This window comes from Grus americana, chromosome 20, assembly GCF_028858705.1.
Source record: "Grus americana isolate bGruAme1 chromosome 20, bGruAme1.mat, whole genome shotgun sequence".
Classification (NCBI taxonomy): domain Eukaryota; kingdom Metazoa; phylum Chordata; class Aves; order Gruiformes; family Gruidae; genus Grus; species Grus americana.
The window spans coordinates 11,034-152,607 of NC_072871.1; the positions used below are offsets into that span (position 1 = coordinate 11,034).

Genomic DNA, 141,574 nt, shown 5'->3' on the forward strand with positions numbered 1-141,574 from the left:
TCCGGGCCCTGCTCCCAGGCCAAACCTGCCAGCCCCGAATGCTGTGTCTTTCCTGAAACCTCTACCATAGCCCCATTCACAGCCCTACTAACCCTGCAGCTGCACACTCCTTTAGGCATCCAAAAACTGCGACGTGAGATGGAGCGCCTCGCTGTCCATCGCCCACCACCGGCCGTCAAAACTGCAAACGTCCGGGCCCTGCTCCCAGGGGAAACATCAGAGCCCCGAATGCTGTGTCTTGCCTGAAACCTCTACCATGGCCCCCCATTCACAGCCCTACTAACCCTGGAGCTGCAGGCTCCTTTAGGCATCCAAAAAGTCCAACGTGAGATCGAGTGGCTCGTTGTCCGTTGCCCGCCTCCAACCGTCAAAATTGAAAAACTCCGGGCCCTGCTCCCAGGCGAAATCTGCCAGCCCCGAATGCTTTGTCTTGCCTGAAACCTCTACCATGGCCCCATTCACAGCCCTACTAACCCTGCAGCTGCAGGCTCCTTTAGGCATCCAAAAACTGCGACGTGCGCCAGAGCGGCTCTCTGTCCTTTGACCGCCTGCGACCGTCAAAACTGCAAATGTCCAGGCCCTGCTCCCAGGCGAAACCTGCCAGCCCCGAATGGCTCTTCTTTCCTGGCACCTCTACCATGGCCCCATTCACAGCCCTAAAAATTCTGCAGCGGCAGGCTCCTTTAGGCATCCAAACTCTCCGACATGTGAAGGAGCGGCTCTCTAGCCATTTTGGAGATTCAAGCCTCAAAACTGCAACCGTCCGGGCCCTGCTCCCAGGCCAAACCTGCCAGCCCCGAATGCTGTGTCTTTCCTGAAACCTCTACCATGGCCCCATTCACAGCCCTACTAACCCTGCAGCTGCAGGCTCCTTTAGGCATCCAAAAACTGCGACGTGAGATGGAGCGCCTCGCTGTCCATCGCCCACCACCGGCCGTCAAAACTGCAAACGTCCGGGCCCTGCTCCCAGGGGAAACATCAGGTCCCCGAATGCTGTGTCTTGCATGAAACCTCTACCATGGCCCCCCATTCACAGCCCTACCAACCCTGGAGCTGCAGCCTCCTTTAGGCATCCAAAAAGTCCGACGTGAGACCGAGTGGCTCGCTGTCCGTTGCCTGCCTCCGGACATCAAACCTGCAAACGTCCGGGCCCTGCTCCCAGGCGAAACCTGCCAGCCCCGAATGCTGTGTCTTGCCTGAAACCTCTACCATGGCCCCATTCACAGCCCTACTAACCCTGCAGCTGCAGGCTCCTTTAGGCATCCAAAAACTGCGACGTGCGCCAGAGCGGCTCTCTGTCCTTTGACCGCCTGCGACCGTCAAAACTGCAAATGTCCGGGCCCTGCTCCCAGGCCAAACCTGCCAGCCCCGAATGGCTCTTCTTTCCTGGCACCTCTACCATGGCCCCATTCACAGCCCTAAAAATTCTGCAGCGGCAGGCTCCTTTAGGCATCCAAACACTCCGACATGTGAAGGAGCGGCTCTCTAGCCATTTTGGAGATTCAAGCCTCAAAACTGCAACCGTCCGGGCCCTGCTCCCAGGCCAAACCTGCCAGCCCCGAATGCTGTGTCTTTCCTGAAACCTCTACCATGGCCCCATTCACAGCCCTACTAACCCTGCAGCTGCAGGCTCCTTTAGGCATCCAAAAACTGCGACGTGAGATGGAGCGCCTCGCTGTCCATCGCCCACCACCGGCCGTCAAAACTGCAAACGTCCGGGCCCTGCTCCCAGGGGAAACATCAGGGCCCCGAATGCTGTGTCTTGCCTGAAACCTCTACCATGGCCCCCCATTCACAGCCCTACTAACCCTGGAGCTGCAGGCTCCTTTAGGCATCCAAAAAGTCCGACGTGAGACCGAGTGGCTCGCTGTCCGTTGCCCGCCTCCAACCGTCAAAATTGAAAAACTCCGGGCCCTGCTCCCAGGCGAAACCTGCCAGCCCCGAATGCTGTGTCTTGCCTGAAACCTCTACCATGGCCCCATTCACAGCCCTACTAACCCTGCAGCTGCCGGATCCTTTAGGCATCCAAAAACTGCGACGTGCGCCAGAGCGGCTCTCTGTCCTTTGACCGCCTGCGACCGTCAAAACTGCAAATGTCCGGGCCCTGCTCCCAGGCAAAACCTCCCAGCCCCGAATGCTGTGTCTTTCCTGAAACCTCTACCATGGCCCCATTCACAGCCCTGCTAACCCTGCAGCTGCCGGATCCTTTAGGCATCCAAAAAGTCCGACGCCTGACCGAGTGGCTCTCTGTCCATCGCCCGCCTTCTGCCGTCAAAACTGCAAACGTCCGCACCCTGCACCCAGGCCAAACCTGCCAGCCCCGAATGCTGTGTCTTTCCTGAAACCTCTACCATGGCCCCATTCACAGCCCTACTAACCCTGGAGCTGCACGCTCCTTTAGGCATCCAAAAACTGCGATGTGCGTATTAGCAGCTCTCTAGCCATTTTTGAGATTCAAGCCTTAAAACTGCAAATGTCCGGGCCCTGCTCCCAGGCCAAACCTGCCAGCCCCGAATGCTGTGACTTGCCTGAAACCTCTACCATGGCCCCATTCACAGCCCTACTAACCCTGCAGCTGCAGGCTCCTTTAGGCATCCAAAAACTGCGACGTGAGATGGAGCGCCTCGCTGTCCATCGCCCACCACCGGCCGTCAAAACTGCAAACGTCCGGGCCCTGCTCCCAGGGGAAACATCAGAGCCCCGAATGCTGTGTCTTGCCTGAAACTTCTACCATGGCCCCCCATTCACAGCCCTACTAACCCTGCAGCTGCAGCCTCCTTTAGGCATCCAAAAAGTCCGACGTGAGACCGAGTGGCTCGCTGTCCGTTGCCCGCCTCCAACCGTCAAAATTGAAAAAGTCCGGGCCCTGCTCCCAGGCAAAACCTACCAGCCCCGAATGCTGTGTCTTTCCTGAAACATCTACCATGGCCCCATTCACAGCCCTACTAACCCTGGAGTTGCAGGCTCCTTTAGGCATCCAAAAACTGCGATGTGGAACGGATCGCATCGCTGACCGTCGCCCACCTCCGGCCATCAAACCTGCAAACGTCCGGGCCCTGCGCCCAGGCCAAACCTGCCAACCCCGAATGCTGTGTCTTGCCTGAAACCTCTACCATGGCCCCCCATTCACAGCCCTACTAACCCTGGAGCTGCACGCTCCTTTAGCCATCCAAAAACTCCGACGTGCATCTTAGCAGCAATCTAGCCATTTTCGAGATTCAAGCCTCAAAACTGCGAACGTCCGGGCCCTGCTCCCAGGCAAAACCTGCCAGCCCCGAATGCTGTGTCTTGCCTGAAACCTCTACCATGGCCCCATTCACAGCCCTACAAACCCTGGAGCTGCCGGATCCTTTAGGCATCCAAAAACTACGACGTGCGACAGAGCAGCTCGCTATCCATCGCCTGACTCCGGACGTCAAAACTGCAAACGTCCGGGCACTGTGCCCAGGCCAAACCTGCCAGCCCCGAATGCTGTGTCTTTCCTGAAACCTCTACCATGGCCCCATTCACAGCCCTACTAACCCTGCAGCTGCACGCTCCTTTAGGCATCCAAAAACTGCGATGTGCGACGGATCGCCTCGCTGACCATCGCCCGCCTTCAGCCGTCAAACCTGCAAACGTCCGGGCCCTGAGCCCAGGCCAAACCTGCCAGCCCCGAATGCTGTGTCTTGCCTGAAACCTCTACCATGGCCCCATTCACAGCCCTACTAACCCTGCAGCTGCAGGATCCTTTAGGCATCCAAAAACTGCGATGTGCATATTAGCAGCTCTCTAGCCATTTTTGAGATTCAAGCCTCAAAACTGCAAATGTCCGGGCCCTGCTCCCAGGCCAAACCTGCCAGCCCCGAATGCTGTGTCTTGCCTGAAACCTCTACCATAGCCCCATTCACAGCCCTACTAACCCTGCAGCTGCACACTCCTTTAGGCATCCAAAAACTGCGACGTGAGATGGAGAGCCTCGCTGTCCATCGCCCACCACCGGTCGTCAAAACTGCAAACGTCCGGGCCCTGCGCCCAGGGGAAACATCAGAGCCCCGAATGCTGTGTCTTGCCTGAAACCTCTGCCATGGCCCCCCATTCACAGCCCTACTAACCCTGGAGCTGCAGGCTCCTTTAGGCATCCAAAAAGTCCGACATCCGTCCGAGTGGCTCTCTGTCCATCGCCCGCCTTCAGACGTCAAAACTGCAAACGTCCGGGCCCTGCTCCCAGGCGAAACCTACCAGCCCCGAATGCTGTGTCTTTCCTGAAACCTCTACCATGGCCCCATTCACAGCCCTACTAACCCTGCAGCTGCCGGCTCCTTTAGGCTTCCAAGAACTGCGATGTGCGATGCATCGCCTCGCTGACCGTCGCCGACCTCCGGCCATCAAAACTGCAAACGTCCGGGCCCTGCGCCCAGGGGAAACATCAGAGCCCCGAATGCTGTGTCTTTCCTGAAACCTCTACCATGGCCCCATTCACAGCCCTACTAACCCTGCAGCTGCAGGCTCCTTTAGGCATCCAAAAAGTCCAACATCCGACCGAGTGGCTCTCTGTGCATCGCCCGCCTTCAGCCGTCAAAACTGCAAACGTCCGGGCCCTGCTCCCAGGCCAAACCTGCCAGCCCCGAATGCTGTGTCTTTCCTGAAACCTCTACCATAGCCCCATTCACAGCCCTACTAACCCTGCAGCTGCAGGCTCCTTTAGGCATCCAAAAACTGCGACGTGAGATGGAGCGCCTCGCTGTCCATCGCCCACCACCGGCCGTCAAAACTGCAAACGTCCGGGCCCTGCTCCCAGGGGAAACATCAGAGCCCCGAATGCTGTGTCTTGCCTGAAACCTCTACCATGGCCCCCCATTCACAGCCCTACTAACCCTGGAGCTGCCGGCTCCTTTAGGCATCCAAAAAGTCCGACGTGCGTCTTAGCAGCAATCTAGCCATTTTCGAGATTCAAGCCTCAAAACTGCAAACGTCCGGGCCCTGCGCCCAGGCCAAACCTGCCAGCCCCGAATGCTGTGTCTTGCCTGAAACCTCTACCATGGCCCCATTCACAGCCCTACTAACCCTGCAGCTGCCGGCTCCTTTAGGCATCCAAGAACTGCGATGTGCGATGCATCGCCTCGCTGACCGTCGCCCACCTCCGGCCATTAAAAATTGCAAACTTCCGGGCCCTGCTCCCAGGGGAAACATCAGAGCCCCGAATGCTGTGTCTTTCCTGAAACTTCTACCATGGCCCCATTCACAGCCCTACTAACCCTGGAGCTGCAGGCTCCTTTAGGCATCCAAAACGTCCGACGTGAGATGGAGCGGCTCGCTGTCCGCTGCCCGCCTCCAGCCGTCAAAACTGCAAATGTCCGGGCCCTGAGCCCAGGCCAAACCTGCCAGCCCCGAATGCTGTGTCTTGCCTGAAACCTCTACCATGGCCCCATTCACAGCCCTACTAACCCTGGAGCTGCCGGATCCTTTAGGCATCCAAAAACTGCGATGTGGAACGGATCGCATCGCTGACCATCGCCCACCTCCGGCCATCAAACCTGCAAACGTCCGGGCCCTGCTCCCAGGCAAAACCTGCCAGCCCCGAATGCTGTGTCTTTCCCAAAACCTCTACCATGGCCCCATTCACAGCCCTACTAACCCTGGAGCTGCCGGCTCCTTTAGGCATCCAAAAACTGCGACGTGAGATGGAGCGCCTCGCTATCCATCGCCCACCTCCGGCCATCAAAACTGCAAACGTCCGGGCCCTGAGCCCAGGCCAAACCTGCCAGCCCCGAATGCTGTGTCTTGCCTGAAACCTCTACCATGGCCCCATTCACAGCCCTACTAACCCTGCAGCTGCAGGATCCTTTAGGCATCCAAAAACTGCGATGTGCATATTAGCAGCTCTCTAGCCATTTTTGAGATTCAAGCCTCAAAACTGCAAATGTCCGGGCCCTGCTCCCAGGCAAAACCTGCCAGCCCCGAATGCTGTGTCTTGCCTGAAACTTCTGCCATAGCCCCATTCACAGCCCTACTAACCCTGCAGCTGCACACTCCTTTAGGCATCCAAAAACTGCGACGTGAGATGGAGCGCCTCGCTGTCCATCGCCCACCACCGACCGTCAAAACTGCAAACGTCCGGGCCCTGCTCCCAGGGGAAACATCAGAGCCCCGAATGCTGTGTCTTGCCTGAAACCTCTACCATGGCCCCCCATTCACAGCCCTACTAACCCTGGAGCTGCAGGCTCCTTTAGGCATCCAAAAAGTCCGACGTGAGACCGAGTGGCTCGCTGTCCGTTGCCCGCCTCCAACCGTCAAAATTGAAAAAGTCCGGGCCCTGCTCCCAGGCGAAACCTGCCAGCCCCGAATGCTTTGTCTTGCCTGAAACCTCTACCATGGCCCCATTCACAGCCCTACTAACCCTGCAGCTGCAGGCTCCTTTAGGCATCCAAAAACTGCGACGTGCGCCAGAGCGGCTCTCTGTCCTTTGACCGCCTGCGACCGTCAAAACTGCAAATGTCCGGGCCCTGCTCCCAGGCGAAACCTGCCAGCCCCGAATGGCTCTTCTTTCCTGGCACCTCTACCATGGCCCCATTCACAGCCCTAAAAATTCTGCAGCGGCAGGCTCCTTTAGGCATCCAAACACTCCGACATGTGAAGGAGCGGCTCTCTAGCCATTTTGGAGATTCAAGCCTCAAAACTGCAACCGTCCGGGCCCTGCTCCCAGGCCAAACCTGCCAGCCCCGAATGCTGTGTCTTTCCTGAAACCTCTACCATAGCCCCATTCACAGCCCTACTAACCCTGCAGCTGCAGCCTCCTTTAGGCATCCAAAAACTGCGACGTGAGATGGAGCGCCTCGCTGTCCATCGCCCACCACCGGCCGTCAAAACTGCAAACGTCCGGGCCCTGCTCCCAGGGGAAACATCAGAGCCCCGAATGCTGTGTCTTGCCTGAAACCTCTACCATGGCCCCCCATTCACAGCCCTACTAACCCTGGAGCTGCAGGCTCCTTTAGGCATCCAAAACGTCCGACGTGAGATGGAGCGGCTCGCTGCCCATCGCCTGACTCCGGATGTCAAAACTGCAAACGTCCGGGCCCTGAGCCCAGGCCAAACCTGCCAGCCCCGAATGCTGTGTCTTGCCTGAAACCTCTACCATGGCCCCATTCACAGCCCTACTAACCCTGGAGCTGCCGGCTCCTTTAGGCATCCAAAAACTGCGATGTGCGATGCATCGCCTCGCTGACCGTCGCCGACCTCCGGCCATCAAAACTGCAAACGTCCGGGCCCTGCGCCCAGGGGAAACATCAGAGCCCCGAATGCTGTGTCTTTCCTGAAACCTCTACCATGGCCCCATTCACAGCCCTACTAACCCTGCAGCTGCAGGCTCCTTTAGGCATCCAAAAAGTCCGACGTCCGACCGAGTGGCTCTCTGTGCATCGCCCACCTTCAGCCGTCAAAACTGCAAACGTCCGGGCCCTGCGCCCAGGCCAAACCTGCCAGCATCGAATGCTGTTTCTTTGCTGAAACCTCTACCATGGCCCCATTCACAGCCCTACTAACCCTGGGGCTGCAGGCTCCTTTAGGCATCCAAAAACTCCGACATGCGTCTTAGCAGCTCTCTAGCCATTTTCGAGATTCAAGCCTCAAAACTGCAAATGTCCGGGCCCTGCTCCCAGGCCAAACCTGCCAGCCCCAAATGCTGTGTCTTTCCTGAAACCTCTACCATGGCCCCATTCACAGCCCTACTAACCCTGCAGCTGCAGGCTCCTTTAGGCATCCAAACACTGCGACATGCGTCTTAGCAGCTCTCTAGCCATTTTTGAGATTCAAGCCTCAAAACTGCAAACGTCTGGGCCATGCTCCCAGGCAAAACCTGCCAGCCCTGAATGCTGTTTCTTTCCTGAAACCTCTACCATGGCCCCATTCACAGCCTTATGAAAAGTTTTGCGATGCAGGCTACTTTACTCATCCATAAACTCCGAGATGCTACTTAGCATCTCTCAGTCCATCTTCCTCTTTCAGCGTCACAACAGAAAACATCCAGGCCCTGCTCCCACATGAAAGATCCTATCCCCACAACACTTTTTTTTCCTACAAACCTCTGTTATGGCCACATTCACATCTTTAATAACCTTGGGTTGGCAGGCTACTTTAGGCATCCAAAAACTCCCAGGTGCAACTTAGCATCTTTGTGGCCTAACCCTAACCCCCTAACGCTAACCCTAACCCTAACCCTAAGCCTTACCCTAACCCTAACCCTAACCCTAACCCCTAAACCTAACCCTACCTCTAACCCTAACCCTCACCCCAACCCTACCCCTAACTCTAACCTCAGACCTAATGGTAACCCTAACCCCAAACCTAACCCTAACCCCTAACCCTGACCCTAATCCCTAACTCTAACCGTAAGCCTAACCCTAACCCTAATCCTAAACCATAATCCTCACGCTAAAGCGTAACAATAAACCTAACCCCAACCCCTAACTTCAACCCTAACCCAAACTCTTAACCCTAACCCTAACCCCTAATCCTAACCCCTAAGGTCTAACCTTAGCCCTTAACCCCTAAGCCCTAACCCTACCCCCCAACCCTATCTCCCAATCCTGACCCTAACCCTAATCTAACCCTAACTCTCTAATACTACCCCTCTAACCCCTTACCCCTAACCCTAAACCTAACCGCTAAACGTAACCCCTAACCTTAACCGTAAACCTAACCCTGACCTTAACCCTCACCCTAATCCCAACCGCTAACCCAAACCCAAACTCCTAACCCCTAAACCTAACCCTAAATCTAACACTAACCCTAACACCTAACCCTAGGGTTGGGCTTTCCTCCCACATGCAAGGGGAACAGCTGTGTTAACTGTTTCTTGTTAGAAGCCTGTCTCATAACACTATACACAGCCTCAATATCTGAAAAAGGCCAGCTCTGGTAGGTGTTTCTTGTCAGAAGCCTGTCTCCTCACACTATACACAGCTCTAATTACTGAAAACGTCCAGGCTTTGCTCCCAGACACATGGTGACATCTCTGATAGGAGATTCTTCCCTGAAACATCTCTCATTGCCCCAATCGCAGCCCCACCAACACTGGGGCTGCAGACTCATCTATTGACTGAAAAAGTCTGTGGAGAACTAATCATCTCACTTTGTTTTTACAACCAAGCCATGGAAAAACTCCAAACATCCAGCAGTTCCTAGCAGAGAAAAGCTGCAAGCACCAAAAAAATGTTTCTTTCAGGAAAACTTTCTCCTTGACATATACACAATGCTAATAACAGAAAAGAGCCAGGCTTTGCTCCCAGACACAAGGGGAACACCTCCGGTAGCTGATTCTTCCCTGACACCGATCTCCTAACAACAATGACATCCCTACCAACATTAGGCCTGCAGGCTCATCTGGGCACCAAAAATGTCTGTGGAGAACTTGCCATCTCTCTACGAATTTAGCACCATGCAGAGGAAAAACAGCAAACATCTAGCAGTTCCTAGCAGAGAAAAGCTGCAAGCGCCAAAAAGTGTTTCTTTCAGAAAACCTTCTCCTCACCCTGTACACAGCTCTAATAACAGAAAAAAAGCCAGGCTTTGCTTCCACATGCAAGGGGTACAGCTCCGCTAGGTGTTTCTTGCCGGAAGCCTGTCTCCTCACCCTATACACACCTGTAATAATAGAAAATAAGCCACACTTTGCTCCCAGACTCAACAGCTCTGCTAGGTGTTTCTTCACGGAAGCCTGTCTCCTGACGTTGTGCACAGCCTCAATATCTGAAAAAAGCCAGGCTTTGTTCCTGGACGCATGGTGATATCTCCAATAGGAAAGTCTTCCCTGAAACATCTCTCATTGTCCCAGTCACAGCCCTACCAACACTGAGGCTTTCAGGCTCATCTAGTGACCAAAAAATTCTGCGGCAAACTAACATCTCACCCTGGCCCTGATCACAAATGAAATGTCCCAGCCCCAAAAGCTGTTTCTTTGCTGAAACCTGTCTCATGGCCCCATTCACAGCCCTACTAACCCTGGGGCTGCAGGTTACGACAAGATTTGAAAAACTCCAAGGTGCGACTTAACCTCTCTCTCTGGCCATCGACTGGCTTAGAGCTTCACAACAGAAAATGTCCAGGGATAAGGCAGGGATCATCATACAAGGGACTTTTGAATAGATTAGAAACCTGCACCCTAAGCTGAAAGCAGAGACAATCCACTGAAGTCTTCAACATGCAAGGCCTTTGGGTGAGTTGGTGGTATGCTGAAATTTGAGGGAAATGCTGCTTTAGAAAAGACATGACTATGCACAGATGGCTTGCTAGTAAAATTGGATGTTAGAGCTCAGGAACCCTATGCATGAGAGGGAAAATCCCAGCGCATATGGACCATAGGTAATTGAGTCTGTGGTTTTGGAGAGGTGTGTGTCTTGGTTCATGGTATGCCATTGCTAGAGAGCTCATGCTCACAGGACCCTTCAAACCACATCTTTTATACCACAGTGCAGCTGCAGGTTTGTCTTGAGATGGGTGGGTAGGTTTGGAAAAGAAGGTGTGAGCTACCATATTTTGAAATAGCCTCTCTACCTTGAAGTATCCCTGGGAAAGAGCTGCTGAATTTCAATAATCTGTTGTTTGAAACTTACGTGTTGTGAAGCTCCTTATAAAATGGTGATTCTGAGGGGGAAAAAAAGTGGGTTTGGAAATAGACCATCATGTTTCCAAAATCACATTTATTCATTGGTGGGCTTTGAAGAACTTCACCAGAGCTGTTCAGCCCTGCATGCGCTGCAGAGGTGATGGACGTCTCCACTTACGTGAGAAGTCCATGACGTGCTCTCCTAGGGCTGGGTCTCCCAGAGCTCTCAGACTCCCCCAGCATAATCACATTCTCAGTGTTAAGTCACAAATTCCACACTCTTTGTATTCAGCAGTTTGTGATTAATTCAAGTTATTACTGAGGTTGCAAGGAATCTTGACTGCCACGGCTCGTGTGCATGGATGGGGCTCCCCAGAGCTGCAACATGAATACTGGCATATTCCCATCCATTGTCTTTAGACAGGGAACTACTGGAGAGAGTCCAGCAAAGGGCTACAAAGATCATTAGGGAACCGGAGCATCTGTCTTATGAGGAAAGGCTGAGAGAGCTGGGTCGGTTTAGTCTGGAGAAGACTGAGAGGGGATCTGATCAATACTTATAAATATCTAAAGGGTGGATGTCAAGAGGATGGCACCACTTCTCAGTGGTGCCCAGTGACAGGACAAGGTGCAACAGGCACAAACTGGAACACAGGAAGTTCCATCCAAACATGAGGAAAAAAAATCTTCACTTTGAGGGTCACTGAAGGGAAAGCCACTTGTTTCATGTACCAGTATATTTTCTAATTACTAATTAATTAGTATTTTGCAGCACAGGAAGATTATTTACATCCGCTATTTGCACAGAAAGTTTCCAGTCAATACTGTATGGCATTAGTCAGAATACCAGGACTGGTGACTAGATCTCAGTGTTGGGAGGGGTGAGGTGGTTTTTCTGCAAGAGGACGTCTTCTACAGTTGGACAATGTCAGGAGTCTTTGTGGATCCTTTGGAGGGGTGCTCCCATCTCTAGAGAGCCTGGAAAAGAATGGCAAGAATGAGAGGAGAACTCAAGCTCTATTGGATCAAAAATGTCCCTTGGTGTCTCTGCCTCCAGTTTTGCCTATAGAAGTGCTCTTCTTGCAATTGTGATTGAAGGCTAGCCCTTATTACAGACCTGCCAGCTGATTTCATTGTTTCATGCTGTTGCTAGCTGCTAGGAGAGTCTTCCCTTCCCTTATCACTATTCATTAATTTGTTTCATTTGGTTCACATGGCTGTGGTATGTAAACCCTTACTTGCCCTATGTATTCCCTGCGGCACTGTTTATGACCTCTGAGAGAGGGTTTAGGGTTCTCATTTTGCTGTACTGTGTGATATTGACTTATGACATTATAACATCACTGGTCATGAGGTTACGCTGGTATTTGTATGGGGCCTTGCTGTCACGCCTTTACCTCAGATGACATCTTTCAGAATTGATTAATAATAACACTCAATCTGTGGGAAAGGTGGGGGGATACTTTCACCTTCACCTCCACTTTTTCCTTCATGCTGGTTACAGCACCTTTTGAGACTTTTGAATACCCTTGGGATGCTCAAGCCAGCATGTTCCTATTGCTGGGTCTCCTGAATGTGTTTCAAGTCCTGTTCATGGTTACAAAAAATTCCTTTAAGAATACCACCTAGAGATCTGTCCTGAGGCTGAATAGTCGGTGCTGGCATGGCATGTGGGAGAATATAGGCAGGTATTTAGAGACCTTCTCACCCCCAGTGGTTTGGAACTTCACTCCCTAACAACTACAGGACCCTGATAAAGTGATTGACTATTTGAAAGGGAAATGCTGTGGCTATTCCAAAGAGGCACAATTTACTGCACTTTGCTGGGCCCTGTATCTACCAAACACTGCTCAATATTAGGCAGTGCCATCAGGGGGAAGAGAGGGAAAACAGCAACAGGCACTGTGGCTACTTCAACCCTGGTGACAGGCACTGCAGCTGAACCAAAAAAAAACCAACCGGTGCCAGTATCAGTCAGCCCTGTATAGTAGAAATACACAAAAAAATCAGTTTGCTTAGTGAGGGATGGCAATGAACCAGGACCATCATGAGAACAGAAGATGCAGAACCAGAGGTCATCACCCGATCCCGGTTCCTGACCAAGCTGCAAGATACGCAAAAAGATTTCGGCCATCATCCAGGTGAGCACATTGTCACCTGGCTGCTCTGATGCTGGGATAACAGGGCCCGTAGCCTGGAATTAGAGGGTAGGGAGGTCAAGCAGCTGGGATCCCTGTCTAGGGAAGGGGGCATTGACAAGGCAATTGGGAAAAAGACACAAGCCCTCAGCCTCTGGAGGCGACTTCTTTGAAAAATGAGTATGATGTATGTTGTCCACACAAGGGGATCACCATGGAGGGAGGTATCCAGTTCCTGAGGGAATTGGCTGTGTGGGAGATGGTTTATTATGACGTGGAGAACGCACAGTTACCCACAGATCCTGGTGAAGTCCAATGTACCCAACCTTGTAAACTGTCCTTATGCCAAGCCATGAGTATTAACTTTTTCTTCTGATTCTCCTCCCCATCCCACCAGGGCGGGGGGGGGGGGGGGCGGGGGCGGGGCATTGTGAGCAAGCAGCTGCTTAGTGCTTAGCTGCCAGCTGGGGCTAAACCATGACAAACACGTACCAGCATAGAGACATACCTAAAGATCTTTGATGCCAGAGACCATGCCCCTAGTCCAAACTGCCTCCTCCACTCTCGCTCAACAGGTCCTTGCCACCCTGGGCTGGAAGAAGGAGAGGTGTGAGGCAGGGACTTTGCCCTGCTGCAGAGGATTGCATGTTCCTGCAAGGCCAGAAAGGATGTGCAGGATGGACCAGCCATGGTGGTGGGGACAGGGCTCTAGTGGCACATGGAAGTTGGCTTTTTAACAAGAGTTGTTGGTTTTCTCCACGGGGGTTCATTGGTCAGACAAAAAACATGCCTTTTTCCACCAAAGACAGTGATATCAATGCATACTCTAACAACTGCTGTAACCTACAAAGGTTCCTGGTGGTACCATCAGTGCCACATCTCCAACCTCAATGCCTTTTAATACCATGGAGCTCATGACAGTTTGGCAGATGGTGTCAACTGCCAGGCTGTCATGGAAACCCACAAACTAGGCCAGTCTAGTTAACAAACAAAAAATGAGATTTATTTTACAGAATGGAAGGAAAAAAAAAAACAAAAACCCTAAATTTTACTCTAACTGAAACTGCTTTGAGACTATGTCCTGGTTCTGGCAAGGACAGAGTTAATTTCACAAGGAGCCAGGACAGGTGACCCAAGCTGGCCGGGGGGCTATTCCATACCATGTGACATCATGCTTACCATAAAAGGGGGCTAGTCGGGCAAGGGGGGGGCGGCGCGGTTTTTTTCGGCGCGGTTCCGGGACGGGCTGAGTGTGCGGTCGGTCGTTCGTTGGCTCGGTAAATTGTTATCTGTTGTTACCCATTGTTAATATCTGTTATCAGTACTGTTGTTGATTGTTTCCCTTTCCCTTGCTGTTCCAGTAAACTGCCCTTATCCCAACCCTCGAGGCTTTGCCGTTGTTTTCCCGTTCTCCCCGTCCCGCTGGGGGAGGGGTGAGTGAGCGGCCGCGTGGCACCCAGCTACCGGCTGGGCCTAAACCACGACAGTCCTTTTTGGCGCCCAACGTGGGGCTCGAGGGGTTGTGATAACGACGTCTGACCCAAGTGTGTTAAAACAAAATTGTTATAAGCATTTATAATGTTATTGAAACAGTCGCTGGTCATAATGATGTTCTGTTTGGTCACATGGCTCTGGTTTGTAAACCCAAGTTTACTCTATGTAATCCCTGTGGTGCTGTTTATCACCTCTGGGAGAGGGGTTCCTGTTCTCTTATTGTTGTACTGTGTGATAATGGCTTATGATAAGATATCATCGGCAGTCATGAGTCTGAGCTGGTACTTGTACGTAGCATTTCAGTCAGGCCTGTACCTTGGTCAATATCTTTTAGAATTGATTAATAATCGCACCCAACCTATGGGGAAGACAGGGGGGGATACCTTCTCCCACTCTTTCACCTCCCCTTTTCCCTTTTGGTTGGTCATGACCATTTTTGAGAATTTTGAATACCCTTGGAATGTTCAGGCCAGTATATTGCTATTGCTAGGTCTCCTGAATGTTTTCCAAGTCCTGTTCAGGGTTAGCAAAAATTGTTTCAAGAATGCCACCCAGGGATCTTCCCCAAGGCTGAATGGTCAGGGCTGGCATGGCATGTGGGAGAGTATGGGCGGGTATCTAGAGACCTTCTCACCCCCAATCTTTTGGAGCTTCACCCCCGAACAACTGCAAGACCCTCATAAAATGGTAGAATATTTGAAAGGAAAATGCTGTGGGGATTCTAAGGAGACACAACTTACCGCACTGTGCTGGGCCCTGGCCACAATCTATCAAACACTGCTTGATAGTAGACAGCACCATCCAGAGGGAGAGAGCGGATCCTCAGGCCCTGCAGCTGCCCAAGCCCCTGCAACAGGCCCCGCAACAGGCACTGCAGCTGCCCAGACCCCCGCAACAGGCACTGCAGCTGCCCAGACCCCCACAACAGGCACTGCAGCTGCCCAAGCCCCTGCAACAGGCACTATAGCCGAGCCAAAAGATCAACCCATACCAGTATCGGTCGCCCCTATACACAAAAAGAAATACACAAAGAAATCGGTTCGCTTAGTGAGAGATGATGATGAACCGGGACCATCACGAGAACAAGAAGAAGAGCCAGAACCAGAAGTGATCACCCGATCCCTGTCCCTGAGTGAGCTGCGAGATATGCGGAAAGATTTCAGCCACCTTCCAGGGGAGCACATAATTACCTGGCTGCTCCGCTGCTGGGATAACGGGGCCAGTAGTCTGGAACTGGAGGGCAGGGAGGCCAAGCAGCTGGGATCCTTGTCTAGGGAAGGGGGCATTGACAAGGCAATTGGGAAGAAGGCGCAGGCCCTCAGCCTCTGGCGGCGACTCCTGTCAAGTGTGAGAGAAAGGTATCCTTTCAGCGAAGATGTCGTATGTCAGCCGGGCAAGTGGACCACTATGGAGAGAGGTATCCAATATCTGAGGGAATTAGCTGTGCGGGAAATGGTTTATTATGATCCGGACAACGCACAGTTGCCCACAGACCCCGATGAAGTCCAGTGTACCCGACCCATGTGGCGAAAATTTGTGCGAAATGCACCATCATCGTACGCCAAAACTCACTGGCAGTAATCGACTGGAAGAGTGAAGAGGCACCCACAGTGGATGAAGTGGCTGGCGGACTCCAGCCATATGAAGAGAGCCTTTCTTCCTCCCTTGTCTCGGCTGTGGAGAAACTGTCCCAGGGCGTCCGGCAACTCAAAGAGGATATATCGTACTCCCCACCTGCACAGACCCGTATTTCAGCTGTTAGGAGTAAGCATTTTTCTGCTCCAGAGAGGGGATATGGAGCATACGCACCACAAGGTCTCCTGTGGTTTTATCTGTGTGACCACGGACAAGACATGAGGAAATGGGATGAGAAGCCTACCTCAACTCTGCGGGCATGCATACATGAGCTACAAGGCAAGACAGCTGTACAAAGGGACTCTTCCAGAAAGACTGCTGCTCCAGTTTCCACCAGGCAGCCCCCCAGATCAAGTGGAAGGCCTGATTGCACTTATGATCCTCTTGAAGGGACTTCTAAGTCCTTTCTGCAAGAGATGAGTAGTGAATATGATGAGCAGGATTAGAGGGGCCCTGCCTCCAGCCAGGTGGAGGAAAGGGACAATAGAGTGTATTGGACTGTGTGGATCCGATGGCCTGGCACATCGGACCCACAGGAGTACAAAGCCCTAGTGGACACCGGTGCACAGTGTACCCTAATGCCATCGAGTTATGAAGGGGTGGAACCGATATCTATTTCTGGTGTGACAGGGGGATCCCAACAGTTGACTCTGTTGGAGGCTGAAGTAAGTCTAACTGGGAATGAGTGGCAAAAGCACCCCATTGTGACTGGGCCGGAGGCTCCCTGCATCCTGGGCATAGACTACCTCCGGAAAGGATATTTCAAAGACCCAAAAGGCTACCGGTGGGCTTTTGGAATAGCCGCCTTGGAAGCGGAGGAAATTGAAACGTTGTCTAGTTTGCCCGGTCTCTCGGAGGACCCTTCTGTTGTAGGGTTGCTGAGGGTTGAAGAGCAACAGGTGCCAATTGCTACCACAGCCGTGCACCGGCGGCAATACCGCACCAACAGAGACTCCCTGGTTCCCATCCACAAGCTAATTCGTCAACTGGAGGGTCAGGGAGTGATCAGCAGAACCCACTCACCCTTTAACAGTCCCATATGGCCAGCGTGGAAGTCCAATGGAGAGTGGAGGCTGACGGTAGACTATCGTGGCCTGAATGAAGTCACACCGCCGATGAGTGCTGCTGTGCCAGACATGCTGGAACTTCAATATGAACTGGAGTCGAAGGCAGCCAAATGGTATGCCACAATTGATATAGCTAATGCATTTTTCTCAATCCCTTTGGCAGCAGAGTGCAGGCCACAGTTTGCCTTCACTTGGAGGGGCATCCAGTATACCTGGAATCGACTGCCCCAGGGGTGGAAACACAGCCCCACCATTTGCCATGGACTGATCCAGACTGCACTGGAAAAGGGCAAAGCCCCAGAGCACCTGCAGTACATTGATGACATCATTGTATGGGGCAACTCAGCAGAGGAAGTTTCTGAGAAAGGGAAGAAAATAATCCAAATCCTGCTGCAGGCTGGCTTTGCCGTAAAACGAAGTAAGGTGAAGGGGCCTGCGCAGGAAATCCAGTTTTTAGGAATAAGGTGGCATGATGGGCGGCGTCAGATCCCAGTGGATATTATCAACAAAATAGCAGCCATGTCCCCACCAACCAACCAAAAGGAGACACAGGCCTTCTTAGGCGTTGTGGGTTTCTGGAGAATGCACATTCCGAATTACAGTCTGATAGTAAGCCCTCTCTACCACGTAACCCGGAAGAAGAATGATTTCAAATGGGGCCCTGAGCAACGACAAGCTTTTGAACAAATTAAACAAGAAATAGTTCATGCCGTAGCTCTTGGGCCAGTCCGGGCAGGACCAGATGTAAAAAATGTGTTGTACACTGCAGCCGGGGAGAATGGCCCTACCTGGAGTCTCTGGCAGAAAGCACCAGGGGAGACTCGAGGCCGACCCCTGGGGTTTTGGAGTCGGAGATACAGAGGATCCGAGGCCCGCTACGCTGCAACGGTGTGTTGGGTTTTGTGTGGCAAGGTTTTGGTAGCGGGAGGGGCTACAGGGGTGGCTTCTGTGAGAAGCTGCTAGAAGCTTCCCCTGTGTCTGATGGAGCCAATGCCAGCCGGCTCCAAGATGGACCCGCCGCTGGCCAAGGCCAAGCCAATCAGCGCCTCTGTGATAACATATTTAAGAAGGAAAACAAAGGAGTTAAAGAAAGTTTTTGCAACCAGAGAGAGGAGCGAGAAGATGTAAGAAACTCTGCAGACACTAAGGTCAGTGAGGAAGGAGGGGGAGGAGGTGCTCCAGACACCAGAGCAAAGATCCCCCTGCAGCCCGTGGTGAAAACCATGGTGAAGCAGGCTGTCCCCTGCAGCCCATGGAGGAAGGATGAGGGGGTGTAGAGATTCCACCTGCAGCCCGTGGAGGACCCCACGCTGGAGCAGGTGGAGGCACCTGAAGGAGGCTGTGGCCTGTGGGAAGCCCACGCTGGAGCAAGTCCGGGCCGGACCGGTAGACCCGCGAAGAGGGGAGCCCACGCCAGGGCAGGTTTGCTGGCAGGACTTGTGACCCTGTGGGAGGGACCCCACGCTGGAGCAGTTTGCTCCTGAAGGTCTGCACCCTGTGGGAGAGACCCCACGCTGGAGCAGGCTGCTCCTGAAGGTCTGCACCCTGTGGGAGAGACTACGCTGGAGCGGTTTGTGAAGGACTGTAGCCCGTGGGAGAGACTCCATGTTGGAGCAGGGGAATGTTGAGAGTCCTCCCCCTGAGGACAAAGAAGTGGCAGAGACAATGTGTGCTGAACTGACCGCAACCCCCATTCCCTGCCCCCTTGTGCCGCTGAGGGGGAAGGAGGTTGAAGCCGGGAGTGAAGTTGAGCCCGAGAAGATGGGAGGGGTGGGGGGAGGTGTTTTAAGACTTGATTGTATTTTCTCATTGCTCTACTCTGTTTTGCCTAGTAATAAATTAGATGAATCTCCTCTCTACATTCAGTCTCTTTTGCTCCTGACAGTAATTAGCGAGTGATCTCCCCCTGTCCTTATCTCGACCCAAGCCTTTTGTTAGACTTCTCCTCTTCCATCCCGCTGGGGGAGGGGTGAGTGAGCGGCCGCGTGGCACCCAGCTACCGGCTGGGCCTGAAAACCACGACAGTCCTTTTTGGCGCCCAACGTGGGGCTCGAGATAAGGATAGTAATTGGAAGAGGTAATGGGCAAAACATGAACGTAGTTTGAGAATGAAATAGTGGTGAAGGGATGAGAGGTGAATTCCATATTGGTTTGATTTTGGTGTGGGGAATTCTTTTTTTTTTCCTTTGTAATGTGATTAGTGTTTGTGAATTTTTTGTGTTGAATGTATATTTTAATGATAATTCTTAAATATGTGATTCACAGAGGCGAGGGGTGGAATGTGTTGGGTTTTGTGTGGCAAGGTTTTGGTAGCGGGAGGGGCTACAGGGGTGGCTTCTGTGAGAAGCTGCTAGAAGCTTCCCCTGTGTCTGATAGAGCCAATGCCAGCCGGCTCCAAGATGGATCCGCCCCTGGCCAAAGCCAAGCCAATCAGCGCCTCTGTGATAACATATTTAAGAAGGAAAACAAAGGAGTTAAAGAAAGTTTTTGCAACCAGAGAGAGGAGCGAGAAGATGTAAGAAACTCTGCAGACACTAAGGTCAGTGAGGAAGGAGGGGGAGGAGGTGCTCCAGACACCAGAGCAAAGATCCCCCTGCAGCCCGTGGTGAAAACCATGGTGAAGCAGGCTGTCCCCTGCAGCCCATGGAGGAAGGATGAGGGGGTGTAGAGATTCCACCTGCAGCCCGTGGAGGACCCCACGCTGGAGCAGGTGGAGGCACCTGAAGGAGGCTGTGGCCTGTGGGAAGCCCACGCTGGAGCAAGTCCGGGCCGGACCGGTAGACCCGCGAAGAGGGGAGCCCACGCCAGGGCAGGTTTGCTGGCAGGACTTGTGACCCTGTGGGAGGGACCCCACGCTGGAGCAGTTTGCTCCTGAAGGTCTGCACCCTGTGGGAGAGACCCCACGCTGGAGCAGGCTGCTCCTGAAGGTCTGCACCCTGTGGGAGAGACTACGCTGGAGCGGTTTGTGAAGGACTGTAGCCCGTGGGAGAGACTCCATGTTGGAGCAGGGGAATGTTGAGAGGAGTCCTCCCCCTGAGGACAAAGAAGTGGCAGAGACAATGTGTGCTGAACTGACCGCAACCCCCATTCCCTGCCCCCTTGTGCCGCTGAGGGGGGAGGAGGTTGAAGCCGGGAGTGAAGTTGAGCCCGAGAAGATGGGAGGGGTGGGGGGAGGTGTTTTAAGACTTGATTGTATTTTCTCATTGCTCTACTCTGTTTTGCCTAGTAATAAATTAGATGAATCTCCTCTCTACATTCAGTCTCTTTTGCTCCTGACGGTAATTAGCGAGTGATCTCCCCCTGTCCTTATCTCGACCCAAGCCTTTTGTTAGACTTCTCCTCTTCCATCCCGCTGGGGGAGGGGTGAGTGAGCGGCCGCGTGGCACCCAGCTACCGGCTGGGCCTAAACCACCACAAACGGAAAAGGAGATATTGGCAGCCTATGAAGGGGTTCGAGCTGCTTCAGAGGTGATTGGCACTGAAGCCAGCTCCTCTTGGCACCCCGACTGCCAGTGCTGGGCTGGATGTTCAAAGAGAGGGCTCCTTCTACACATCATGCAACTGATGCTACGTGGAGCAAGTGGGTTGCACTGATTACACAGCGGGCTCGAATAGGAAGCCCCAGTCGTCCAGGAATTCTGGAAGTGATCACAGACTGGCCAGAAGGGAAAGATTTCGGAATGTCGCCAGAGGAGGAGGTGACACGTGCTGAAGAAGCCCCACCATATAATAAACTAACAGAAGATGAGAAACCATATGCTCTCTTCACTGATGGGTCCTGTCGCATCGTGGGAAAGCATCGAAGGTGGAAGGCCGCTGTATGGAGTCCTACATGGTGAGTTGCAGAAGCTGCTGAAGGAGAAGGTGAATCAAGCCAGTTTGCAGAGGTGAAAGCCATCCAGCTGGCTTTAGATATTGCTGAAAGAGAAAAGTGGCCAACACTGTACCTCTATACCGACTCATGGATTGTGGCCAATGCCCTGTGGGGGTGGTTACAGCAGTGGAAGCGGAGCAACTGGCAACGCAGAGGCAAACCCATCTGGGCTGCCCCATTGTGGCAAGATATTGCTGCCCAGCTAGAGAAGCTAGTTGTAAAGGTACATCATGTAGATGCCCACATACCCAAGAGTCGGGCCACTGAGGAACATCGGAACAACCAGCAGGTGGATCAGGCTGCCAAGATCGAAGTGGCTCAGGTGGATTTGGACTGGCAGCGTAAGGGTGAATTATTTATAGCTCGATGGGCCCATGACACCTCGGGCCATCAAGGAAGAGATGCGACATATAGATGGGCCCATGATCGAGGGGTGGACTTGAGCATGGACGCCATCTCACAGGTCATCCATCAATGTGAAACATGCGCTGTAATCAAGCAAGCCAAGCGGGTAAAACCTCTGTGGTATGGAGGACGATGGTTGAAATATAAATATGGGGAAGCATGGCAAATCGACTACATCACGCTCCCACAAAGCCGCCAAGGCAAGCGCTATGTTCTTACAATGGTGGAAGTAACCACTGGATGGCTGGAAACATGCCCTGTGCCCCATGCCACTGCCCGGAACACCATCCTGGGTCTTGAAAAGCAAGTCCTGTGGCGACATGGCACCCCAGAGAGAATTGAGTCAGACAACAGGACTCATTTCCGGAACAACGTCATAGACACCTGGGCCAAAGAGCATGGCATTGAGTGGGTGTATCACATCCCCTATCATGCACCAGCCTCTGGGAAAATTGAAAGGTACAACGGACTGCTAAAAACTACCCTGAGAGCAATGGGTGGTGGGACCCTCAAACACTGGGACACACATTTAGCAAAGGCCACCTGGTTAGTTAACACTAGGGGATCTGCCAATCGAGCTGGCCCTGCCCAATCAAAATTACCACGCCCAGTAGAAGGAGATAAAGTTCCTGTAGTGCGCATGAAAAATAAGTTGGGTAAAACAGTTTGGGTTATCCCTGCTTCAGGCAAAGGCAAGCCCATCTCCGGGATTGCTTTTGCTCAGGGACCAGGGTGCACTTGGTGGGTGATGAGAAAGGATGGGGAAATCCGGTGTGTGCCCCAAGGGGATTTGATTTTGGGTGAAAATAGCCAATAAAATTAAATTGCATGATGTTAATAGCTATATACTGTATCAATGGTAGGACCATAAGAATCACCCAAAACTAATGAAGGATGGACTTTGGAACTAGAACTGACTTCAGCTGGTGCCCAGGAACTTCATCGAAAAATCCCATCTTTGATGTCCAGACTGCAAGCATGCACCATACCAGATACACCACCCGTGAAAAAAAGACTCTGGATGCAGCGTGCAACAATCCAGCAGCACGCACCATTGTTCCTGCTCTGAGAGACTGTAATGGCAGATGGAACCCAAAGCCATGGACTAAATGAACTCGATGGACACTTTAGAGCGATGGCCCATGGAATAAGAGAATAGTGTCTGTGAAATAATCTGGGCATGACGTAGATGGTATGGAATAAGGGGTGGATAATGTCCTGGTTCTGGCAAGGACAGAGTTAATTTCACAAGGAGCCAGGACAGGTGACCCAGGCCGGCCGGGGGGCTATTCCATACCATGTGACATCATGCTTACCATAAAAGGGGGCTAGTCGGGCAAGGGGGGGGCGGCGCGGTTTTTTTCGGCGCGGTTCCGGGACGGGCTGAGTGTGCGGTCGGTCGTTCGTTGGCTCGGTAAATTGTTATCTGTTGTTACCCATTGTTAATATCTGTTATCAGTACTGTTGTTGATTGTTTCCCTCTCCCTTGCTGTTCCAGTAAACTGCCCTTATCCCAACCCTCGAGGCTTTGCCGTTGTTTTCCCATTCTCCCCGTCCCGCTGGGGGAGGGGTGAGTGAGCGGCCGCGTGGCACCCAGCTACCGGCTGGGCCTAAACCACGACAGACTCCAACAGACATTAACCATCCACAGGTTCAGGATGTCAATCGTGATGTCAGTAATACACCGCTGACTTAATTGCTTCTAAGGTTTATGGTTGATGACCCAAAATGCACATAATCGCTCATTCATGTAAGACAAGGTCTCTCAGTCTGTACAGAAAATGAACTGTAGGTGACGTCCCAACCCACAGGGAGAGCCTCTGACCGCAGACCCACTGCTCTGAGGGAGCAAAATGGCCCTCTCACAGGAGTGCATTTATACCCAATTCGAATATGACCTGTGGTCATATACAGTCACGTAGCCCTCCCCTTGGCCGAAGACCTCAGCTTTGTAGTCCGTCAACTGAAACGGCCACTCCCCTGTGGGCATATTCAAACTGTGGTGGGAAAGTTTTTTCCCGCAGGCATTGTCGGGGTGGGTGCATCTGCCACACGGACAGGCAAAGGACACAAATACTCCTACCAGCTGTCGGAGATGAAATTCAGGCCAACATGGCCTGGCAGGAAGGCTGCGGTTCATCTGTGGCTTTAGGAAATTTTTCAGCAGCACAGCTTGTCAGAGCTGGATTTCAGCTGGATTTTAGCTCCATGCAGGACAACGGTCCAACTCCAGCAGTGCTCAGTCCTTGGTCTTTACTCCCAGCCCAGGCTAAAGGAAGAGGAAAAAGTCACTTTCTATAAGATTCATTTGTGCTGAAACAAGCAAAAATAAAGTAAATGTTCAATTAAACCTTATACTCTTCTGAGTAACAGTCACTCAGTAGCCCTCCCAAAACCACAATGGGCATCAAATCAGCAAGCATAATACTGGACTGAGTGGCACATTAGCCAAACCATGAACACCAAATCTACACCTTTCCTCTCCAGGCTCAGCTGAATACTTGTCACTCTAGCTGATACTACTAAACTAACCTGAAAAGATTTGCAATACAGAAACTACAATAGGATCCAGCCCTGCAGGAAACCAGGGAAGTCTGTCCCGTGGCTCTCCTGAAAATCCAGCCATTATTCTCCATATAAAAAAAAATCCAGCATGGTTTTATGGCTTGTATTGCACATTACATGGAGGGAGCCAGAAAACCTGTAGTGGGCTAACAGTTATGTTTGACATACAGCACTGCAGATAGTGGTGCCTGTTGTGGGAAGTAGTTTCCTACTCCAAGCTCTGCAGCTGCCTAACTATATGAAAATCCCCCAGTGAAGAAGAAGGAAGTAAATATTGCTATGCAGTGGTCACTAAAAAATGGGATATTTGAGGCCTGAATGGGGACAATAGGAGAAGCATATGCAAAACCTTCACCAAGAACCAAATAATTCACCTCATGCAGGTATAACTTCCAGCTGTGTGACATTTGTCTGGTCCATCAACAGGCAATATGTTGGAAAAATTATCCTGCTATCCAAATTCTTGTTTTCTCATCCCCAAAGTGGATCCTGGACTTTTGAGACTCTCAGGGGATATTTCCCAGGGCTCAAGGGAGAATCTAGATAGAAAAAGTATTGCTAATGGTGTAAATCATCAGCCCTCAGCAATCTCCACTGGATCCTGGGATGAGGAAAAGCAATTGAGGCCATATTGATCACTTGACCATTTTCAAAATCTAACCTCAGGGGCCTGACCTACTTTGGACTAAGCTTGCTCATTGGCAGTTCCCGCCACCCCCCCACCCCCCCACATTTGCTTAACATTGAAGTAGGCTGTCATTATATCATTGGAATTTGGGATGTTAGAGCAACTTCATGACAGAAGTGATGCTTGAGAGGAGCTATGTTCTACCTCTGATATTGTGATAGCTGGAAAAGGCTCCAAGAAATCAGTCTCCTCTGAACTGGGATGCAGCAATAAGGACACAAAAAACTTAAATTCTGACTGCTGCTAAAATTCATAAACTTTACAGGTTCCGTGTCTACAGGTAGCATGGGAGTCAAACTTGATAAGGCAGTTTGGACCTCTTGTAATACTGCCACAAATGAACAGAGCACAGGGCATAGCAACAGCAAAGCAAAACAGAAATCCTGCTCACTATTACAATGAACAAGGACTGGAGGAAAAAAACAGGTGGAGAAAATAAAAATCAGACATGCTCTACCAACTTAACATTGCCTGGATATACAGAGTTTTAATTCCATATCAGTCATGGATCATGTATAAACTGAAACTTCTGAAGGGCTGTAAAGTGACGCTGGGCTGCCTGACAGGCAGAGCATTGGAGCATGAGCCAGGCTGTGCAGCTTCTTTCTGCCTGCAGCCTCAACTGACCTTGGGCTTTTTGTCTCCCAGTGCCTCAGTTTCCCCATCTACACAGCAAGCACTACACTTTATAAAGGGCTACTAGCAGGCAGGATGAGGGGAGCTGTCTCCACTTAGCTAAGCCTATGTTTTTGCTGGTTTATTTCCACTAGAAATAAAATATAGGAGGGGAAAGGCATGCAAAATTTGCAGAGGATGGCGGCGAGGCAGGAAACAGTTTGAGACCCAGTCATAGTCCCAGACCCGAGAGAAGGCAGTGGGCAAGCACAGAGGTGGAGCTTGCACTGGGGTTTTTTTGTTAGGTATAAAAGGCTTAGATGGGTCAATGCTAACCACAGTGCCTGGGACGTGGATGAGGGGAGCTGTGCAGAGAGCGGAGAGCAGTGCCGGCCATGGGGACGGCAGCCCCAACCCTCCTGGCCCTGCTCAGTCTAACAGCAACTATTTGTGATGCACAGGACACCTGCCCAGGTGAGTGGGGCACAAATCCTACTGCCATCCCGCTGAGACAGCATGTTTCATCTCCCCCCATAACACGAGGAGCTTGGGGGAGGTGGGGGGAAATATATGATTTTTTTTTTCCTTCAATGCTCCTTTAGATTTAGCTGCAAGTGGGAGGAGGGTAAGAGGGCGAAGTCTCAGCAACCACTTTACAAAACCACTGGCTCCAACCAAATATCCTCCCCTACTCACCAATGGGATCTCCAGGCTGTCCCAATTGAGGTTTTTTTCCATCCCAGTTAAGTGGTTTTGTTCATGGTGCCTTGTCCCAGTTGCTAAAGGATGCAGAACAATACAAAAGATCAGTGAAATGCAGCCTGGAGATGCTGCACAGCACAGCTTTCTGTCTATATTCCTCGGGAAGGCAATAGGGGCAGTTTCAAAGTGACCTGCTGGAAATTTGGTAGTACTTTTACTGTCCACAGATCCGTCAATGTCACTTGCTATGCTGTCAATACCCCCCAGGGCACCTCTCAGCTTTTGTTTTATTAAGCTACAGTACATCTGTCATGCATGTAGTCTCACACCAGAGATTCAGTGTCTAGCTCCTTTAATATGCGAGATCTCGATGCCATCTGTTAATCCATACAACACCTCCAAACTCCCACCCTCATTGCTTTTGCTTGCACTGTTCTTAAACTCCAGAGGATTCAATTTCCTCTCCAAGACATTTCAGAGCCCTAATAATCTCCACAAAGACTGTCTTCATTTCCTCAGAGGTGAGAATAGTGGGACTGGGTGATGCTGACCGGCTCGCCGTTCTCCAAGGATGCCCAGGGATCCCAGGTGCCTCTGGTCCAAAAGGAGAACCAGGTGTCCCAGGAACAAAAGGTGAGGTCCCAAAAGCCAGCGGTGAACACTGTGATATGAGATGGCTTTCTTGCTTTGAGATAGGGGAAGCAAGCTGAGGCTGGAGCAGTGGCTGCCCTGGCACTGGCTTCTGTGAGCAGCTGTAGAGTCAAATAGAAGTGGAAAACACCCCATCTAGAGATGTGCTGGTACACGTGGAGTCGTCTTTTTTTTCCCGAGTCCTGTCACAAGTCTGAAGTGGTCCTGGGGTGTGAAATGTGTCCTGGTTCTGGCAAGGATAGAGTTAATTTCACAAAGAGCCAGGACAGGTGACCCAAGCTGGCCGGGGGGCTATTCCATACCATGTGACATCATGCTCACCATAAAAGGGGGGCTAGTCAGGCAGGGGAGGGGGTGGCACGGTTCTGGGACGGGCTGAGCATCTGGTCGATCGGTGTTGGATCGGTAAATTGTTATCTGTTGTTACCCATTGTTAATATCTGTTATCAGTACTGTTGTTGATTGTTTCCCTCTCCCTTGCTGTCCCAGTAAACTGCCCTTATCCCAACCCTCGAGGCTTTGCCGTTGTTCTCCTCCCCATCCCGCTGGTGGGCTTTGAAGAACTTCACCAGAGCTGTTCAGCCCTGCATGCGCTGCAGAGGTGATGGACGTCTCCACTTACGTGAGAAGTCCATGACGTGCTCTCCTAGGGCTGGGTCTCCCAGAGCTCTCAGACTCCCCCAGCATAATCACATTCTCAGTGTTAAGTCACAAATTCCACACTCTTTGTATTCAGCAGTTTGTGATTAATTCAAGTTATTACTGAGGTTGCAAGGAATCTTGACTGCCACGGCTCGTGTGCATGGATGGGGCTCCCCAGAGCTGCAACATGAATACTGGCATATTCCCATCCATTGTCTTTAGACAGGGAACTACTGGAGAGAGTCCAGCAAAGGGCTACAAAGATCATTAGGGAACCGGAGCATCTGTCTTATGAGGAAAGGCTGAGAGAGCTGGGTCGGTTTAGTCTGGAGAAGACTGAGAGGGGATCTGATCAATACTTATAAATATCTAAAGGGTGGATGTCAAGAGGATGGCACCACTTCTCAGTGGTGCCCAGTGACAGGACAAGGTGCAACAGGCACAAACTGGAACACAGGAAGTTCCATCCAAACATGAGGAAAAAAAATCTTCACTTTGAGGGTCACTGAAGGGAAAGCCACTTGTTTCATGTACCAGTATATTTTCTAATTACTAATTAATTAGTATTTTGCAGCACAGGAAGATTATTTACATCCGCTATTTGCACAGAAAGTTTCCAGTCAATACTGTATGGCATTAGTCAGAATACCAGGACTGGTGACTAGATCTCAGTGTTGGGAGGGGTGAGGTGGTTTTTCTGCAAGAGGACGTCTTCTACAGTTGGACAATGTCAGGAGTCTTTGTGGATCCTTTGGAGGGGTGCTCCCATCTCTAGAGAGCCTGGAAAAGAATGGCAAGAATGAGAGGAGAACTCAAGCTCTATTGGATCAAAAATGTCCCTTGGTGTCTCTGCCTCCAGTTTTGCCTATAGAAGTGCTCTTCTTGCAATTGTGATTGAAGGCTAGCCCTTATTACAGACCTGCCAGCTGATTTCATTGTTTCATGCTGTTGCTAGCTGCTAGGAGAGTCTTCCCTTCCCTTATCACTATTCATTAATTTGTTTCATTTGGTTCACATGGCTGTGGTATGTAAACCCTTACTTGCCCTATGTATTCCCTGCGGCACTGTTTATGACCTCTGAGAGAGGGTTTAGGGTTCTCATTTTGCTGTACTGTGTGATATTGACTTATGACATTATAACATCACTGGTCATGAGGTTACGCTGGTATTTGTATGGGGCCTTGCTGTCACGCCTTTACCTCAGATGACATCTTTCAGAATTGATTAATAATAACACTCAATCTGTGGGAAAGGTGGGGGGATACTTTCACCTTCACCTCCACTTTTTCCTTCATGCTGGTTACAGCACCTTTTGAGACTTTTGAATACCCTTGGGATGCTCAAGCCAGCATGTTCCTATTGCTGGGTCTCCTGAATGTGTTTCAAGTCCTGTTCATGGTTACAAAAAATTCCTTTAAGAATACCACCTAGAGATCTGTCCTGAGGCTGAATAGTCGGTGCTGGCATGGCATGTGGGAGAATATAGGCAGGTATTTAGAGACCTTCTCACCCCCAGTGGTTTGGAACTTCACTCCCTAACAACTACAGGACCCTGATAAAGTGATTGACTATTTGAAAGGGAAATGCTGTGGCTATTCCAAAGAGGCACAATTTACTGCACTTTGCTGGGCCCTGTATCTACCAAACACTGCTCAATATTAGGCAGTGCCATCAGGGGGAAGAGAGGGAAAACAGCAACAGGCACTGTGGCTACTTCAACCCTGGTGACAGGCACTGCAGCTGAACCAAAAAAAAACCAACCGGTGCCAGTATCAGTCAGCCCTGTATAGTAGAAATACACAAAAAAATCAGTTTGCTTAGTGAGGGATGGCAATGAACCAGGACCATCATGAGAACAGAAGATGCAGAACCAGAGGTCATCACCCGATCCCGGTTCCTGACCAAGCTGCAAGATACGCAAAAAGATTTCGGCCATCATCCAGGTGAGCACATTGTCACCTGGCTGCTCTGATGCTGGGATAACAGGGCCCGTAGCCTGGAATTAGAGGGTAGGGAGGTCAAGCAGCTGGGATCCCTGTCTAGGGAAGGGGGCATTGACAAGGCAATTGGGAAAAAGACACAAGCCCTCAGCCTCTGGAGGCGACTTCTTTGAAAAATGAGTATGATGTATGTTGTCCACACAAGGGGATCACCATGGAGGGAGGTATCCAGTTCCTGAGGGAATTGGCTGTGTGGGAGATGGTTTATTATGACGTGGAGAACGCACAGTTACCCACAGATCCTGGTGAAGTCCAATGTACCCAACCTTGTAAACTGTCCTTATGCCAAGCCATGAGTATTAACTTTTTCTTCTGATTCTCCTCCCCATCCCACCAGGGCGGGGGGGGGGGGGGGCGGGGGCGGGGCATTGTGAGCAAGCAGCTGCTTAGTGCTTAGCTGCCAGCTGGGGCTAAACCATGACAAACACGTACCAGCATAGAGACATACCTAAAGATCTTTGATGCCAGAGACCATGCCCCTAGTCCAAACTGCCTCCTCCACTCTCGCTCAACAGGTCCTTGCCACCCTGGGCTGGAAGAAGGAGAGGTGTGAGGCAGGGACTTTGCCCTGCTGCAGAGGATTGCATGTTCCTGCAAGGCCAGAAAGGATGTGCAGGATGGACCAGCCATGGTGGTGGGGACAGGGCTCTAGTGGCACATGGAAGTTGGCTTTTTAACAAGAGTTGTTGGTTTTCTCCACGGGGGTTCATTGGTCAGACAAAAAACATGCCTTTTTCCACCAAAGACAGTGATATCAATGCATACTCTAACAACTGCTGTAACCTACAAAGGTTCCTGGTGGTACCATCAGTGCCACATCTCCAACCTCAATGCCTTTTAATACCATGGAGCTCATGACAGTTTGGCAGATGGTGTCAACTGCCAGGCTGTCATGGAAACCCACAAACTAGGCCAGTCTAGTTAACAAACAAAAAATGAGATTTATTTTACAGAATGGAAGGAAAAAAAAAAACAAAAACCCTAAATTTTACTCTAACTGAAACTGCTTTGAGACTATGTCCTGGTTCTGGCAAGGACAGAGTTAATTTCACAAGGAGCCAGGACAGGTGACCCAAGCTGGCCGGGGGGCTATTCCATACCATGTGACATCATGCTTACCATAAAAGGGGGCTAGTCGGGCAAGGGGGGGGGCGGCGCGGTTTTTTTCGGCGCGGTTCCGGGACGGGCTGAGTGTGCGGTCGGTCGTTCGTTGGCTCGGTAAATTGTTATCTGTTGTTACCCATTGTTAATATCTGTTATCAGTACTGTTGTTGATTGTTTCCCTTTCCCTTGCTGTTCCAGTAAACTGCCCTTATCCCAACCCTCGAGGCTTTGCCGTTGTTTTCCCGTTCTCCCCGTCCCGCTGGGGGAGGGGTGAGTGAGCGGCCGCGTGGCACCCAGCTACCGGCTGGGCCTAAACCACGACAGTCCTTTTTGGCGCCCAACGTGGGGCTCGAGGGGTTGTGATAACGACGTCTGACCCAAGTGTGTTAAAACAAAATTGTTATAAGCATTTATAATGTTATTGAAACAGTCGCTGGTCATAATGATGTTCTGTTTGGTCACATGGCTCTGGTTTGTAAACCCAAGTTTACTCTATGTAATCCCTGTGGTGCTGTTTATCACCTCTGGGAGAGGGGTTCCTGTTCTCTTATTGTTGTACTGTGTGATAATGGCTTATGATAAGATATCATCGGCAGTCATGAGTCTGAGCTGGTACTTGTACGTAGCATTTCAGTCAGGCCTGTACCTTGGTCAATATCTTTTAGAATTGATTAATAATCGCACCCAACCTATGGGGAAGACAGGGGGGGATACCTTCTCCCACTCTTTCACCTCCCCTTTTCCCTTTTGGTTGGTCATGACCATTTTTGAGAATTTTGAATACCCTTGGAATGTTCAGGCCAGTATATTGCTATTGCTAGGTCTCCTGAATGTTTTCCAAGTCCTGTTCAGGGTTAGCAAAAATTGTTTCAAGAATGCCACCCAGGGATCTTCCCCAAGGCTGAATGGTCAGGGCTGGCATGGCATGTGGGAGAGTATGGGCGGGTATCTAGAGACCTTCTCACCCCCAATCTTTTGGAGCTTCACCCCCGAACAACTGCAAGACCCTCATAAAATGGTAGAATATTTGAAAGGAAAATGCTGTGGGGATTCTAAGGAGACACAACTTACCGCACTGTGCTGGGCCCTGGCCACAATCTATCAAACACTGCTTGATAGTAGACAGCACCATCCAGAGGGAGAGAGCGGATCCTCAGGCCCTGCAGCTGCCCAAGCCCCTGCAACAGGCCCCGCAACAGGCACTGCAGCTGCCCAGACCCCCGCAACAGGCACTGCAGCTGCCCAGACCCCCACAACAGGCACTGCAGCTGCCCAAGCCCCTGCAACAGGCACTATAGCCGAGCCAAAAGATCAACCCATACCAGTATCGGTCGCCCCTATACACAAAAAGAAATACACAAAGAAATCGGTTCGCTTAGTGAGAGATGATGATGAACCGGGACCATCACGAGAACAAGAAGAAGAGCCAGAACCAGAAGTGATCACCCGATCCCTGTCCCTGAGTGAGCTGCGAGATATGCGGAAAGATTTCAGCCACCTTCCAGGGGAGCACATAATTACCTGGCTGCTCCGCTGCTGGGATAACGGGGCCAGTAGTCTGGAACTGGAGGGCAGGGAGGCCAAGCAGCTGGGATCCTTGTCTAGGGAAGGGGGCATTGACAAGGCAATTGGGAAGAAGGCGCAGGCCCTCAGCCTCTGGCGGCGACTCCTGTCAAGTGTGAGAGAAAGGTATCCTTTCAGCGAAGATGTCGTATGTCAGCCGGGCAAGTGGACCACTATGGAGAGAGGTATCCAATATCTGAGGGAATTAGCTGTGCGGGAAATGGTTTATTATGATCCGGACAACGCACAGTTGCCCACAGACCCCGATGAAGTCCAGTGTACCCGACCCATGTGGCGAAAATTTGTGCGAAATGCACCATCATCGTACGCCAAAACTCACTGGCAGTAATCGACTGGAAGAGTGAAGAGGCACCCACAGTGGATGAAGTGGCTGGCGGACTCCAGCCATATGAAGAGAGCCTTTCTTCCTCCCTTGTCTCGGCTGTGGAGAAACTGTCCCAGGGCGTCCGGCAACTCAAAGAGGATATATCGTACTCCCCACCTGCACAGACCCGTATTTCAGCTGTTAGGAGTAAGCATTTTTCTGCTCCAGAGAGGGGATATGGAGCATACGCACCACAAGGTCTCCTGTGGTTTTATCTGTGTGACCACGGACAAGACATGAGGAAATGGGATGAGAAGCCTACCTCAACTCTGCGGGCATGCATACATGAGCTACAAGGCAAGACAGCTGTACAAAGGGACTCTTCCAGAAAGACTGCTGCTCCAGTTTCCACCAGGCAGCCCCCCAGATCAAGTGGAAGGCCTGATTGCACTTATGATCCTCTTGAAGGGACTTCTAAGTCCTTTCTGCAAGAGATGAGTAGTGAATATGATGAGCAGGATTAGAGGGGCCCTGCCTCCAGCCAGGTGGAGGAAAGGGACAATAGAGTGTATTGGACTGTGTGGATCCGATGGCCTGGCACATCGGACCCACAGGAGTACAAAGCCCTAGTGGACACCGGTGCACAGTGTACCCTAATGCCATCGAGTTATGAAGGGGTGGAACCGATATCTATTTCTGGTGTGACAGGGGGATCCCAACAGTTGACTCTGTTGGAGGCTGAAGTAAGTCTAACTGGGAATGAGTGGCAAAAGCACCCCATTGTGACTGGGCCGGAGGCTCCCTGCATCCTGGGCATAGACTACCTCCGGAAAGGATATTTCAAAGACCCAAAAGGCTACCGGTGGGCTTTTGGAATAGCCGCCTTGGAAGCGGAGGAAATTGAAACGTTGTCTAGTTTGCCCGGTCTCTCGGAGGACCCTTCTGTTGTAGGGTTGCTGAGGGTTGAAGAGCAACAGGTGCCAATTGCTACCACAGCCGTGCACCGGCGGCAATACCGCACCAACAGAGACTCCCTGGTTCCCATCCACAAGCTAATTCGTCAACTGGAGGGTCAGGGAGTGATCAGCAGAACCCACTCACCCTTTAACAGTCCCATATGGCCAGCGTGGAAGTCCAATGGAGAGTGGAGGCTGACGGTAGACTATCGTGGCCTGAATGAAGTCACACCGCCGATGAGTGCTGCTGTGCCAGACATGCTGGAACTTCAATATGAACTGGAGTCGAAGGCAGCCAAATGGTATGCCACAATTGATATAGCTAATGCATTTTTCTCAATCCCTTTGGCAGCAGAGTGCAGGCCACAGTTTGCCTTCACTTGGAGGGGCATCCAGTATACCTGGAATCGACTGCCCCAGGGGTGGAAACACAGCCCCACCATTTGCCATGGACTGATCCAGACTGCACTGGAAAAGGGCAAAGCCCCAGAGCACCTGCAGTACATTGATGACATCATTGTATGGGGCAACTCAGCAGAGGAAGTTTCTGAGAAAGGGAAGAAAATAATCCAAATCCTGCTGCAGGCTGGCTTTGCCGTAAAACGAAGTAAGGTGAAGGGGCCTGCGCAGGAAATCCAGTTTTTAGGAATAAGGTGGCATGATGGGCGGCGTCAGATCCCAGTGGATATTATCAACAAAATAGCAGCCATGTCCCCACCAACCAACCAAAAGGAGACACAGGCCTTCTTAGGCGTTGTGGGTTTCTGGAGAATGCACATTCCGAATTACAGTCTGATAGTAAGCCCTCTCTACCACGTAACCCGGAAGAAGAATGATTTCAAATGGGGCCCTGAGCAACGACAAGCTTTTGAACAAATTAAACAAGAAATAGTTCATGCCGTAGCTCTTGGGCCAGTCCGGGCAGGACCAGATGTAAAAAATGTGTTGTACACTGCAGCCGGGGAGAATGGCCCTACCTGGAGTCTCTGGCAGAAAGCACCAGGGGAGACTCGAGGCCGACCCCTGGGGTTTTGGAGTCAGAGATACAGAGGATCCGAGGCCCGCTACGCTGCAACGGAAAAGGAGATATTGGCAGCCTATGAAGGGGTTCGAGCTGCTTCAGAGGTGATTGGCACTGAAGCCAGCTCCTCTTGGCACCCCGACTGCCAGTGCTGGGCTGGATGTTCAAAGAGAGGGCTCCTTCTACACATCATGCAACTGATGCTACGTGGAGCAAGTGGGTTGCACTGATTACACAGCGGGCTCGAATAGGAAGCCCCAGTCGTCCAGGAATTCTGGAAGTGATCACAGACTGGCCAGAAGGGAAAGATTTCGGAATGTCGCCAGAGGAGGAGGTGACACGTGCTGAAGAAGCCCCACCATATAATAAACTAACAGAAGATGAGAAACCATATGCTCTCTTCACTGATGGGTCCTGTCGCATCGTGGGAAAGCATCGAAGGTGGAAGGCCGCTGTATGGAGTCCTACATGGTGAGTTGCAGAAGCTGCTGAAGGAGAAGGTGAATCAAGCCAGTTTGCAGAGGTGAAAGCCATCCAGCTGGCTTTAGATATTGCTGAAAGAGAAAAGTGGCCAACACTGTACCTCTATACCGACTCATGGATTGTGGCCAATGCCCTGTGGGGGTGGTTACAGAAGTCCTGTGGTGACATGGCATCCCAGAGAAAATTGAGTCAGACAACGGGACTCATTTTTGGAACAACCTCATGGACACCTGGGCCAAAGAGCATGGTATTTAGTGGGTGTATCACATCCCCTATCATGCACCAGCCTCTGGGAAAATTGAAAGGTACAACAGACTGCTAAAAACTACCCTGACAGCAGTGGGTGGTGGGACCCTCAAACACTGGGACACACATTTAGCAAAGGCCACCTGGTTAGTTAACACTAGGGGATCTGCCAATCGAGCTGGCCCTGCCCAATCAAAATTACCACGCCCAGTAGAAGGAGATAAAGTTCCTGTAGTGCGCATGAAAAATAAGTTGGGTAAAACAGTTTGGGTTATCCCTGCTTCAGGCAAAGGCAAGCCCATCTCCGGGATTGCTTTTGCTCAGGGACCGGGTGCACTTGGTGGGTGATGAGAAAGGATGGGGAAGTCTGGTGTGTACCCCAAGGGGATTTGATTTTGGGTGAAAATAGCAAATAAATTAAATTATATGACGTTAATAGCTATATACTGTATCAATGGTAGGACCATAAGAATCACCCAAAACTAATGAAGGATGGACTTTGGAACTAGAACTGACTTCAGCTGGTGCCCAGGAACTTCATCGAAAAATCCCATCTTTGATGTCCAGACTGCAAGCATGCACCATACCAGATACACCAGCCGTGAAAAAAAGACTCTGGATGCAGCGTGCAACAATCCAGCAGCACGCACCATTGTTCCTGCTCTGAGAGACTGTAATGGCAGATGGAACCCAAAGCCTTGGACTAAATGAACTCAACAGACATTTTAGAGCGATGGCCCATGGAATAAGAGAATGGTGTCTGTGAAATAATCTGAGCATGACGTAGGTGGTATAGAATAAGGGTTGGGTAATGTCCTGGTTCTGGCAAGGACAGAGTTAATTTCACAAGGAGCCAGGACAGGTGACCCAAGCTGGCTGGGGGGCATCATGCTCACCATAAAAGGGGGGCTAGTCAGGCAGGGGAGGGGGCGGCGCAGTTTCCACACGGTTCCAGGATGGGCTGAGCAATATCTGTTATCAGTACTGTTGATGATTGTTTTCCCTCTCCCTTGCTGTCTCAGTAAACTGCCCTTATCCCAACCCTTGAGGCTTTGCTGTTGTTTTTCCATTCTCCTCCCCATCCCGCTGGGGGAGGGGTGAGCGAGCAGCGCGTGGCGCTCAGTTGCTGGCTGGGCCTAAACCATGTCAAAATGTCATAACTCTTTTGTTTCTTCTACAGTGAAAACATCTGTTTATTTTCTGAGTCTTTGTTAAGCAGTCTGTGTGGGAGGGAGGCTGCAATGCTCCTGCATGTCTATTGGGGAACAGTTTGGGCACTGTACTGACACTCCCTACCCTGGAAGCAAGGGAGATGGGGGGTCCTTCATCATAGAGGAGGTGAATCACATTAGCAGAGAGAGCAAATCCACTGCAGCAAAATCCATGGACTGGCTCCAGGATGTACAAAGTTCACAGAAAATCGTACATGAACTGTAAATTAGTACATACACTGGCAGTACCAGTGTAGTGTAACTTCAACAGAAGAAAAGGAGTAAGATATGTGCAAGATTGAATCTAATTAACAAAACCCAACTCCCTTGTTTCTGTGAAAGCCAAGGCCCAGCTGCCTGGGCTTCTGTATCATCTCCCCTCTGGTGAGTTTGCAATGTGCACATACAAACTGATTCTTTCCTTGCAGGAGAAGTGGGAGCCCAGGGACTTCCCGGGAAAGCAGGACCACCTGGTGCAAAAGGTAATGCATAACATATTCAGCTCTAATCCATAAATCTACCCCTGTTCAGGACATGCATTGGGAGACTGGGTCTAAAGAAGATGAATGGCGGAGCTGGCAAAGCAGTGCAGGCAAAGCAGGATTTGGGGGGTATGGATCTTGCATGGAGTGAGTACTAGAAACAGTGTCCATGAGTGGAACCACATCACAGAGGAAGATACTACTACTCTTCTCAAAGTTCCCCACTGACCTTTACCAGTCCCCTAATATCAGACCACTCTTCATTCCCCACTCCTACCCTAACCTGCCTCCACCACAACAAACCTGCCCAAATCCCCCCTCTCTGAGGAGCTTTGGGGTGCTTCAGCTGGGAGGCCTGATGCAGAGACACAATGCTGAGTGCTTCCAGCAGCCTCCAGGCCTGGATTTGGCGTGTGATGCTATTGTAGCCCACTTTATGAGAAGGATGGGATCAAACCACCAGCAAACAGCTGACACAGAGTGCAGCAAGGAGGGAATGGGAGTTTCTTTGCAGTGGGATGAGCTCCTGAAAAGAGGAACATGTCTGCTGAGAAATTGGCTTTCACTCCATCCAGGCTGTGCTTAAGGTCTTCAGCAAGATCTGTGTGCTGCAGACATGGGAAAAGAGTTTCTTCTAAAGAAACCAGTTCCCAGCACAAGGTGGCACCCAGGAACTGAGCACCAGTGCAGTGACTAGCTGGGGAAATAGCCCCTTTGCATGCTGAATATGTAGCTATTTCCTGGGCAAAACCACCCAAGACTTCAGCTGAAACCCAAGCAGGAGATGGATGAACCCGTGAAAAAGCAGCTGTTGGCCAAAATCTCACAGGTGCCTGACTGAAAAGAGAAAGCCCCCGCAAAAAGTCACTGAGACGGCAGAGTCGTGAATCCCCACACACTCCAGCAGATGGAGCAGCATTTCTCTCTTCCCTGTGTCCTGCTCTTCCTGCTGTTCCTGAGAGATGCTGCTGATCAAAAGAGAAGCCAGGCCAGGGTGGCAGCACCAGCTAGGACACTCAGCAGAGCACCGTGGCTTTGCACCGCTTGACAGCCTCTCCTGTACATTTGGGACATATGGAGGGGCTGGAGCAGCCATAGTAATTCACTCACATTGAATCATCCGATGAACATTTTCTTCTTGTCTCTTGCAGGAGCAGCTGGAGAGCCTGGCTTCCCAGGACTGGAAGGTAAATCATGCTGCACCGAATTTAGCACATGAGGTGGTTTAGTTAAACTTTCACCCTGTGCTGTTCTGGAACAACACACCCAGTGGGAACAACTATAGAGAAATAAAAGTACCCCATGAGGTATTGGATGGTGCTCTTTGGTGACAGTTGTGCCCCATCATAGGCTCGGCCCCGGCCCAGCTGTGTGAGTGGCCCCTCTCCCAAACCAGCTGTTCAGCAACAGGGGGTGCCCCTAGCTCAGGCACCTGGTGCTGCAGCCCAGCACCATCAGCTACAGAAACTGCAAGGCTTCACCTGCCCCAGCCTGAGGGACCAGCCAGATTTGGACATACCTTCCCATGCTGTGGCAAAAGGCAGACACTGGGATGAAACTCAGCTGCTACTAGTGCCAGAGGAACGTGTCTCTCTACCACCACTAGCAATAAGGTACAGGGAAAACAAGGTGGGTTTTTTTTTTTCCTGATGCCATCATCCTGCATGCCAGGGCCACTGGCACCCATCACTGAGGACTGTCTGCATTGCGGCTTCCCTCACTGGAGCTTGGCTTGTAATAGGTGGAGGCCAAGCACTGCTGATCTGGTGGCTAGTTCAGCACATTTGCTCCAGCTACTCCCAAACCACTAACTAAAGCCCTCTGCCAGCAGCAACCATTTCCCTCTCGGGGCTTTTGACCCTGCCTTCCCGCGAGTGCATTCCCTCCCCTCCTCACACTCACCTACTGCTATCTCACATCAACTGGCCCAATGGGACAAAAAGTTCCTACCCCACTCCATGGGCTGGCCAGCAGAAGTCAGAGCAGCCAGGTGCAAGAGAGACACATCTTGTATCAGTGTCACTATTTGGACCTCCCAGCTGCAAATGAGATGTCAGGGGAAAATATATCATGCCAGGTCCAACAGCCCGAGAGAGGCAAGGCTGCTGCTCCTTGTATTTCTATAACATGTCCCACTCCCATGGCAGCCACCCCATGTGCCTGCTAAGTGACCTGGAGAGCTGCTCCCATTGACTGAAGGTGCTGGGTGTCACTGCTGTAATTACAGGAGCCTGTGACTTGGGTTCCCACCTGCCATTGTCCCTCTGTGCTCTCCTGCGTCTGTGCAGATGGGCCTTTGATAGGCTGATGGGTCTCCTCTGGTGGGTCCAGGAGCTGCCAGGGCAGAACATATATTGAGTTACTCCTCCTGCCTGGTTTCTCTGTGCCTCTGTTGTGTGCCCAGATGAGCTAAACACTTCCGCTAGCATCACAGCCTTCTACCAGTGCAGCAGGATTTGCCTTGAAAAGCAAATGATGCCAAGTGATGGAGGAGGGGAGGGCAGGGTGTGGAAGGTGAAGAGCAATTGATGGTGGTGTTTGTCCAACAGGAAGGAAAGGAGAGCCTGATTTCCAGAAACATGGGGTGAGTTTCAGCCTAGGTCCTTCATGCCACCATTGGTTTTGCAGAGCAGGTGGTGGTGGATTCCCTGCACCAGAAGTCAGGACAGGGCAGCAATAAAAAATTCCGATTAACACTGAAGGACAGAGTAAGGAAGTATCACTGTTAACCCTTTTGCTTCTCACAGCCACATGCAGCTTCTATGTGTCTACTCTGTAATCCAGCCAGGCCAGGAAAGTCATGTGCTCAAGTCACCTGCCCTCTGGGTGTCCTGGAGGAGGTTTTTCTTAGTTTTTGAGAGCCTCACTGTCCTGTTTTCCAAGATGAAACCCCTAGAAACACATCTATAGACACACTGCTACTTCAAAGGCCATTATACCACGATGCTTGCAGTGACAGGTTCAGTAGATGCAGAGTTCATGTGTGTGACAGTGCTCAGATGAACTTAATCTGGGAAAGGGAAGGGATGGGAAAGGGAAAGGGAAAGGGAAAGGGAAGGGAAGGGGAAGGGGAAGGGGAAGGGGAGGGGAAGGGAAGGGAAGGGAAGGGAAGGGAAGGGAAGGGAAGGGAAGGGAAGGGAAGGGAAGGGGAAGGGGAAAGGGAAGGGGAAGGGAAGGGGAAGGGGATGGGGAAGGGGAAGGGAGGAAGAAAAGAAAGAAAAAGAAAGAAAAAGAAAAGAAAGAAAAGAAAAAGAAAAGAAAGAAAAAGAAAAGAAAAAGAAAAAAAAAAGAAAAAAGAAAAAAGAAAAAAGAAAAAAGAAAAAAGAAAAAAGAAAAAAGAAAAAAGAAAAAAGAAAAAAGAAAAAAGAAAGAAAGAAAGAAAGAAAGAAAGAAAGAAAGAAAGAAAGAGAAAGAAAGAAAGAAAGAAAAGGAAAGAAAAGGCTTCAGTTGACCCATCTGTCTCCATGAGCTAAAGCCAAAGCAGACCTACAGCCTCTGGCTACACTTGGAAGCCATAGAGCCAGAGTCACGTGCAGAGACTTGGGCAGATCAGAGCTGCTGCAACACCCAAGAGACTGAGATGCCACTGAACTGGTCCCTTGCTGCCCCAGGCACACCTCTACCATTGCATGTTTCGTGGACATTGTGGTGGGTTGACCCTGGCTGGAGGCCAGGTGCCCACCAGAGCTGCTCTCTCACTCCCCTCATTCACTAGACAGGGGAGAAAAGGTATAACGAAACGCCTGTGGGTCGAGATAAGGTCAGGGAGAGATCACTCACTAATTATCGTCACGAGCAAAACAGACCAAACTTAGAGAGGGAATTCATCTGATTTATTACTAGGCAAAACAGAGTAGAGGAATGAGAAATAAAATCAACTCTTAAAACACCTCCCTCCACCCCTCCCATCTTCCCGGGCTCAACTTCACTCCCGGCTTCAACCTTCCCCCCCCTCAGCGGCACAGGGGGACGGGGAATGGGGGTTACGGTCAGTTCATCTCATGGTGTTTCTGCCGCTTCTTCATCCCCAGGGGGAGGACTCCTCTCATCGTTCCCCTGCTCCAGCATGGAGTCCCTCTCACGGGGTGCAGACCTTCAGGAGCAAACTGCTCCAGCGTGGGGTCCCCCACGGGGTCACAAGTCCTGCCAGCAAACCTGCCCTGGCGTGGGCTCCTCTCTTCACGGTCCACCGGTCCGGCCAGGAACTTGCTCCAACGTGGGCTTCCCACGGGCCACAGCCTCCTTCAGGTGCCTCCACCTGCTCTGGCGTGGGGTCCTGCACGGGCTGCAGGTGGAATCTCTACACCCCCTCACCCTTCCGCTATGGGCTGCAGGGGGACAGCCTGCTTCACCATGGTCTTCACCACGGGCTGCAGGGGGATCTCTGCTCCGGCACCTGGAGCACCTCCTGCCCCTCCTTCTGCACTGATCTGGGTGTCTGCAGAGTGTCTTACATCTTCTCACTCCTCTCTCCGGCTGCAAAAGCTCTCCAAGTGTTTTTTTCCTTCTTAAATGTGTTATCACAGAGGCGCTGATTGGCTTGGCCTTGGCCAGCGGCGGGTCCGTCTTGGAGCCGGCTGGCATTGGCTCTATCAGACACAGGGGAAGCTTCTAGCAGCTTCTCACAGAAGCCACCCCTGTAGCCCCCCCCCCCCCCCGCTACCAAAACCTTGCCACGCAAATCCCACACAACATGTAAAAACATTTGACTAATAAGGAACAGGCCAAGGCCCAGACCATCCCTCTGTTAGGAAGGACACCCATGCCCGCAAGACAGACTGGTACAGCTGTGCATCCATTCATCAAATACAACACCCTCAGACACCTGCACCACCAGCACCACTGTCTCAGGTCATCTCCCAAGGCTTTCCCCTATGAAAGCCACAGATGCAGCTGTAAGCTGGGATGTCTGATGGGGACCATTCCAGTCAATCCTTTGGCATCTGTGAATGTGAGCTTTTGTCATCAAGTGTGGGTTTGGGGAAGAAAACTAAATTTATACATAATATATATGTATCTATTCAAAAGTGCCATCTGTCCAATCCACAGAGGATGATCTGAACACTGGGATGATCTGAACACTGTTTTCTGTATTACAGGCAGGTGGTTTTCAGTGTCACCACTCCTTTGCTGCCAACTACCCATACACTCTCTGTGCCTCCCATACATTCCTGAGCCTGGACAAATTCCTGGATCATGAGCTTGTCATCCTACTCAGTGCAGCTCCATCACCAAGACACCCCCCCCCCCAAAGAGTCGTTGCAGATGAAGAGTCTGAGCACTTTAGAGCATCTCTTAGAAGGTGCCCATCTCCCCTGTGACTCAGAAACTGCAACTGGGGTTTGGCTCCCAGTAGCTGTGCACCAGAGTCCTGCAGTGCAAAGAGCCAGCTGGGAGGCTGAAGGCCTCAAAGCCTTCATCTTAGGGCATGAGGCTGATGTGATCCCTGGGTGCAGTGAGCACATGATAACTCTTTCCACTTGATCTCTTTCCCTGATTTGCACAGAAGCCAGAAACTGCCAAGAGCTGTTGGGTAAAGGGAAGATCCTGAGCGGCTGGTACACCATCTACCCCCAAGGCTGCAATGCCACCACCATCTTCTGCGACATGGATACGGATGGTGGAGGATGGATTGTGAGTAGGTTGAGGAGAGGGAGGTTTCTGTGTCCCTACAGTGATCTTTATTAAGGCTGCAAAGGATGGCACCAAGATAGAAACAAAAAGGGAGGAAAATACACACTGAGAGGACAGCTGAGGTTCACGTCAGCAAGCCTGGGTGAACCTCTGTGGATGCAGGGGATTCTCCCAGGAGATGTCTCTGGGAGCAGGCTGAGCACCACAGACCCGCTCCCTGCTAAGTCAGCAAATCATTTCCTCTTCATTTCCAAGGGCAGATGGAGGAGATCTGTGAGCAAGGGATCCCCCTGGGGTTCGGTCCCCAGAGACCCGCAGGAGTGTCCTGATGCAGGGGGAGCATTTGCTGGGCAGGGGGGCGGGGGACTGTGCCACCTAGGCTCTGCGGATGCTTTCAGGGCGGGGGGGGGGGGGGGGGGGGGCGGAGGTGGCCTGGCAGGGCTGAGGCTCTCCAACTCTCCTTTCCTGAAGGTTTTTCAGAGGCGCTGGGATGGGTCAGTGAACTTCTTGCGAGATTGGTATTCCTACAAACGAGGCTTTGGCAGCCAGCTGACGGAGTTCTGGCTGGGCAATGACAACATCCACTTCCTCACCTCGCTGGGTAAGGTCTGCCCCTGTCCTGGGCTGGGGCTGTGAGAGTCCAACCCCTGCACCACACTGGGTCATTAAAGGACTCTGAACTTCTCACATCCATCTGAGGCCCCAACAATTAATCCTAAACTGCACACAGGCTCTTGCAGACCATTGCACACAGGGAATTGCACTCTTAAAGAAAAAGGAAAACTAGAAGCCAGGGAAGAGAATGAGCTGGCTGCATGACCTATCCCGGAGATAGGCCAACACATCTTCCTACTAGGACTGGTTGTGATGGCAGTCATTTTGTTCACGTACAGCTTCGGACTCACAGTTGTGTGCAGGACTCCTGGGCATGTAGCTCTCAGTGTCCATGACCATCCAACATCAGATCAGAAAAGGTGCTTCACAAGAAGGCATCAAAGGTACAGGAGGTTCTGCAGGAATTTTAAATGAATCATAATCTCTCAAGTAGTAGAAGCTCCTCTCAAGTTAGCTCAGGGCTCCTTACACCCTCCACCCAGGTGCATACTCACCATCAGCCCTGCACCACCACTGTCCACCTTCTCTTGTAGGACCCTGTGAACTCCGTATCGATCTGAGAGACTTTGAAAACAACTACTATTTTGCCAAGTATGCTTCATTCAGAGTTTTAGGAGAGTCTGAGAAATACAAACTGGTTCTAGGCGACTTCCTTGGTGGAAACGCTGGTAAGTTAGCAGCAGCTCACTGGGAAAGACTGTTTTCTAGAGCATTTCAGAAGTGTTCAGCATTTATAGTGCAGAGCTGTATCATGCAAACTTCTTGTACCATCTACATTTTGGGTCTTTTTTTTTTTTTAAACTGGCCATGGTACCCCAGGAGCTGTGACCTCTGGGTACAGGGAAGGACAAGGACACCCATCACCCACAGAAGTGTGACCCAGAGCGTTACCTACAAGCCAGCAACATGGTTTAGCAGCAAACATAGAGCCTGCTCCTGAGCAGCACCTCATCCAATGTAACCTTCCCAACAGCTCTGCAGCAGCTGGGCCAAATTCTGCTTTCGGTTACACTGGAAGGAAATATTTGCCCACAAGTTTGGCATTTCCAGAGCTGGGGTGCTGTTCAATACTTACAGCTTCAGTACTGCATCCTCTTAATGCCTGATGTTTTGGGTTTGTTTTTTTTTTTAAAGAGCAAACAAATTATCTGCAAAATTCAATACCCCTCATGCAGGAATGAGTGAAACCCACACCTGAGATAGCAGTGCTCTGGGTTTATGTGGCTTTGTACACTGCAACTGTGTCTGATAGTCCAGACCTTGTTATGTTTGCAGAGAATCTGAGCGGTGCAAAAGACATGACACCCGTGTAACTGCAACAACAATCTGGCCCCTTTGATTCTCAGGCATAGATAAGTTCTGTGTGTTTTAGCAGTGCTGGCAGAGCTCAGGATACTCCTTTTCTCCAGGACCAAGGAGGAAAGCTGGGCAACCAAGCGAACAGCAGGATTTATAAAATCTGCCTTGCATCCAGCAAGGCCTACTGACGCCCTGCAGCGGTGCACAGACACATTAGGGTCCCTTTTGTGCTCTCTATTGCAGTAACTGTGAATATCTATCCTCTGCAGGAGATTCCTTATCATACCACAAGGACATGCCATTTTCAACGACAGACCAGGACAACGACATGAGCTCCTTTAACTGTGCCACAGAATACAAGGGAGCGTGGTGGTACAATGACTGCCATTACTCCAACCTTAATGGGATGTACTGGCTGGGCATTCATGGGAGCTATGCTGATGGCATAAACTGGAAGACAGGCAAAGAATACCATTACTCCCATAAGCGAACGGAAATGAAATTCAGGCCAGTTTAACATAGCAAGAGGGTGTCTGACTAGCACCAACAGGTGCCACTCAACAGCCAAAAGAAGACACAAAACATAATGTTGTTTGAGGACAAAATTGGACCAGGAGGGATATTACAGGCTGGGCTTCCAGTCTAGAGCAGTCTTCTAGAGACCAGAAGACATCGGTGCTGGTTTGAACTCCTGTAAGTACCAGACTCTCACCCTGGACTATCTCCAGCAGCCCCACAGATGATGACTGAGCCCGAGCATCTTTTTCTGAAAAGTGCATTACCTTGCTTTAAAGACCAAGTGATGGTGAGGATATTGCACCTCAATAAAGCTCTCAGATATTATTAGCCTAAATGGTAATTACTGGTAATTTTCATTCTAATCCATGTAGATGAAGCCTCCAGTGTTCTTGCAGCCTCTTTTTCTCTTGGACCCAGCAGCCATCTGAAAGGCACTGAATTCTCAACCTCCCCCTGGCTCCCTGCAGGCTGTGATGGAGCCATGATGTAGACCAGCATGGACAGGCCCAAACTTCCAGCACAGGGCTGTCAGCACTGCCACCTCCCTCCTTTCCTCCCCACTGACTCACACAACACATGCTCCAAAACCTCAGGTGGGACCTCAGCTCCTGGAACCACAGTAGCATTGCCCAGCACTTCCCACCACTACACAGCTGCATCTGGATCTAGAGCTAGCTAGCTAGCTTCAGCCACTCCTCCAAGGCACGTTTGTAGATCTCATTCCTTCATCACTGTGGACCAAGAGCTGGATACAAAACAGTCTGTCCAGCAACATGTGTGCTACCAAGACACTACAGGAGTCCCTATAGTCAAACCTTGCACAAGTGCACATCATGTAAATCATCAGCAGGTGCCAGTATCTTCCACTTCACCTTGTTTCCAGTAGCATTTGAAGACGGTCTATCTGCTGGCGGATGGGGGGCAGGTCATCCAGTTCATGTGATGTTTTCTTTGACTATTAGCAGAACTAGTTAAAGGATCTCTTCTTCCTGGACTCCTGCACCTGGATTCCTCCCCACAGCTGATGCAGGGGATGAGAACCTACTGCTAACTCCTTACTGCAGGGACAGACCAGTCAGTGGAAGTACTTATTTGTGTTGTTTTCCTAACGGTCCCGGGTTTATCACACTACTTATTGCACAGATGCATAGCAAGGACTGCTCCAGCCCTACAACACTGAATCCAAACCCTGTGGGTGAGAAAAAGCGAAGAGGCAGAGGCCACTCACCCAGCACTCCACAGCAGGTCAACAATGTGCTAAGAAATAAGCCTGAGGTCTTGCATCTCCCCATTCACTAGGGCCTGTCCCTGCTCTCTTCTCCTTTTCAGGTCCGTAAGAAAGTGTGTGTCTGAGCAGAGAAGCACACACTGAAAGTCCCATAGTCACTTCCCCATCTCCAGGAGCTCTGCTTTGTTTTTCTCCTACTCCCAGTCAGATTGACGTGCCCTCAGCAGGACCAAGGTTCCACAGAGTCCAGCTGTGTCTCACACTATCAGCCACTGATGCTATTGTCCATGAGTAGCTTCTCAGAGAAGCTGCCACAGACAGCTCTGCAGAACCAGACTCCTCTGCAGAGACGTACGAGTTGGTGCTGACATCCTCAGCTTTAACCTAGCTAGAAGTGCTGAATCCCCTTTCTCTGTTCCCCTCTATCTTCTCCTCTTACTACACAGAAACCTTCAACATTTAAATTTCATCTGTGAAGGACACCAAAATTAGAGGGATTAAGAGCACACCAAGCACAGTTTACCCAAGTCCATCTCGTCGATATTCCCAGACTGCCACCTGACTCCAGTGAGGAAATACTCAGGTATGACAAACCATCACCAGTATTAGGTGAGGTGGTTTGGACCTGGCTGCAGAGTGAAATTCTCCTGCATTCCTTAAGATGTTGCAGTAAACCATGGGCTGGCACTGCATCTCCTCCAGCATGACCCCCAACCACTGTAAGGCAGGAAAATGCTTGCTGTGCTGATACAGGCATGTGGGTCCTTGGGCTTGGTGGTTCATCCCAGGCACCATGCCTGCAGCAGTCACAGAAAGAGCTTGCACTGACTCCAGCCAGGAAGAACTGAACCACTAAGGTCAGGATCCAGTACCCTATATACGTATACATACTACCAGCCCAGAGCTGAAGGGTTCCCACTCCTCCATCAGCTCTCACACCTGACCAGTGGGGGAGGAGGCAGGGAACAGACTTGAGATGTCCCAAAGGAATATACTCCCCAAACTGTCAGGCTACCATTCAGTCCCTCTTGCTTTCCATCCTCTTGACAAGGGTCCCCAAAAGAAAAGCAGAAAAGCCCCAGTCAATCTGTGACTGATCCTGGCCACTGCTCATCTCAGGGCTTTTTCTCTGTCCTGGAAAGCTCATGGATCAGGTTTGCATTTTACGTTTGAAAATCCTCTTCTGCGCATTAGCGGATCTGGAAAGGGCCAACCCTGAAGCCTAGAAATGAAAACATCCCTAGAGCTTCTCCAGACATTTCCCTTGCTGCAAATAATGAGCAAGGCTGGGGAGGCAACAGAGGAGCAGTGGGGTGTGGGGAGAGGAGCCGGTTTCTGCCATATCAGGGAGCCAGACACATGATGAAAAGCTGGAAGCCTCTATGATGGCTTGTTGATGCATAGCCATCTGAAAACAAAAGTGGGGCCAAACTAGTCCTCTCAGGTCTCACTCAGGCGAGCATCCTGGCCAGACCTGGGCAACCTCCAGCGATACCCTCCTGCACTGTCTGGGACATGGGAAGACACAGCAGTCCAAACCATCCATAGGCTTACTGCCAGCCTCCAAAGGCTGCATAGAGGCTCTTTCCATGGAGAAACACAGCACTTTGGCCACATGCAAGTGCCCAGAGATTTCACAGTTGTAAATCTGAAAGCTGATTGACTTCAAGAAACTGGACTTCAGAAGGAAAGGTCTTCTTCCTACCTAACACTATCACGTGAGGCACTCAAAGAACCGAGCTTCGGCACTGCTCTATGATTTGTGTTTGGATGAAGCAGAGCCAGGGGCTTTGGCATAGTGAACACCTGATTTTCTGAGGCATCCTTGTGAGAGGGTTGCATCTGAAGAGTAACTAATGCCATGTATGAATCAGCATGAAACTAGCTTCAGCTGGGGAGGGGAAATCATCTCACCGTGGTTTGGCCCTTTTGGCTTAAGGGCTGCTGGGGGGACATGAATCCAACAGCCTTTGCACTATGTTTGTGCTGCTGCTGTTACCTTGTGCCCACCCAACCGAAAGGAAGGGGTGACTTAAGACACCAGCTGACCCTGCCACAAACCAAGGGCACAGAGGGGCAATGGACTCAGAATACCACTTTCTCATAGGGAATACTCTTCTGTAAACTACTTTTAACTAAAGGTTTATTATGCCAGCTATGCTGATAGAGCATGAAGCTGTTTGTTTAGTTGTGCTCGGTGCCTATGCTTGGAAACATGGCCTTTTGGCAGCACCACTCAGCAGACTCAGGATAATGAAATGCAGCAGCCAGAGCTGATGTGGAAAAGAGCCACTAGACTTTATTCCCAAATGGCATTTATAAAAACAAACAAAGACACAATGGAGGATGTGGGAATGCAAGGCCCGTGAGGTGCAGCACAGCCGGGTCCACGCCGTCAGCACGGGTGGAGCAAGTGGCCAACAGAGGGAGGAGAGGCAGAGAAGGCAGCTGCTGGTCAGGTCCACCAAGGGCGAGCCTGCTGCACTGCCCAGACCCTCCACCCACCATTGCAGTTGCTTTGGTTCAGTGCCAGGACATGAAATTCAACCACTGACCTGGACTTTGTGTCAGACTGGCGTGAAAAAGCCAGGCCCTGCACTCCCAGCACAGGGCCTCATACCCAGAGGGCATCTCAGCAGTCATGCTCACCTCTCCCTCCAGCTCTGACCAGTGAAGAGATACTCTTGGTCCACGAGGTGCACCAAATTCCCAGACTACCTCTGTTCTCTGCAGATTCCCAACATTGGCTTTTCTAGTCCACATGGTGCCTGCAGACAGTCTTGGTCCCACCTGCCCCTGCAGCAGGCACCAAAGGCCCTTCTAGCAGGGACCCAATATCCTTTGGTTGCCTGAGAGCCAGCATATGGACTCACCATGACAATGGATGGGGCACATGGCAAGTCCAGAAGAAACACAGTTCTGATCCATCGCAGCTCAGACCATGCTGGCTATCCTCTGTGCAGAAAATATCCCTCCACCCCGGATCCATTTAATCCTTGAGCAGGTTTCTTACCCCCACGCAGATAAATAAACCCAAAAGATCTTCCTACATACCGCAGCATCATCAAGGTTTACACAACTCCACATGCCTTCTCTACTGTGTCCCAGCTCCACGGTTGTTTCTCAGCAGGACCAGAGTCAGATGTACAGCTGGAGGAAGGATCAGCCCAGTTTGTGGTAGGGCACCGCCAGCACCAAGCCTTGCTGGTCCTGGGAAGGGGATGCCAGCAGTGGAACAGCCCTGTAAGGAAGTGCCCCTGGAACAAGACACCTTCACCCCATAACAGGCTATTTGAGGGATTGGTATGTTGAGGGATCTTCCTTTAGTCTACTCTTGTGAGGGAGGGGCAGAGGAAGAACAGACTGCAGCTTGGCAGACCAGGCAGTATGGGGAAGGCTGGAGAAAGACTTTATGAAAGCAAAGCATCTAGCCAGGGACTGAGCCGAGGCAGACAGCTATCCTTCATCCATAGTGGTCTTTGGTAGAGGCTTTGTATCCCTAATACTTTGAGTGTTAGGACATACTGTTGGACTCCTCATTCTCAAGCCTATTCCTCTATGGAAGATGAGCCCAGGGGAGCCTGGGAAGCCTTGGGAGGCTGCAGTTAGCTCCTTGGGTCCTTTTCCTGGTAGCCAAATATACACCCTGTGATTTTCATCAAACATATTGCTGTGATGCTGGTGGTAACTGGCTCTCACTGAAGACAAACACATATATCAGTGCTGTTTGCACTGCTGTTGCAGTCCATTTCAAACCAGTGCAAGTCAAAAAGTGGCCACTCTGCCTCATCCAGATTGAAAAGCTTCCCTTATTTTCAGTCTTCTACTTCTCAAGGCTTTGCTTCCCCCTGCTGGCAGTATCCAGCTGGGATGAAGGTATTTGCTGGGCTGTTTGCTGTTGAGCAGGAGGTTTCTTGTGCAAATAAGTCAGTATCCCACAAAAGCACAACAGCACCTTTGGGGAAGGAGGAGCTGCAGATGCGGCCTGGAGATGTGGCTGAGCTGGTGACTCTAGTGTCATTCAGTGCATTTCATGCCAACTCCTGATTCCTTATGATCCCTGGTGAAAATGCATCATATTCCTCCACTATGTCTCTGTCCCAGCACACCACTGACACTTTCTTGTGCAGGCACCATGGCACAGAGATGTTGGGCTATATATGACACCAGATGAGTCATATATAGACTCCAAGAGCTCAAGATGAGACCCCAGGTAGCTCTACCATTGGGTGGGAGAACAGCCTTCAAGCTGTAGGTTGAAGGCCCACTGTACAAATACCTTTTGGTGGACAGATGAATGCTCCTTGCTTCAAGAGCTTACAGTCTACAGGAAGAGAGCCACAGCTCCACCACTATACGGACATGACACCTATTTACACCCAAAATCATTTGGGGCCCAGCAGAACATGTCTTTCAGACCAACGGCCCAGCACTCATCTGACCTGAGGGCAGGGACTCAACTGCTCACCCATTTCTCTTAATTTGCAATGCCAGACCACTTCTAGCCATTATTCTTTCCACCTCTGGTTTGGATGTGCAGCTCCAGCACCCTCCTCTGGCCCACAGAAGAAAACACAGTATCAAAACAAAGTCCCTTCCTGGCTGCCTGAGCCCGGGAGCCCGCAAGGGTGTCTCGCGTGGCCAAGGAGGTGATGGGTGCTGGGCGAGAGAAATGGGTGAGATGCTGGATGATGCTGGACCCAGTTCTCCCCCATTTCGGCCTCCCAAGCTGTTGGCATTGTGCTTGTCACCGTGTTTGCAGCAGGACGAGAAGCGGGGAGGCAGACCCCTCCATCTTTGAGCCCCAGTCAAGGGTGGCGGGGAGAAATCCAGACTGCTGTGATTCTGGGACATGTGTGTGACAAAGCTTTTCTGGGAGGAGATATTAGTCGGTTAGTCTGTACCTCAGTAAGGCACACCGTCCCCACCGCCTCGGCTGGTGCAGGTCAGCACCCTGTGGGTGGCCCCGGCTGACTCTCCAAAACCTTGCCCGATGCCTCCATGCCTGGGTGCACCCTGCGCACGATGCTGGGAGACCCAGCCAGAGACCGTACAGGGCAGATCTGTTCCTGCAAGGCTGCCGAGCGGGTGCTTTAAGGCTTTGAAATATAAGGCGATCCCGAGGCTCACCAAGCACCCCAAAACCCCTCTCCTTCACACTGCACAGACTCCAGCCCCCCAAGCGGCGATTCCCCAGGGTCATGGGGATAGAGAAGGGGAAGGCCCTGGGTGTGGGGGGCACGGGGAAGCAGGAGAGAATGATGTTTCTGTCGGGCATTTGGAAAGCATCCTCAAGGGAATTCAGGTCCCATCCCTCCAGCATCATTTGCTTTTAACAAGCAGACAAAGGCTGCTGGGTGTCCCAATTACATCTGTTAAAAACCTTAGCTAGGAAAAATATACCCTTCTCCATTTTCAGCTGTGTTCTCCATCCAAGAAATTACAGACTGAGACTATGATTAAATAAACAGCAGCACATCACTTAGCTCTTCCCTTCCCCACCTTCCTTCTTCACTCCTGAACCCCCAGACACTTAATTTACAGCTTGGGTGATTCTCTGCCAAGCCTCAGAGGGAGCAGGCAGCTCAGCCTGAAAGCTGATTGTCCCTCCTAGGCTCCAGGCTCTCTGCGACATCGTCCAACTCATCCAGGATCTCAGAGAAAGACGGTCTCTTAAATGCTTCAACCTGGAACGAAAAGGGAAAGCTGAAGAGGACGCTCCGGACAGGAGGCGGGTGCTCTGCAGCAACTCTGCTGGGTCCCCCAAGGCTGGGCAATGGCATCCATCCATCATTAACACTGGTCTAGGTCACACGCCTGCCGGTGGAGCCTTCTGGCATCATCCGCCGCTTGGTGATCCAGGCCAGGGCTGCTGCAAATGAGCAGCCACAGAACAGGTCCCATGGTGCGGTACAGCTCAAGCAAAGGCAGCAAGATGCTGGAAACCAGCCTCACATACCCCACCTGGACAGGGTGTGGGAACTGCTCATCCCAGAGCCCACCCAAATGGTGCAGGGGCAGGTGTTGTACAGGGAAAGGCTGCAGGTAGGTATCAGGAGGGAGACCCTGAGGTTTTTTTATGACAGCCAGGATCTAAGTATCTTGTTTCCCTGGCACAGCTCACCCTTAGTGGGCTGTGATCCCCCAACCCTTCTGGTGCCATCAGGGTGTACCCAAAGTGAGGGACATGGCTCAGAGCGTGCCCATCCCATACCCCTACTTGTGCCATCCTGGGGCTGCCCTTTGTGCCTGGGGAGCTGCACCAGAAACTCCCGAAACCTGTACATCACATAAGGGCAGAGAACAGCCCCAAGGGCTGGCAGGAGCCCATTATTATATCAACTTGCATTAGGAAGCTTCCCCTTGGAGACACCAGATCTGAACACACATAAATCTAAGCCAGTTGCTGACATGAATCACTACGCTGATTCAGGACAAGTTATTCACACATCCTCGGGACCCGTGCAAGGGTTCACTTCCGTTTGCTGCCTTGAGCTCCTAGCAATTAGCTGCATTATGATCACCCAGCTTCCCCACTCTGCCCGATTACTGCCTTTGTTTTTCTCTTCCTCTCAGAGATTAAAGTGATCCTCACTTTCTCTCTGCTTTGCCTCCCAAGGCTTTGGGCAGCATGGGGAGGCACCCCCCCAGCTTTCGCCATTATCTTTTATGCTGAAGCAAGAAAGTTTGGAGAACTATGGTCTGATGATATCTGTAATGCCAGGGCTGGTATTACAGATATGCAAGGCAGTGCCCTCCAGAGAGGATCAGCTGGGTGCCTCTGCCTGCAGGTTGGATACAAATCAAATAAAACCAAAGGAAAAAAAAAACTAGTAAGAGTCTCACCCGACAGCAGCCAGCAGCGAGGTCCATCACCCGCTTGGGGCATTCACTGATCATCCCTTGGAAGGCAGCAACATCCAAGCCATAATCCTTTGAGGAAGGGGGAAGAGTACATAGAAAAAACTTCAGCTATAAAGTCCTTTAAAAGCTCTTCATACTTCTCCACATGTTAAAGAACAGAATGCTCATGGTTTAAAGCTTTTAGGGTCTCCATCACAGCTACTTTACTGATGGCTATGCAAAGGTACCGGGGCAACATCAGCTCTGGCAGGACTGCACAGACAGGAAATCATTAGCAGAGCTGGGAGACTGCAGCATCCTTCTGCTTGCTATCCCGCAGGACAGTATGTATCCTCCTCAAAAAGCTCAAACTAAAGAGCCACAAAGACATAAACTAGTAGAGGAACCAGCACCAGGCGCTGAGCAGTGGCTGCTGAGGACAGGAACTGCAGATCATCTGGTCTTCCAACAGCAACTGAGAGTCGAAGGAGTCCAGCCAGCTGTCTCCATAACTACAGTTTTGTCCCTCCAGACTTCAGAGTCTCTGATATGTAATTCTCCTTCGTCTTGTGAACAGAGATGGAGCGTTAGTTCCTGTCCAGTCTCACAGAAACATGGAATCGTCTCTGGTCACTGCAAGTTCCTTGCAATGCTCCTTGGAAAGCAGCAATTTGCTGTTTTCCTGCTGGATTTTTCATCCCTGTTCAGGATAAACTTTCCCTTCCACTTTGTGGAAGGGAAATGTTGCAAATGTTGAAACAAAAAAGGCCATGTTTTTAGGGAAGCCCACTGTTTCCACATGAACTGTGTATTAACCACAAGGTATTTCAAAATAAACATCTGTGATGAAAGTTGTGTTTAACCTGACACTTCAATGGAGAAGCTGAAACGTCAAAGCAAAATGAAGTATTTGTAATCAAGGTCTTTAAACAGAAGTACTTAATCTCAAATTGTTGATCTAAAAAAAATTTTGAAACTGTAGATGTACTGAACTCTTATGCACTGAAAATTTTGAGATCAGATTTTCTCATGGAAAAACCTCTAGAGAGAAACCTGAGTGTGAACACATACATGTGTGTACAGGTCTGCCTGGTCCAGAGGGAAGCCACAATCTGGTACCATGGATAAAACACCATTAGATTTGGCTGCAGAAATCATTACCTGAGTCCTGGGAAGCACTTCAGGGTCAGCTGGGATCCTGCCCAGGATTTCACAGAGGACAATGCCGAAGGAAAACACATCCACCTGCAGGAGGGGTGGGAGAGTGGGAGGTGGGACAGGGCATGCACAGAAGCAAAGCAAAGGTAGTACAAACAACAAAGTCTTTCCATTAGTTACACAAAAGCCCATTGGAGATGGAGGCAGCAAACCCCTAAACTTCTGGGCTTCTGAATCCACCCAGAAACACCACAGCCCCACTCAGAGTCCAGCCTCATCTTCAGGAAGCCTGGCCCCGTGCTCTTGTTCAATGTGTCTGGTGCTTCTACCACAGCTCTGACACCTCCCCACTCCAGATCCTGCAACAGGCTCATCCGGCTATAACTCATCAAGCATCTTCCTCAGAGAGGCTTCACTGTGTTTGTCCATGGCAGCAATCCATTTCCCTAAAAGTTTAACTTAATAAGGCCACATAAGGAACTTCTAAGTTGCTAAGTAGAACATTAGTGAGCAAAGGTCTGGGTAGCAGGGACATGTTTCCCGGGGTGGGGGGAGGGAAGGGCTTTTCTGCTGTTGGGACATGTCACCAACAAAGGAGACATCCCCCATGCTCACTCGGGAGTTCTGAGGGTGAACAAGGAGCTGGGAAGCAGTGTCATACCTTCCGGTCATAGGGCTCTCCCCGCAGCATCTCAGGAGCCATCCAGAAAGCAGAGCCCACCAGAGACAGCTTCCTCTCCACATCCTTCACAGGCAGCTCCACCACCTCCCTGGCCAGCCCGAAGTCAGTCACCAGCGCCTCACGGCCTCGTGGCGTTACTCGAATGAGGCAGTTCTGAAAGGAGCCCATGGGGCACAGCATGAGATCCCCAGCAAGGAAGGGCCTGGACACTTCACTTGAGCGGCACCTTGCCAGCCCTCAGCCCCACCTTGCCATTACAGGCTCTGCCCTCCCCAAAGACCTGCATCCAGGCAGCACACATGGAGTGCACAGGGCAGATCAGGGATGGACCAATCACATCTGAAGCCAGGGAAAGTCCTTTGAAGAAGCTGTTCAATGGACATGATGATCCACATCTTTTTTTTTTGAAAGAGACCTCAAAATGTGCATGTTGATCCTGTTCATCATTCAGCCAAAGGCAGGCAGGATCACAGCCACAGCCCTTCTCATGGCCCACAGCTACACATCCCTAACATGGCTTTCTGGAGGTATTCCTGTAAAATTATCTTAAGGTTTCTCAAAATCCCAGCGCTTTCAGCCTGTTCAGTTCCCCAGGATTTCCTCCTAGGCGTCTTCTCCAGATGGCTCTCACTAACAACTAGATTTCAAGTGAGTACATACACACTTCTCTCCTATATCTTCAGCAATCGTCACTGCAGGTTTCCTAGGTTTCCCTGGGGAAGGATGAACCTCTTTCAGGGTTGAACCACCACAGCAAGACAGAGGACACAGGCAGGGGCCTTCCAGCACTCACTAACTTTCCACAAACAGATCTGGAAAGCTCCTGAGCTCATCAGCTACCACCAAATAGGAAATTACATCTCACCTGACTTCAGAGCACACTGGCCAAGAAATCTGTGGTCTTGCCATGTCCTTGCCTGGTGTTTGCGATTTCATGGTTAGTGACCGAGCCAAGTAAACAGCCCAAGATTACAAAGGTGAGGTTCGTTGCTGTGCTGATACCTCTCAAGACTCTAATGCTCGACTGGCTTCACCACTGCCAATCTTCATCATTATTTCAAGTTTCTCTTAAAAAGCTCACAGAACACCAAGAAAAATGGCTTGTGAGAGATACAGCTCCATCCAGTGTCAACTGCAAGGACTTGCAGGCTCCATTTCCATGAATCACCAAGCCAGCCTCTGGCATCAGGTATAGTCCAGGCTGGTGACCAACCTCTGAGCTCACATTCCCTGTGATATCATGGACACGCTGCAGATCCATCTGAGGTTTGGATAGTTTTTTTCCCAAGAGAGAGCAAGAAGGCACTGCCCCACCATGTTCCTACTGCTGTACCAGTGGCAGAGGAAGAGCTACATCAAAGCCTGTCCCCATGGACAAACCTGAGAATGGCAAAGCCCCAGGGCTGTTCCTGCCCCCCATCAAGCAGCATGAGCCCACAGTGGGGAAAGCAACATCCCAGCCAGAGGGCCAATACACCAGGAACATGATGTGCCTTGGCCTTACACCCAAAGCCTGGCTTCAGATGCCTTCACAGCTGCCAGGGTGTAAAACCCATGGAGGTGACCATCCTAAAACTGGTGACCTGGATCCTCTGGATCAAGGAAAAACAACTTCCCTGCACTTGAGTGAGGAGACACACATCTCCTGAGCTCTGCTGATGCTCTGCACACAGACAGGGACCATCTCACATGGCACTCATTCCCAGGGCCCATAACCAGCTCCTGTTAGCAACAGCTTCCTCCTTGCTGTGAGCAGGAAAGGAAACCTCTAAATCTGGCAGAGCTTCTCCTGCAACCGTAGGCAAAGAAAACCATATGCAATCCTGTACACATTTCCATCTGGTTTCTCTCCTGACAGCAACGGCACTAAGAGCAACGTATTTTTATCTCTGTCTGGGTCTCCTGCTTGGCAAGTGATGCATGCAATGTAGTGACAGGTTTTATCAAGAAAGCTTTCTTGCCTGCAGAGGGCTTAGCATGGAGAAGAGGACTAGCATGAGGCCTCCTGGATACAGCCCTAAGGGGTCCCTAACACAGTTGTCTTCAGTAGTGTGGGGGTGACGTCCCCTTTCCAGCTGCGTACCTTGGAGTTGAGATCTCGGTGGTAGATGTTCTTGGAGTGCAGGTAGATCATGCCTCTGGTGATGTCAGAAGCTAAGTCCACTTTTTCCTTCCACGTCAAAGCAATGTCTTTGCTGGCCAGGAGCTCCTCCAGGCAACCCCCATTCACGTACTGTGAAGAGAAACAAAAAGCGGGTGGCTGCGTGGCCCAGCACAGGCTCCCCCAGAGCTTCCCAGGTGGTGAACCCTCCCTCACCAACCCAGGAGCCCCTCCTTTGGTGAGGAGGTTGGGAATGCCACTGCACGTGCAGGCCCCTGAGCATGGCACGGTGCAAATACCCCTCCTGGCACAGCAAGTCACTGCCGGTCTCTGGGCTCAGCCCCCCCTGCAGGGACGGCTGTATAAGCCAGCTGTGGTCCTCCCTCACGGGCAGCGATCTAGAGGCAAAAAGCCTGGCAGCAGCTCAGTCAATGTCTTCTGCCACCGACAGCACAGCAACAAGGTGAGACCTCGCTGGTACCAGCACAGGCTTTTCCATTTGACCACACCACCATTCCGGAGCAACCCTGGAGGTCCTGCTGGTCTCCATTTGCTTTACTTTCTACTCCTGCCCTCCATCCCTGGCTCTTCTCCCAGCCAGCTGGTCCATTCTGTCCCTTTGGTGGTACCAAGCCAACGTGAAACACTTTTTGGCTATCCTGCTTGAATCTCATGGCCCTGCAGTGACTGTGCCCCACTCCAGCTGTGACCAGCTGTGGGGCAGAAAGGACCAGAAGCCCCTCTGAGGCAATCTTGCTAGTCCAGAGCCATTCACATGCGCAGGAGTCGGAGAGGTGTAGATATGCGTTACAGGATATCTGCCATCCTCCCTGACAAAGAATCGCAGAGTCCTTGCCTGCCCACAGCACACTTAAAAGCAAGAAACCTTTACCTCCAGAATGGGGTACAGCTTGTCATCCTTCACGCATATCCCAAGGTACCTAAGCAGAAGAACACGCACACACACACACAGAAAAAAAAGGAAAAGAAGCCATCAAGGTTCAGCTCAATCCCTCACTGCAGAACTGCCTTAGAGACACCAAGGCAACTCCAGCCATTGCCAGTGCCCACTGCTCATGGCCAGAGGATGTGCCCACCTGACAATGTTGGGATGGGACAGCTTCTGCAGCAGGCTGATCTCACGCACAATCACCTCTTGGTCCACGTCGTTCTTGTAGATCTTCACCACCATCACTTTACAAGTAGCAGCCTGGGTCACCTGCAGCCAAGGTTGGAGCAGGACATCTTTTAGTTTCCAGAGGTCTGCCAGCACCTCTGGACAAAAGCATCCCTTCCCAAAGGCCTGAATTTCATTTCCCTGCTGCCCAGAGCTTTGCACAGTCATTTGCACAAGTGCAAGGTGCTGTCCCTGCCAGATAAGCTCCGCTCCAGTGATGCCTGCCTGGGTGGCAGGGGACAGCTAGGTCCCTCCTGTCCCAACATATCACAACACTATTTCTCTGCCAAAATCTGTGTGTTCCTCGGGCTGGAGCGGCTTACTGCAGAGCTGACATTCTCCCCTCCAATGCCTTGCATTCTATGTCCCTTCCCAACCACAGCCTAGCCCACATCTCCATCCCACCTTCCTACCTGGGTCTGATCACTGTACAAGTCTGCTGGCCACACTCTTCATCCCCAATTCCTTCTGCACCCCTGCCCACGGCCAACCTCCTCCACCCAGGCTCTGTGAAGCTAAAGCTTTGAAAGCTAAAGAACAGGAAACAAAATGCTCTCCCCCACCTTACAATACTGAACAGGCTGAGCAGGCATTTTTAGGGCGAAATTTGCTGTCCCCTGTGGAGGCACCAGGGTTGGGCAGCACTGAACGCAGGGGTTTCATGCAGGCTGCAGGATGTGCAGGGGTGCCCTGGCTCTCAGCCTCAAGCACTGCAGCTCATGTTATCTGGGTTGACGATCCAAATAGCAGTTTCCAGACCACATCACAGAGCATTGTGGTACTTTAACACTTCCACACTCAATTAACATCTGTTTTAAGGAGACTCATGTATCAGGTGTGGCCCACACTGACATCCTGACAGCTCCCCCGGGGCTAGCAAAGAATCCAGCCATGTGTTTAATTTTCTCTCATTTTGAGGTTTGTAGGGTCTTGTTTGTTTAAGGGAAAAATAGTTTAGACACAGCATGAGCTGGCTTAAGAGCAGCACTCTGAGTCCCAAAGTGTCACCCATTGCTCTCTGTGATGGCTACTTTACAGATAAGGTTACTAGCCCAGGTGAGGAGAACAAAGAGCTGCATGTAAGACATAGCTGGCCTGGAAGGAGAGAAAGGTTCATTATAATCAGGGTCACAAAACAAACTGTCTTGGGAACAACATGAACTGCTGCTTCCTTTCTGAAGGAACGCAAGCTGATAGTCTATGCTATCGCTGGAGTAACTCTGCCTCTCTACTCTGAGGGCTCTGACACCCTCACCTGATGGGACTTCATAACCACAGACTGTGGGTCACTAATCAGATGTAACTGATTATTAAGTGTAATTGCACAGATGTCAATATAACAGATGCTATTGATCGTCTTTGCGCAAAGACTGTGACTGCCCTTATGCCCAGGACAGAGTAGAGGGAGCAGCTGAAATCTGAAAGATCTGAAAAACTTTCAGAAGAGCTAATACTGGGTTTCAGTGAGACCTATTAGGTCTGCACAAGCGCTGGTGGAGACACCGAGCTTCCAGGTGAGGTTGCGTGTCCCAAGTGGACACCAGCAGAGTTCACAAATACTGCCTGGGCTGGTGGAGTTGGCAAGCACTGGAGGGGTTCCTGTCCACAGGGCAATGCAAAGTCCAGCCTAATCTGGAGAAGAAATGACTGAAAAGCAAGGGTAGACCCATGCCCAAAAAAAAGTAGTGGGAGAGATGTGCTCAGGGAGGTAATGGGCTCAGAGGGCTTCTTCCAAGACCACAGGCCCTAAGACTTTGCTCTGGCCAACCTGGAGCAATCCTTGGTCCACTCTGAATCACGCAGTATCCAGTTTTGTCCTGGATTGGTGTGAGAACCAGGAAAGTGCAGAGGGGCCTCCAAGTTATTCGCATTTCATGCTAACGAGTGATGAAGGGTAAAGATCTGGTGTCAGCCTTGAGTGGAGAAATAAAGGTGAAAATCTGGCACTGGAAAGTCGCAGAAAGACAGGCAGTGGGACTGTGCTTCCTTATGTGTACGAAGATTTCTGAGGGCCAACAGAGAAAGAGGTTGCTCAGAGGCTCCTTTTGGGAAATGACTTAAACCAGCCTCAGAAAAAAGAAGTCATGTTGCATTTCTCTCCTGCTTTAGAGCACCTCAGACCCCTATGTATGAGAGCGCTGCCAATGAAAGAAGCTCTAAGCTTTCCTCAAAAGAAACTTATACTTGAATAGTTCCTTATCGCACATCAGAAAACTAAGGCATAGAAAGAAGTACATTGTGCCCAGGTGATGCAATGTGTAACTCACAGAGTAGAAGGCTGTGCCCAGAGTCTGAGTCACCAAGTAGAACCAAGTGAATCCTCCTTCCTCAGCCAACTCCTGAGAATGGGCTTAACCGAAGGACAAAGGATGGCAAGAGAAAAAAGCAGCCAGCACAGGCAGTGCCAGCACTTTGGGGAGTCTATGTCCTCACTGCGGGAGCACTTTGGAAGACAGCATCTGTTGGCAAAGAGCTTCAAAGGACCATCACCAGTGATGCTTAGCAGCAGGAGTGCTGCTGTTCAGCACTACGAGCCCACAGGGGGCTGGCTGACCAAAGAGGACCACGAGTCATCAGAGCACTTGGTTATGGCTGCACTTGAGTTCCCCAGACAAATGTCAAGTTCTTACAAAGGACTGTCCTTGTCCCAAATCCTCCTCCACTGTCTTCTATTTGATGCATAGCATTTCATTCAAACTTTTTTTTCTCTACATTTCTTTTTCTGCTTCTGCTTCAAGAAGTTATTTAATTTTCATTCAAGATCTGTGTCTCCAGCCTGCCTACTGCTGGAATTTCATTCACTGCCAGGGCAGCAGGAAAATGTCACACGCAGAGGAAACAGAAACTGTTACTATGAAAATCTGCCAGATAAAGAGAAAGTGATGGCAACAGCACGCTGTGTAGGTGAGGAAAGCAATTAGTAGGAGGCAGTGGTGGGGAGAGGTATTTGTCATGTATTGCTCCAGTCTGCGAAGAGCTGCCATAGACCTTTGGCTGGAGATTCCCCTAGAACAGCTCTAGTGCACTGTCCCTCGACCTGAAGTTCACCCAAAGGCTTTATCACAGCACCAAGTCCAGATGCAGCAGAGGAAGAGACAGAGCCTTGAGAAAGCAATGTGCATTTATCTCTCTCCGACTTGCATATTTTCTGCAGTTCCATGGCCAGATCCTGCCAGCCTGGCTCCATTAGTTTCAACTGGCCACACGTGCTTAGACCAGCCAGGGATCTGACTCAGAACATGTCAGAGTACTACTCTGGCAGAAGGATCTTACACTGGCCCAGGAGAAACATGCAGTCATGATATTTATCACAGGGCCGGGCAAGCTAAGGAGCTGAAGGCAATGGTAGAGTCGGGCCCAGTTTGTTTCCACTGGGTCTGTGCCACGTCCCAACAACCAAGACCAGTGTCAGCAACCACATTCCAGAGGGCTGCTGGGAGGAGAGATAAGCTGGGCGAACCTGGCCACACTGCAAAGCAACGTGGCATCTGCTCACAGGGATGAAGGCTAAGTCTCACTTCCTAACATGATGCACCACTTTTCGCTTTGCTGTTCATAGAGCAGTGACCACCAAGGGCTGCAGGGAAAGAGCTCCAAGTGCCATCCATTACCCCCAAACAAGCAGTGGCACTCCCGGGCCGAGGAGCAGCACTGGAAGGGGAGCGAAGCCAGCAGGACCCTGGATCCTGTGCTTGCTCAGAGAGGGTTAAACAAACTCCCACACCAGTGGAGCTTTGTGCAGGGAGTGACTCACAACAGCCCCAATGAGAACATTGGTGACACAACACCTGCATCGTGCACTGGCTTTCGGGGAGCCACGGGTCTCCTGACGTGAAGGCAGCAGAGGCAGAAGTGGACAGACCAGCAGCCTGTCCCAGCCTGACCCTGCCCCAGCTCCCCTGCTCTGCCCCACCATCACTGTAACGCAGGACAGCAGCCAGAGAGCGGTGACAGCACTGGCGTCTCCACAGGGTGTGGGTGGCAGGTATTCTGGGAGACACACACAGCTAATTTTTACGTTCTTTTTCTCTAATATATCTTGCTACAGTTTTCACAACAAAACCTGCACAGAGCATAAATATCCCCTAATCTCACCCAATACCCAGTTTAGCTCCCTGGCAAGCCTGTGGTATGGCAAGATGACAGTAGCAATGAACACCGATTGATCGAGTCCTCCCATTTCCTTTTCACTATGGAAGGCGAGATGCGCATCCAAGGCGATGTGCTGGGTGCGCAGAGGGGATGTGTCCTTTCCTCCCCCACCCCATCCATCCTGCCAGAGTGAGCTGAGAGGCATGAAGACGAGGAAATAAGCTTGGGGACAGGTTTTTCCAGTAAGGCACCACCTACACAGCCTCAGCAGCTGCTCATCTGCTCTCACACGGATCACGGGCTGCCTGCATGTCAGTTTACCTTGTAGACCTTGGAGAAGAAGCCGCTGCCTATCAGCTCGGTGTTGAAGTTTTCCCAGAACTCCAGCTTCCTGACAGCTGTGCGCAGCCTCTGCCAGCGGTCCACGTGATAGTAGGTGTCGGACGACTCACCGTAGTACTGCATGGGGCCAGAAGGCTCCGTTGTGATCAGCCCTGCCTCGCACATCATGGGGGCACCAGCTAAAACACAGTGTGTTTCACAGTGAGCCAACAGCAGCATTTGGACATCAAACAAATACCTGATCAGGACTGGATGAAGCCTCAGAACAGAGGGAGAGGAGATGAGGCACCAAGATGATGCACCCTGCCCTGGGAAGCACCCATGGGTACTGTCTCCTGGATAAGTCACCCTGGGCTTCGGCCTGCCTTATGCAGGTTGTATTCGTACATTTTTAGACTAGGACTTAAAGATGTCAAATTAGCATGTATTCACTTATACCTTCTAAAGGTTTACAGCAGACAGGATGCATCACCTTCAACACATCATAGTGCAGCCCAGGAAAAGTCCAGGGGACTTGGTCTTGTTCAGCCAGCTTATGTTGAGTTAAAAGCCACCATGTCTAACTTGGGCTTTTAGCGTAGGTCACATGCCACATACTAACGCCACATCCGTTACCCCAGAGCTCTAGACAGAGCTTAACTACTATTGCAGACAGAGGGTCATGGCTTGAGTGTGCTAGCAGGAAACAGTCTTAAAAGTGTCTTCACTTGGCAGGTGCCTACAGTTCATTAGAAGTGCTAAGGAACCACAGAACAAGGAAATGCCCGAGCAACCGTCCTCCTGTCTGTGTATCCCAAATTTGACTCCAAGCCCCAACTGTCTCTGCTAAATTGTTGTCCTTTTCCACTGCCCTGATTCTCACCCTTCGCTCTCCAGTGCCTCCCTGGTGCCTTTTACAGGACCAGGCTCACGCTCCTCCAAAGCCATATGCCAGCCTTCCCTTTTGCCCACATTGCTTGCCTCTAGTTATTTCCAAAAATGCAGGGGAGGCAAATCCAGTGGAAAATGGGCTTCTGACACCCTGAGCAAGGTGAGTAAGGCATCTGTTTCTGGGTAATTGTCAACAACTGTTGGTACACTACAAAGACGTCTGAGCACCTTCCACTCACAGCATCTGCTCAGATTCCTGGGGGCCTGGTGAGCTGCTTTGCCAGACTGTAACCAGATGAGACAATGGTCAACAAAGGGTAATTTTTCAATGCTTCCAGCTGAAGCAAAGGTAAGCTCTGCCCTCCCTAAGTTTCTGTCCTAGGTCTTGCACCAAACAAGGAGCTGTATCAGCATCCCTTGATCCCGTGGATTATTTCATAGCTTCATACTTTGCTTCATACTTTGCTTCTACAGGGTGAGGCAAAATCTGCACTGCGACGTGCATAAAATATTTGTGCCATCTGCCTCATCCACCCATGGTCCAGCCAAGAGCCAAAGAGAGAGCTGCCAAATGGAGACGGACAGATGTGGTGGCAGGGCTAAGCAGGGCAGGAATTCAGGAAGAGCAGAGGGCTAGGATATGGGGCAGGCAGGCAGACCGTACCAAGCAGGGCAGGGATCCCTGACACGAACAGCAGGCAAGCTCCAGGGTGAGACTCAGGGAGCCGCAATGCAGGGGAACAACAGCACAAACTTCTGAAAGCAGGCAGACACCAAAGTTGCCACCACAGGACAGTCCCATACAGACTGCAGGAATTCAGTCCCAGCAAAATCAACACGACACATGGGCTCTTACCTGGCTGCAGGCAAACACCTGCAGGACCAAAGGCCCAGAACTGCTCATGGACAGGCGAGCCCATGGCCACAGTCAGTGGAGAGCACTCAGGTCAGGCAGGGCACATGGAAGAGGTTATAGGGCCACAGCTTTACCCCTGCTTGATATTCATTAAATAGAATTTTCTACTTTACAGGGACAGAAATGTGCTTGGGTTAGTGCTTAGACACTGTTTAATTTAGGGTTAAATGCACTACTTGTTTTGCTAACAACCATACCTTTGAAGAAGAGCCAAAGGACTGATAAAAAAGCATGCTTTGCTAAAGGGGATCCTTGAAGGAGCGCTGGAAAACTGATAAAAAAAGGACGCATTCTGCCCCAGAAGGTTCCCAGAGCTGGGTGATTGCCAGAGAGGCCTGAAGTCAACAAGAATCGCCAGTAACCAGGGTAAGAGAAAGGTGGCTGGGGGAGTTCACAACCACCCACCCAATTAAAGGGCTATGCAAATTACACCCCCCACATCCTCAAGGAGCATGTCTGCTAATTTAAAGATGCTTGACCAATAGTAGATGATGTGGTAATTAATAACCAATTAGCATAAATTTAGGCAGGTTTTTCTAATCCTGTAACAAGAGAAATATGTGGTACATTCTGTGTGTAGTGTGTTAGCTTTGTGGAATTACCACCTAGCACCCATCTTTGCGCAGACATGAAATAAATAAAATACCTCTGCTCTGTGTGTCTATTGGCGTACTGCACACCGGGTAAACGAGCCCACTTTTGGGACAACACTCTAACCCAAGGACAGGCAACCAAGGTACATCCCATGATGGGACGCAGCTGCAGGGAACTGCCTGGAGGTTTTTGCCTTGGGATGGTCACTGCTCCTGAGAGCCAGTCCCACCTGAAACGCAGCCATGCTCGGCCCCTCTCACCCAGCTTGCACCCAGGCACTGCGCACTGGCACAAGGGAAGAAGAGGCTCATGCAGAAGCAGGGGACAGGACTCACATCAAGGCCACTCAGTGCTGCTAAAGCCGACCTGCTCTGGCTGTGTCACGGAAGGCATGACCTTCCCACAGGGACGATTCATCTGGATTCTGCAAGGATCTCTCCCTGTGGTGTGCAACGTGACCCAGCTTCAGCAGCACAGAGCACAGGCACTGGCACAAGCTGGTGGCAGGGTGCAGCAAAGGGTTTTTAGTGCCCAAGGCCGCGCTCAGCAAGCAGGGCCAAGGAGCAGGAGGCAGACGCAGATGCCGCAGCTCCAGGGCAAGCAAGTGGTGCTTCATCCTCAGTCAGCAAGACACAGAGGAGCTCCTCCACATCCTGCACAACTGGCCAGGACATAAGGGGACACTGACAGGGTCTGATGCTTTCTGCTGACCCCAAGCTGCCAACAAAACATAGAGAAGGAATGGCAAAGCATTGCCCTGCACATCGGACCCGTCTTTGAGGATGCACTCTCAGGGTTTACCTGCTCCTGCCCCCAATCCTGGGACACAGGTTTGCCCTCTCCTGTTGTGTGGATGGTGAAACAGCAACACAGCAAGCCACAGCCTCACCCCGGAGCGCCGGCAGAGCTGTGGTGAGCGCTGCCAACTGCTGCTCAAGCCACCAGAGACACTTACCCAGCAGGCTCTGAAAGCCTCTCCCTCCACTTTAGCACCCTTGAGTAACAAAAGACAGAGCAGCCTTTCCTCGGCAGAGCAGCACACCCACAGGTGCCCTGATCCCCAGCCACCTTGGAGACACTCCTGCCTGCAGGGTGACCCAGCACAGACGCGACAGGTCCCCTCAAGGAAGGCAGGCTGCTGGGGCTGCCTCTTCCACAGGGAACAGTCTCCTTTTCAGAGGCCTCTCTGTTCAGTGCTTTTCCCACATACCATCTCCTCCCGACATGACCTAGTTCATCAATTGCCTCTTTGTCCAGTAAAGAATCCCTGCAGCACCCCCAGCACGCTGAGAATGGCCCCTCACATTATGCCGCCGAGTGGGAGCCGAGGCTCTATTTTCTTCTTATAATGTGGCTGTTTGTCCCCAGATTAGTGCTGACACATAGGCTGGAGGAGAAAACGGCCTTTCAAAATCCCAAGATTTATTTGAAGCCTTCCTAGAAGCCGGGGAGGGAGGCGGAAGAGGGTGGGAGAAGGACCGGGAGCAGGAAGGGCGGTCTCAGGGGACAGCCTGCAGCCCCAGGCAGCAGGGCAGGGCACGGCCTTGCGTTACAGCAAGGTTTAGAGCACCCAAAGCTGTGCTTTTGTCTGAGCAGGCAGCTGCCTGGATCCCTGGTGCTCCCAGCTTGAATTCAACCCACAGTGGGGAGACCAGGCTAGGGCACTGGAGGAGGCTCGTCCCCTTCGAGGGGAGAGGGGAGACAGAGCCACTGGCTTCTACCTCCCTCCGGGGAAACTGCCCACGTCCCCAAGCTTTCAGCTGCGCCCACAGCGAGGGAGGAGCTCCCTCTGTACCCGGCAGCCAACATGTACCTCCCAGCTCCCCAGGGTGGCAGGAAGCACCAAGGAGGCAGCTCACAGGCAGCCACAAAATGTTTGGATGCTGTGAGCTGTCATTGCAGGGAACCCACTCCTTGCCAGACTGAAAACATGAAATTAGCAGTCATTTTGAAAAGCAGACCTGATGTACCATCTTCCTCTGGGCTTTCCTCATCTGCAGACACCAGAGAGGCACCCGCACGCCGCATGGAAGGGTCTGGCTCCCCAGCAGGGCTCGCTGGGGCTGCCCGGACTTGCTGCTATGCCACAGGCTCGGCGAGGCTCCAGCAGCTGCCAGGGCCATAACCAACCCCGTGGACACACTCTGCAAAAACAATCATGCAGCCAAAACCATGGCTCCGGCCCCACTGCCATGGCTGGCTCCAGCCCAGGGAAGGGCCCAGCAGGAGTAGGCAGGCGTTGGGGGGTTTATTGCCCCTGTTCAGCAATGCAGCACCCATGTCTCTCAAGTAAGCCACCACCCACCCAGCAGACCAGCTCTCCCAGACCCAGGCAGAGGCAGACACGGCCCCGAGCATCTACCCAGCCACAGGCTCTGCTGCAAGGATGCAAACCCCAGGCTTCAAACCCCTCTTCTAGACAGTAAATTTTCCTGAAAAAGGGAAGAAAAGACTCTTCCTCCCCTCACCCGCCAGACAGCCAACCTGACCCCCCTGACACTATATCTGGGACTTTTCTTCCAGTCATCAGGACAGCAGAAAGCTTCTCCCCAGCCTGCTTGGCCAGCAAGCGGGAGGCTGGACCGGCCCCAAGGTCTTCCATGTATCAGGAAGCCCAGTGCCTGATGGCTGGAGCCTTGCCCTGGGGAGCAGCATGTAAAAGTTCCTTGGTGCTTGCTAACAGCATTGCATGCAAAAACCTGCTGCAAGTGGGATCACTCTGTAAACAAAGTGTCTTTGCCAGGACAGCAGGGTGCGCAAACAGGGGAACCCACCCTCCTGGTGGAGAAGGGGGTGTGCACTGACTGTATACATGTGCGTGCGTGCGTGCACACGCGTGCAAATTTTGGCCTGGGGGGGCATCACATACAGAAGGACGTTTAGAAATCTGTAGGTGCTTATCGACATTTTCTAAGTATCTAGCCATGGGGGTTTACCTGTTGTGTGCCAGTTGTTTACATCCCATCAATAAGTCAGTAAATCACTTCAGTCCCCAAACGGTTTAAACCACACGAGATGAGTGGTTTTCTCCTGCAGCACACATGTGGAGCACATGGGCAACGCTCCCTGCAGCCCTCTCCGTCCTGCCCTGCCTGTGCTTGGCTCACACAGATGGAGGGATGCATGCTCCTCAGCTCCCAGGTGAAAACACAAAGCAAATCCAGATAACGATGGTGACATTAGATGAGATCATCTGTCTAAGCTAGATGAACAAAACACCTCAGCAGAGTTACTCAGCATGTATCTCTGTCAACAGAAATGGACTTTCTTCCATTCTGGCTTTTTATAACAGACACCAGCAAACTTTCTTGTAGCATAAGGAAAATAACCAAATAAATAAAAAAATAACCAAAATGGATTTGCTGACCAGTACTGTATTGCTCATCCCTGAAAATCTGTCATCAGTAGTTTTGAGTTCTTGACCCACAAAAAAAAGGAAAAAGTATTTCCCAAATTCTCCCGGCCTAGGGAGGAGGCTGAAGACAGACCACAACTCCCACGGTCCAGCAAGAAGATGGCTTCCCACAGATAAAACTGTGAGATACACCAGTGTGATGATGTCAGGAACAGCCCTGCAGCTCCCAGCAGGAGCACGGACCAGCTGGCTTTCCCTGGATGCCATCGTTAAACAAGTTAGCAATTAGCTTTTCGTAGACATCCTCACGTACATGAGAACATCTAGTCTAAGCTTGGCTGTTTCCCTCATGCTAATCCCGATACATTTGATCTCTCCAGTCAAAAAGACAATTTTCTGTTGGAAAAAAATAAAACAGAATCAGGAAGGCAAATTCCTCTCTCCACAGGAAGGCAAACTAAAGTAAATTACACAGCAGGGATAAAGGGATAGTTGCATTTCATTTGAGCACGAATGCATTTTTCATAAAATGAAATAAATAAACACAGCCCGGAAAGTAAGACTTAAAAAGCTCAGGGTAAGTTACTGGTAAAATAAATCATGTTCACTTTGCAAATTCAAATTATTATTATGCTGCTGTCAACAAGGACATCTGTGAGCAACAGACCTGGATGAAATCCTGCCCTGCTGGGATGGCATCACGCTCACGGGGCTGGGATCACACCCTGGACTGCAATCCCAGCTTTGATTTAGCTGTTTGATTTCAAACCTATCCCTTGCCAGGTAAGAAAGAAACCTTGGGAAAGATCAAAAATCTGGGAAATCTGCTTCCCCAGGAAAGTCATGAGAGAAGTGATAACTAAAGTATCCTTTTACTGAGGGGAAAACACCAAGCAATAAGGACAAGGGCATTCATTGTAAGATCCAGCAAATGGGAACTCAGATGATCCAAGAGGACAGCAGGTTCTTGGTACAGGTTAAGTATAGGTCTTTGTTACAACTGGCCACCGTGTGACAGAAATTCCCTTTGAAATCTGAAATAGTTAAAAGCCTCCAGGCATGTTATGCTGAGGGAGGACCTAAGCGTTAGAAAACCTGATCAGGACACAGTCTTGATCCCACCTAACTTCCAAACAAGATGCATGGTATTCAGAAAGCAACCTAACCAAAAAGCGTAAAGTTTTCAGGTGAAGATCTATGGCTGATGCTACCTACAAGAGGGAGACAAGCTCTTAAGATCTTCTGGCCCTAAAAATCGGTATTTCCCCAAGACTTTCAAGGAAGAGATTAATTGTCTGTAACTTTAGCAACGAACATTTTTGAAGATAATTGGAGAGGGACTCTAGCAACCAACTTGCTCCCTCCCCACAGGACAAGTCTACAGCGGAGTAGAGACTCGGCCAGTCCCCTCCTCATCCAAGGAGTCCTGATCTCCAGCTCCCTTGTGCCCACACCCAGTGAACCAAGTCCAACTTGAAATGGCTTTCACAAAACTGATAAAGACTCATCAGGCCAGGATACATAAAAACATTTAGGCAGCTAAGATGCAGTTTGGCCTCGAGCAGGGTTAAGGACTGCCAGGCACCGAAGTCTTCCAAGAAGAACTTGGCTGTTCTGCACTAAGTTTGGGGCAAGTTTAACCCAATCATCTGTGAAGGTCTCTGCGTGGAGTGCTCCGTGGTAACACGCCCACGCACAGAAAGTGCCACAGCACTTCCTGCACGATGGGAAACTAGTGGGTGAAGAGAAGGAAGAGAAACAAGATAAGTGGAAACACACTCTCTAGGGCAGTCGGCCTTGCAAAATGGATGATGATCGACAAGGCACATGGATTCCTTTGAGATGGAAAGGTGCAGAAAAGAGTAGAAAAAAAATAGTCGTAACAACTCAGCAGTCACAAGCCTAATCCCACACATTTACTGTCTATCTCTGTTCCCTTTGCTACACTCTTCATGCATTTTCTGTGACTTTTATTTTAATTCTGAAGACTCATGGTACAAGACCCCTAACTGATGTCATATGGCACTTATTTCACCAGCATATATAAACCTCATTTTCCCCTGATATTTAATTGATGCTATACAAATGAAGAAGCAGAGCAGGGCATGTGGGTGTTTAAAAGGAAGCTCAGCATGTAGGAACTGTCAAGCGTTTGAGCTGGCTAGAACATGCCCAGCCCACCCTCTCCATCAAGAAAAACGCATTAGGATGAGAAAAGATACTGTGACCTTACTGTTAAAATGTTTGAAGCATCATCTGATAGCGATTACCATAACTTGCTTCTTGTCACAGCCCAGAGACGGGGGCTGGAGGCTGTGCAGGGCCTGGGGGGAGGTGAGGGCTGTACTGTCAAACAGCCCATGACGGGCTGGGCTCCTTGCAGACCTGAACATGCTCCACAGCAGGTGAAAGCTGTGTCCTTTATCTTTGGGGTTTCCAACCAAAACCCCAAAGACAAATCTCAAATCTCAACCACTCTGTGTTGTTCCCAGAAGCCAAAAGATTATTTTTAGCTCAAGGATTGTTCTTGGTGCAGATGGCCAGAGTCCTAAGCTAGAATAAAGGCTCGGGCTGTCCGCCACACACTGCTGGCGGATCACCCCACGGTGAATGAGCCTCTGTGTCCATCTCTCTTCAAATGCCAAAAGGCAGGAAAAGAACTTCGCTGGTTTTGCAAGACATTCTGATATCTCAACAAGGAAAACCCCACCTGCAACAACCAGTATCGCTCCTTGTCAGGGAGAACATGGGTTCCTGCCCTTCGGGTCCTCTCCTGCACATCTTATTTGGTCTCCCAAAACATTTGCTACCACCTGTCCATAAGAATGCACTGGCTGGAGACAGCCACACGCTGCGCTGCAGGTGCACTGGCAGCTTACCACAGCAGTAATACCTGGCACTCACAGTGCTTTATATGTTCAATAAACTGCTGGAGCAGTACATGATCTTTGCCACCTGTTTCTGAGCAATGCAAAAGCTCCCACACTGAGTTTCACATACAAGCTCTCACCACACCTGGTGAGCAGTTTTCCTCTAAACCTGGTCTATCTCTTTTCAAACCACTGGACATCAGCCAGTTCCTGCCAGCTCTTAGCTCTAATGCATTAAACACCCATGAAAAACACTGAATAGAAACAGCATTAAATTCCCTGAAAGCACTTACTTTTGGGGATGCTTAGAGGGATGCTTGGGGATGCTTAACTGGGCTTTGCACTTTGGGAGCCAGGTGGGGAGAAACTTGATTTTGCACATGGAAAGCCATCAGGAAATGGCTCAGAGAAGTGCCCCAACACCATTTCGGAGAGGATCCAGAGGACCTGAGACCCATGCTCTAGCCATATCTCCATCCCTCGGAGACAAAGGGATGAGTCAGGTGAAGAAGATAGCTAATGGGGACCCACCTCCTGTTGATTGCTTATCTACAGATTCCCATGGAACGATGGACAGAATTGTCCAATGGGTACTTGTGGCATCCTCCAACACCATGATGTTGGCTGCCGCTGGGGGCAGGGACAGCCTGGAGGGACCACGAAACCCTGCTCTTCTGAGGCTGTTCCTAGGAAAACACTAACCATGATAAACTGAATTAAACATTTGAAGGTCTTTGAAATCTGTAGGTGGGCAGACACCAGAGTCACCACTGTGACGATGCTGTTCCACGAGATTATTCATGTACGGCATGGAAAAATCCTGCAGAGGTGGCCCAGTGAGCTAGTGAGTAAGAAGCTGACTCAGGACACCTGGGCTGCAGCCCCAGCCGGCATCTCCTTGGCATCACCTTTCCTCCTCCTTGGAGGAGCCTTCTTGGCTTTTCTCAGCCCTTCAGTGCAGGGACTGGCTCTTAACCCACACAGAGCTTGCAAAACGGAGCGAGTGCTACCAGAGCCAGAGGATCACAAGGAACAGCCACTCCAGACACAATCATTTCCCACCGTTTCTCATCATGACCCCAAGCACAGTGGAAAGTCTGGCCTGGGATCCCCTGAACACAAGGACCCTGTACCCGGGCTGGGGATGAAGGCCACAGTACTGCCTCAGCAAAAAGCATCCTGCCTGGCTGCCCCCCCCACCCTGCCATGCAGGAGGTATGCTAGCCACTGTCACATGCCTGCTTTGATACACAGTCTGACTGCTTTAATTAGGCATCAATTCAGCTGAAGACCATTTTTGCAGGGTTTGTTCTCAGCTGGATGAGTCCCTGACATGCCTCACCACCAGCACCAGGACCTCCAGCGCTGGGTCGTGGGCAAGGGTGCAGGCAGGGTGGACCTGCCCTTCCCTTTGCAGCGTAGACTCGCACTGGGCGAGTGCTCTCATCTACCACGGCGTTAGTCCGGACCAAAGGGAGCCACAGCTTTGAAGCTGAGGATGGGCGTGTTTCCTGGCACAGCCCACACTCAGGCAGGGCAAAGCAGCCTCCGGCAGAGCCCCTCGGAGGCTGGATCAGTGCAGAGCCAGCACAGCCCGGCTGCTAGGTCTTTCCAGAGCTTCATCTCCTCCTGATCAATACCAAAGCACCCTGAGCCAGGGCACTGCACCCTCCCCAGCGCCTGACAAACGGCTCTTTGCTGACATTTGCCCAATCCCATATTTGCACCAAGCTGCGGAGGAAGGAAGGGAGAGCCCTGTGGGACATGTTCCTGCCCTGTTTCTACAGGAAAGCCACCCTGCAGCATCCTGCTGCCAAGACGGGAGGTGGAAAGCCACGGACACAGCGCAGGGCATCCACATCTCCAGGGCTGGACCAGGGGCTTTTGCACCAGCTGCAGCCAGCCAGGGTGGGAGCATCTGCTGTGCCCCTTCCCTGACTCCAAAAGGCCTTTTGGCCCCTCATCCACTAACAAATCATCACTTCCCACCACCTCTGGGACACAGCAATGAAGGATGGAGGGTGGTACATTTTCCAGAAATCTCAGGGGCTTGATGAGTTTAAGGGAGAGCAAATTGATCCCTGGCTTATCAGGCATGACAAGCACTCATTCATCACCTGTGTGTCCCATTCACCACTCTCAGGTGAGCAAAGTTTCTCATTATAAGTACCAAAGAGCACCACTATCACCATGGCCCACCTCTCATGCTGTGGCACCAAGCACCAGCAAAAGACACTGCTCAACATTTAAATGGAGTGCAAACGGGAAGCAGAATAGGCTCTTTGAACCGCTCCATGCCGTTCCTTGGCAGGTGCATGGACAGAACAGCAGGTTCGGTTGAAACTAGCACACAAGAAATGACAGCAGCAGCTGTCCTGAAACAGGGCACCTGAAACGAGCCGTGATCCATCTGGAATCCTGTGCACTGGGGCTGCCAGGAGGCTTGAACCAACAGAAGAGTGAGGGCTGCAGGTGTCAGGGCATTAGAGGTCTGATCATTATGCTAGTTGCAGAGGAGGGATGTTGCCCTGCCCTGCAGGGCTTGGGGATGCTGAAAAGGGACTCCTGATGCTGGGAGCGCAGCCATGAGTGCAGCCGTGTCTCCAGAGCAGAGGAGGCAATCTTCAGGCTGTGCTCCGACACTCAGCCATGGGGACAGTGCCCACCCGCCCCTAGCACCAAAAAGGACCTGGGCAAGGTGGGATGCACCCCGTGCCCTGCCAGCAGTGCAGAGGACACCGCAGAAGGATACCCCAGGAGGTGGTATCAGTCTTCCCTGAGAAGTGCTGGTCTTTCTCCAGTGACTATGAAAACACCAGGGAGGCCCGCTTGGACCAGGCACCCCACTTTCAGAGGACTAAATCTGGTGAGATGTGACCCTGGGCCCCAAATACCCTCGAGGCTTCAGGCCTCAGTTTGCCCTTCTGCTGACAGCAGCCATTTGGGCAGAGAGGAACAGCAGCTGAGACGCACCTGAGGGAAACAACTTGAGCATTAAAACAAAGCAAACCTAGTCTTTCATTTAAAGGCCATCCCCATTCTGGCAGAGGACAATCCCTCAGCTGAGGGAACACAGCCTGCTGTGGATGCCCACAGGCTCGGCACACGCACCGGCCATATGCAAGAAGCATCAGCACGCAGGGAAAGCCAGAGAGCAGTGGCAATGCTTTTTTAACTTGGGCTCCCACCAATGAACAACCCGCTAGATCTGGTCACAACAGAGGTGTATTAAACAGCCTCGCTGTGCGTTCCTCCCACGCTCCACCATCACAGCTTCCCACCTTTGCCTGGATGCCCTTCCCCATTCAGCGATGCTCGCGCTCTGCTTCATTTTCAAAGCTCTGCAATATCTAAGGAAAAAACAAAGCATCACCCTTCTGTTAAGCAGAAATCATTCATCCTATTCCCTTCCTAAAGGGACCACTTTTCCCCTCTCCACGTTTGCAGGTTCAAGGAAAAAGACAAGCCGAAGAGCTGCTGAGAGGATGGAGAAAAGCTGCCCCTGGGCTCTGCATCTGCAGGAGGCAGCAAGTGGCCGAGCAGCTGCAGCGATGGGCAAGCAAGCAGCCCCGCAGCTGGCTGAATTTTAAAGCCTGCGTAATTCAGCAGTGAATTTGAGTCAGGCTTCCTAATCCTGCCTCCAGCACAAGATGCACGTGCCTCCCTGAGGGGATGGCTCCAGTGTAACTTTAATCAATTCTTGATCCACCACAAGAGGAAAGGCAGAGCTTCCCCTTGGCTGAGGCATGCCAAAATATCCATATTCCCCAGCCTTTTCAGCTCGGCTGCCTCCGGAGTGAAGAGGTGGTCACTCAGAACAGGAACTTCACAGGTCCCAAATTGCCCTCTGGATGTGCTTCTCTCCCTCCGTCATTTACAGGAGTCTCTGGGGCACTATGCAGATAATTCACAGCCTAATACTGCATCCCCCACAACCTCTCTATGCCTCGTTTCCCAGTCTGCACAAGGAGAAGAGCCCGAGCCCTCACACCACCATGTTCACTCCAGCACCTTTGCAGTTGTGCCACCTCAGACTGCAGGGCAGTGCCACGGGGATGAGATGATGGTGGGTCCCCAGGCAAGAGGCATCTTGGCAGCAGACTTGAATCCAGCAGCGAGCACAGACAGGCTGGTAAATCTGGTGTGGGACCTTGCTGGTTCAGAGGGGTCCTGGGAGAAATTCTGCCCCTTGTAAGCTTAAGAAGCCCCCAGCACGTGTTTCCCCTTGCACATTTTCCACTCTCCAGCCAAAGCAGGACTGCAGTAAATATCCAGCAGATAAAGCTGAAATCCAGTTAGAGCATCTCAGACATAATTTTTCCCAGCAGTGGGAAATTAATCACAGCCGCCCCATCGACTCCAGCTGGCTTGTCCCCAACACTGGAGCTATAGTCTTCAGCAGCTAAACAATTGATCTTTCCAAGCAGCTCAAAACAAATTAATGAAAAACAAAGAATTTGGAACAAATTTTCTCAAGCTTTCATAGATAAGGTGCAGAAAATCCCTCTTCTGCTTCTTAGCCCTCTTCCTGCAAAAAGCTAGAGCAAAATTATTTCAACAGGTTTGATGGAGACTGCTGTGCTTTGAAGCTTTCTCAACACTGGAAAAACACTTTTTCAGACTTGCTTTCACTGCATTATGCAGCTCATGCACAGAAACAAACCACCCTCTCCTACACCATACAGACAAAGTCAGGAGGTGACGAATCCTCTTAGATCCACTAGTATTGAAGAGGGCTTGTTTCAGCCAGCCCATTTCTCAGCTTCTGCCACCCAAATCTTCCCAGGAGCTGGTGTGATGGCTGATGCTGGCGTGATGGCCAACTGCACACCTCTGCTACCCTGGCTGCACCAACAGGCACACAAGGAAAACACACTGACTTCAAGACTCTGTGTTATAAGAAACGTGACTGAGGCTCCAGGTCTCAGCTGTGGCAGAGGTTTTTGAATTGCAAACACAGATATATTAATTCACTTTTTCTTCCACTGCAACAGATTAATTCATGCTCAGGAAAAAAAGCTTCTTCAAGAAACAGCTGGTGATGGTGGGAGGCAAGCAAGGGAGCACCCCGTGGGTGCTGGGCCTCTCCATCCCATCTGTACACAGGGACTAAAACCACGGTGATCTACCTGCCCGAGGCTGCATGAGATAATTACGTAAGAAATAATTTAAAAGCCCATGCCTTGAGATGGAGGCAACCGGTCCCATCTCAGCACAGCAGGTGATTGCTTTCTCAGAAGTTCATCATCGCCGCAGCACTTTTGGGCACCACTGCACTTGGCCCTTGCCACGGCCCCTCGCAGCTGGGCTGTGCGGACGCAGGGGAGACGGTCCCTGCTCTGACAGCCTCCAGGATGCGTCCTGCAAGACACGAGTCCTTCCCAGGGGAGTGAAGGAGGGTGAGCTCAAATATTGCTATGTCAGGGCAGGGTCTGTCTGTCTGCTTTGGTGGTAGTACCCCAAGCCAAGTTTGCCTCAAGCATCCAGGACTGCTCTCCCCACTCTCCACTCCGAGCCTTCCTCTTGCCACTGCCTGTTGTATCTAATCCACCACTGGTTTATTAAAAACCATATGACTTGCGGGAAATGGAACTTCAGCTGACTGACAAGGTGCCCAGCTCTTCTGCATGCCTCAGAAAGACAGGTTACCCCTGCCAGGGAAATCAATCACCCCCATTAAATCCATTTCTCCATGTAATGCTATGTAAATAAGCACTATCTGCATGACAACACGTTGTAAGAAGTTTCTCAAAGATGAGCAAGCTGTTTCCAAGAGCTCCACACGCAATGTCACAGCCAGCTAATGCCAGGAACACTGAATGCAGTAAGGCTTCTCTCCAGGGAACAAGGTACCACTCAGCAGCTCCCAAAGGGCCAAGGAAAGAGAAATAATTTGCAGCTGACATGAGCATTTTCTTATCCATGTAGCACAGCAGACTGAGCCCCTAAGACAATCACAGCTCCATACAGATGTTATCTCATACCAGTCCACTATTGCAAAGCAGGAAGACTTGGCTATCGCTAATGGATGGAAAAATTAAAGCTAAAATGTAAGAAAAGCAAGTTAAGTGATTTGCCCAAGGCCATGTGATGAGCCAACGTCAAGTCTGAGCTGTGAGGGGTGAGAAGGGCCCCCTCATCCCCGGGCTCACAGACCCTGCTCTGCTCATTTGCCTTCCAGGCTCCCACTTGCAGCTCAGCACAGAAGGGATACAGTGATTTGTATTGAATAGCTCTCAATGCATGTTTTTCTTCTATCAATCTGCCCAATAAAGCTTTTGAAACTACATAAATTTTTAGTCCTAGTACATACTGTGGCCAGAAGCTGCACAGCTCGGTAGCATGGCAAGAATCAGATCTGCCGAGACTGAATGCCAGCCCTGGCTGCACCTCTGTCAGCGCTGCCTGCTGCAGCGGGCTCTTCGCATCCCCCAGCACCACTGCAGAGCCCTCAACCCAGCTCTGGCAGGGCAGCAGCGTGGTGAGCAGACTCCCACAGTGGGTTTGTACACCGCAAATTGCTCACTGCCCGCTTCCACATCGAGGAGGGAGGGCAGCAGAGAAAAACCCCGGTGAGGAGGCTGGTGAGGACGTAGTTCGTGCAGCTTACCTCTCCCAGGACATCAAGGCCCATTCCCACCCCACTGTCACTCCAGCAACTTCAACAAACTTGCAGCAGCACAGAGCTGACATACAGTACGACTGCTTCATCTAATTGCAGCCGTCACCGATGACACAGGAGGGAGCACAGCACCGGCCAACCACTTGCTAGATAGCAGCAACATGACACTTCATGTCTGGTGGCAAGAGACGTACACTTCTAGCCTTAAGTACTCCTGCTGAAGATCAGATGGGGCAGGAGCCAAAGCATTTGCCATCAATGCTCAAAGTTGAAAGTTGCCTCAGAAAATGTGCTTTATGCAAAGTCAGGCTGCTGCTTTACATGAAGTTTTCATTGCAGAATCTGCCCTTAGGGGAGAAGATTATGCAAGACTTAATTTGAACAGCAGGAATGCCTGTGAAAACAGGCAGCAGCTTATCTATACAGCGAGAAGCGAGGAGATGGCAGAAAAATCACAACTCCTGCCAGAAGTGGGCTTCCCCTCTTATGCCCTGCGGTCTCCAAATAACTCCTGTGCCACTCCCCAGGCACAGGTACATTTGGGTGCAGCCTGAAGATGCCGAACATACTCCCAAAAGCTTTGCCAACTGGTGTAGAAAGGTGCTTTGGTTACAAGAGGACCTCTAGTTTCAGCCCATGAGCTTACACGTTGCTTGGGATCCTCTGAAATGTCACTAGAAAGCACCGAACCTGATGATCACAGGGCTAATAATTTAAAGAGAAAATAACAACAGTGTATCAACAGCAAGCATCATCAGTGGGGACTGCTGAGGGATGTACAGTGCGAGGAGGACCTTGCCTGGTGGACCAGCACAACAGTGATGCTGGAAACACGGCTGCATCTCACCCCACACAGCCTCCACACCAGGTGCGATGAGCAACATTCCTGTGACAGCGCCTGTTCCTGGTGGAGTAAGATTCAATGGGAAAAGGACAAGCAAATATGTGCCAGGTACGCGAGCCAGGTCAGGACCCTCCAGTGAGGTCCCTGCAGGACCCTGCCAGGCTCTCAGTGCTGCCCAGTCTTCCCCACGCTGATGGGCCCATCCCATGATGAGCTGATGTCCCAGTTTTGCAGCCCAGTGCATCCTTCAGCCTCACTGCTCAGGTCCACCTTGGTTTTATACTCTTTTTCTGTTCAGGGACAGGAGCACTGTAACTCTTGCCTTGTGATGTATAACCACCCACATGCAGGTAGTACTGCTGTGAACACTTCAGCTCCAGCTGGTATCTGTTTGGCCCCTTGCAGGTTCATGCCACACTGTGACTGACCTTGCATGGTAACAGCAATCCTCTCACTACTCAGCGCTGGCTTTTTACTGTTTGTTTACCCCACAGCTTTACCTACACTTTGCACGCACGTTTTACATAGTCTCCAACTCAGTCTTCCTTGTTGTCTGAGTGTTGTGTTTGGTTTGGTTTGGTTGGTTTTTTTTTAAAAAGAAAACCAAGATACATTTGGGACCGAAGCTGAAGGCAGAATCCTGCAGCTTGAGCACGCTCTCTCCTGGGTACTGTTTCTGCACTGGAATTGCTGAACTTGGCAGGGAAATGGAAGAAAGAGACCCTGGAGCTGCTGGGCCACAGATGTGGGAGAATCCTGCCTGAGCCACCCCGAGCCATTCTTTGCCACGACAGGGCCCTGCTGCTAGGGCTGCTCTGGGGCAGATCCATGTCTCCAAGCCAAGCGCACCAAGAAAGGGCAGGGCAAGAAGGACCTTTTCTGCAAAGCAGAGGCTGGGCTGAAAACACATTTCTCCTTCAGCAAACCAATCTGAGCCAGCATGCGCACAGTATGTGCAAGCAGCATCAGAGCAGCATCAAAGGCAAACTACTTGCTCGGACATAGGGAAGGGTGACACACAGCAACTGCCTAGGAACACCAAGCACAAACTCTATTTTTTTTCCCCTCTTGGGATCTACTTTTTTTCTTGCAGTCTTACAAAAAGCCCCGAGCCCTTCTCTGAATTAAGACTAGGGACAGTGCTAGAGACATTGGTATCCATGGATCACCGGAGCAGGTCCGGGGGCCAACAGCTGGGAAACCACCTCCAGCTCTGCCCAGGACCAGCCCAGGCCAGAACAGCTGAACCGCTCCATCCCGAAGCTGCTCCTTCTCACCCACACTCTCAGAACAGCTCTCCCCCATCCCCTGCCCGCTCAACCGCTCCCATCAGGAGGCTTTAGAACAAAGCACAGAGCAGGCTCTCGGGACCAGCTCGGTCTCCATCCCCTGAAGGAGCCAACAGGGCTTAATCAATACAACTGTGTCCCCTTGCAGCTCGCTCAAGCGCTCTCCGAGGGGCAGGGCCTGAGTGCCGGAGCACGCCGGGGCTCCCCCGCAGCCCGCTGCCCCGGGCTGGCTCCCCACGCCCGAGGCTCCGCTCCTGGAGAAGGGAAAGACGAGCGTCCGAGGGCGCTGGGGCAGCGGGGCGGGGGCGCTCCATGTCCCGCGGGGTGCGACCCGCCCGCTCCTGATCCTACCGGCGGGGACACGGCGGGGCACGGCGCGGGGCAGCCCAGGGCCCGGCTCGGCAGCCCCCGTCCGGCCCGAGCGCCGACTCACCTGCTGCAGCTCGGCCGGCCCCGTTGGGCCCGGGTCCTGCAGGATTCGGCTCGGCTCGGCTCGGCTCGGCACGGCTCAACCACCGCTCCCCCGGCGTGAGCCCGCACGGCTCGGCACGGCCCCGCCCGCCCCAGCGGCGATGCGCCACCCCCCGTGCCGTGCACCGGCCCCCCCCAAAGGACGGCACCATCTCTCCAGCACCCCGCAGGACTCCCCCGGTGCCGCAGCCCCTCCTGCGACAAAGGGCCGCGGCTCCTGGGGCAGCTGCTCCCCTCCCCGCACACGGCGTCGGCACCGCTCGGGTCTAGCATGCGGCTCCTCATCAGCTGCCCCACGGCGTTCCCCACGCCCAACCTCCTCCGTGAAGAGGTCGCAAAGGCGACCCCCAACTATCGCCCCTCCCGGGCCCCTCTCTAGGTCAGGAATTTTCCCCATCCCTCGGTGGGGCCGTGGCTGAATCAGACCCCCCTGCCCTGTCCCAGGCAGCTCCCCGGAGCACACTGTCTCCTGGGCCATGGCTGAGGGCTGCTCAGAGCAAAGGCAGTTCAAACGCCTGACACCCGCACATGCGCATGCCTGTCTCCCAAGGACACCACTGTGAGACCCCAGACTATTAAATGGTGACGGATCCTGGCATCAGGACTTCCCACTACTCACACCAAACCAGAAGAGCTCGTGTGACCCCAGCCTGAGGAAAGCACTTTCCATTCCCATCTCTGATGGTGGGCCAAGTCTTCTCACCTCTCCTCCAGCTGTGCCACTTCTCCCAGCTGCTATCCCATCCCTTCACCCCTGGATAAGGGTGCTCATAGAGGGCAGCCACGCAGCACCCACCACCACGCGCTCCAGCTCTCCATGGACCCCTGAGGCAGAGGTAGGGCAACCCCCCTCACTTGCGCGATGGGCACCACATTGCTCCATCGATACAAACATGCTGCAACATGGGGTAAGGGTGCCCTGCGGGTTACAGCAACCCCACTACGAGAGCACCAAGGACTCACTTTGGTTATTTGATGAGGACAAGACACAAAAGTCTGGGTCATGCAGGAGCAGGAGGCAGCTGGGACTTGAGGAACGCAGACGGTGACAAGGGAGGCTGGGCAGCCACAGCCAGAAACATCTGTGCTGCACTAGTGCCTCTGGTGTGCTCCAGAGCAGGACGGGGCTGCCAGGACAGCAATGTGTGACTGAAGCACGTACTCAGTCCTCCATCCCCTCCACAGCACTCCTGTCCCCACCGAACAGCAGGGGCCAGGGAGAGATGCAGGCAAGAAAGGGCAGTTACTCCCTGCCCTCCTCTCCAGCCCTGCCAGCTCCCTGGGGACACCCCACGCTGCTGTGGACAGAGGCACATGGAGCCAGGAGCAGCGTTCGTCCCAGGCAGTGATGCAGGCTGCGGGGAGACACTTGGAGCAGCCACACAGGCTCTCCTGGGTGAAGGTCCTTAATTCCCTCTTGCAGAGGGATTAACCAGCCAGGCTAGTTTCCCCCAGTAAGAGTGAAATCAGGTGGAGCAGAGATGGCTGTTGGATATGGCAGGAAACTTCATTTTAGAGGTGTTGCAGACCCTCTTCCCCTGAAGCACCATAGACCCCCTCCATCAGAGCTGGCACAGGGCACTGACGTGGGGAGAGCAACATCTAGCTGCTACAGATCACAAGTTTTGCCCACATCTCCCCAAGGCCCCAGACATGATGTCTTGAAGCCCTTTGTACTTCTACATGATAACCGCCGACAAGGGAAGCAACAGAAATCCCTTCTCTCTGGGATGTCCAGGGGTCATGTTCACCACGTGAAAGGTAGCTTCCACAGATGCCATTTCAAAGCCACTTTCTAGTACAGAAAGACAACATTTAGACACAACTAGCTGTTAAGTCTCTTAATGGCTTCTAGAGACCTGACTTTAAGAACATTTACTGCCCATTTACTGCTATCTTGTAAACATGGTTGCTAAGATGCAGCTGTACAATGAGAAACCATCTTCAGAAGTGTCCTTCCACTGCAGCACAGGATCTGAGAGCAGCTGGCTGGGCAGTTACTGCACTGAGATTCAGGGCAGCAGCGACCCGCAGAGCTGCCCAGCCCAGGTCTACTCACAAGTCAGGCTACAACTTTGGGCTACAAACTCTTCCCTCAAATCATAGACCATTTCAGGCACATTTTCCTTACAACCACCACCACAAACGCAGCGGGAACAAACAGATTTGCACGTGTGGCATCAGGAGCTGGTCAGCAGACTGGCACCCCAGGGCTGTCAGTCAGGCTGTGCTCTGGGTACCCATGGCTCTGTGGCTCCATTTCCTTTAGGGGAAAATGGGAAAGGAATTAACAGGGACTAAAATCAACTCTATTCGCAGGGCAGATGTGTCAGCGATCTCAGCAAATCCAACAGGTCAGCCAGGCAAGTCCATTTGTGGGGTGAGGCTCCCATGACCAAAAGCTCATGTTAGGATGCAGGTGCATCCCCAGTTACTTTGGTGGTCAGCCCCAGGGCATGTCCCTCCTTGCTGCAACGCAGTCTGCACTTCAAGAATGGCTGGCCCAGCTTGCTGCCCAGCCAGCTATCCTGTTTTCCCTGCCCTCCCTCCTGCCTGCTCCTTCTACAATTGTCCATCAAGAGCAACATATTCAGTGCTAAGGTAAGAGAAGAACCCCAGGTCCTTTCTCTTTTCTCAGCACACAGACACTGTGTGATGCACCCACCCAAGCTTGTGACCAGCTATGCTCCACAGAGCGCCCTGCTACATTGTCTTGTTTCACCTGCGAGCACAGATCATTTTCCCTACAACAAGCAGCACGCAGAGCAGCCCTAGCAACAGCTGTCTGTTCATGCAGCTAGCAGGGAAGCTGCAAGCTATCAAGTGATCATCAGCAGGTGTCAAAGCAGAGTCCCTGTGCTCAGGCCCAACCCAGCAGAACAACACACAAGCAGCGCCATCAACAACAGCTGTACAGCTCAGTGGCCCCAGTGTCCACATCATTAATGTAAATAGAACGCCAGACAGGCAACCCACAAGTGTTGATGGCTGAGAAGCACCTGCATTACTCTGCAGAAAACCACTTGACAACCCAGGTGTGCCACTTACGTTTCCTCTTGCAAGAATTTCCTTCATTTGTCCAGGTGCTTTTCTCCTCTGGCAAGACCTTAAACGATGCCACCATCTCTCCCAGCCTCCTTGGTGCCGCAGCTCCCCCCAGGCACAGCTCTGGCATGTCTGCAACAGCATCATCAGGCAGCAGCTCTGCTCCAGTGGAGGCTTTCAACCCTTCCTCCACCCTGCTTTCGATCACTTCAGGATTATCAAGGACCCTGGGAGGTTGTCAAGGGTGTTCTTTTCTGTGTACTTGCTGTCACCGCATTAAATAAACAAAGGTCAAAGGGCGTTCCTGGAGGAGCTGAGCAGCCAGTTAAGCCTCTCATCTGCACCCCAGCCCAGGGCACCCAGTGGTTTTGGGCATTTCCAAGCCAGCTAGCAACCATACTGCCCATCAGGAACTTGTGGGGTGATGGCTGCCTGTCCCAAATGCTGGAGGTCTCTGCAGGTGGATGTTGAAAAAACGCTGACAGAACTACAGGTGTGACAGCTACAGCCAGGATTTGCTCCCAAAGCATCAGCCTGAAGAGGAGCCTCTGGCAGCTGCAAAAGAGCCTAGCAGAAAAGGTCCAGCATACGGAAAATCCCGCTGCTGAGGATGGATGGGGGCCCAAGTATGTTTCAGTGAATGCCCTGGTCTCGGCAGAGCCACTTTGCCCCTGGGTAAGGGACCCCCAGGGCCCCCAGCTGGGCCGGCAGACCAGGGCAACAAAGAGAGGAACAAAGAGAGACTTGAGATGGGTCTAAGCACCTGACTTTTTCAAACCCAAACTCATGGAAAGGACGTGTCCTCCGAAGCACAGCCTGACATCACTCCGTAGGTCATTCCATACAGTGCAAGGTATTTGTTCCCTTTGTGCTCCTTGGGAGGTATCTTCCAGTGCAATCACACTCCCTCCACTTGTTTGTCCTGCCTTGGACAACTTTGGGGCTCACTTGTCTTTTCAGCCACATTTGACAGAAGGGTCAAGACTCAGAAGCAGTTGGTTTTGTGAAAACAGGCAGCACATGGGGCAGAGAGACCCTGTTTGTGCTCCCAGTGCAGGAGGTGCTGCAGCCTTTAGCAGCCATTTGAGAATTCACACCCAGTGGCAACTGACTCAAGGTCCAGCAGTGGCACAGCCTTTGGTAGGAGCTTGCACCTTCTTACTACACCAAGCAGCATACCCAACTGGAAGAAACCCTTGAAGAGAGCCCCGGTCAGCACAGGGACTGCCGACTTCTGCCAAAATATCTGCTGTGGCTTCTCTTGCCAACGTGGGACAACATGGGACAACCAGATTGTCGACACTGAATAGAGCACCACAGAACTGGGTCCTGCCAGAAGGGGGAAGTTTATAGCTTGAGAAATTGTATGCACAAACCTTTCTCATGCCCCAGAGGAGGAAAAATCTGGTTGATGTGTCACCTTGCAGGCACCGTGGCTTACTTTGGTCCTCTGAACAAGCCTGAGCTTGCTGCTGAGACCCGTCCCACACTGACACCTTGCTTGCTGCACAGCTGCACTGGCCACGTGCACCCATTAGCAGCTGCCTCCGGGACCCTGTCATTGAACATCCTTCAGGACTGACGACATCCCTGCCTGCTAGTCTGAGCAGGGGCAGATGTGTTGTCCCTTGGCACACTCCCAAGCCACGGGATCTGCTGCACCCTGTGCAGAAACGGGAGAGGCCTGGACTCCGGCAGAGGCAGCATGTGCAGGGAGACCCCCAGCCTCACCTCTCCTGCCTACAAAACATGATGCTCACCGACTGCTCTGCACAATCAGCTGCTCACGGCAGGGACAGCCCCTCAGTCACCACCAGTCCAGCCACTCCGCCCACAGGCAAATTCCCATTTTCTGCTTATGAAAATCCTTCTTAGCTTCTGGCATCGCTGAACCTTACTCAGGGACAGACTGTGCAGTGGCACTGGATCTGTCACGCATGGCCCAACCATGCCCCACTTCCAACTGGATTTGGAGGCATTGCTTGCAGAGTAAGTTCGGAGCAATGAACACCTGCCAGAAGTGCACGAACTGCCCAAGTTGAGAAGTCAACAGTGAAAGTGCAATTTCTGGGGGGCAGAGCCCCTCACCAGCACTCTCACTGACACCTTCCCCAGGCTGCACAGCAGCTGGGTGGTCCCTCTAGTTCGTGCCCACTCCTGCCTGCAGTGTGAGCTGCAGGTCCCAGCAGCAGCCTGCCACAGAGCGCCACTGGTAGATTTGGTGTGCCCCAGAGCACCAATCGCGGCATCTCCTGAGGCTGCGGTACCCAGAGCCATGGCCTGCCACCCCCATGTGGTGCTGGTCTAGATGGCAGAGGTGGCCGATGGCACCAGCCTCGTGCCCGGCCCGGCGAGGCCCAGCCCCAGCTCTCCCACCACAGCTCGTGCTGTCACTCCTCAGCCAGCCGCCCGGAGAGGGTCACAGTGCCACTAACCCTGACCTCCCAAATAATCTTCTCAGGAGGCTGGTACTGTAACACCACTTAGCACTGCGCACATACGTTCTGCTTTGGCAAGCCTGCACATGGATTGACGTTAGCACTTGGTGACCCGGCTGGCACAACCCGCCTGTGCCCGAGGCTGGTGCTGCACCGCACCTCTCCAGCTCCCTGCGCTCCTCAGGGACATGGTTTCTGCGTACCTCCAGTGCCGCTGTTGCATCCTGGAGGATTACTTACAAACGACCCAACAACAGATGCCAGATAAGAGTCAGGAAACACCTCTTGCAACACACTGTGACAATGTTGCTCAGTGAGCCAGCTCATGACCGTATATGGAAGAAAGACTCGGAAGTTCATGAAAAAGGACGCCAAAAGCGCCTCTTCAACAAACCACTAGGGACCACCAGAGACTTAAAGCGCACGCGTAATTAAGATGCAAATATTGTAATGAGTTCCGGGAAACGTAATGAATATGTATGAATTGGGGCAATATAACCCTCACTGGTCGTAGCTGGCAGCATGCATGATAGGCGGAGCTATCTCCCGTGCATCCGGCGCTACAATAACGTATGCCCGCTCTTTAATACTACATTGGCGCTAATAAGTTTTATTCCCGATTTCGGTGACGCCGCTGTGCTGAGCATTGGCACGGCCCCAGGAACATCCACCCAGTGCTTTGCGGGGACAGGAGCAGCAAAAGACAAGGTCAAACCTTTCCTCTTGACAACCACCACGCCAAAAAAAGATTAAGGTAAGCGCAACCGTTGCAGGGAGGCCTTCTCCCAGCCAGACACTGCAGCCTTCTGCACCACATCCTCTGCTGCATGGCTACCCTGTCTCTCCCCTCCAAGTGCCTCTCATGAGCACACACTCCGCAAGCTAAAAGAAACCTGTCCTACAGCATTTTCCTGGGCTACATGTTTCTGCAATCCAGAAGAAATGGCAGTGTTACAGGAAGGCATGGCCATACCCTCCCCTTGGTTCAGCTGCCCCTGCCCTCTGCCCTGTGCTGGCATCAGTCTCTGCACGGACTGTCTCGTGAGCAAGAGCTGAAGACCGATCCCCCAGAAAATGAATTCAACAGGAAGAAAGGGAAACTATTTTTCAGCTGGCTCAGCTTCCTGGTCTTGCTCTTTACCCAACAGCACAAATCCGTGCCTGGGAGGGATGACAACGAGCACCTGATAGGGGGAGGGGGCACCCCCTTCTCCTAGCTCCGACCTGGGCAGACACAAGACCGAGTGGCCAGGTAACCTTTACCTCACTGCAATTACGGAGCCAGCTTCCCACCTCCACTGCCTCTTGGTGTCTGCAGTACACAGGCTAATGTCCAATGCTCCCCTTTTTGAATCCTTGACCACCTTCTCCTGTATTTTTCTCCACTTGCTCCACACGTTGAAGCATAAGGACCTCTTCCAAAATAAAGATGCATTTTTTTCTTCCATGGGACGCTCCCGGGCTGTCAGCTGAAAGCAAGGGAGAGGATGCAGTGTCCAAATACACCACATCCTCATTCTCTGCAAGACTGCTCCAAGTTTTGATGCTGTTCCATGCTGTCACAGCAAGCAGCCAGAGGAGCATGGGGAAGGGGAGCCAGGCAGCTCTGCCAGGAACCACCGCAGCAGGCAGAGGAGTCAGGGAGACTGCTCGGGAGTTACACGGGTGAATGCTGACAGCCCTCAGTCTCAGCTGTGGCTCACCAGGGAGCTGAGTCTCCACGCACAGAGCCAAACCCCACTGCTGCCCCAACACCTCCACTGCTGCCCCACAGAGGCCCTGAGCTGAGCAGGAATGCAGGGCTGTGGGGGACAACGTCGAGCGTGTAATAGGTGTCGCTTGATCTCAAAATTGCTCTGGGAATTTTTGTAAACAAAGATACATAAATCCTACTTCCTCCAAAGAGGGAAAATGAAATTACACAATTACTATATGCAAGGCTGTTTATAATTGACTATATGCTTAACCTCTCTTCCTATTTTCAGTATGTCTGAACATCCCGTTTCCATCCTGCCAGCTAGGGACCAAGGGACCTTTACACCAGCCAGTCATTAGGTGACAGACAACAGAAACTGATCCACGGAAAGGCAGGACAGTGCTGCAGGTTATTACAGCAAGACGTGCTGCTCAGTTCAGACAGGACAAGTGTCCCATCTCTCCACTTTCACAGAACAGGAAAATAGAAACAGTTAACCTGGGGCAGATGGAAGAAGGATTTACATAATTTTAAATGAACAGACAAAATACAAATGCAGCCATCTAGAAATACAGGACTGCACTGTTTGAGTTCAGTGGTCATGCCAAGCACCCTCTGCTCTTTTATCCCACTGAGGCCAAGGATCTGACCAAGGGAGCTTGGAAGGAGCTCGTCCAGCTGGAGCTGCCCAGGGCTGACAGTCTGAAAGTACCACCAGAGAGGGACTTGCCTTCTCAGTTTAGTAACTTTGGATGAGTTTGATATTATTGACAGGAGAGGGACAAAACCAGACTATTTCTTTCTCTTTTCAGATCTTGGAAAGCCCTTGGCTCTTTGTCCCATCCACCAGCAAGTATTTTCATTTCTGAAGATACTAAGAACCTTTTTAAAGACATTATTTTATTAGGATTGGTTTACACAAAATGCTTTGGTGAAAAACCTTTTCCTCACCCCAGGACAAATGTCTTTGCCCATGTCACCTCATGGATTTCCCTAACCTCTTCATAAAGCTTAGCAGTGAGTATAGAGCCTTTCCTCTTCCCTTAAAGCCCTGGATTACACGCCTCACAGCCACTACTTGTAGTCTAACTCTGCAAAGCTCTTTGGGACAGAATTTAGATAAGCAGTAGTCTAAAACCAAGATCTTAACCCTGCTGCGTGCAGCACAGCCTTCACCCTGAGCCCACACAAGGACCAGTTCCTCTCCACTGCAAAAGCAAACAATTCCCTGCTAAAGTGTTTAGTTTTCTTTGTATCAGTTCACATTTTAAACTAACACATCTGAAGACTATCCAGTGGTTTATGAAGTAGAAGAGCCTCTTGTATCACAGCCGCCTCCTCTCTGGGGAGGTGGGAAGAAAGTTGCCTGAGCCTCATCCGTTGCAGAAATAATCCTGCTCAGGAGCATGAAGTCAAAACAGTCTTAAAAACAACGGCCCCTCAAAAATCAGGGATTTCAATTATAATGACACTTAATTATAATGACACTTTACTGAAAGCACAAACCTGGGAGCGCAGAAAATAAATTAAAAAATATCATAATTGAAATACTGCTCTGAACTCCTCTAATATTTTCATTCTATTAAATTCATAAAGTATAATACCGTTTAAGTCCTAACACACTAAAAAATATTTTTTCAATCAAATGACCAGTCTATCAGGGATAAATCTTATGCAAGTTTCAGACAAGAAGTAGAGAGGATCTCTGTACCTCCTCAGGTGGGAACCTGAGTACAAAATCAGCCCTAGAGAATCTCTGGCCAGAGCCACTCACGCATCCTCAGAGCCTGGTGCTGTTCTTTCATCAAGCCAAGACAGGCTAGATCTGACTTCCACCTGGTTTTGTTACCTTGTGACTGCCTCAACCGGACCGATGTCCCATGCTGTGGTTGCCACTATGTGGCTGCAAATGGTATTCCTGGGAGGAATACAGAGAAACTGTCCAAGCAGCCAGGGATCAGGTTAGAAAAGCCAAAGCCCTGATAGAATTAAATCTGGCCAGGGATGTTAAGGACAAGACGAAAAGTTCCTATAGGTACATCAGTGATAAAAGGAAGACAAGGGAAAATGTGGGTCCCCTCCGGAATGAAACAGGAGACCTGGTCACCCAGGACATGGAGAAGGCTGAAGTACTCAGTGAATGTTTTCCCTCAGTCTTTGCTGGCAAGTGCTCAAGCGACACCGCCCAGGTCGAAGACAAGGACTGGGAGAATGAAGAACTGCCCGCTGTAGGAGAAGATCAGGTTTGAGACCATCTAAGGAACCTGAAGGTGCACAAGTCCATGGGACCTGACGAGATGCATCTGTGGGTCCTGAGAGAACTGGCGGATGAAGTGGCTAAGCCACTCTCCATCATATTTGAGAAGTCGTGGCAGTCCGGTGAAGTTCCCACTGACTGGAAAAGGGGAAACATAACCCCCATTTTTAAAAAAGGGAAAAAGGAAGACTTGGGGAACTACAGGACGGTCAATCTCACCTTTGTGCCTGGCAAGATTATGGAACAGACCCTCCTGGAAACTATGCTCCAGCACATGGAAAATAAGGAGGTGATTGGTGAAAGCCAGCATGGCTTCACTAAGGGCAAATTGTGCCTAACAAATTCGGTGGCCTTCCATGATGGGGTTACAGCATTGGTGGACAAGGGAAGAGCAACAGACATCATCTACCTGGACTTGTGCAAGGCATTTGACGCTGTCCTGCATGACATCCTTGTCTCTAAATTGGAGAGACATGGATTTGAGGGATGGACCACTCAGTGGATAAGGAATTGGCTGGACGGTTGCAGTCTAAGAATTGCGGTCAACAGCTCAGTGTCCAAGTGGAGATCAGTGACGAGTGGCGTTCCTCAGGGGTGGGTACTGGGACCAGCACTCTTTAGCATCTTTGTTGGTGACATGGACAGCGGGATCAAGCAAGTTTGCCAATGACACCAAGCTGCGTGGTGTGGTTGACACACTGGAGGGAAGGAATGCCACCCAGAGGGACCTTGACAGGCTGGAGAAGTGGGCCCGTGCAAACCGCATGAAGTTCAACAAGGCCAAGTGCAAGGTCCTGCATGTGCGTCGGTGCAATCCCAAGCACAACTACAGGCTGGGTGGAGAATGGATTGAAAGCAGCCCTGAGGAGAAGGACTTGGGGGTGCTGATGGATCGAAAGCTCAACATGAGCCGACAGTGTGCGCTTGCAGCCCAGAAAGCCAACCATGTCCTGGGCTGTATCCCCAGCAGCGTGACCAGCAGGTCGAGGGAGGGGATTCTGCCCCTCTACTCTGCTCTGGTGAGATCCTCCTGCACTACTGCATCCAGCTCGGGGGTCTCCAGGACAAGGAGGACATGGAGCTGTTGGAGCAAGTCCAGAGGAGGCCACAGAGATGATCCGAGGGCTGGAGCACCTCTGATATGGAGGCAAGCTGAGAGAGTTGGGGTTGTTCAGCCCGGAGAAGGCTCTGGGAAGACCTAATTGTGGCCTTCCAGTCCTTAAAGGGGCTACAGGAAAGCTGGAGAGGGGCTGTTTATCAGGGAGTGTAGTGATAGAACAAGGGGTAATGGGTTTAAAATAAAAGAGGGGAGATTTACATTAGATGTTACGAAGAAATTCTTCCCTGTGAGGGTGGTGAGGCCCTGGCACAGGTTGCCCAGAGAAGCTGTGGCTGCCCCTGGCTCCCTGGCAGTGTTCAAGGCCAGGTTGGATGGGGCTTTGGGCAACCTGGGCTAGTGGAGGGTGTCCCTGCCCATGGCAGGGGGTTGGAACTAGATGATCTTTGAGGTCCCTTCCAACCCAAGCCATTCCATGATTCTGTGATTCTATGAATAGATGTAAAAAACTACTTCTGCAACTTCCCATCCATGACCACATCCTTTAAATTTTCTTCCTGTAACAGCTCCTTTTGTCTCCAGTAAGTTAAACCCCTTCCTCTACAAAATATAAACTTCTACAACATCCACAAACATGTTGTAAATTGTCTGCATCATTTTGAATAAGCTGACAATGTATGGACTGGAGTAAAACCAGGCCTTTTTTTGCATGTTTATACAGCAGTTGGCATAACAAGATCAAGCTAGATCACAGGTACTGCTGAGTTTACTTACAGCCATACTAGCAGCTTCAGCCCTGCCCAGTTTGCAATGTGACTTTCTCCATTCCCCTTTTCCTTCAGGGCCACGTGCCCTTTGGGGTGTCTGCTCTGGAGCCAAAAACCTAGAGAAATCACCCATTAAACAACACCATGCTGCCCCTGACTTGCTCTCAGAGCACTGTAAGCTCCCTCTCTCCCCAGTATGCTCACCCACAGGGCCACCAGTGTATCACCACCACAGGGACACTCTCCACTCCTGTCACACACACACATCGTCCTGCCGAGAGTGACAGGCATCCTCCAGACCTCCTCTCCTCTGCTGCTCCCTCACCCAGCACTCCTCACTGGAGAGGTGGACACAAGCCAACAAGGCTCATCCTCACACTGATTTCCTCCTGTGCTACCTCCACCGGGTACTGCTCTGAGCTGCCCCTGCACGCTGGCTGGGCTTTCACTCCTCCCCAGCTCTTCCTTCTTGCACAAACACATCATGGAGGTGACCTGAGGTGCCATTACTTGTCCTCAAAAAGGCTGGCACCGACTCAGCCCCAGGAGGCAAATGCGGCAGAGGTCTGAAGAGCAGAAGCCAGCAGCGAGGCCAAGGTGCAGACACCCCGGCCCCGGCCCAACCACTCCCCCCAGGCCTGCGGGGACGGCGCGGTGGCCGGGCGCCAGTACTGAGCCTCGCTGGCTTCCACCCTCCCGTCCCCGTGCCACGAGCTGAGCTCCCGGCGCCGAGGCCGGAGCCACGGGGGGCAGTCACCACGGGCAGCACGATGGCTGCGGGGCACACGCGCCCCCGCCAGCCACGCCGCCGCCTGGCATCGCCACCCTGCCCTGCCTCAGCACCCCTGAGCCCGCGCTGAGGCTCCTGTCCCACCCCCCTGCACCCTCCACGGGGCCCGGGAGGCGGCGCCCGGGCGGGGCGGGACCGGGCCGGTCCGGCCCCGCCTGCCTTGGCCCCCCCGCAGCCCCCTCGGGCCCTGCGGGGAAACGTCCTCTGAGGTGCCATGGCGGTGCCGCAGGGGGACGGCGCTCGCGTGGTCACGTGAGGGGGCGGGAGGTCGTCACGTGACACCGAAAGCCCTAGGGTCATGTGATCAGATGCCCGGGGTTCCCACGCGGGAAGGGTATCTGGTGTGCGCGGAGCGGAGGCGTGAGCCGGCTGGTTGCTATGGAAACGCTGCTGCCGCTTCTGCTCTTCTTCCTCCTCCTGCTGCTGCTGCCGCCGCCGGCTGGTGCCGTTCCCGGTGGGTGCCCGGAGCCGGACTCACGTGTGTCTCCCTGCTCCCCGGGCGGGACCCCCGCATCCCCTCCATCCGGCCTCTCCGGGCGGGACCTCGAACTCGCCTCCCCGGGCGGGAGCTCCCAGCTGGCCTAGGGAGCACTGGGCGGGTGCCCCGGGCTCCCCTGGGCCCCAGTTAGTGGGGCGGGGCCGGGCCGGGCGGCGGTGCCGGTTGCCGGTTTCCCCTGTGCTGACGGACCCCCTCCAGCTGCCCGGGCAGCAGGGCCCGGCCTGGAGGAGCGGCTCTTCCAACAGGTGCGGGACCACTTCAGCTTTGAGACCTGCGGCAACGAGACCTTCCCGCAGCGGTACCTGGTCTCAGGTAGGTCCCGGGGGGGGGGTGTTGCTGCAGCTGAGCTGCTCCCAGCCCTGGCATGGCTGTGGCAGGGCCTTGCTATGGCTCAGGCCTGAATTTCTTTCTGCTTAAGCTTTAACTGCTCCTGCAGCGAGGCAGGGAGCCGCTCTGGTGCTCAGAGAGCTGTGCTGAGCAGCCAGGAGTCAGTTTGAAAGGAGTGACAGCCCTTTGTGAGCCAGTCGTTGCCCCCGGCATTGTCCATATCCTCCTCGCCTTCCTTCAGTTTGTCGTTCTGGCCGTGAGGTGTGGGGTGCAGGTGGGGAATTTTCCTCTCCAGAGCAAGAGCAGACTTGAAGCAGCAGCTGCATTAGGCTTGCACCAGGGCTGGCTCTGTGCATGTGTGCCTTCAGCTGGCCACAGAATAGAATAGACTGTTTCAGTTGGAAGTGACCTACAACAGCATGGGCATTGACCACCTCTCCAGGAAGCCTGTTCCAGTGTTTGACCACCCTCTTGGTAAAGAAATGCTTCCCTGTGTCCAGTCTAAACCTCCCCTGGCGCAGCTTTGAACCATTCCCACGTATCCTGTCACTGGATCCCAGGGAGAAGAGATCAGCATCTCCCTTTCCACATCGCTCCTCAGGAAGCTGCAGAGTGATGAGGTCACCCCTCAGCCTCCTTTTCTCTAAACCAGAAAAGCCCAAAGTCCTCCCCGCTCCTCACAGGACATTCCTTCCAGCCCTGTTGCCCTCCTCTCAACGTATCCAAGTACCTTCACATCCCCCTTAAATTTTGGGGCCCAGAACTGCACACGGGACTCAAGGTTGAGGCCACCCCACCGCTGGGCACCGCGGGACAATCCCCTCTTCTGACTGGCTGGTCCTACTGTGTTTGATGCTCCCCAGGATGTGGTTTGTCCTCTGGGCTGCCAGGGCACACTGTGGGCTCTGACCAGCACTCCCAGATCCCTTTCTGCAGGGCAGCTCTCCAGCCACTCCTCTCCCAATTTATACTTGTGCACAGCATCTCTTACAAGTGCAACTCTGTGCTCTGAACCGCAGCAGGAAAAGCAAATAGTGACACAAATGTTGCACTCTGTACCCATCATTCTTGTGAGTGAAAATAACCCAAAACACCAACCCAAGAGGAGTTATTTAAAACCCTGCAACTTTAGAAACCTTAAGCCATGCTGAACAATAAGGGCTTCCTGCAAGGACACAGCAGGTTTGGTTTTTTTTTTCTAGCTAAATAACGAGTTATCTTCTGTGCAACAGACAGTAAGAGAGAGGAGGGTTTTTTAAACAGCGTTTGACTAAAAAGACAGCGATTCAATAACCAGCATCACATATTTTTCCATCCTGCCTACTTGGAGGAATTGGGGAGAGATTTGCAGGGAGAGAACAAAGGTGGAGCTGTGAATAGCCCTGGCCCAGAGCGCTGCCTAGCCTGGTGCCTGCCTGCTGCTGCCTCACAGGCTGCCTGCATCTGCGGCATCTCACCTTCTTCACATCACCCATTACTCTGCAGCGTGTTTAGTGCCTGCACCTAGTCATATACGTTTCAATAAGTGTGAATTCATGGATCGGTTCAGCCCAAAGATATGGGAACACCAGTGAATTTTGGTAGCGCACCCAAGGCTGAAATTTCACTAATTAAGTGGCCCTTTTTGGGCCACCTGGTTTAAAGCATTGCGTAACTTTTTTTTTTTTTTTTAAGTGTTCTGTTTTATATGTGTGTCCAGGGCAGAGCTGAATAATATTTGTGAGAAACAAAACATTAACATTGCAGTTTTGTGGGATTATATATAGTTTCTTCCTCAAAATTCCTGTGAGTAGTTCCTTTCCCCTCTACTGCTTCTTGTGCAATACAAGACTTTTCAGATTATCAGCGAGAACTTGAAGGAGATTATTATTTCACAACCAGGCATCTGACTGTCTCAAGGTTAGCTGGCAGTTCCCCAGGATTTCAGTCTAAAAATAGATACCTTTTTAAGCAACTTGTCTGGTTTGGTTTTTGGCTCCTGTGAATGTTTACTCCAGGAACCATGAAGCACATCAGAAGGAAAGCCACAGTAAAGATAGCACTTCAGTTTCCCACCTGATACCCAAAGCAAATGCAACACAGAAAGAGAATCAGCTTCTTTGCTAACAAAGAGCAGCAGTTTCACTAATGAAAGGTTTCAAACCCATTTCCAAGCCAAATTCTTCTTTGGCAAGTCTGCGTTAAGAATGCCAAGAATTAACTTCAGGCCTTTCTGTTAATGGAAATGGCCTCGTGTGACACGGTGAAGCAGCATCTGTAGGACAACTGCTGTTGGAGGGTCCCTTTGGGTGATATGGCAGTGTGTTGAAATCAACACTTAACTGACGGTCTGTTGTTCAAGAGAGCTATTTATTATCCCTCATAATTCCTCTGCAATTTAAGACTAAGTTAAATGTTTGTTAAAGTCAGCAGGCATTAAAGCAACTGTTTGGTAGATAAGCAAGTATTGACATCATGGGTCTGCTTGTCCTGCCGGTCTCAATTTGCCTTCAGTAATAAACAGATCAGAAGATGAAGCACATCATCTTCCTATATCATCATCTATATACATATGTGTGTGTGTTACATATATAACATACATCAGCATAGCATCAGCGTGACCAGCAGGTCGAGGGAGGGGATTCTGCCCCTCTGCTCTACTCTGGTGAGACCCCCCTGCAGTACTGCGTCCAGCTCGGGGGTCCCCAGCACAAGAAGGACATGGAGCTGTTGGAGTGAGTCCAGAGGAGGCCACGGAGACGGTCAGAGGGCTGGAGCACCTCTGCTATGGAGACAGGCTGAGAGAGTTGGGGTTGTTCAGCCTGGAGAAGGCTCCAGGGAGACCTCATTGCGGCCTTTCAATATATAAAGGGGGCTTATAAGAAAGACGGGGACAGACTTTTTAGTAGGGCCTGTAGCGATAGGACAACAGGTAATGGCTTTAAACTAAAAGAGAGTAGATTTAGGCTAGATATAAGGAAGACATTTTTTATTATGAGAATGGTGAGATACTGGAGAAGCTGTGGATGCCCCCTCCCAGGAAGTATTCGAAGTCAGGCTGGATGGGGCTTTGGGCAACCTGATGTAGTGGAAGATGTCCCTGCCTACGGAAGTGTGATTGAACTGGATGACCTTTGAAGGTCCCTTCCAACTCAAACCATTCTATGATATGTGATTTACAGCTTGCCTCTACATTATGCATCACAGTGGCAGAAAGATGCAGGCGATTCCTTAAAGTCCATTTTGTGGAAAAAGTGATCTGTGCAAGTGTTTTGGTATGAGTTGGGCTGAAAAGGGTATATAAATGGGAAATCACACTTTTGGGGAGTAGCTGTTTCCAAATGCCCTGCAGAACTGAGATTTTAGGGATTTTTCGGGCAGAAGTGGAAGTTCCAGGCCATCTGCTGATCTCATGGAAGCTCTTATTTACCCCCTCTCAAATGAGAGATTTCTGTAGCCTGGCCTTTCTAACACCTTTATTCCCCAGCTCAGGTCTCAGGGATCAGCTTGTTCACAGAATTCTTCCTTGATAAGCTCCTGCCCAAACTTACCAAGTGTAGAATCATTTCATGCTCATATTTTTTGTTTTGTTTTTTTTTTTTTAATTTGCTTCTGGCAATTGTCTCAGCAAAGTTCTGGAAGAAAGGATTTGGACCTATCTTTTTCTATACTGGCAATGAAGGTGACATCTGGACTTTTGCTCAGAACTCTGACTTCATATTTGAATTAGCAGAGGAACAGCAAGCACTTGTGATTTTTGCTGAGCATGTGAGTATTTTAGTCATTATGCATACTCCAGAGCCTTGTTCTCTTCAGTATTACCAAAATCAGCTTTCTGGGGGTCTGGAAAAATAAGAACATTTCTTACTATGAAGCTGAGGTATACCTGCTGTAAGCTTTCTCCTCATGGTAGCAGCTCTCCTTTACTTAACCATGGCTTCTGAGTTTTTTTTAATATGCCTACCAGCAATCCAGGATACAGGCTGCTCTTTCAGTAAAACCTGTGCCATGGTGTATTTGCTTTAGACCAGTGCTTTTGTAAGTAGTTTCCATGGGCCTTGATCTCCACACAGGACTAGAGAGTTATTTTGTTTGGATAATATTTAATCTCTGTAGCCTGCAAAGTCCCAAGCCAACCTTTCCAACACACTCTATTAAATCTATTATTCCACAACTTATGCATGAAAGGATTACCCTGTTCCCTTTTCTAGTTGGGGATTTCAGGAGAGATGCATGTCGAGGGCCCACTCTGCACCCACTGAAGTAGCTTGTCATGGACTGTCCATCCTCTACACGATGTGTCCTAAAGGTCTCACTTTATCAAATGGAGGAGACAAGGCACTTCCTCAGTTACGAACAAGTTGAAGGACACCACGTGCTCTATTATCGCTTCCTGTTTGTGCACACTTATCCCAGCTCTATAGTGAGAACAGAGAAGACCCAGACCTTAACACCCCCATTTCCTCAGCATATCTCTTTCCTTTCAGAGGTACTATGGGAAGTCTCTTCCATTTGGACTTGAGTCAACACAGCTGAAGAAAACTGGTCTGCTTACCGTGGAACAAGCCCTTGCTGACTACGCAGTGCTAATTACTGAGCTTAAGCAGCAGTACAGTGCTGCAGACTCTCCTGTCATTGCTTTTGGAGGCAGGTAAAGGTTGTGTGTCTTTCCCTTCTTTACATCCTTTCCCAGCTACAGTTGTGCTGTTCTAATAGATCTGTTCGGCTTCCAAGCAAGTTCTAAAGGCAGAGCTTTAAGCTATCCGATAGAGAGCAGATGTGCCTGAGCTCCCAAGAGCTCATCACCAAGCCCTAATCAGCTCTTCCATCAAGAATTAGTCTCAATTTGTGATAGCTTTGGAGAAGCACCACTGACTGGATATTTCCAGGCATCTTCAATGTAAGAGTCATCCAGAACTGCAGAAAATGAGAAATTCCTCCTGCAGGATAAGAACATTTTACATTGGAAATACAGAAAACTAGTAAGCAGTAAAATATTCTTTCCAGGGGCCACCCAGCTTTTTATTAAACAGCCTTTTTAACAACATCCAGCTATTTTCATTGTAGGCTCTTTATCTGCTCTGCAACCTGCTGCTTGGTTGCTCCTTGCTTCCTAGCAGAAGTCCTTCCCCAAAGTGTTTGCTCTGTTGCAGCCATGTGATGTCCTTGTCTCTTGACTGGCTCCCCACACTTGTATTAGAGGGATGCTTCCCTTTAAAAAGCTTCCACCAAGTACAGGGCTTCTAATTCATTGCAGTGAGCTAAAAAGCATTTGACCTGACAGTTATCATTAGGCTTCCAGCTCACTGTGGTGGTGGCTTGACTGTTGATCTCAGGGATGTTTGTACTGTGACTGTCGGGACAGTACCTAGTGTGAAAAGGGCCAGGAGCTGTCCTGGGCTTCAGCAAGACCTGCTAGCTGGGCTGCATGTCACACTACAGCTCTGTGTGTGTAAATCCGAGTTCAATTTGCCACAGCCCTGAACAGCACTTAACCCACATGAAGATTACTGAAATACAGCACAGCATTTTCTGTGGGGAAAAAAAACCAAACCAAAACAAAACCCTCTTCTGTTGCTTATAACTTTGCCGAACTTTAACCTGAAATTCCTTGTGGCAGGTTTCAGCTAATGCCTGTTTCCAGGACCAGGGTTAGAGAAATGCATATTGCTTTACATGTGGGTGATGTAGGAACGGTATTTACCCCAACCGCTTGAGATGGTGGGGAGGGAGACTGGAAATCCTGTAAGCTTGGAGTTAGACTGGGTGTTACCTGCGTTTTAGGGATGTCATTTGCCACCCTCAGGAGTGACCTCAGAGTAACTCCATAAACATTGGCACATGAATAACTCTTGTCACCTTGGGTTTATCTAGCACCCCTTGATATATCTGCAGATTGTGGCCCTGGCACTGAAGGTGGCTTTGAGTTTTAGTGTGGTATTTGTTCATGTCTCCCATTCCCTATAGGTGTGTTGATATTCTCTGCAGCTGTTATTTAGGGTGCCCAGGGAGAATACTCTCCACTTCCCAGCACTAGAGAGGGCTGCGTATTCTGTAGTGTTCAGGGACACCCTTTGCTAAGAGCCTAGCTAGTCTTTATAATCCATGCAAAGTGTGTCTCCTTCCCCCATTGAACAGTGCCGCCTTCACTCGAGCCCCACTTGGTTCTGCACAGAAGCTCTCAGGATACGCTGAGGATAGTGCAGAGTTAAATATTGCAGCAGGATTTACATTTGGCTGCCAAAGCAAACTGGGCTGCTGTGTTCCCACCAGAGTTGGTGCGAGCGTTTGGGGAGAGGCCAGTGAGAACACACTGTGTGCTGCTCATTGACCATAACTGGATCTTTTTCCGTGAGGATGGCATCAGCTAGATATCCATATCCATTCTTGTTGCCTTGGATTAGGTGAGCCTGTGACTGCTGGCCTAAACTTTTAAGCTACTGTGTTACAAGTTATCTGTTAAAGGAAATAACTCTTTTGTGTCTCCTGCGGCAGCTATGGAGGAATGCTGAGTGCTTACATGAGAATGAAATACCCAAACATTGTGGCCGGAGCATTAGCTGCCAGTGCTCCTCTGTTGTCTGTGGCTGGGCTTGGAGACCCCACCCAGTTCTTCAGAGATGTAACAGCAGTAAGTAGCATCTCTTTTTCAGGAGCATTATTTTCTTCCTTTAAGAAGGCTGGATTCTTTTCTGTTTCCATGTGTTTAGACTGACATGTGTTTAGACTGACATCTGTCTTCACAGCATCAGTGCTGGACAGGGAATGCAATGAAATTGGAACCCTCAAGGAAAAGCAGTAGCTGCAGAGGTGATGGCTGAGCACTGCCTACGCTGTGGCAACTCAGGGCCCAAAGATGCTACCCTGATGAGCAGCACAACTCGGTTCCAGCACCTTTAGTACCACTAAGGATTCACTTTCCCATTTCTAGTGACTTGACCATATGACACCCTGAAAGTTTTCTTTGGTACCTGGCTGAACCCCCTTTGGATGATTTATCCTTCAAATCCCCTCCCAAAATGCTGTATTTTGCATTGATATCAATGATTCACAGCAGCTTCTTAGTCCCAAGATGGTTGCATTGCAATGAAGAGCTTGGAAATCTTAATTTCATTGACTAAAAATATGCAAGGTGTCCTGGGTTAACTTAAAACCAACATTTAAATGTGGCTTTCACATTTTGAGGACATAGGACCCATAGGAAGGTGGTATTGCTTAGAACTGACTTACCTTTTGTTTGTAACGAAAGAAATGTACTACCTGGGAGCACTGAAATCTTGCGATGGTATCTGTTTTGCCTCTTTGACATGAATTTCTAGATCTGGGCAACACAGATGGCTTTGCATGAACTGCTTGTGTATGAAAGTTGTGGTCTTTTTGCTCTTATTTACGTATATGAGAACCTTATTTCAAGGGAGAGACTTACAGGACAGATAGCATTACCACTAAGTGTAGAGACTATCATATGAAAATAAACACAATAGCATTTGAAACTTTAAGTGTATAAGAGAACAAAAGACATCTCATCTGAAAATTATACTTAAAATGTATAAAACAAAAAATGTAATACCACATAACCATTTAACAAGCCCTGCAGTGGGAATTCTTTCCTGGTTAAAGCTAATTCCTTCTCAGAAGCCCTGTTCAGCTGATAGCTCTGTCTTGCTTCAGCTGTGAATATGCTGTGAGTCATTACACACCTCTGAAATTAGGACTTTGACCTTTAAACATGAAAAAAACTTCCCAATTCATTTTAAAATATATTCTCTCTGCAGTGGTAAGCCAACCTCTAGGCAGGTACTTTGTGTTGTTTCAAAGTAATTCCTTCCACCTTTAGTGTGTTTGCATAAAAGCAATCTGTGCATCTGAAACATGAATTCAATTGCTCTTCTTGGTGAGAGAACACCCCTGAGAGCTGTTAATACTAATGAAGGCACAAACCTTTCATAAATCATTGCAGGAGCTCTCTCTTCCTGTGAGTCAGAGTGCATTGTCTCAAAGCAGTTTTCTTGTGACTTTTACTGAGCTTTTCCAGCTCATTTCATAAGCCTCCAGCTCACAGGGGAAGCGAGCAAAGGGCAGAAAGTTGATTTTGCATAAAGATTTGCATATGACTAGGTTATATGTGCCAACTGCCCTGCTGCTGCTGGGCAGAAAGCCCCTGTGTGGATACTACGCGTACAACCATGTGCGTGCTTCCCAAAAGGTTACTGCTTCTGGTGCTGCTCAGGCCATCGGCTCAGGTTGGTTTAGACATCTGAATTAGGTGTGATTCAAAAGAGTAAAGCTGGCAGCCTGGAGGAGGAACAGCTTTCCTTGGGATGGCTGTAATTCCTCCTGCTTCTGTGATGGCTCAGCTGAACTGTTGCTGGGTCTGCAAGGGAGAAATGAAATGGGGGGTGGTTCCTCAGTGTGCTGGGCGCTGTGCTGCAGCAGTCCAGCATTGCCTGGTGTGGAGCTTAGCTGTCACAGCAGCTGGAGCAGACTTGCTCTTCTGTCCCAGGCCAGTCTGTCCCCACACTCCAATTACAGCCATTAGTAGATGAAGATCAATAAGCACATCCAGAAAGAGATTTGGAACCCTAAAGGGATGCCCAGGTAAACTGTGGAAAACTCCATAGTGATTTCTCTAACCTTAACTATCAGACAAAGGCAGAGTTAGGAATAAAAGAAAGGTCTCAGATCTGTTTTGAGTTGAGGCTGGCTCTTTAAGAAAAATGCTTAGCTAGTGATTTGTGGTTATTTAACCATTGCTCTAGCAGGGTAAAGTGATCTTAAAAGAGCCCTAATAATTCTTATTATTACAAGGCACTGGTTGCCAGCAGATCTCAAACCACCTTACAAGCTGACAGAAGAGAAACAGTTTGGGTTGCTAGAGCCTTCAGTGATAGAAACAACTTTCACCAGTGTAACCAGCCACAGTTCTTCAAACATACCTTAAAGTGCCATTTCAGGATGAGTAATGTTTTTCCCAAGAAAAAGGATGTAGCCTTCTTCGTCATCTGGCAGGCTTATGAAGAAAAGCAGGTCTTGGTTCCCAAACCAGTGCTCTGCCCCCCGTGCATAACTCCATGGCTTCTTCTCATAGACACAGTGCAATTGGAACGACTCTACTGTGTTTTTAAAAAAAAAAACAAACCCACAAAAAAAAAAAAACCAAAACAACAACAGAAAACTTTGGGGCCTAGCAGCCTGGCACTTTCTTCCCATGTCCTGGCCAAGGCATGTGTCTCCTCTTGCTGTTTCACATTCAGTCTCATGGCTCCACAAAGTGCAAAGTCATCCCAGTGAGAACTGGGGAAACAGTTGCTCCTTGGGCTGAGCTGTGCAGAATGTTGGTGTCTGCTGGTTGTCTGGAGGACAAGGCAGAAGCACTGGTGTTGCTTCCCCTGGAGATGCAGATGAGGTTCTGACCAGTGGACCAACTTCTGTCATCTCCTGGTGCTTCTGGCAGTTCTTCCCAGCGCAGCCTCCACACGTATCTCCTCTGTGCAACCATAATCCCATGCCTTTTCTGTCCCTTCAGGATTTTCAGAAGTCCAGCCTAGACTGTGTCACAGCTGTCCGCAAAGCCTTCCAGCAGATTAAGGATCTGTGCCTTGGTGGAGGTAAGGAGAGACAGCCCTGCAGACAGCATCCCAAGGGCAGCCAGCAGGCAGTCCCAGCCACGGGGAAAAAAGTTGGTTCAGTTTTACTTCAGCTGGGTCTTCAATTGGTTCAGCTAAATCAATGCAAATGCCCACCTGGCCGCCTCTTTCTGCTTGCACAATTGACTTTTTATTTAATGAACAGTTTCAATTAGCATTAAAATTAGTAACCGACACCAAAATGAAAGCATCTATTTGGGGGCTTGCATAGTGTTCATGAAAACATCTATTTGGGGGCTTGCATAGTGTTCATGAAACCATCTTTTCTGCACCAAAGTGCAAAAACACCTGCAGGTGCAAAACATCTGCATTTTATGCTCATAAAGCCTCATGTTTCACCAGATACTTGTCCTCAATACCCGCACTGTTGAGAATTGTTCGAGGTGGGTATGACAACTGTGTGGCTCAGCTCACTGGACGTATCTGATAAATATTTGGAAGGCAATCTAGGTCTTGAAGCAGCCATCACAGTGTCTTTCATCTCCACCCTCGGACAGTTAGGTGAAGTCATGGACAGAGACTGGTGAAGATCTCTGCAACGCCTCCCAAGAAGGTCAGACCAGATATCACGGGCTGACGCAGCATCTCCTGGGAGCCCTGCGTGGTGCTGGAACCGCTGTGGGGGGTTCTTGGTCTGTCTCAAGGCTTGGCTTGGTCTGTGGTGCTGCGCGTCAGGGGCTGCATGCCTCTGATGGCTGCTGTCACTGCCTCGCTGCAGGAGCTGGTACTGGAATTGCCCAGAGAAGCCTGGGGGGTCCAAAACCCCATTTAGCTTTGGGTCACAGCAGGAAAAATCGTTACCATTAAATAGCCAAGGTCTTCGAGGTCTGCCTGGGGCCACACTTTCTGCAGCAGGGTGGCTAAGGTGGTCACATTTCAGGCTTAGGCTCTCAAGTGATTATCCAGAGGCAGGTCCCAGGCCTTGGGTTTCCAAGTAAAGACAGCGGGGCTCCAGTGGGCAGCTTGTAGAGTATGATGGGGACGGACAGGAACTGTGACGCCAAAATGTGGAGGATGAAATGAAGGGAGCAGAAATGTAAAGGTATAGGAGCGTGTCTTAAAGGTAATGTCTTCAAAGATGGGTTTCCTGGCTCTAGCTGACTTCTCTGCATCATACTGAAGTTTGAAGACACGTCTCAGGAGTTCTTTGTGAGGACTGTTCTCACTTGGCAGTTCTCACTACAAATACACCCAGCTCCCAAGGAGTGCTCCCCCCCGCCAGTTCTTCCAGCTGTTGAATCCCAGTGGGACCTGTACGCTGTACCCTGCTCTCCTGCATGAGAGCTTGCCTGGGGACAAGCCTGCAGGGCACAGCACAGCAGCCCCAGGGAGGGAGCCTGCGGAGGCGAGGGGGTGGCAGCCGCACAGGCACCGGCAAGGACAGACTCGTACCGAGCTGCCCTTCACACTGTGCCAGCTGGGACTGCTGCTGTCTCAGTGGGCACTGTTTCCCCTGAGCTCCCCAGGGAAGTGTCGGTGGCTCTACAAGGGGCAGAGCGGGCCGTGGGCCACGTGGGGTTGTGATGCTGCACAGGAAGGCTGTGCCTGAACGTCCACCTGGGTGTAAATTTAGGTGTAATGTGTCCTTCCCACTAGAAACCTCATCTGCATGTTACGGCATCTCCTTACTCCTGCGTGAAACAAGATACCGAAGTCTGGTATTATTTTCGTCTGCTGAAGTTTGTGTCTTTCATTTTCCTTCCTTCTGCAGCCTATGATGAAATCAGCAGCAAAATGGCCACATGCAATAAGATCTCTAACAAGGAGGATGTTTACCAGCTTTTTGGATTTGCTAGAAATGCATTCACCATGATGGCCATGATGGACTACCCTTACAAAACTGATTTCATGGGTCACCTCCCGGCCAATCCAGTGAAGGTGAGTACCAGGACACAGTGAGAGTTGCATTTTCTGATGTGCACCTCAGTGTCTGCACAGCCTGGGATGCTGTCAGGCACATGCCATCGGTGATGCTGGCAGGGGGAGGTGGTGGTGGATGTTGCGGCCCTTCCACTCCGGCAGTAAATTTACACATCTTAAACTTCTCTGTGACAGTGACTGCTGTGTTTGCAACGCACTGCCATAAGACACGTCGGGGAAGGTTTGCTGGAGCCTTTCTCTGCCTTCACCTTAGACACAAAGGCCTGTGCAAGCTTGTTGACTGCAGCTTTTCAACATTAAAAACCTGTAGCTTTTTAAAAAAATGTAGTTTTGTTGTAGCCCACCTCAACACGCTTTCATAGATGTATTTTTCTCAGTGGGCAGGGATGGAGATCAAATAATCAGGCTCCTTTCTGAGTATTGCCCAGGAAGATGACATACCTCAGAGTATAATGCAGAGAAGTTGCTGCTGCTGTAGGGGTTGGAAAACCTGGAGACTGTCAAGAGAGTCAGAGATGGCAAAATGTGGGAAAGGGGCCTGGTTCTCAGGGAGTTACAAAGACTTCTCAGACACCATCTGCTTTTGAAAGGTCCCAGCTTTGATCACCAGTTGCTCTTGCAATTCTTGGTTTCTTCTGGTGCACTGTCAGCCTCGTGCTGCCGTTCCCTGCTGCACCCCAGCACCCTGTGCACCCCACGCCAATGGGACTTTCTTTACCTCTGGCCTTGGGGCATTTCTGGTTCGAGTCTTACCTGGAGCACAGTGCGAGCTGTGCAAGAGGTCACGCAGGCTGCACTGTGCTGGGGATCAGAGATGCTGCACTGGGCAGCCAGTTCCCTTCTAGGGTCTCTTAACAACCTGCAAAATGGAAATAATTATTCTGCCCCACCTTGAGAGGGGCATTAAAATATTCTGATTGTAGGAGGAAGGAACTGTTGTGCATCACTGTGGCCTCTGCACAGCTGCTTGGCTTGGCGAAGGAACTGTTCGTCCTAGCCCTGTGTCCCTGTTTCTGTGTAACTTCTTGCTAGAAGGGAGGGGGGGGAAACCACACCAAAAAACTCCAAACCTGTTGCATTAGGCCCTTCGAAAGCTGCCGAACCATAAAATGTGTAAGCGATAATTTTAATGAATCTTCCAGCTTAGCCCTTCTGCGGAGCAGACTGTTAACTATCCTGTCTGCAATTTGCCTGTAATGTGTCTCATCCAGGTTGGCTGTGAACACATCCTTGCCCACACAGACCCGATTCGAGGCCTGGCTGCACTTGTTGGTGAGTTAATAGTATCAGTTTGGTCTTTTATTTAACGCCTTGTTTTCTAGGCGCACCTGTAGGCAGAGCTGTGGGTTGTGTGGGTTGTGTATGGTGGGAGCTGGTACGACTCCAGTCTCCCAGTGGGATGTTTTGCCTCGTATTGGCTTTGTCGGGGTGTCCCGTGGTGGCCCAGGGGTTCATTCTCTCACCTTTCCAAACTTATCCTAATCAGGCTTTTCAGCTATCGCAGCCCCTTAGCCTGTTGACTGTCCGTGAGATGTGGACTTCTAAGGTACGTGCTTCTTTTCTAAAAGTTTACCCACGCTCTGGCTCAACCAGTTGCAGGTTCACTGCACGTTCACTGAAGGAAGCTCTGCTTGTTGACGACAAGGTTGTCATCACAGTGCCCTATGCTCTTAAACTAGTGGCAAGACAGTCTTAAATACATTGTGTATATTTGTCTCTGTGAGTACTTAATTTGTCAGCCTGCAATGTTTGTAAGGAAATTATTAGAGATAGAATTCAAAGATCTTTTGGAGATTTCCTCATAAAATCTTTGAAGTTGCTCATTAAAAATAAGTTCTACATAGGTTATTATTTAGAAAAAGAGGTTCTGAATGGCAAAAAATTGATTTAAGGAATTCTTATAGGTTTAATGCAGCTTAGTAGGATTGGGAACTAATTCTTTTTTTTTGCAAATTATGCATGTCACCATGATCGCATCAAGTCAGAAACATACCAATTCCAAATCACTGCAAAAGATGCTTGGCTGACAACTAGAAGAGTTGTTAAAATACTAATGTCTTGGCAAACAGTGTCAGATCTGCTTGACATATTCACATCCTACTTCTTCTGAGGCAGAGTGGGACTCTTGTTTCCTTGTGATGAACAAGCTGAGGGTAGATTTCTTCCTTCTGCCTGCGGGGGAGCACTTTGTGCCTCTCCCCTTCTCACCAAGTGCATTCACTTGGGACAGCTTAATCATGCAAGAGGCATGATCCACCAGAGCTTTAGGCAGGGGACTGGCTTTCTTCCATACCTGCTGCTCTGTGTCATACAGGAACACACTGTCTCCTTTCTGCATGTGCTGCAGCGACCCACCTCCTGCGAGGTAGAGCATAGACTCATGGGCTGTGATGCTGAACTGGCAGCAGTTGAATGGGGATAGCGTTAGCGTTGTCCACTGATTGCTTCCAGGACAATAATACTCTGTCTCGGTGACGTGAATCCATTCTTCTGCCTGCAAAGAACCAGACCAACACTCACCCACCGTAACATGCCTCGAGTGGGCATCACTGTCACGTTAGGCTCACTTGGTTCAACCAGTGTCTCAACATCTATTTGGATACTGTGGGGCTCAAGGTGCCAGATTTTCGATACACGTTTAGCAATCAGAGCCTCCAAAGAAACTGAATAAAATACCAGAATAGCACGGTTTTAAAGGAGCTTTGTTGTTCTTGGAAAATCAGAGGAGTGAGCTGAGCAAGGTGCCACAGGGACCTACTGGAACTGGCATAGCCAAAGTCCTGCCTGCTCTCTGGATGTGTAACACATTGTGCAGGAAACCATCTAAAGAGGGCTATATTGCATTGAGTTGTGGACAATAATTAAGTTCGTGTGATCTGGAGGAATTTGATGTCAGCCTTGATGTGCAGTTTCTCTTTATACTTGTCTATCCCTTCTTCAGTGAGGAATTAAGTACTCTAAGACACCCTCATTCCTTCGAAACAAACCGTACCCGTCAGGGTAAAATGGGGGCAGGCCCTGAGCAAATGGGAATTGCTGAATGATCTTTGAAAACTCAGTTCTCTTGGCTTCAGGGAATGGGATTCTCCTAAAGTGGTCCTTTCAGTCCCTGTCAGGCCTCTTCCCAGCTTGCCCTCCCCAGAAGGCTGGGCAGTGCTTTCCCTCCTCTTTCAGAGATGAGAAATCCAGGTTTAAAGAGACTTCATTTGCATTCCAGGACTGAGGCCCATCTTTCCTAAAATCTAGGTCAGTGTCTTCACTGCAGTCCAGTCCTCTTCCTGTCTGCCACTGATTTGCCCCCTCTCAGCTCGAACAAGGAAAATCAGGCTGTCAATGTGTTTGGGGCAGGTACGTGACTAGTTTCACACTTAGGTTTTCCTGCATTAGCAGGCTGTGCCTACACCACATGTTTTCTCTATTTAAAAAAAAAAATGCTTTAAATAGCCTTTGTACTTTAGCAAATAAGAGTGTGACAACAGGGCAGCTTCTGCTGTGCACGATTGTAATGGCAGGCACATTTTCAGAAGCTTATTGGCCTGACTTGCAACTGTGCCAGTCCACTAAGAGACCAAAAATAATGAAGTTCATGGTCAACTTGTTGGAATAAAACACGGCCTAGCAATACAGAGACCCCATTTTGGATCAGATCTAGGATTATAAGAGCAAATGAACTTACTCCTTTTAGTGTCCTTCCTCCAACACAAAAGATCCTGTCCCTGACTGTAGCCATCCCGTGATCGCAGCGGGTGAAAGCCATGGCACTGTTGCCAATCCAGCGTCGGAGGCGAGGGAGGTAGCTGTAAGTGTCTCGTAAGGTTTTGCCCCCAGAGAAGCCCCCTAGAAGGAAAGCAGAAGTCTTGAGAATCTATTTGTCATCCTCTCTGACATCCAGCAAACCTGCTGCAAACATCAGCAGAGATGATTTTTTTTTTCTTTAAAATACCTAAGAAGCTGAGGCTTAAAATTTCACACCGTTCTGCAGAGCTGATGCAGGGTGAAATTTAAAAGCTGTGCTTCGTAGGTATTTTAAAGAGAAAAAAAACCCCGACAAACCAGTTCCAGCTCTTTCTGCAAATAGTTTTCCACAAAAGATTTTTGAATAAAGCTCTTGGGATATCTCAAGTGTAACCAGGAACAGCTTTAATTAGGGAATGTGCTTCCAGCATGTGCAGTCACAGAATGGTGGTTTGAAAGAAAAGTGTTCAAAGCTCTTTGAACTTTGGCTCTTCAGCAGAAGGTCAGAGCCAATCTGCCAGTGCTGTTGTCAAGTTTTTCTCTTTACTAGGCACTCGTGTTTCAGGGGTGCATTGTAAAAAGCTCCTTGCAGAAGGAAGGTGCTGCTATGGAAGAGTAAATGCCTCCAGCTGCCTGTTGAATTGCAGCCTGCAGAGAGTCTTTGCAAACAAGGAAGATGATATTTCAGGTTGGCCATAAGCCCCAGGTCACCTTCTGTGTGTGGACATTTTGTCTGCATGGAGCTTGTGTTTAAGTCTTGTACTGAAGTAACGACCTTAATTTTTTCAGTTTGCTTGGGTAGTGCCATAGGCTGGCCAAGTCAAATTTGCAGGTACCCCTCTAGTTTAGAAGGAAATGAATGCTACAGGTAGGTAAGATCTTACACACAAGGGGTATAGTGTTACCCAGTCTAGATCACTGTGGGATGTTTGAAGCTCTGTCAAGCAATTTTTGTCCTTGTTGTCTGGTAGGAATCGAGACCAACAGAAGTGAAATGAGCTGCCTGTGGCAGCGTGGGCCAGCCGAGTCAAAGCAGGGACTTGAACCTGAGCCTCAGCCGTTCTCCCAGCTGAACCATTACTCTTCCTTTCTGAACATCTTTGCTGCCAGCGCAGGAGCCCTGTGTCATTGGGCACATGTCAGGGTAGGACAGCCTGTGTGCTGCCCTTGGGGCCTCGGGTGAACAGCCACCACAGAGAATTCCCTTCATTGCAGCTGTACAACTGAAGTTAATCTGGAGTAGCTCAGTACCATCATCCCAGCTGGCCACAGTTTATGTTTATGAAGCAGGGAGCCTACGGTGATGGCAGACTGGCACAGGACTTTTAACTGCAGAGGCAACAGCACAAACAACACAGTACTTTTCCTAGGACAAACTAAAGATTATCTTTCAAGTCCAAATTAGTAGCTACGAAAGCTAAAGATCCTACAACAATTTCCTGAAGTGTTTAAACCCATGCTGCTTTATTGTTAAACATCCTGTAGCATCTACCAACAATCCCTGTAAAGACTGAGGATCCCTTGTAGGGCAAGAGCTGTACAGGCTCAGTGGATAAGAGGCTGCATTATACTTCTTTTTGTACAAATTAACAAAGCAGCGCGGTAGCGTTAGTCCCACATCTTCCATTCAGATTAATATCAGGGTTTAATCCCATCCCCAACACTATGGTAGCCTGCTCCTGGTTTACCTCTTCAGACAGCAAAGCTTTCAGATTTAGCCAGGAGTGCAAGCAGATGATGTCACCTTTAAAGTCTTGGAAAGAAGATAACTCCTGCCATTCAGGAGGGCAGTGAGGCTGTGCTAACACAGCAGGAGAGGGACACTGGAGCTGTGGGTGTTACTGGTGTGGGTGCAGGCTAGGACTGTGACATTAAGATCCCAGCAAAAAATCAACAACACTGTATGAAAATATGCTGCTTCCTACTGGCTCTATCACCTGAAATATAGAGGATTCCCTTGTGGGTTGTGCCTGCATGATCAGCAATAGGCGTGGGGAAAGGAGCTGCGAACTCCCACTTGTTGTCAGTGGGCTGGTACAATTCCACGGTGCGAGTGAGGGTCCCCAGCAGTGTCCCACCACCCACGGCGAAGATGCAGTCAGACAGCACATCCGCGTGGAAGCGTGTCCGCCTCTCCAGCATGCTTGCGACCTGGAGCCAGGAAGTGTTTCGGGGATCAAATCGGAAAACCTAGGATCACAGCAGAGGGATGGTGGTTAGCAGAAGGTGGGTGGCTGGCTTGCATCTCGTGTGGCTTCAAGAACTGATAAACATTTTCCTTGGGCTGAGGAAGGCTTTATATTCAGAGCTGGACAGGCTCAACTTCCAGTGCCAGGCAGCTGATCCAGCAGTACCTCCCCAGTTACAGCCTTTCTGCAGGTCTGGGGGGTCTGGGAACAGGTGGTGCTCTGAGCTTGCAGCAAGCAGGAGGTGAAACACATTGGCTTAATGAAATACCTTTGTTTTGAACACCAGCTAGCATGTGTCAGCTGAAAACTCTTTCAGTGAGATTTAAACAAGCACGTTTTGCATCTCAGCTACTGTTTGAGTGTGTAGTAAAGACAGCAGCTGAGCTTTGCCCACCGTTGTCACCCAGGAGAAGGCAGGAGTGGCTTCCCCTCCCCTCATACCTGGTGGCATCACCACAGTGGTACGGCACCTCTGCTAAGGCTGGGCTTCTAGTCACATCTTGTTCAGCAGTAAATACCTCCCCAAGCTTGTTTTGTCAGTCCTGGTTAGAAAGCCCAGGTCACCGAGCAAGGGCAGTATCTGCAGAACCACGTGCAGTGAGTGCTGGGTTTGGGCTGTAGCCCAGCAGCCAGTGCCATGGCCCAGCTGCTTCTGCATCCCCGGCTCCGCTGCTGCTGAGCTGCCGCCTGCCTTCAGGGCAGTGGAAGAGAGCTGCTGTTTGCAGTGGCGCTGCTGAACTAAGTACGATGCTAAAATAAGCCCCCTGGGAGCGTGGGAAAGAAAAACATGCTGCTTTTTCTAGCAAGCTCACTGAAGCTATCTAGGAAAACATAAAATCCCGCATGAGTCTCTTCACTTTCCAGGCAGAAGGGGAAGGTCCTGGGAGCTAAAGAAGATTTGCCTTTCAAGAGCAAAAAACAAGCAAAGTGGTAGGCTTTAACCATGTCTCCCGAGCACGAGCCCCGTAGCAGCAACAATGGGGACGGGGTGGGATTGCTTGATTGACTGACGTGGACCTGGCTGAACCTCTGCTGTAGAAGTTGTGTACAGATGAGGATGAAAATTTACAGTAGAAGCAAGGTGAGACCAGGGCAGGACCTGATTGCTTCCCAGAGAGTTTGGAAGCTGTATTCCCAAGGGCTTTCAGTACTGCATGGAGCGCTGAGAAATATGTAGAAGTGGGAGATCTGTGGTGGGCAAGAGGAATGACTCCCTCCCTCCCCCAGCCATTTTTCCAAGGCTAAAGTTTTCTTGTGTCTTACCTCGTTTGATGGCTGCTTTCCCATGGGATCAAATTTATACTGTCCTCCGATGACAAAGAGGAAGTCATTGATGATGGTGACACAGTGGTTGTACACTGGCACGCAGAGGTCCCCGACCTTGTGCCAGGTGCTGCAGCTCTGGTCTGCAGCCCACATCTCTCCGCACATGCAGTTGTCGGTGGTTCTGCCACCAGCGACAAGCAGCATGGTGGAACTGGAGCGGAGGCCCGTGCTCTGGTTCTGCAGGACTGGCTGTGCGTACAGCTGGGAGTGGTAATTCAGAGCCTCCTGCAGGTACCTGTGGCAGCTTGAATCCAGCCTCATCAGAGGCGTTTCCTGGACATATCTCTGCAGATCCCATAAAGGAATGAGAGGGAATCTTACGCGCCTTAAAATATCTGCTGCATCTTTCAGCCGTGTGTGGTCATGCTGCAGCCAGCTAACAGTGGCTCTGAACAGCTCCAGCTCACTGCAGCCCTCGATGTTGGTCCTGTCTAAAATTTCACAAAGGGTTCCTTGGTCCAGGTCTTTCAAGCACTGAGGATCAGCCAAGATCTGTTTGTAATGCTGCCCTACGTAGCACATGGCTTTCTGCCTCAGCTCTGCTGGGCCGAGTTTTTTAGCAATGTTAAGAACATCCATGCAGTTCTCACGGTTCAAGCAGCCCTCCAGAAAGCGAAAGCACAGCTTGAGCACCTCCCGAACCAGGAGGGTTTCTGCAGCTTTGAAGGTCTCCTCAATGTTCTCTAATGAGAGGTCTAGTTTGTTGGAGTAAATGAAGTCGAGAACGTTCCTCAGCCCGGCAGCACTGACGGCTTCCAGCCGGATGTTACCATCCGGGCTCCCTGCTTCCAAGTTTCCGACAAACAGGATCTTGCAATAATTACTTGCTGATGCTAAAATGATCTTATGGGCTGGAAAGCAAACCCCTTCTGCCTCCAGCGTCACATCACACAGCACGCTCTGCGAGCGAAGGCTACTGAGCCGTTCCAGGAGTTTTACCAGATAGGTGTCAGACTTGAGCCTTGCTGTGCTGGCCTGCGAGCCGAGCAGCATTGCTCTGAAAGGTGTGCAGCCCTGGAGCAGACGCAGGACTCCTCACTGCACAATCTCAGTGCACCTCCTGGGCAGTTTTCTGCAGCTGAACCAGTGGTTTCATGCTTCAAGGGAGCTGAGGCTGCACTGTCTGCCCCACAGAGCCATCCAGACGGCAGTAGCTGCAGCAGCCTCCCTCCTCAGTGGCCTCTGCCCTGTGCTTTGCAGGCACAGAGCCGTGCGCCTTGTAGAGCCGTGCAGGGCTGTTTAGAAGTGGAGCTGTTGGTGCATGTTATTGCACAAAACTCCGAGTGTTTGTGGGTTTTTCCTGTGGGCTGTGACACTGGCAGCAGCAGACGGCCACCAGCATAGCTGCATTCCTCCTCCTTGCTATCTGGTAACTACCCATCTGCACAAAAAAAAAAGCAGCTCATTCTTCAGCAGCTCCCCAGCTATGCTTTGCTGTGCCGCCTGATCAGGTGCTCTTTCATCTGGGCAAGCCCGCACATGCCATCTTTCCCTTCTTGACCAAGTCAAACAAAATCCTGTCTGTGATGTGCCACCCTTGGCCCTCTGACTCCATTCAGACAACAGCTACTTTCAGGGAGGGGGTGGGACATTCTCAGCAGTTGTGTCCTGCTTGGTTTGAAGCATTCAGCTAATGGCCTGTACACAGCCTGCTTCTGGGGGGCCTTCAGGATTGGAGGCCAGGGCTCTCCCGAGGACATTGGTCACTTGGCTTTTGGCTGGTCATTTGGCTTCTGGCACGAGCAGAGACAGCAGAGAGCACCTGGGAGCCTCTGCCTCCCCATGGATACAGCAGAAGCAGAGAGTATCACACAATCAGGCTCAAGACCATGTGAAAGCTTTGGCATAAAGCTGGGATAGTTACCTAACACTGGTGCAGCCCCTGCTAGCTCTGCCCCAGCCTTACACCTTACAGAGGATAGCTGCCCCTCTGCTTGGTCTTGGCTGTGAGGCTTGTGCAGGAGGCAGTGGGTGAGACAGCAGAGACATGCTGACGGGTTGGCTTTGTGCTGTGTTCCTACCTGGCAGGGGTGTTCTACAACTCCTCCGGCTTGGCCCAGTGTTATGACATATACCAGCTGTACCAGTCCTGTGCTGACCCCACTGGCTGCGGCATCGGCTCAGACGCCGAGGCCTGGGACTACCAGGTAAGGTGGTGGAGACACCAACAGGTTTCAGCTGCTGCCTGGGTCATCCCCCCACCCCATGACAGCTCTTTTCCCTCTCTTAGGTTTGTACAGAGATCAACCTAACTTTCAACAGCAACAACGTGACCGATATGTTCCCCGTGATGCCCTTCACGGAGGCCATGCGAGAGCAGTACTGTCAGAGCAAATGGCACGTGAAACCACGAGCGCACTGGCTGCAGACAAACTTTTGGGGAGGAGGTGAGGCGTTTTGCGTTACCCTGTCGTCGTCTGCCTGTCCCCCTCTACCCAGCCGAGCTCTGTGGGGACACGCATGGCACACTAACAAGTCCTGGCAGAAAGTCACAGCCTTGCGCTGACCTGAGCCAAACGGACCTTTCTTTGCCTCCTTCAGACAGAAGTGGAAAACCTTAAAACTAATTCTTGGCAGCTTTTTTGTCCTGTATTTTCTGTTCTTGGTCACGTTTGCTGCAGTAGCCAAACACATTTGGGTAAACAGGCAGGAAGGAGGCCTCTCAAATGTCATCTCTCTGAATTTCAGACCTGAAAAGCGCAAGCAACATCATTTTTTCAAATGGAGACTTGGACCCGTGGGCTGGAGGCGGGGTAAGCATGTGCACTCCTGCACACCGAGCAGAAAGAGAGCGACACCTTTCCAGGTGATACACTGCTCCCCTCTTCCTTTCAAAGCAGCACTGGCAATTCATCTTTAGCCAATTTGAATTTCTGCAAGGGGCTGGTTTATGCTGAACCATTCAGGAGTCTCAGGACATGAATGATGGACACATTGTGCCCATCAGCCAGGAGCACAGATGCAGCAAAGGTGCCTTCACTAGTGCAGACCCAGCAGGAACCTCCTTACCCAACACCCAGGGTCTGAACCAGAACCCATCGTGTTTCTGTGTCGAGCCTTGGCCTCAGTGCTGGCAGCCAAGTGCTCCTTGCTCTCGCCAGTCTCAGCATCTGTATGATACCAAGCGGTTGCTGTAAGCAGCAACTCGAACCAGGGCATGTTTTGGCTTAGGTTTAACAAAACTTCAGAGTGGTGGCTGAGGTCTACTTTAAAACCAAAAATGACCCAGAACTAGAGTCTGAGTTAGTTGAGCTCCTGATTGTAATGCAGGAGTTCCATGGTTTAGGCTGGCTTGGCAATCCCAGCTGCAAGAGGAACAGGCTGCTTAGGGCCCAAAGGAGCCCGTTACTTCAAACCACTTGTACAGGAGTAGGCTGACAGTTTTCATCTTGGGGGAAGCCTTCACTTCATTTGAGACTGACAATTTGGCTCATTAGGCCTGTTAGCCATGCACACAACATCAGCCATACCAGGGATCTCTTGCCATGCTTTTCCTCAGTCCTGCCCAGCTCGTCTTCCAGTTTTCAGAACTGATGTCCAGATCTGCCCGGTAACTTGGTGAGAGTTTGTCTCTGCTCCTTCTCCTTCCAGATAAATAGCAGCCTCAGTCCTTCACTAATTGCGTTGACAATTAAAGGAGGTGCTCATCACCTTGATCTCCGGTAAGTACTGAACTGTCCTTGGACCAACAAAATCCTACTACCCTGGGCAGTTGATCTTAGCTCACCACAGTCCAAAGAACCAGGAGATGCTTTACTGAAGGAGACTGGATACCAGTTGCAGCCCAACTGTGGAAGAGCAACCTTCTTCCCCAGTACAGAGCTCTTACAGCCTTTGGGGAAGGCAGCTGTGCAGAACTCAGCACTAAGCTGACGTACTTTCATTAGAACGTTTGTACAGGGATTGGCACAAGTGTGTGAAAGCCTGTAGGGATCCCTCATGCAACATAGTCCAGCATCTCTTGGCATTAGGCATCAGCCTTCAGGCCGGGAGCTGAGAGGGCAGCAGCCACTGATGCAAGGGAGAGCTCAGGGCTCCAGGCTGCCTCCCAACCTCCTGGTGGGTGTGATGCATAAACATGAAGTACAAAACTGATGATCTGTCCTTCAGTTCCCTGTGCAAGAGGCAGAGAGCTGCTGCCCACTGAGTAGCTCATGCTGCTCTGTGTTTTTTAGAGGACACAATCCAGGTGACCCCCCATCCGTCACAGAGGTGCGCCGGGTAGAAGCAAGCATCATCGACGGCTGGGTAAAATCTGCACGGATGGAAGGAGCACAGGAGAAGCCCTCGGGAGTTTCAGCAGGCAGATGGCTGTGATGTCCATCCCGGCAGCCTCCGGCAGTGGTGCGAGGCTACCACCAGGACACAAGATGAGGAGCAGCTGGCTGAGCCATGCCTGTGCTGATTGAGAAAGTGTCCTCTCTACCGTCATGGTGGAAGTCTGAAGTGTCCCACCTGCCCCTAAGCAAGCACCCAAAGAAAAGCAAAAGGACAAATGGCTAACTGAAGCCAAAACCACGTTGTGTGGGTCTCATGTTCAGAATGACAAGGCATTATAAATGGTGGAAATAATAAAATCTCAGCAGAAGGTCCAAGAATCATCATTGTCCTGAACAGTATGGTTGCAAGAATCACCTTAAGGTTGTTTATTAATTAATTTCAGATTAATTATTAATGATTTTCAGACAAAAAGTGAATACTAGATGACTAGTGGAAAAGCAGAGGTATGGTCATTACTTACACAGGTTCACAGGGGACTCCACTAGTGACCAGTTACATGTCTGCCTCATCCGGTGCTGTGCGTTTTGGGGTTGGTTTGGCTTTTGGTTTAACTTCCACAAGAGATCTCTTAAGCTGGAGCTTTACACAAAGTAAGCCTGGTGTGTACTGCTGTCACTCAGGAGCTGCGTATTAGTGACCAGTAAAGCACACCTTCCACTTGAGACATCTTCAGATGTTTTTAAAATAAATTACAAGTTTATTAAAGCACATGAGAATTGCATGGCTTGGTAGTATAACCAAAGAAGATAAGAAAGGCTACTTCTCACCTTTCCAGGTGGAATAAACTCATCTTTGCACATAAACAGGTGGATTCTAACCTACTGGAATTACTATGCACCAATAAATACTAGCATAATTAATTGCAAAAATATTAAATCCTGGTAGTCAGTTGGATGCCTCAGTTGATCCATTTACAATGATTTTATGAGTTAGCCGAGAAGCCCCCCAGGTCATCAGAGGCTTCCATTACTTACGTGGGCAGTGTTGCAGCATTGCTTCAGCTTCTGTTACGCTGCTCAAACACAAGGCTTTGTGTGAAGTATTTGTACTGCTGGCTCCTCCCTGCCATCACAGTACAACTGGTTCCCAGAGCTACGCTGTCAGTCACTGATGTTATTTCACAATATTTGGGTGCTCACAAAAGGGGTTTTTGCATACAACCCACTTCTTCCCTGTTCTTAAGCACAAAAGGCCAAAGCTTCTGCTCCCCACCACCCCTGCCAAGGGGAGGCAGGAAGAGCAGGGACAGACAAGTCCATTATCAGATCTTTCAGATAGGGTACAAAGAAGGACAACACATAGAAAACCTGATTAGTCAAACTCCAGCCTCCATAGAAAAACGCTTTAAGACTGTTTGTGAATTACCTCAGTAGACCCATATCTTCTCTGTTTGTGCTGATGAAAACCTCTACACCTCTGCTAGGAGCTGTGAATCTCCCTTGTGCTTACACTTAAGTCAGGCTTCAAGTTTGTTGCTGAAACTGCGGCTTATACAACACTGCCGCTCCAGCCTTGCTGATGCTACAGCTGGTATTCACCCTCCATGCTCACAGACCCCCTGACTTTTCTGAATTTAGATTGGCTGTACCTCAGCAATTATTCAAGACTAGCACCACATTAAAAAAAAGCAGACAGCAGTGGATGTGTCTGCAGAGAGACGATTCCACCTGGCTTATATCACCTTTCTAACAGCACCCTTAGCTTCCAGCAAGCAGGCACCCTAATGAAACCAACCCGGCAGTGCAGTAAAGCAGCCAAATTCAGTACGAGTCTTTTGGAAAGTAACCTGCAAGTTCCTGCCTTTGGCCAGTGGCTTGTTTTGTGGCTTTGAGTGAACAGAGGTGTCTTATGACCTTCCAGAAGGGTAAGAGCTCCTTAATCCTCTTAGACTATACGGATCTCTTCCTCTTGCAGACAGTACTTGCCCCAAAGGAATCCACAGAATGCGAGGGACACAAATGGTTTGATTTATATGGAAGGCTTTCAGATGCCATGGCAGAGGGATAAACAAGATACATATGGACGTCCATGCAGATGACAGATGAGCAGCCCTAAAAATTATTTCAAAAACAGGCTTCAAACCGTGGCAGAAGTCTGAAGCCAGTGCCACAAATGTCCATAATGTCTTGAAGCCTTGGGCAAGGAAGGACGGGATCTAAGTGGAAAACCCTGGTCATGTGGTGCTGTCTGAGCTGAAGGGAAGAGCAGCAGCCACCATGTATCACAGGAACACTGCTGGCGGCTGGACTTCAGGGAACACAAAAGGAAAACGGAGCACAAGCAGAGTAAGCGACCCAGAGCACCGTTCATGGGTGGAGCCCCTGCGCTCCAGTTGTTGAGAAAAGGCTTATTTACTCTGTCATCACCTACCAGCACGAGGAGCACGACCAAGATGGGAACATTGCACGAAACAGTAAGAAGTGTCTCTTTGGTCACACGCCTTTAAGACAAAACTTGAAAATTGATCATGCAAATCAGGTTTTCCTGGCAAGCACAAGTCGTCCATTTCTGAAGAACTCAGGACTGGGCTTTAGTGGAAGCTGAGGTCTCCAGACTTTGACAGTAAGTTATAGCAATACTTAAGAGACAAAAGACCCCAAGCCATTCTTTCTGAATCCAAAGACAGGAAACTCTTAACCCTTCTGTTGAAGCAACAACCTTGCTAGAAAGCATCACAGAGCTACCCTGACACATCACTTTTACTGGTCTTCTTAAATACCCTGAGCATGGTACTGGGAATCAGGAGTTGAGTTGCCATAGGGTTATTTCTAGGAGTGCACAGCAGAATGAAAGTAGTCTTAAACGGCAGAAATTCACAAAACTATAGCCATGTTAGTTGCAAAAACCCCTCCTGTCCACATCCCTCATCACTGCCATGTCACACGGGTATAGAACAAGAAACAAAGTGGATTCTTTGCCATGTGGAGGAGTAAATACAGCTGTATCTGAGCATGCGATGTTGAAAATCTTGTTAATGGAAAGCCATGTGAAACAGAGGGGCCCCTGTCAGCCAGTACCATGGACCTTGCAAAACCACTAGTTTCCAAGACCTGTAGTGAGACTTCAGTTCTCAAAAAGGTCAGAGATGAGATGCTGTGGCCCCATTCGTCTATTGAATTTTCTTCAAGCAAACAGGTCTGTATTTTTTCTTGAGCTGTGGCTTAAAGCCCAGAGCATGAGACTTCCAAGTCGTACAGCTGTGCAGCACTCTGCAGCTATGCCCATACCCATTTCTGTTTCTCAGGGAAAGCATAAGGGAACAGTACAGCTGGATGGGGCTGGGGTTTCTTTTGGTTTTCGTTCTCTTAGAGAGAAACCAAGGCAGCTCTTTGTGCAGAAGGACAGAATCACTGCCTGAAGAGATGGCCTTTCTGCAACATTTGACTTAAGCATCAGAAGCGTACCAATACGCTGAAACACCAAACTGGATTAAAGACCCTGCAAAGAACCGCAGGGTTCTCAAAAGAACACTTGTCAAAGACATGCAAAACTTCTGTTGTGCTGGGGGAGCGCACAGTGGTGTTGCGATGGGCTGTGATGCTCAGACTAATCTGACACAACATATTATGTTAAGGAAGTAAAAATAAATAAGCAATTAAAGTAACCTTTGCAAAAGAACAGGAAGAAGCAGATAAGGTTTTACAAGATTATTTCGGTTTGTGCCATTTCACATGTGATACAGGAGTCTGAAACCAGCATTTGTTCTCAAAGGTAGAGAGCTGAACAATCTTAACTTCAGATTTAAAGGACGAGGACAGTAAAGCCACACTTTGCAAAAAGATTCGGTTTTCCAGGAAGAATTAGGTAGAAAAGAAATCAGTTGGACCAACAGACTCAGCTAAAAGACACAAAGTGTGTTTGGGAAAGTGACAATTTATTCTTCTCTCCTTCCTTTAACTCATTATGAAACAGATTATTACTCTCAAGCCAATCATAAAACAAAAAAATTACAACAGACTCCCACAGTCCCATTTGTAGAGGTGAGTATATTAAGACTGGTATAAGACTTCAACAACAGAAGATTTTTGGTGAGCATTTATATGTATTCCACTTTCTAAGAAATCTTTGTTTCCTCACTAGGACTGCTGTATAGGTGAAATGCCAAACTCTGAAAGTTTTACAGTCCATAGCACAGTCATTACTCACGGGTTCAATCAAAGCTACAATCAAAGGCACAAGGCCCAAGCAACACAAGTCAGGGCCTGGGTAGTCTCACTGAAATTTTATTTTTTTTTTATCTTCAGCTTTTAGCCAGAGCTCAGCTCCTCAGTAACATGAACCTGCTCCACAAACAAAAACATGGAAGGTGTTTCCTCCCACATTTCAACAGCATTTTCCTTCTTTGCTGTTATGTCAAAGAAAACAAAAGTCTTAGGAGCAAATCAGTTGTGCAGACAAAGGCTACAGGTACTGGATTCCACTGCACATGTGAACAACTAATTTCCAGCATTCCTGGTGGCATGTGAACAGGAGGAACATTAACATTCTGCACTAACTTGTCATGTCTTGCAAATCCCAGGGTCCCTTTGATAACAGGAAAAGGTGCATTTAAATAATTTGTAAAATTTCTCCATTTCCATACACCATCATTAGTACATGGAATGATAAATATCCTTTAAAAGACTTAAATAGTGGTCCCAAGGATAACTTCTGACTCTAGCACACAGAACTGATCAGCATAAGACAAATAAAGATGCATCTTACTTTACAAATCAAAGGTTACAAATACTATAAAATGCACATACCCCCCATAGTGAATGGGACATTAACCGTTACAGTCAGATTTAATTAGTTCCATTTAGCAGCCCCAGATTCAGAGGGGACTGTACCTCACTGTTAATGTGAGGGGAAAGGACGTTTTGGTGAGAACAACCTCTTTAAGAAATATGAACAAGCACATTTCTGAGAACTTATATGTGAATACAGGACTGTCCAAGTAGCTACAAAACCAAAAGGAAAAGCACTACAGAAAGCTGATTTCCAAATGCATAGTTTAAAATCTATTTGCACATACAAAAATCCCAGGGTTCCCATAAGATTCTTAAAAAAACCTGGGTCTGCTTTGTCTTCAAGCAGCTGAGCAGATTTCATTAATTCTACTGGGACCAAGAATTGTTGTAATACATTTAGACTGTCTGCTTTCAATACTACTAATGACAATACTTCTACCCAAAGTACTCCTAAGGAACAAAAAAGTGACAATCTCTCCACAGTCCAAAAAATGACAAATAACATGAACTTTGCTGTACAGTGTAAGCTTGTTTTGAATCAACAAACACCTTAAAATGCAATATCTGGACAGGAAGGGATGGCAGGAGGCTGACTTAGAATTATACTAATGTGCTCACAAGCTTTCCCAGTGCCCACCCTCAGAAAGCAGCTTTCAGTCAGAATACCTGAGTCTAACTGATGTAAATAATATATAAAATGCATGTGTAGTTTCACTTGCGTTTCACATTATCTCCTGCATTCCTGCAGATAAGTTAAAAAACTGCAATACCTCTACAAAATTATATACCGCTTTGAGCCAAACCAGCAGCAAATTCTCTTCCATCATTCATTTCAACCACAGCTTGAACAGGTTGTTCAAAGTGCTCTATAAAACTAAGACACCGCACAACACATGCTTTGCTGCCACTTTCTCCTTCTAACATGATGCAGCATAGCTCGGTAGTTTGGAATGAGATCAGAGTATCAGTAGCAATACTGACAGCTTTGCTTCAACCTGGGACAACATTACCGTTCTTTGTTTATTCCACGTACCACCTGAAACACTGTATGTTCATGTGAAGGAATGATGCTGTAACAGAGTGTTTCGGTGAATCCAGAATAAACCAGAAACCTGTAGGCTTATTCCTTCTCTCCAGGGACAATCCTGTGCTGTAAGACAACTTGCTGCATTCCTGATATTTAATGAGCCTTTAGTAAGACTGACATAAGTGAGTTCTGGTTCACCAGAGCCTCGTGAATGTCATGGTCCACACTACAACTATTCTCTGAACCTCATCATCAATACCAAGAAAACCAGCTTAGTATGGCACAGTTTGTCCATCCCAGAACCAGGGATTAGATTTAAGACTGACATGACTTCTCCAAACCAGAGATGCTTTCCCAAAGGTTTTGTTTGTTTGTTTTAAGACAAAAAAGGTGCAATATAGCATCTCTCCTCAAACCCTGAAAAGTAAAGTGACTTGAAGATAAAAATGCCACCGTTGGAATGTCTGCTGGCACCCAGTCTATGCTGGCACCCAGATAGGGAGTGGATGAGCTTCTGTGTTAAATACGTATTTGTCAAGGTTGATTAAGTCAATGTCATCTGAAAACAGCAGAAACATGTATTTAAGTGTTTCCCCAAGGAAGAAGCTCTCCATCTTATCTCGTGGCTCTGGATTACTGGGATTCTGGACGTTGTTAATGGAAGTATAACCACCTGTAGGAACCTGTGCCAAAAAAAAAAAAAAAAGCAGAATTTTTATACATTTCAAAAAGTCAAAATAGTTTTCACTTCTTGACATCCAGATATACTTGGAGAAAATAAGTGCTAAGAAACAGATCAGCATGTTTTTCATTTCATACTTGTTTTTCATTTACATATAAAACTTCAGTTATGAAAAAAATCTCACTGCATTTTAAAAGAAACCACAAGGATAAAATGAAGCACAGTGGCCGTTTATGCTTAAGTTAAAGAGGTATCACAAAGAACATCCCTTTGAAGTTTCCGGACAAGTGTACAGAAAGTAACTAGTGCAATTTCTACACCAGAGTTAGTCAGAGTATCATACCTATTTTCTTAATAACAACCATGGATATTTAATGACCACTGGCATCTGGGCCACACTTTTATAGCACATCAGAGTGATATCTCCATGAGCACTGTCATCAGAATGAATACAGAAATGCCCCAACACCCTATTTAAAACATTAATGCCATTTTGTGGCAATTTTTTTTTTCCTAACTTCAAAGGGTTCTTTCAATCCAGCCAGGTCCTTCTCAGCTTCTGAATTCTAAAAATGATTGCAGTAGAGATTTTAACAGCTTCCAAGAAGATGCAGAGACACTTTGGGAGTCTGAATTTTACCTTTTAATGAATGTAATACAAGTTATTTCCCTGAATGTATTGTATCTCAAACTTTAAGGCACTGCGTGAACTGAATTTTTCTGTGTGTTCTTATGAATTTCCCCACAGGTATTTGACGACTCTTGAAAAATAGTAAGTTTCCAGAGTTCTTGTTAGAGAGCAAGTGAATGAATAAAGTCCTGACAAAACAACGTCATTATAAGCTGACCTTACCCGTGTGTATTTATTGAAGTTCTGCAAGATTTCCCAGCCCCAGTCTTGGTATTTCTTATCACCGGTGAATCTGTACATATAAAAAAGGCTTTCCACAGTTTCTGGTCGCAGTAAGTTGTGCCTGTCTGCAGGCTGCAAGAGAAAAATAAAAGCAAGAATAATTCAGACAGGGAATTTTATCAAGGACACATGCAGGAAGACAATTAGTGATTCCCATCTCCATCTACCCCAAAGAGTTTATTATGCATAACACAGCTTCTAAATACACTACTGGGTTAATTAAAAACAAAGGCTAGGGTACACCTAGAAAGCGAAGCAGCAAAAGAAAAGCTGCTCCACAACAGAGCGCATCACTAATATCCGACTGGGAGTTTCAACAGCAGAACAGAGATACAGAAGAATCATCAAATTACAGTTCAGGCAAGCTAGCTGTTCACCTTGATTTCCACATCTTTCTGGCCCTTTTGTGCATGAAGATTGAAGTGCACGATCTCTGGACTCAGGCCTGTCTCTACTTGAGCATACATCTGGTAACAGGTTTCTATAAGGGCTTCGGCCAATTTCATATGATCAGCAGTCAATCCATTGTGAGCTCCCAGTGCCAAAGTACCAGGCAAAAAGCAAACCAAGTGATCCTGCAAGACAAGACAACTCTTATTGGGGAGGTATGTGCGCCTCTGTGTCCCTATGCGCGTGTCTTTTTTATTATTATTATTATTATTCTTTCTCTTCTTCAAAACACATTGCAGGTACCCAGAACTTGAAGGTAACTTTTTAATAATCTGATGTAATCTAGCATGAGGCAGACAGCATTATTACAGAGACATTATTAATTTGGAAGGTATACAAGCCTGTGTGTTTTTATGTCAAATTTCTGAAAGAAAGGTCTGAAGTCAGGGCAAGGGGGAAGAGAGTGTCTTTTGGCTTATCAGAAGTGTACATTTCATACCAACTCATGATGGGGGGGTGGGCAGAATCACCTCAAGGTGTCTCAATAGAGACAACTAAAGGGACAACATAAGGGACCAACTAATCATAGGAATTTAATTTTAAACTTAAAATGGAATGGAGATGGGAGTCAGCCACAGAAAACAAAGCTTTGAAGAAGGAGGAGATGTCAGCTGAAGGAGATTTTCATCATTCTGAAATAATCATCTTAGCATTGTTGTAAGAGAGACAACATCTGCAGAGATCATTAGATCCACTGATCCAACTGGAAAACACAGATAAGCTTTCAAGCATATCTCTGCTTGAAAACTTGCCCCTTTCTTGCAACTTTGTTATTTGCGGTAACGTAAAGCTATTACCCGTCACGCCTATAGAGCACCAAAGATGCCAAGAGCACCATTTTTCTAGAGAGTCTGGGCTACAGCTGGCTCCTGTTCCCACCACTAGCTCTCCTAGATTTATTCTCTTGTTTACAGCCATCTGAATGTCACAGATACCCAGAACCTGTACAAAACATCTTTGGCTCTTCGTGTAGGTATGGAAGAGGGGCACCTGAAGATGATCATGTGAAGAGCATTCCTGCTTGCTTTCCCCAAGACAAAGCATCAGGACTGCAGGGATGTTTCTTTCTTAGCTTTTACTTGCTACAGTAAACAATTGTTCAAAGGACAACAAGAGTATGCGTTAAGGCTACACATACATTAATAATATACCGCTCATCTTAAAAAAAAAAAAAAAAAAAAGAGAGAGTCACACAAACATACAGTACTTGCACTTGCATGAAATCTTTAACTGAAAGGTCTTAAAATGCATTTTAAAGAGCATGGATGTACAAATTAAGAGCAGGGAGTTAAGATCAATTTTCCCTACAGCAAACAGCATACTGTTTTACTCAGTAACCCTGCACATAGGAAAAGAAACGAATGTCATAAATGGACAGAACCCTCCAAAGTTATCAGATTTTTTTTTTTAGATCTGCTTCTTTTGAAGGTAAACCTGACAAGCCAAGTGTGCAAGTGTCTGCATATATTTTTGAATTATGGAAAATAAATAATACATAAAATTGAGGCACTGCCTCAAGTGTTTCAGACACTGGAATTTTATGACCAAAACAGGGGAAAAAAAAAAAAAAAGAGAAAGAAAATTTATCTCCAGCACCAAAATGTTCAGTGTTACAGGAACATAAACAGATTTACTAGAGTAACTCAAAGAGAAGGCCCCTGGTTTGCACAGGTGAGAAACTAGTTACTCAGTAATGCCATCACCCTGGCTATATATATACACACACACACACACAGAGAGTCTTTCTCTTTTGTTTCTTTGTTTTTTTCCTTTAGAGCAGAGAAAGGGTAAAGACAGCACAGAAGCTTTGCATTTGCCTGTCTAAATGTTGTTTTCTTTCTTTTTTTTGGTGGTAGTTTTTGTTTTCTTTTGTTGTTGCTTTTCTAAAACGCAGTTGTACTTCTTACCATCTTGGCACTGAAATGGCCATGAGCAAGCTCTCCTACAAAAGTAAGCTTCTTGGGTTGCGATCTCTGAAGAAGATGCTTTTTCACTCCTTCTATGGCTCTCATATAGTCTTCCAACAGTCTGTGAATTAAAATAATTCCCAGTTGGCTCGCACACACACATTGAGAACACATTTAATCATAGTCGATATTCAGCACAATCAGCAAACGGTTTTGGAGATTGTTATTTCAGTCTAAAGAACAATATTTAACCAAATGTGAAAACTGACAAGAAAAACCTCTACTTCAACCGTCTGCTCTGAAGCAGATTCAATTAGATCAGTTCGCCTGAGGGCTTATCTGAGCAATTTTTTAGTACCTCCATCCAAGCATTTAGTAGTGTCTCCATCCAAAGATGGAGATTCAATGACTTTGAGCGATCTCTTCCAATGTTTGACCACTCTTATTGTGAAACATTGTTTCACAATATTTAATTGGAATTTCCCTTGTTTCAAAGTACTTTTATGTGGGAAAAACTGCTGAATACTTCCATTTTGAGGCTCGCAAAATGCGATCATTCACAGTCCCAAAGACAACAGTTCTCCGTCTACAGTGAAGCATGGCTTGGAAAAAGCAGCGATGCAAACTTCTTTGTAGAGATGCACCTGCTCTGATATAAAGAAATGCCTCAGAGAGGCACATTGTTGCTCTGTATGCATTCAACCCCTTGACATGAACAAGTCCAACATAATTAGTTTATAAGCAGATAAAAACTGCTTGGATTTTTTGTCTTGTTTTGGAGGAAATCTTTTCCAACATCTCTAATTCCTCTGCTCCTTGCAAACATTCTCTTCCACTTATCCAGTGCAGATAAGAAAAACATACAAGACCTAAAGCAAAATTTACACAAACATCAAACTTCAGTCTCTTTTTTTCTAAGTTAAGTTATTCCTTATGGATTAAATCTCCCACCTCAACCATCTTCTAGGATTCACCTTTCCCTAACAAACCCAGAGAAAACACAGACATTGCTGGTGAAATGAAGTATGATCAGTATTTTGGAACTAATTATGCTCCGTATCTACTGTAAAGACTTAATTTTCTTCTCCTGTCTGTAACACTCCTCACACCTGATGCGCTGAGGAAGAAAAGTTTTCTGATAAGAAGTTTTGAGACTAAGCCTAACTCTCATGCTGTTGTTACATCAAGTTACCACAGGTCCCTCTTTCTTGCTTAGCTTGCTGTCCTGGTTTTTGGTTAGGATTAAACCATGACACTTGCTTTTGAAAACAGTGGTGTTTTCAGTCAACTGTTGGGCACTTACATTATTTTTCTTTAAACAACAAACTACAACAGCCAAGTTTTACAGCTCACATAATTCTCACACCACTATAAGAAGTGGAAAGAACTTACTCGTTTTCTTTTTTCCCGCCCTGAATCCATTGCTTGAGCAAATACTCGTAGTAGCTGTCAGCTCTGGCTCCCAGAGTATAGACACCCAGGTGAGTGAACTGCCCGCTGTTCGTGTTTATGAACATAGGCACTAATCCATCATTTTTCCCTGAGAGAGTGTGAACATGCTTCATCACTTCATCTACTGCTTTCTAAAAGAAAGAAAATAGCAAACATAAATTACAGGTATAAATGATGCAGAAAACTGTGGCTAGTAACTTCAGGCTGGTAACAAACATTTAACTCTTCTTCCTCAAAGTAACATCAGGGACATCAAGTTCAGCTCGTGCAATATATTAAATACAGGATTTCAAATGTTCTGATTCTCAAAACATGATGTTCTGGGTACATTTCAGTACTCTGAAATAATTATAACTATTTCCTTTCCTTCAAGTAAGCCCACTCAAAAGCCTATGGCATAGGACTATGATTTGATTTACTCATATTTGCAAAATACAAGTCCAGCTGACATAACAACTACGTGAATCACGCAATAGGTAAAACTTCTTTAATTAACTGCCCTCTTTAAAACTTGAGATGTGGATACAGTTTAAAACAACATTGCCAAACAAAAGAGTGGAAAATATTCTTTTCTCTGGAATTACTTTTATTTCAACTAACTTTTCCTTATACTGTGACCTGCTGTCAGACCCTTATCCAGTGAGTCATGTTTTAGTTCCTTGGATGGCAACACCAGGGTTTTGCTCTTTGCATTTAGATAATGACATCAAGAAACCACACGCACAATTCTGACAACATTAAGCAAGGCACAGTTTCAGAGACCCTGTTTAGCTTAATTTTTTTTCAAAATCTGATAACCTAGTGTCAAACAAAAACGTCAATGATAAAAACTAGGGGGTTGGGGGAGGGTGAGGATGCTGTTTGTTTTGGCTTTGTTGTGGCTTGGTTTGTTTTTTTTAAAATCAAAAGCTATTTCTGAGGGAGAAAAATAATTATTCACCTCCACAACTATTTTTTGGTATTTAAGAAAATAATTGGAATTACTTTTGTTTCTTTTCCTTCCCTCATCTAGAGTTTCACAACTCATTTAACGTCACTTAGAGACTACAGAGACCACATGTATTGATGGAGAGTCAGTGGTGGTGCTGTAGAGAGGTGGAAAAAGAAGAACATTGACTGAATCTTTCATACCTGGAATTTCTCATCTCCAGTGAGACGAGAGAGCTCCCTAAACTCCAGTTGAATACTGGTCACCTCTGCCACAGTGCTGTCAGATGTCCAGCGAGGTGGATGTGCGGTGCCCCGGCCAATGTTGACATCAGAATATGGTATCTTGGAGGGGGTCTTGAATGCTGGCATAAGCCTGTTCCCAATGTCTTTCTAAAGAAAACCCAAGAGCACAGGACAAAACAAGAAACAAAAAATTAAATATACACCCACTCACACACACCCCTTTAGATTTTCTTTCACCAAGCAGACAGAAAAAAAAAGAAAATAGCAGCTTATTTTTAGATGGTGCAAGAAAGCCCAGCATGAAAAAGGGTCATGGATTTATTCATAATAACAACTACAGAGTTTCTACTTTGTTCCTAGTATTGCATGCCTCATTTGAGTCTGCAATCCCTATGCAACATGATGTAATTCCAAAGTAATTGACTGCATCTAGCTAATCTAAAAAGGTGGCTGATGCTGTCAAGACACACAGAAAGGGCAAACAAAAGACAACTATTACTCTTTTCCAAGCATTTATTTTCTCTTTTGTTTCATTAAATTTATTATGGTCAGCTCTTCATCAACAGAAGAACAGGCATATAAGAATACCTGATAAAACACAGTGAGAGCAAACAGAAGTGCAGGCTTAAAAGATTAATGGTAAATCCCTTTCCCACCACTTTAACTATGAAACTGTTAAAAACCAGCAACATTTAACTTTCTGTTGAATCTTCCCTCAACTTTGTCCCATATGGAATACATAATACGGTTTCATTTGTAAGACCAGTCACTCACAGCTTTTTCCAGGAAGAGGCTATCTCCCGAGAGATGGTAGGTGCTCAGCAAGCCCCCCAGGATACGGATAGTGCTCTCAAAGAGGTTCACATCCACATTTTTATCAAATACTAAATCAATTGCTACCCATTTTCTTGCTTCTTCAAACTCTGCAAAGTATAAAAGATAGTTCAGTTATGAACTTCTGGCATGTTCCAACAACTAGACTAGAGACATTAGTACAGCATATATCCATGACAGTTACTTATATCTGTAAACAGAGATCGTAATTTTAGGTGGAAAACAAACTATGAACACATGCTGGGAGAAGTTTGACTACATTGGCTTAATTCTTATTCAGCATGCACCACAGATGCATACAGACAGAAATTCCCAGCAAAATAAAAAGCTCCTAATAGTCTAAAATAAAGAAGAAATTGAGGAATTTTTATTAAAATAGTCCAGAAATTGAGATGTTTTAAGTCCACCCATTTGCCCTATCAGACAATGTTACACTTCCACAAGAGCCTTCAGAACTTTTGAATTAAATCTTTTTAAACCAAAGCTGTTATCTACCAAGATAACAGATAACGTTTGCAGTTAATAGCCATTAAGCCATTAGTCTAGCTATGTCCTGGGGAGCACTTAACCCGTAAAATCCTGACAGTCTTCAATTTTTTCCACAGAAACAAAAATGGTGGTTTATCACAATACTAATTCAAAAAGGATGTTAAAAAAAAGCCAATTTAGATTCAGCTGTCAGTTTATCAGCAGCATCACTCAATGATTGCTTTTGCACAGGGTCTAAATCCATGGCGCATGTGAGTTAGCTCATGCCCTAACTGTGAAGGCTAAGCTATCTCAAATTATCTCACACCTTCCAGAAACTCCTGCTTGTGAGCAGGTGCAGAAGCACAACCAGTTTCCCAGAAATGGAAGGTATTCCACAGGAGATTAGAGAAAAAGAATGTCTCTGTGTCCTCACGAGAAGAAATGTCTTGGATGCTGGGTAGGCTGAGAAGAAGCACAGAAAAAAAATCTCCCCTGTCAGATGTTAGCACTATCTAGCAGTACAACAGATATGGTAAGGTCCTCTTTCACAGAAGTGTTAGCTTTCATCAGCTCATAAGAAAGACTGGCAATCTCAAACAGAACTTTCATTTATACAGCATTTGTTATTCAGAAGAAACCCCAGGAGCTTTCTAAGGCAATCAGCAAAAGAACTGCCATAAAATATGAAGAAGCCTTCACCAAGAACCCATTTTTTACACATATAAATTACTAATAATTTATTTTAAAAGTTCTATGAAGTTCACAATTAATGTTTTATGAAAAAACCAGCACACTGTCAACTTGATGAAACTTCAAAGCAGCCTGCTCAGGCCTGCTGCCAACACATGACGGGGAGTTTTTGTTTGATTTAGTATTTTACACAAAATTCAAAGGTAGAAGAGCCAGAACCATGAAGACTTTCACTGCTTATTGTCCCCTTACTAGCAGCTCTGTTCTTCCTATCTTGACACGAAAAAATTGCATGATGGGTAAGTTTACAAAGGTGGCTATCTACCAAGGTTAAACAGTTCCAGAAATTTTTACCACTAAAAAAAAAAACCCTGCACCACAAAAAAAAAAACCCACACCAAACAAAACAAAAAAACCCACCAGAGCAACCACACAAAATAACTCTTAAATATTGATTAAGCAAGCTTTTCGCGACAGAATTGCAGAATTTTTTTGTTAGTTTTTAAAATGTTTGAAAGTTTTCTAACATAGTCACTTCCAGAATAACTGTGAAAAAATACAGACAGCAGATCCATTCAGGAAGGAGGTATTGAACACTCCCCTTCTCCACCCATTGATTTCTTACAGAAACAACCTTCTTAACTCCAGATATGAAACACGGATATTAGGTGTGATGAAACACAATCTAGGAGTGTTCAGGCTAATTCCCTAAGACTGTCAGGTCGAAAGCCTACAGTGGCTGTATAACGGCACAAAGGTAGCACTAGGGCTTTAGTACAGAAAAAAATCGGGAGGCTTACTAATCCATTCCCCAGTTTCTAGCAGACATATCCATTGTTATATGTAATAGCAGAATATTCCAGGAAAAATGGTGTCCTTTAATGTAGCTGGGATTTTTTAATATTTATCTTTATACATATTGGTTTTATAAATATATACACATGTATTTACCCTCACAGGAAAACTAAACTTATTGGCCACACATAATAAATGTTCCCCTCAGAGATTCTTGAACATGTACTGCCTGAATAGAAAACAAGGAATTATTTTAGAGGGGAAAAAAATGGAGGAGAAAAAAAAAAATTACCTTCTTTTAAGCCTAAAATCCACATGGTATCCAAGGCGTCAATTAAGGTAAGCCCAAGTCCAAACCACTCACTGTAGGACTTGGACAAAGGCTTCAGCTCATCATGGCCCCAGGCAAAATCCTTGTATCCTTTCCATGCGTGGCGGAATGCTTCTATCACAGCCATCTGACGTTCGTTTACGGGCACTGCAAAAGGAAAACAGCACCTTGCTCAATACTTCTGCAGGGGAGTTATGCAGCTAAAACGAACAGCATTTTGATGCATTCTACCCAGAGTAAACTTTCTTCCAAACTAAATGATCAATGTAATGGAAAAACATCCTCAGATTATTCTTTTCAGTACAGCCTTTCCTGTGCGGAATAACCAGTCAGGGTTTCTGGCCAGCAATTCAGTCAAATGGAAATTTCGATTTCTCCTTGGCAAAAAAAAAAAAAGTCATTTCTGCAAATAAAACATTAAAACAATCACATGCACAGTTGTTAGGTGAATATCACTAAAGTTCAAAGACCAGAAAGTCAGGAAATACCAGGATTAAGATTGCTTAAGTCAACTGTAATTCAGCTGCTGAATGTATATGCTTAATAATATGATTCTTGGCTGATTTACCACATAGCATATTTTCCTTCATCTTCCCTGTCTTATTCATTGCTTTCTGCTAAATGTAAAATCAGTTATACAACATTCTCTCTCTTGAACTTTTCATTTAATACAAAAAAGGAAGAAAATTTACATTTCCCATCTTGGGCAAAGCCATGTCTTTTTTCATGGTTCAACTGAAATTTTTGTTCACAATTTGCCATAAAGTTGAGCTTGTGTTACACATTCAACATGAAAAATTTCAAGCCTGTTAGCTGAAAATTTGCAAAATTATAAACAAAGATTTCTAGAGTGGAAAACACCAAGCAGCATAACTAAACCCATATATACTAAGCTAGCAAAAGCCAAATATATCACACTGTAATATGCTACATTTCTCATATCAGAACTTCCTTGCACGAACCCAGAAAGCAGAACCACAGGCTCTTTACTCCACAAGGACAGAAGCTGCAAAAACAACTTCTACAGCTTTATGGTGAGCCTTAAAAATAGTTCAGTTTAATTCAGGGAGGAAGTCACTTTCCCTGTATTTGCAGAACAAAAGGAAAACCACTGCTGGAAAAAGAAGCTGTCCTTTTCAAGCCCTCTCTAGACTATCCTTTCCTGGAGGAAGAATGGCAATGTCTGCCTCCTCCCAGAGGCTATATTTCAAAGATTTATCACTAAAATTTATTTTCAGATTCTGAAGGCTAATAACCTTGAAGGCTGTCATGGTGGAATAAGGACACTGAAGGCTTGGATGTTCTAGGTAAATAATATTTCCTACACTTTTTTATTTAGTTTAATTAAAATAAATAAAATAGATGTGTGTGGGGAGGTGTGCTGGTTTTGGCTGGGATAGAGTTAATTTTCTTCATAGTAGCTGGTAGAGGGCTGTGGTTTTGATTTGTGCTGAAAACAGTACGGATATCACAGGCATGTTTTAGTTACTGCTAAGCAGTGCTTACACAGCGTCAAGGCCTTTTCTGCTCCTCACCCCACCCCACCAACGAGTAGGCTGGGGGTGCACAAGAAGCCGGGAGGGGACACAGCCGGGACAGCTGACCCCAAGGGATATTCCATACCATATGATGTCATGCCCAGCATATAAAGCTGGGGAAAGAAGAAGGAAGAAGAGGACATTCAGAGTGATGGCGTTTGTCTTCCCAAGTAACCGTTGCATGTGATGGAGCCCTGCTTTCCTGGGGACGGCTGAACACCTGCCTGCCAATGGGAAGTGGGGAGTGAATTCCTTGGATTGCTTTGCTTGTGCGTGCAGCTTTTGCTTTACCTATTAAACTGTCTTTATCTCAACCTACGAGTTTTCTCACTTTCACTCTTCCGATTCTCTTCCCCATCTGGCTGTGGGGGGAGTGATTGAGTGGCTGTGTGGGGCTTAGTTGCCAGCTGGCGTAAAACCATGAGAGGAGGAATTGCACAACTTCAACCACAAAAGTGAACAGAAATAAAGGTATCATTAACTGTACTATTTACCTGGCTCCTTCTGGTCTTCAGCTTCCACAGATGAAGGTTTTTCTGGTTCCTTTATTTTACTAGACGGAGGTTCAGTGCTTTGGTCAGGTTCTATCACTGCTCCTCTCCAGCTGAAAATACAAGGGATTGTGATTAAGACTTAATTTGATCACAGAAAGTCATGCAAATGAATAAAGTCTTATCTCTGCATTTCCTTTTTCTCACAATACTTTGGTAAAACAGGAGTTGGATTTCCTATCAAGGATCAAAATAACTACGTTGTCCACTAGGTAATTCTTCTGTTCAAAGAAAGTAATTTGCATCAGAGAAATTTTACTGGATTAAAAAAGTGTGTCTTACAGACTCTTGAAATTTTGTTAAATCTCTCAGCAATGGAATTTAATAAAGAACTTCTAAAAATAATTAAGACACCTGAGAATGCTGGATTAGAAGCATTTTGTTACCTACCAGTTCTGAAATAATCACAGGAGCCACTAACACTACATAGTGCCACACAAACGATGATCATCAAAAAATCATGAATAAGCACATAGAACTAGACACTTAAAGTACCTGCTTTACTACCAAGAGGTTCACAAACCTTCCCTACACACACAGATGCATAAATCAGTTTTTACAGGTTTTTATTAACAATCTCCCGAAGGAGAAGTCTTTCAGAATGGACTTCAAGTCAAGCCAAATTCACATCAAGCTCAATCAATCGCGACCATGCTGTTTAATATATAGATGTGTTGCCTTTGAGTTCATGATACGCTTCCTAAGGGAACCAGACTTACAGGACCTTTAAAGTTTATATTGTTTACAGTCAGCATACCTTATGACTTACATAAATCCCATAATTTCATTTCTTACTTTCATTCTTTAAATTTGTATCAAGTCTTCACTATGTTTTCACTGCTCTCCTAAGTTTTCCTGTTACCACCTGTTTAACTCTGAGTTACAGCATAAGTGGAAGCACAAGAATAAAACACTTCAAGTCATTATAAGAGATTTCAGATAATACCAACAGCCAAAATGCTGATGCAGGCACAGTTCTGATACTATGATCAGCTCAGCTGTGCCAGTGCTGAAAATGACACAAACATATAAAAAAACCAAGTCTAGTGTTCCAAATCTTAAGAACCTCTGCTGAACTTAGAGTAGTCTTTTCTATATCCAAGTTACATCCCTTCAGTTCTTCCCAAATCAAAAGATTTCAATCAAAAATATCTTAAGGAATAATGCTCTATAATCATAGCAGCACAGACACTCTGTAAAACATGTTACTATATCTGCATAAGGGGGTCTTTGAACTGTATGATTAACCTTTTGTAAGAAAGAGGTAAGCATATCTTGTACAGTTACATGCACACACCTACATACACATCTACAACTTCTGCCAGTTCAACTTGGGCTTACTGTGTTTCGTGACATCATACCACTGACACTGCTATAATTTTCTAAGTCTGGCCCAGGTCAAAGACACTTGTGACAGTATTATTGTATTGATACTGGTACATCAATATTTACTACAAAACAAACGGCAGAAACCTACAGCCACTGAGAAGTCTCCTGGGCATAAAGAGTGCCTAAGTGCATTAGAAACACAGACAGCCTTGTAGAGCTCCAAATCCTCTGCAGTTCTATGATGCAAACAGTAAAAACAGAAAATCTGCACATTCACCAAAATTAAATAGAGCAGCCTAGCAATATCAACAGCTGTCAGGCCAGACCTGAGAACAAATATATGTAAGGAAATAAAGCAACCTCAGACACAGACAACAAAAAGTCCTTACAATTTTCACTCCATCATGCAATGGATCTTGGGGGGGGTGGTGGGGGGTGGTGGTGGTGAGGAGGGGAGCGCTGTAACTTGCTGGAAACATTACTACCTGATTACAGATTTCTCTGTTTTCTCTTCTTTATCAGACTGGACTGGCTCTTCTACAACCCTGCTGGTATCATGTTGGGTCTTCAGCCTCACATCCCTCCATGGTGGCTTGATCTGAAGATTGGAAGGACCACGCCGAGCGTGAGGCAGTTTTGGCGGCTTCTGAGAATGTAAGAGGAAAAAAAAAAGGTGCTTGGTATGTTGCAGAGATGGTAACATTTCAAACTGTAAATCAACAGTATTCCAGTGTTAAATATAACTTCAGATAAATATTACTTTGATATCATATCAGCATGCAATTTCTGCCCCGAATGGAAGGTATGTTGAAGACCTCGGTTTTTTGTTTGTTTTAAACTTTTGGTAAAATTATCCAGTTCTTAAGTTTACACTGATAAATTACCTTTAAACTACCTCTACTGCTACCAGATATTAATTTAACACAAGGCACTGCCAAAGAATTGTAAAGATATTTAATTCCATTTTATTAGGCACAGTAAATTTTTATTAGAATTAGCAAAAAGTATGCAAAAAAAAATTTTACAAAATGCCAGTGTTAGATAATACCAAGAATTACTATACTGTAATACGTGTACATTTGTGCACAACGAAGGAAAGATTTAATATGAAATTTCATATTCATTAACTGGAAATCCCAAAATACATGAAGTAAATACATGAAGAGCAACACAGCAATCAGTATTCCTCTACTCCACTAATACACACAATCAGTTCCTTTTTCTTTCCCGTCACATTCCCCACAAATGTAAGCCTTCAAAACCTGCTAACATCTGTTCTGTTTGCTGCTATTTTTCAAGCTACCAAGAAAGTTATTCCAATTCAGTGTAACACTGCCCGTATTCTACATCTCATATTCAACCGCAAGTCTATTTAAGCTCCTCATAACAGCAAGACTGACGTCCAGAGCACTCCAAGTCCAAACAAATTAATCATAGTGGGAAAGTGAAGCCTCAAGAAGAGGTCACTGTGACCTACAGTCCTGGCACTCTTAGTTTTAACAGTGATTAAGAAATAGTATACCAAACACTTAAATAAAAAAGGTAAAGCCGAGAAATACTACACCAAAGCCCTTCCTGAGAGGGGAGCATTCCACCCAGAGCAGACTTTTACTACAAGTTATAACTCCTTTCTCCTTAACAACTGTTAGAACCAAGCACTATTTGGAGCTTTCACAAATTCTTTGGTAGCTTTATAAAACTCATTTCTTCTCATAGTACCTGCGGTGAAAGCTCTGGGTAGTCTCCGAGATTGGCGTCTGCTTTCTGGGGTGCTGGTAGAACGACTGGATTTGCCAGCTTTAATCCAGGACTTTCTGGTTCTGTTCTCTGATCATCCAAGGATTTGTTTGTTAGACCTAGACACACAAAACTGCTCAGCACAAGGAATCAACAGTTTAGGCTCCAGCTAGAAATTTGTAACTGCATTCAAATACTAGATGAACCTCCAAAAAGTGTTTCCCTTCACAAAACATTGATAAACACACCTAATTATTAGCTACAAAGTGTCTTTTGGTATTAACACTCTCCTTAATATACAAGGAGGATGCTAAAAGGCACATGCTTTTTTTTAATTGCTATTATTTTAGCTTCTCAATACAGACAGTAAGAAAATACCAAAGGTAAATGTGCCTTTGTATTGTACAAAAACTTGGAATTTCTAATCTGATGGACAATCAAAACCAAGAGAGGATTATCTTATTCTACTGTTCAGGTTACCAATATCTACGCACAAACATAACAAAAAACAAACCCGCCCCCAAAAAAACCCAAAACCAAAACCAACACTCACGGCCTCCAAATCAACTAAAACAAAACGTTGCTCTAGTAAAGATAAACAATGAAAAGGTATATGAAAAATATTTCTGATTAAGCAGAAATAAGTCATTGAAACATGTCACATAAAACCATCTCATGACTGCACTTTAATGGATACACCCAGTCATTGTCAATAAAAACTAAAACTAGTTATAAGAACTACAATAGTCTCTTAAATAGAACATCACATTCTAATAATTCTGAGTTATACAGAACACATACTTTTCCATGGTTCCCCCATGCTTGCATATGAAATGACTCCACAGACCGCCAAGAAGGCAAACAGGAAGAGAATTACGCTCCGCTGTAGTCGAGACAGCTGCTTCCATTTCTTTAGGAGAGAAAATAAGTCAGAGGAAGAATATTTAGTATGACATTAAGAGCCTGCTCGGTCAAAAATAAACTCTTATTGGTTCATTCAGAGCAAGAAACACAAAACTGAGTAGGTTTAATTTTACCCTCTGTTTCCAACTGCAGACATCCATTGCTTATATTCTTTGATGACAGAGAAAATAGAAATATAACATGCTAGCATATGGCACAGCAGGCTCAGAGAAACACCAGAGCTACTTGCTGCAAGATCCTCAGAGACTGCCAAGTGCTGAGATTCCCAGAGAGCATCACCTACAGCGCACTTTCATCACAACCTGCGCTGGCTGACCTGTGCATCTGCCCAGATGTCAACTGGGAAATAAAGCGAAAGCCTCTTTCCTCCCTTCTGGCTGGGGAGGTACTACAGAACAGAACACACATGCAAAACAAGAAACAGAAGAAAGTGATAGGAAAACTAAAAACATTACTGCAACAAAGAAGAAAGGCTCAACATCAGCTAAGCACCAGTCACTGGACAAGAAAGGCATCCTGCTTCTGACAAACATATGTGGGACTGTCACACAGAACAGGTCCTGCCACCACAAATAAAGTCACCAACCCGCAGCATCAGGAAAATGAAGTGAACCAACAGAACAACGAACAAGACAAAAATCACAATGTTTTCAAGTTTAGTCCTGGGCAAAAATGTGTTTTTAAAATTGAAGTATATACAACAAAAATCACTAAAAGTCAGAGGACAAATGCTACATTCACCTGAGAGAGAAGTTTCCTCCATTTAGAGAGAAAGCAGATGGAGTTAAACATTAACTTTGTTAGTTTTATAACTCCTATCAAAATTCACCAGAGCAGCATTTTGCTTCTAATTAATGGTTTTGGCATACAGAGAGGGTGCTTCAGTGCCAATGCTACACTTGGGAACAACCCGCAGTTTCCTACAAACCATTCTACACCCCACAGCACTTCCCATAGTCCTCGTTCTCTACCAGAGGCTGCAATAACTTCAGTGAAGAACTGTCAATGTGCTTACATTGCTGAGCCCCAGAGCACACATTTCCTGTTTTCCTCCCACACTGCTGACAGTACAGTAATCCTGTACCGCAACCCAGTACACCCTTCCCTGCACACACTGCAAGATGCTGATCCCACTCCTTCACCTTTGGCTCCACCTGCACGGCCAACTGTATCATCATCTCCCAGTTGCAGAAGGGTGCACGAAACCCAGCAACCCTGTGTTTCCTCAGGGTAGGATAGGAAAAGAGGCATTGACTGTAGGATGGGTAGGATTGAGGTACAAGAATACGCGAGGGCATTCACAACCATCTTACATTTTTTTTCTGACAAAGAATAAGGATAAGAAGAAGGAGGAAACATCTAGTGCCCTATCCCCACATCTCCCTACTTGCTAATATGAGAGAAGCTGCCATATTGTATCCCTAAACAAGTTTTTCATACACTCCACCTGTAAAGCCTCTATAGGTGGCTATACCTCATCTATCTGCAACAACCCTGCCTCTCCAGCCCAAGACTCCCACTCCCAGTAAAGCTGCCTGCCCACTCCGTACCCCCAAGCAGACGCAGCTCTGCCAGAGACCCCTCTTCTCACACTTGGCCTTCCCACAAAAAGCAGAATGGTTCTCTTCACTCTCCTAGGGCAGAGGACAGGGATGTCCCTTCAAGCCCTAAAACAGTGGGCAAAGACACCAAGGCCAAATCTCCCCCTACCTCCATTCCTGCCAAGAGAGCACAGTGTTGCCCCCCCAGATGCAGAGGGTAGGACTCCCTTCAAGCGCACACCCTATCCCCCCGCCCCAGCTTTGTTCACAAAAATTAAGATATGACTTAGAGCACTCTCAGCCACCCTGCACTCCACAAACCCCTAACCAGGGGGAGAGCTGCCACCTGAACACTTCTCAGAGCCCCCGGCCCGGGGCCACCCCTCCCCAAAGCCCAGGGCATCCCCATCGTCAGGTGCCCACAGCTTAGGCCCCCTCCCCAGCTCGGAACGAGGTGTCCCGAGCCAAGACCCCCAACCCACAGCTGCACCCAAGCCCAGGGCCACCACTCACTGCCCGCCCTCCGCAGTCCAACAGGGCTTCCCCCGTTATCAGGTGCCTCCTGCACCCAGCTCGGGGGTACCCGCCACTACCGTACAGCTCCCCACCCGCTCCAGGCCGGGTCCTCCCCTAACGGCCCGGAGCCCCCCGCGGCTCGGGTCTCCTCACGGCCCGGAGCCCGCCCTCACCCGCCAGCAGGAGCGCCGCCTCCAGGCCTTGCTGTTATTGTAGCCACCGGCCCCCACCGCCTCCTCCGGGCTGAGGGTGACGGAGATGAAGTCCCGTCGCGGCGGTGAGGAGGAGGAGGAGGAGGAGGAGGCGGTGGTGGCAGCAGCAGCCGAGTACATGGCGGCGCCTCAGAGGCCGCAGTCCGCCCGCCCGCCACCCTGCGCGCCAGCCGCCATGATCCCACGCCTCCCTGCACAGAGCGCGACGGAACAGCTGCTTCCGGGTGCCGCTCTAGCCGAGAGTACTTCCGGGACTCTATGGCACCCCTAGCAACAACCGCGCCGCGCCCTAGCAACGGCAGCCACAGGGCGCGCCCGCCCCGTCGCGGGAAGGCAGGGCCTCTGGCGCCCTCAGCGCGGACGGCGGGAGCATGGAGCCTCGTCCTCGTCCTCCTCAGGGCGGGCGGGGCGGCGGCAGCCGCGGCCCTCACCGCCTCACGCAGCGCTGGTGCCGCAGGGGCCCCGCGCCGCCCACCCGCGACACCCGCCGCGGGGACACGGAGCTATCGGCGTGGGCTTGTTCCGAGCCAGAGCGAAGGCGCCAGTCATCCTGGCACGGGCAGAGGGCTGGTGGTGTCCTGGGGCTGAGCATCTCTCGCTGTCTCCCCTGGCTGCCCCTCGTTCTACCGGCTCTCACCATGGAGCCAAGCCCTGCCGGGCGAGGACTTCAGCTACCTGGGTGGGAAATGAGATGGCAGGAGAGGCTGGGAGCTCTCACTATTCTTCTCTGTTGTGAGATTACAATACAGAGACCAGTCAGAGAAATACTGGCATGAACGAAACATGAATGAAAATGGGCATGTGGGAGGTCATCAGGAAAAACAACGCAATGACAATTAACAGAAGGGTCTGCACACGCCTATCAGTCGAGCTCAGGAAGGCGCAGCTCCCATCCTGCTTGGAGAACCATGCTCTGGAAAAGCCCTAGCCACCACAGCCACCACTGCTGCTCCTGCAAGCGCACAGCAAAGGAAAACCCCAACAACTGCTGACTCCCGGAGGATGGAGAAGAGCTCTCTAATGTCATTATCACCTGCCAGTGAGAACTCCAGAGACACATTTGACAGCCAGCATCCCTCATCCTCTGCATCAGATGCCCATAGTCCTGGGCAGACAGCGTAGGAACACAGGCCTGAGAGTAGACAACTAAAATCAGTGAGACGATGTGTGTGAGTAGGTGAAAAACAACTTAAAACAGTTTGTATAAAAAACCTCGTCCATAAGATCTGGCACTGAATTTTGGTACTCAGCAGGATCCACTTGTCCCACTCAATTCCTTCCCTCACCGGCTTCTCCACAGACCCCCGCCCCTTCATCACTCCCTGTGCCTATAGTTCACTGCCTCTTCGCTGGGGAGGAAGAGGGAGGTTATCAGTGGGCATAGGGGAATAGGGAAGGGTGCTGTTTCATCATGTACACATTCAGAGCCACAACATGACTCCAGTTTTGTCACAACCATTTCTGTATCATGGTCATAGTCCAACAGGAAAGTGTTGAAGCAGCTGCTTTAAGACTACTACTTTAAGTGCTGGTTCTGAATTCATCTTCAGCTGTGCCTAACCATTCAGTTAACATGCATCATTTGAGCCTTTAAATTTGGAATCCACCTCACACTAGATTTCCAGATAAAACTGGAAATTGGGTGTTTTTCTGAGCATTTCATGATTAAAAAAACCCAAAACTAAGGAAGCAAACAGTTCTGGTAGATATGAACACTCCACGTAAACAAGCGGAGCAACAATTTAACAGAAGCCTGAAGCATGCTTTCATTTTTAGTATTTATTTTCCTATCACAAGAAACTGCTGATTCACGTAGCTTAAAAACACATTAAAACCCCCAGCAACCTTTCACATGGGTGCCAAGGGAGAAACATGGGGTGAAATAGG

The 141,574-nt window shown here is 49.2% G+C and overlaps 5 protein-coding genes and 1 long non-coding RNA gene across 7 annotated transcripts; 3 read left to right on the plus strand and 3 right to left on the minus strand.

The window, feature by feature from the left end:
• Positions 1-25,458: 25,458 nt before the first annotated feature.
• LOC129215666 (ficolin-2-like) lies at positions 25,459-46,389 on the plus strand. Its single transcript, XM_054849232.1, is given in 11 exon segments — positions 25,459-25,537; positions 26,266-26,279; positions 26,281-26,398; positions 36,396-36,449; positions 37,601-37,636; positions 38,999-39,013; positions 39,016-39,033; positions 41,956-42,083; positions 42,555-42,684; positions 43,232-43,366; positions 44,267-46,389. Coding segments are annotated over 11 exon segments (975 nt in total). The 3' UTR covers positions 44,515-46,389.
• Positions 46,390-48,018: 1,629 nt separating this feature from the next.
• LOC129215354 (dual specificity testis-specific protein kinase 2-like) lies at positions 48,019-102,327 on the minus strand. Of its 2 annotated transcripts, none has more exons than XM_054848203.1 (9): positions 101,762-102,327; positions 62,119-62,318; positions 57,626-57,747; positions 57,421-57,469; positions 56,511-56,660; positions 54,407-54,580; positions 53,749-53,832; positions 52,591-52,677; positions 48,019-51,431 (listed from the first exon to the last, which is right to left on the minus strand). In XM_054848203.1, exons 2-9 carry the CDS (start codon positions 62,305-62,307, stop codon positions 51,330-51,332), a joined length of 957 nt encoding a protein of 318 aa, XP_054704178.1. In that variant the 5' UTR covers positions 62,308-62,318; positions 101,762-102,327; the 3' UTR covers positions 48,019-51,329. The 2 variants fall into 2 exon arrangements, with proteins under 2 accessions (XP_054704178.1, XP_054704177.1); XM_054848202.1 differs by lacking the exon at positions 101,762-102,327 and adding an exon at positions 79,933-80,061.
• Positions 85,948-91,081, plus strand: LOC129215356 (uncharacterized). Its single transcript, XR_008579961.1, has 2 exons — positions 85,948-86,207; positions 86,358-91,081. It is a non-coding gene; the product is annotated as an uncharacterized LOC129215356 (long non-coding RNA).
• On the plus strand, positions 92,281-116,201 carry DPP7 (dipeptidyl peptidase 7). Its single transcript, XM_054848201.1, has 13 exons — positions 92,281-92,474; positions 92,718-92,831; positions 96,454-96,593; positions 97,313-97,476; positions 99,321-99,456; positions 102,352-102,433; positions 104,184-104,350; positions 105,565-105,625; positions 113,632-113,750; positions 113,834-113,990; positions 114,292-114,356; positions 115,195-115,265; positions 115,779-116,201. Exons 1-13 carry the CDS (start codon positions 92,399-92,401, stop codon positions 115,918-115,920), a joined length of 1,494 nt encoding a protein of 497 aa, XP_054704176.1. The 5' UTR covers positions 92,281-92,398; the 3' UTR covers positions 115,921-116,201.
• Positions 105,901-112,993, minus strand: LOC129215352 (kelch-like protein 13). Its single transcript, XM_054848200.1, has 4 exons — positions 111,541-112,993; positions 110,026-110,278; positions 108,030-108,190; positions 105,901-106,847 (listed from the first exon to the last, which is right to left on the minus strand). Exons 1-4 carry the CDS (start codon positions 112,594-112,596, stop codon positions 106,425-106,427), a joined length of 1,893 nt encoding a protein of 630 aa, XP_054704175.1. The 5' UTR covers positions 112,597-112,993; the 3' UTR covers positions 105,901-106,424.
• A 3,536-nt stretch (positions 116,202-119,737) lies between the features above and the next one.
• Positions 119,738-139,912, minus strand: MAN1B1 (mannosidase alpha class 1B member 1). The gene is made up of 13 exons (XM_054848199.1): positions 139,649-139,912; positions 137,296-137,404; positions 136,477-136,613; positions 135,243-135,403; positions 133,372-133,481; positions 131,301-131,486; positions 128,993-129,141; positions 128,177-128,365; positions 126,986-127,176; positions 125,594-125,714; positions 123,614-123,811; positions 123,177-123,308; positions 119,738-122,324 (listed from the first exon to the last, which is right to left on the minus strand). The coding sequence occupies exons 1-13, from the start codon at positions 139,805-139,807 to the stop codon at positions 122,121-122,123; spliced, it is 2,046 nt and encodes a 681-aa protein (XP_054704174.1). The 5' UTR covers positions 139,808-139,912; the 3' UTR covers positions 119,738-122,120.
• Positions 139,913-141,574: the final 1,662 nt, after the last annotated feature.

Coding starts and splice junctions, on each gene's coding strand:
- LOC129215354 (XM_054848203.1), bottom strand. CDS start 62,307: ATGATGTGCGAGGCAGGGCTGATCACAACGGAGCCTTCTGGCCCCATG. Junction 56,661..57,420: donor AGCTGTACCCCATTCTGGAG/GTAAAGGTTTCT, acceptor TTCTCTTCACAG/TACGTGAATGGGGGTTGCCT. Junction 51,432..52,590: donor TCGCTGCTGGCTGCTGTCGG/GTGAGACTCTTA, acceptor TTTTCGTTCCAG/GTTGAAGCATTTAAGAGACC.
- MAN1B1 (XM_054848199.1), bottom strand. CDS start 139,807: ATGTACTCGGCTGCTGCTGCCACCACCGCCTCCTCCTCCTCCTCCTCC. Junction 123,812..125,593: donor GCCATTTCAGTGCCAAGATG/GTAAGAAGTACA, acceptor CTTGTCTTGCAG/GATCACTTGGTTTGCTTTTT. Junction 122,325..123,176: donor ACTTCAATAAATACACACGG/GTAAGGTCAGCT, acceptor TTTTTGGCACAG/GTTCCTACAGGTGGTTATAC.
- DPP7 (XM_054848201.1), top strand. CDS start 92,399: ATGGAAACGCTGCTGCCGCTTCTGCTCTTCTTCCTCCTCCTGCTGCTG. Junction 104,351..105,564: donor TCCCGGCCAATCCAGTGAAG/GTGAGTACCAGG, acceptor TGTCTCATCCAG/GTTGGCTGTGAACACATCCT. Junction 114,357..115,194: donor ACCCGTGGGCTGGAGGCGGG/GTAAGCATGTGC, acceptor TTCTCCTTCCAG/ATAAATAGCAGCCTCAGTCC.
- LOC129215352 (XM_054848200.1), bottom strand. CDS start 112,596: ATGCTGCTCGGCTCGCAGGCCAGCACAGCAAGGCTCAAGTCTGACACC. Junction 110,279..111,540: donor GAAAGCAGCCATCAAACGAG/GTAAGACACAAG, acceptor CTGTGATCCTAG/GTTTTCCGATTTGATCCCCG. Junction 106,848..108,029: donor GAGGAAGGACACTAAAAGGA/GTAAGTTCATTT, acceptor GGTTCTTTGCAG/GCAGAAGAATGGATTCACGT.